The following is a 140,126-nucleotide window of genomic DNA, read 5'->3' on the forward strand; positions in this document are numbered from 1 at the left end:
AATACAGATCAAAGAAAATGGATTTTAACAGAGTATTGGAAATCTCAAAATGCTGAAACCATTAGAGCAAATTGGGTTGAAACATTTTGTACTCAAGCCCCAAAGAGACAAACCATTTACCGCATTCGTGACAAATGCAATGCCACTGGCTCAATCCTTAATGCTCCAAAAACTGGTCGACCCAAAACAGTCTGTACAGAAGATAATAAACAACTTGTTGCTGAAACATTTGTTCAGAGTCCAAAAAAGTCCACAGAAGAGCCTCTTTGGAATTGGGAATTTCACGAGCTTCTATCATGCAAGTCCTGAAATCTATTGGGTGGAAAGCTTATCGTCCACGTCTAATTCATGGTTTATTGGAGGATGATCCAGACAGGCGGCTGCAATTTAGTGAGATTATGCTTAACGAAATTGAAGAAAATCCAGTAATTTTAGATAACATTATGTGGAGTGATGAAGCTTCTTTCAAATTCTCCGGCCATATTAACAGACATAATTGTATTTACTGGTATAATGAGAACATGCATTTAACATTAGAGCAACAACTAAATGAGCCTGGTGTCAATGTTTGGGGTGGTATTTCAAGTTTTTGGTGTTTTAGGACCAATATTTTTTGATGGAAAAGTCACAGGAGATAAGTATCTCGAAATTCTAATGAATCAAGTTGTTCCCCAGTTACTGCAACAGCCTAATTCAAATGACCTTAATTTTCAACAAGATGGGGCCCCTCCACATTATTCAAGAGTAGTCCGCGAGTATCTTGATGAAACATTTCCTAATAAGTGGATTGGCCGAAGAGGCCCACTTGATTGGCCGGCACGTTCACCAGACTTGACCCCAATGGATTTTTTCTTTTGGGGAGTACTCAAGGACAAAGGTTTATAGTCGAAAACCAAAAAGTGTCAGTGATTTGAAAAATTACATATGAGATGCATTTCAAGAAATTAATACCCAAAGAGACTTGTGCAAAAAAGTTTGTCGAAGCGTAAGAGGCGACTTCAAAGCTGTGCAAATTGTAATGGAAAACAGTTTGAACACCTGCGTTGATAAAATTTAAGGACTTTTGTATTATTGTTCAGAATAAAATTTAATTGTCAATGTTATGCTTGTGTTAGTAAATATAATTTTATATATAAATCAAAATAAATGTTATTATTTTCTGGCCACTTACTTTTGGACTACCCTGTATATATAATAAAAAAATAAATATTAAACCTGAATCATATACACTATATGACCAAAAGTAATAGTGCACACTTCTTAATCATTGAATTCCGCTTTTTTGTTTAGTCCCATTACCACTGATTTACAGTATAAAAAACAAATCCAGCTCCTCCTGCCATCTGCCTTTACTAACATTTCTTACAGAATGGCTCATTCTAAAGAGTTCAATGATACCAGCGTGATCCTGTAATAAGAAGTCACTGATGTAACAAGTAAGGTCATGAAACTTTTTCCTTCTAAATTTTCCACCATCGTATCTGAGTGGTATTACTGAAAAATGGAAATGTTTGGGAACCAGAGCAGCTTCAGCTATGAAGTATGTCAGGAGCAGTCAGATGGATGTGTCTGGGTTTGGTGAATGCCAGGAGAACATTACCTGCCTGACAGTTGTCACTGAAGTTTGGCAGGTGGATAATGCTATGAGGTTGTATTTCAGCAGTCGACTTACGTCCCTTAATTCCAGGAAAGAGAAATCTTAATATTTCAGCATAACAAGTGTGGTAGGTCGACTTGCTCGGCTGCTTCTGCAAGTAGACTCAGGAACTGGGTTTTCTCTGCAGAGTTTATTATATGGCATAAAGCCTGCAACTCCAGCAAACATAAACATGGCCTTACTGGCAAAACAACAAAACAAAACATAAACGATAGCACCGTCCATATGTGTGTGTGTGGTTCACCTACACAGGTTATGTCCAGCCTCCAGCTCCTTCCTGAGCTATGGCTTGTCCAGTCTGGAGACCTTACCTCTCCAACACAGCACAGAGAAAAAAAACAGGATTGAACATTTAAAGCTTACTCAGCCACACTCTGAGGTGGAGGTATAGGGAATGACTTCCCTCCCATCTCTATGTCATTCCCATAAAACCACACCCTTTAAAAGAGTTACCCTCAGCATATAACATGCTGGCAGAAATTCAGTAGGTCTCAGTTCACACAGGAGAGCATTCGGAGTGACACATACCTCCCCTTGCATATAATACCAGTGACTCTGTCACATATTCCTCCCCTCTGCCCAAAGCTGGGGGTTTGGGAACCTTCAGACACCAAGCAGGGAATTCTGGAGAGGGCATCAGCATTAGCGTGTAACTTCCTGGGTCTATGCTCCATGTGAAAAGTCTTGGAGACCTAAGAACCACCTAGTTACTCGGGCATTCTTACCCTTCTTTTCCCTCAAACATCTCAAAGAGGCATGGTCTGACACCAATTTAAACTTTCGGCCAAGTAGGTAATATCTTAGCGTGTCTATGGCCCATTTTATGACTAAGCATTCTTTCTCCACAATGGCATAATTTTTCTCACAGGACGAGAGCTTCTGGCTCATATAAAGGATGGTATTCTCTTCCCCATTTATCGCCTGTGACAGCACAGCTCCTAGGCCAACTTCTGAGGCATTTGTCTAGAGCACAAACTGTTTAGTAAAGTCTGGTGCGACCAGCACCGGCTGCTTACAGAGTGCAAGCTTCAGCTGTTGGAACAGCATCTCGGTTTCAACCGTCCATTTCGCCATCGTTGATTTTGGGCCTTTCAGAAGGTCCGTCAGTGGTGCGGCAATCACAGCAAAATTTGGGATAAACCACCTGTAATATCCCACGATTCCAAGAAACGCTCTCACCTGCTTCTTGGAGAGCAGTTGCGGCCAGTTCTGAATTGCCTCGACTTATTGACCTGTGGCTTAATTTAGCCTCTCCCAACAGCGTAGCCTAAGTACTTGGCCTTCTCCTTCCCAAAGGCACATTTTCTCAATATTAATCGTAAATCCTGCCTTCCTTAGAGCATCCAAAATTGCCTGTACCTTTGGCAGATGACTAGCCCAGTCTGGGCTAAAGACGGCAATGTCATCAAGGTAGGCTGCTGCATACTTCTTATGTGGGCCGAGGATCCAATCCATGGCCCCCAGGAAAGTGGCTGGTGCTCCCTGCAGTCCGAAAGGTTTCGGGTGTACTGGAAGCACCCATCAGATGTTGAGAAAGCTGTTTTCTCCTTGACCCTCTGGGACATGGGGATCTGCCAGTAGCCCTTCGTCAAGTCGAGGTTGGTAATATATCTCGCAGGTCCAAGCCTCTCGATGAGTTCATCGACGTGGGGCATCGGGTATGCATCACACTTGGAAACCTCATTTAGCCTGCGGTAGTCGTTACAAAATCTCCACTCCCCGTCGGTCTTTGGCACGAGAACGATGGGACTCGATCATCCGCGCTTCGATTCCTCTATCACGCTGAGGTCCAGCATCCTCTTCACCTCAGCTCAGATTACCTCACGACGGACTTCAGGAATCTTATAGGGTTTGAGGATTACCCTAACATGTGCTTCCGTGAGCATGTCATGCTCAACCACCTCCGTACGCACTGGCAACTTCGAGAACAGGTCAGGGTTCCGTTGCAGCAGCCCTCTACATTGTTGTTTCTGTGCCGGCGATAAAGTTTCTGTATCGTGACGTCCTCGACTTTGGCTTTCGGACTGGCTCCCAAACAAGAAGCTCCTAGCGTTTCCCGATCTCGCCACGGCTTGAGCAAGTTCACATGGTACACTTGGTGAGACTTTCTTCAGCCAGGCTGGTGAATTTTGTAGTTCACTTCGCTGAGTTTCTCCACCACCTCATACGGGCCTTGCCACTTGGCCAGGAACTTGCTCTCGACGGTGGGAATAAGCACCAGTACACGATCCCTAGGCGGGAACTGTCTCAGCCTTGCTGATCGGTTATAGACCCTTGCCTGGGCCTCTTGTGCTTTGAGTAGATGAGCCTTCACGATAAGCATAACTTTTGCCATCCTCTCCTGCATCTGGGTGACATGTTCTATGATGCTCTGGTGGGGTGTAACCTCAGTTTCCCAGGTTTCCTTTGCAATATCCAGGAGCCCTTGCGGATGTCGTCCGTACAATAGGTCAAACGGGGAGAAATCTGTAGAGGATTGTGGGACCTCTCTTACCGAGAAGAGCAGGAATGGTAGAAGGTAGTCCCAGTTATGACCAGCCTTCTCTACGACCTTTTTGAGCATTGCTTTTAAGGTTTTATTAAAGCGCTCCACCAGGCCGTCTGTCTGCAGATGGTTAACATAGGTTCGCAGCTGGGTAATCTGAAAGACTTTACACAGCTCCTTCATTACCTTGCTCATGAACGGGGTTCCTTGGTCCGTTAGGATCTCCTTCTGCAGTCCGGTCCTGGCAAAATATATGGACAAGTTTCCGGGCGATGCTCCCACTCGACGAGTTCCTCAGTGCTTCCAGGTACCGGGTCGCATAGTCCAAGACCACCAGGATATATTGATGGCCGATTTGACTAAGGGCCCCACTAGGTTCATGGCAATCCTCTCAAAGGTAAATTCTATCACAGGTAGGGAGATTAAAGAACTACAGAAATGGGAGGAGGGCGCGGTTATCTGGCAGGAGGGGCAGGATCTACAACAGCTCAGGATCTCCCGGTAACACCCTGGCCAGTAAAACCTCCTCAATATCCTCTCCTGAGTTTTCTCAACCCCCAAGTGTCCCCCCAAAACATGTGAATGGGCCATATCTAATACCCTTTGTCGGTATGGCCCTGGAATTAATAGCTGCTCCACTATTTCATCACCTCTTGGTTTGGTCACCCAATACAATAACTCCCCCTGAACTGCAAAGTGTGGGTACCTGGTGTCTGCCCCCGGCTCTTGAGCAACCCCATTACAGACAATAACATTGTTCCATGCCCCCTTCAAGGTTAAGTCCCGAACTTGAGCAGACCGAAAGTTCTCTCCTGTCTCCTCTAACTCAGGGAGGTCGGCCTCCTCGGTCATAGTCTCGTCCTCATCACCGGCAAGGACACTAAATGGGAACTCATCCCCTTCAGATGTCAACAAGGGTATTTCCTTAGGGACCTGGAATTTGTCCACATGACTCAGTCCGGTTCCTTTCCCCCACAAGTCCCAGAACAATGGGAAATCGCGCCCCAATATGACAGAATGTATCAGGTCCTTAACCACCCCGACCTCATGGGATGGGGCACCATAGTCTGTTCCCACTGTTACTGTGGCCACAGGGTAGTCCTTGGCGTCCCCATATATGCAGCGAACGCCCACAGTCTTGGCAAAGATCAGCTGGTGGGGAAGGTTGGCACTGATTAGGGTCACTAGACTCCCTGAATCCAACAATCCAAGCACAATCACCCCATTAACGGACACGGCACATGCCTGCATCCCTTTGCCAAGTCGACAGTCCACACTGCAGGTGGGATAAGCATAGTAGGAGACCCGTCTGCCTGGGCTGCAGTCCATGGGCTCAGGGGATATATGACACCTGGCGGCTACGTGTCCAGGGTTGTGACACCACCAACAGACTAGATCTTTAGAAACAGTCCTTGTGGCACCTCCAGTGGAAGTGGGACGCCCCCCAGTGGTGGCTCTAGACCCCTTCCGTGGTGAACACCCTTTTGGGTATCCCAGTATGGAGGAGTGACTATTTCTGGTTTCCCGAGGGATTTCTCAACCACCTGGTACCTCTCTACCAGGCTGATGAAGTAATCTGCCTTCTGGGGATCGCCCTGGGCAACCCAAGCCTGCACTGGCTTGGGAAGGGAGTGCACAAATCTATCAATCACCACCCACTCAACCTTCTGGGCCAGAGTGGAGGACTCCGGCCACTTCTGAAAGAGATACAGTAGGTCAAACATCTGCGAGTGAGGGGGTTTGGGGCATACGCACAATGGTGGACTCGTTGGGCTCTCACCACCATATTCATTCCCAGGCGTGCTAAGATCTCTGTCATTAGTTTGGCATATTCCTTGGCATCCTGCAGTGCCAAGTCATGATATGCCTTTTGGGGTTCCCCAATTAAATATGGTGCCAGAACCTCTGCCCACTGGTGGAAGTCTCTCCCAATCAGCCACCCTCTCAAAGACAGTCAGAAATGCTTCTACATCATCCCCGGGGGTCATCTTCTGCATGGCCCGTCTTACCACCTTCCTGACGTGGGAGTCATCAGTCGGCCCTGGGGGTGGGGCAGTTGCCCTGCCCTGGATGGCATCCACCAGAAGCTGTATCTGCTGTTGCTGTTCCTGCAGGTGCTGCTGCTGCGCCTTTTGCTGCAACTGGATCTGTTGTAACAACAGTTTGGTCGTCTCCTGGTGCTGCTGCTGGCTCTGCAAGTTCTGTTGATGCATCTGTTGTTGGCTCTGCACCAGGTGCTTAATGAGCTCCTCCATGCTGCCAGACTTCTCTGGCTGGCTGCCGGCTTTCACCCAGGACATCCACCGGTCTCTGTGGAAGGTACACGTGTTCCTGGAATCTTCCACGTACTCTCACATCAACTGTGGTAGGTCGACTCGCTCGGCTGCTTCCGGAAGTAGACTCAGGACCTGGGTTTTCTCTGCAGGCTCTATTATATGGCATAAAGCCTGCAACTCCAGCAAAAGTAAACACAGCCTTACTGGCAAAACAACAAAACAAAAGATAAACAATAGCACAGTCCATATGTGTGTGTGCGGTTCACCCACACAGGTTATGTCCAACCTCCAGCTCCTTCCTGAGCTATGGCTTGTCCAGTCTAGTGACCTTGCATCTCCAAACACAACACAGAGAAAAAAAACAGGACTGAACATTTAAAGCTTGCTCAGCCACACCCTGAGGTGGAGGTATGGGGAATATGGGGAATGACTTCCCTCCCATCTCTAATTCATTCCCATAAAACCACACCCTCTAAAAGAGTTACCCCCAGCATTATAACATGCTGACAGAAATTCAGTAGGTCTCAGTTCACACAGGAGAGCATCCTGAGTGGCACATACCTCCCCTCGCATATAATACCAGTGACTCTGTCACACAAGATATTGTGGACAATTGTAGCTTCCAACTTTGTGGGAGAAGTTTGGGGAAGGCCCTTTTCTGTTCCCCATATTGGTGCACTAGTGCACAAAGTAAGGTCCATGAAGTCATGGGATGTACTAGAATGGAGATTTTGAACCAGGAACTTATCATCCAACATCAGTGTCTGACCTGACAATTGCTCTTCTACACAAATAGGCAGAAATACCTATTATGAGTTATTCCAAAATAATGGAAGCAAAAAAAATGATGATTTCTTTTTTTATGTAAAACATACAAAAATATAATACAATCACAAATTCAATGCAGCTTCCATACCAATGCTTACCTGATCGCTAGTCTCTACACTCTGATCGTATCTCCACACACTGTAATTGCCTGCTCGGCCTGGTCCCGGTAATAGCAATGTATTTTTTTTATGTTCTTTCCTATTATCTTTGTAAGCACTGCACTGAGGCTAGGCAGGATCACTGGAGTCCACTGTTAGCCCATAATCGTGGCAGCATCAGTCAGGAGGGAATTTAGCATCTGCCTCATGGGGATTTTGTCTTACTCTGGATCAACAGGTTACGTTATAGGCTGAGTTTAATAGACTTATGTCTGCCTTCTACCTTAAAATCATGAAATTAAATATAATTCCATTAAAAGACTGCTTAACTGCACAATGGTCCCTGACATCATCTATTAATTGGACAGTGTGATTCATCTCTTTGAGAATTGGACAGTCTGACGGTGCGATGCCCCCTTCATGCCATTGCCATTTAATTACACATTAGTGCGTGTAGCGTACCGGACAGTTATGGAAGAGTCAGATGGCCGTATAACTCGGACAAGGAATGCAACGCAATGTTCTAAGTAGCCCTCGGCTTTCCCCACCCAAGTGTGACAGCTGCATAGAAATACATGATGCTGTCACGCTCGGAGGGGGAGAACCGACAGCCAGTCCGGGCATTGCGTTGTGATCCTCATCTGAGTTATACGGCCATCTGACTCTTCCCTTATACTGAGAGTGGCATTGCCGCCATGACAGCCTTAGTGCCCTTAAACACAATAAACACAATAGTCGTTGACTGCTTGGCGCTGCTGACACAGTGGCCAGCTCTCTTGCGAGTCATTTTGGCTGTCACTGTGGAGTTCTAACTGCACAATAATGATAAACATTATAATAATAATAGTTTACAAGGTTTCAAACATTTTACTGAAATGCTGCAATGTCTTCAAAATTACTGTCATTCAGTAAACACTTACAGTATTAGTAACAGAAGGCCCAAAATACTGCACTAACTTTAGACAATAATTTAACAGCTTAAAAATTGAGGACCAATAATAAATCTGGTCCCCATTATAAAGACATATTTTCCCAGTGAGGGCATGCATCTGGGTTTTTTTTGCGTTAATTCATATTAATTTGGTGACTGTACATTGAACTGACCCAAAAAGAAAGCACAACTTATGCCAGAATTCTGATGCAGCACCAATAGTAAATGTGGGTTGATGCTTTTCTTCTTTTCCCAGTCAGCAAATTGAATGGATTTAATATGAATAAAATATTGTTTTGCAGCAAATCACCCTGATTAACGTGTTCATAAGATTCATGCGCTCTATAAAGAAACATGTTCCGTAGATTCAAACTCTTTATTGGCAAAACTGGAATTTGTAACATGGAGCAATGAAAGCAACTTATAGTGGTAAAATGGTGGCAGCTCGATGACCAGATGTTCACTATCTTCTCAGCATTGATGGAACGAGCAAGCAGAGGCCAACGCTGTAGATACAAAAAGAGGGAAAAATTATTTTCATATTAAACGTCATTCACACTTGCTCTAGTAGAAACATAGAAACATGAGAGCTTCCATTTGTGTCCAGTGCCTTCCCAGGACTGCAGATTTATGGGCTCTCACTGATCCTGATGGATCTTACACTCTTGTTGCTCCATTAGTCCGTTCAACTGCCATATAAATTATATATACCATAGAGATTAGTGGAACAGTGAGGTTCTCAGCTGTTTCCATTTTTTACTCACTATGATGGAAAGTGGCAACTTCTTTACCAGGGACTGTAAATTCCTCATGTCCCAAACATGGCACTCCAGACCTTATAATATTTGTAAACTTTCAGCTACAATTATATACTTTTTTTGCTATCAGTACCTGTTCTTGTAGGACCAATTGGGGAATTTTTTAATACATATTACAAATCTGAGCACATTTTGCATTTTGGACACTCTATCATGGCATTTGAGAAAATATTTGACAAATAATAAAGCAAATGATTTATCAAATTTTCGGACAGTATATTTTGTACTGTTAACAGATGATTAATCACACTATATGTACCTGATTTGGGTAAGCAGTTGTTATCTTTGTACAAAGTTTTGTATAAGGGTTTGCTGAGTACATCATCCATAATGTCTCTATCCAGCATCCGGTCAAACTCAACCAAGCATTGTGTACGATCACTGAAGAGGAGGTCTTGGCCGTGACTTGAAGAAAACATCTGAAATATGTCCTTCTGAAATCCTTTCCGTTCATAGAGAGACTAAATAGAAGCAAATGTTGGGATTAGAAGGATATCAGAATAGTACCACATTTAACTAATTCCCCAATAGGAGAGTAAAAATGCAACAACTGGCACAGATATATTACATCCATATCACTGTGTATAATTCAATAACTAAGGCCACACAGTATTCTCAATGAAAAAATAATGTATTAATGGACTGAAACTTAACCTTAATTTCAATAATTAAAATTTGAATAGGAGCTGTTCTGCAGTTCTCAGCAGCGGCCACTACACATTGAACAGAGATTTGCTGTTCAGATCCATTGAACACTTACATCAAACTGCTGTGGTAGCTAATAGCGGCTGATCTGATGAGTGCTGGGTAGTGTTGAGCATTCCGATACTGAAATATCGGGTATCGGCCGATATTCGCAGGATCGGAATTCCGATACTTAATTCCGATACTTTTGCAATATCGTATACCGGAATCGGAAGTTCCCATAATGCAATGAGCCATTTTCATTTTATTCAGCCAATGAGGATCCTAAGAAGTGTGGGCACATCCTGTTAGGCATGTAGGCATCTTAACTAATGGCATGGCTGTGATTGGCTGCTGAAATGATGTCATGATGCACTATAAAAGCCGCCGCCGCCATTTTGAGCTCACTCTGCTGTGAATTCAGTTAGGGATAGGACGCTGTTGTTCTGAGGGACAGTTTTAGCTACCTATTTGGTCTATTCTGCTTTACCCAAGCTACTTTATAAATCGCTGTGCCTTGCAGTGCTAGTGCACAGTTCTCTGTGCTGTTCACCGCTTTCTGCAAGGTCTCTGTGTGTAAGTGCAGCTCACCCTGTAGTGTGTGCTTCAACCACGTCTGGTTGTAGTGCACTCAGTGTGTGTCACTGCCTCATACATTGTCCTTTTTTGCCAATTCATAATTTTTCCTGATATCTCCTATTAGTGTGGTGGTTCCATCCGTATTCAGCTAAATTGGTTCCAAACACACTATATAGGAGTAGATAGAGAAATTTTTTTGGTCTTGCAGCGCTAGTGCACAGTGCTCTGCATCTGTACTGTTCACCGCTGTCTGCAAGGTCTGGTGTGTGAGTGCAGCTCACCCTGTAGTGTGTGCTTCAACCCCGTCTGGTTGTAGTGCACTCAGTGTGTGTCACTGCCTCATACATTGTCCTTTATTGCCAATTCATAATTTTTCCTGATTTCTCCTATTAGTGTGGTGGTTCCATCCGTATTCAGCTAAATTGGTTCCAAACACACTATATAGGAGTAGATAGAGGAGCCTTTCTGCAGCACTCTGCCCTGCAGCCCCAGCCAGATTAGTATTAGCCTATTTTTTGCAGCCTCATCTATTGCATTGTAGGTTACCTTCCTACATTGTAATAGCTACAAAAAGTTTGTGATACTATCGTTATTACATCTTTAGGCACATCCAGTGTCTTTTTGTGACAAAAAAAAACTAAATAAAGTTCACCAAACACTCCACTTTACAGTTGTGTAGGCCACATTAGCTCATATTAAAGTCTAGTCCACACTTTATAAAATTAGTGTTTCTTATACCTGTTAGCAGCTGTTCAGGAATAAGCACACTAAGCCCTTAGATGAAGAAGGCAGGGAGTAAGGCATGTGGTCGTGGGCGTGGGCGTGGAGTTTCTGCAGGGAGAGGACGTGAGGATTCTGTGCCTGCAGGGAGAGGACGTGGGGATTCTGTGCCTGCTGCGGGCACCAGTGACTCAGCATCCCCCAGTTTTACCAGGGAACAGTCCTTTATGCGCAGCTTTGTAGGAGCTAGCCGTACCCCACTGCTGCGCGAGGACCAAATTGAAGCCGTTGTCGGATGGATGGCAGCTAACGCATCGACTTCAATTAGTTCCAGATCCTCTCAGGTCCTGAGCACTGAAGAGCACCCATCTGTCTCTTCACCACCTGCCAAATTGCCCAGGCAGTCAGAGAGCCCTGGACAGGAGCCATCTCTACTTCTGTTCTCTGAATCTCTAGGCTTGGAAAGAGGGGGCCAGCCAAGCAGAATTCTAGAATTTGAAGAAGAGGTAGTATGCAGTGATGCGCAACCGTTTTGTCTCTCTGAATCTGAAGAGGCGGGTGGGCCAGTGCCTATGGTCAGCAGCACACCTCAGTACGCATCTGATGATGAGACTCAGGTGCCACTTTCTGGTGCGTACTGTGCTGTCGAGACTACCCAGGAGAAGCAGTTGTTTGAAGAGGGTGGTGTAGATGATGAGGTCCTTGACCCATCATGGCATGAGGGACAGGAAGGTGGTGGGAGCAGCTCTGAGGAAGAGATTCCCCGAACGGCCCAAAAAGGAGGGAGAGGGAGGGGGCAGACTTGGTTGCCTGTAGCCTCCACTTCGGCACCCATTAGGAGCATGGCTCTTCCAAAATCCAAAGCGGGCGCTCCCAAGACTTGCAGTGCCTGGTCCTTTTTTGACACAGTTGCAGATGACATTTGCTTTGTCAAATGCAAGCTGTGTAATCAGAAGGTGAAAAGAGGGAAAAGTGTCAGCAACCTCAATACCACAAATATGTGGAAACATGTGCGGACCAAGCACGTGGTGAAGTTACAAAAACACACTGAAGACCTAGGCCAACCTACAGCGCCACCTACCACCTCTTCAGCTCGTGTTGTAGATTCTTCCTCCAGCTCACACACAGCTGGTTCGGCTTCCTCACAGGATCGCCATGGAAGAATCTCTGGCACTGTTGTACAGAGACACAGTGTAATTCCACCCACAGCACCACTTTCCCAGTCATCCTCACACTCCCAGGCCAGTCTACAGCCATCGTTAGCACAGGCATGGGAGAAAAGGCGCCCATACTCGGCAAACCACCCCCGAGCACAGGCTCTGAATGCTGGCATTGCTAAACTACTGGCCCTTGAAATGCTATCATTCAGGCTGGTGGAGACTGACACATTCTGTAACTTTATGGCATTGGCAGTCCCACAATACAACGTGCCCAGCCGCTTTTATTTCAGCAGGCAAGCCGTCCCTGCCCTGCAACATCATGTGGAGGGAAAAATTAAACATGCACTACAAAACGCCATCAGTAGCAAGGTCCACCTGACCACTGATGCGTGGACCAGTAAGCATGGACAGGGACGATACCTTTCCCTCACTGCCCATTGGGTAAATGTTGTGGAGCCGGGTACAAATCTTGAGAGTGGCGCTGTACGTGTTCTGCCAACTCCAAGGATTGCAGGAATCCAGTCTGTACACATTGACTCCTCCTCATACTCCAGTTCCTCTGAATCAGCGCTGCAGGAGCCGTCACGGTCTACCTCCACATCGACCCGTGAACGGTTACCTGTTATGATGACCGATATGAGCACAGCCGTGGCCAAACGTCAACAGGCCGTATTAAAATTAATTTCTTTGGGGAATCGAAGCCACACAGCGCAGGAGCTCTGGAATGCCATCAAGCAGCAGAGCGACATGTGGTTTGTGCCAGCGAATCTCCAGCCAGGCATGGTAGTGTGTGACAATGGCCGAAATCTGGTGGCAGCTCTGAGCCTAGGCAACCTCACTCACATCCCATGTCTGGCACATGTGCTCAACTTGGTCGTGCAGAGTTTTTTGAGGGACTATCCGGATCTTGATGCACTGCTTCACAAGGTCCGCATAGAGTGCGCTCACTTGCGGCGTTCCAGCAATGCAAGATCACGCATTGCAGCTCTGCAGCGCCGATTACGTCTTCCGGAACATCGCATCATATGTGACCTACCCACCAGGTGGAATTCAACGTTACATATGTTGGAGAGGTTGTGTGAGCAGCAGGCAGCAGTAATGGAGTACCAGCTGCAGCAGGCGCAAACAAGTCGCAGTGCGCGCCGTTCACACTTCACCACCACTGAGTGGGCCTCTATGAAGGACATTTGCCACGTTTTGCGTGCCTTCGATTATTCCACGTGGATGGCGAGTGCAGATGATGCACTAGTCAGCATGACTATCCCCCTTATCTGCCTGCTTGAAAAAACACTGCAAGCACTAAGGCACGAGGTTTTGGAAGAGGTGGAGGATGAGGAGTCACAAATGCCATCTGCTTCTCTACAGTCTGCGCAACGTGGTTCCTCACAAAGGCCTAGGCAGGGGACACTTTGTGAGGAGGATGAGGAGGAGTCAATGGATGAGGAAGACATCTGTCCAGAGGAGGGAGGTACACAATGCTCTAGTAGTCAGTATCTAGAGCGAGGGTGGGGTGATGCAGAGCAGGCAGAGATCACGCCTCAAGCAGGGGACAGCGTTTCTGGGCCAGTTGGCAGTCTGCAGCACATGGTTGATTTCATGCTGCAGTGCCTGAGAAACGACCGCCGCATCGCCCACATTCTCAACACGGCTGATTATTGGGTGTCCACCCTCCTAGATCCTCGCTACCGGGACAACTTACAAAGCCTCATAACACCGTTAAACCAGGAGCGTAAAATGCGGGAGTACCAAGACGCACTGGTGCATTCCATCATGTTCTCCATTCCAACCGAGAGCAGTGCTGCTAGTGCTTTACAAAGCAGCTCAGTGCGTCGAGGCAGTGGAGGAAGCTCTGCACAAAGAGGGAGCAGAAGCAGCGCCTCAGCACAAGGCAAGACCAGTATGGCCGAAATGTGGCAAAGTTTTGTGTCGCCGCCGACACAAATGTCTACACCATCACAGACGGCTCCAGTCAGCAGGAGGCAACGTTTCCGTCAGATGGTGACAGACTACATGTCTTGCCCTCTTAGTGTACTCCCAGACGGCTCTTCTCCCTTCAAGTTTTGGGTCTGTAAGCTGGATACATGGCCAGAGCTTAGTCAGTATGCATTGGAGGTGCTAGCTTGCCCTGCTGCTAGTGTATTATCGGAACTCGTCTTTAGTGCCGCAGGTGGTGTACTAACAGACCGTCGCATGCGACTATCCTCCGATAACGTTGACCGGCTTACTTTTCTCAAAATGAACAAGGCCTGGATCTCTCATGAATTTGCCAGTCCTCTTCCAGAATAAATAATTGGTTGGCAACAGTATCCAGGTCTCCTGTTCTGTTCATGTTTCTACCACCTGAACTGTAATCCCTGAGCTCCAACACCGCCAGTTGGCGCTCGGAAGTGCCGTCTGCACAGTCAACACTTGCTGCCATGTTATTGGGGTTCAGTAGAGTCAGCTGTTCCCCTGCTGTTCGGACGGCAATTTCTCCTGCTCTGTCCACATTCTCACTACTACAGATTTTAAAGTTGCTCCAATTACACCTCTGGCTCCTCTGTTTTCAGTATTATCCCTGAGCTCCAACACCGCCAGTTGGCGCTCGGAAGTGCCGTCTGCACAGTCAACACTTGCTGCCGTGTTATTGGGGTTCAGTAACGTCAGCTGTTCCCCTGCTGTGCGGACGGCAATTTCTCCTGCTCTGTCCACATTCTCACTACTACAGATTTGAAAGTTTCTCCAATTACATCTCTGGCTCCTCTGTTTTCAGTATTATCCCTGAGCTACAACACCGCCAGTTGGCGCTCGGAAGTGCCGTCTGCACAGTCAACACTTGCTGCCGTGTTATTGGGGTTCAGTAACGTCAGCTGTTCCCCTGCTGTGCGGACGGCAATTTCTCCTGCTCTGTCCACATTCTCACTACTACAGATTTGAAAGTTTCTCCAATTACACCTCTGTTTTCAGTATTATCCCTGAGCTACAACACCGCCAGTTGGCGCTCGGAAGTGCCGTCTGCACAGTCAACACTTGCTGCCGTGTTATTGGGGTTCAGTAACGTCAGCTGTTCCCCTGCTGTGCGGACGGCAATTTCTCCTGCTCTGTCCACATTCTCACTACTACAGATTTGAAAGTTTCTCCAATTACACCTCTGTTTTCAGTATTATCCCTGAGCTCCAACACCGCCAGTTGGCGCTCGGAAGTGCCGTCTGCACAGTCAACACTTGCTGCCGTGTTATTGGGGCTCAGTAACGTCAGCTGTTCCCCTGCTGTGCGGACGGCAATTTCTCCTGCTCTGTCCACATTCTCACTACTACAGATTTGAAAGTTTCTCCAATTACACCTCTGTTTTCAGTATTATCCCTGAGCTCCAACACCGCCAGTTGGCGCTCGGAAGTGCCGTCTGCACAGTCAACACTTGCTGCCATGTTATTGGGGTTCAGTAACGTCAGCTGTTCCCCTGCTGTGCGGACGGCAATTTCTCCTGCTCTGTCCACATTCTCACTACTACAGATTTGAAAGTTTCTCCAATTACATCTCTGGCTCCTCTGTTTTCAGTATTATCCCTGAGCTACAACACCGCCAGTTGGCGCTCGGAAGTGCCGTCTGCTCAGTCAACGCTTGCTCCAGTGTTATTGGGGTTCAGTAACGTCAGCTGATCCCCAGCTGTGTGTCCGGCAAATTCTCCTGCTTTGTCCACATCCACTGTACTACGGATTTAAAACCTCCTCCAAATACACCTCTGGCTCCTCCGTTTTTAGTATTTACCCTGGGCTCCAACACCGCCAGTTGGCGCTCAGAAGTGCCGTCTGCACAGTCAACGCTTGCTCCAGTGTTATTGGGGTTCAGTAACGTCAGCTGATCCCCAGCTGTGTGTCCGGCAAATTCTCCTGCTTTGTCCACATCCACTGTACTACGGATTTAAAACCTCCTCCAAATACACCTCTGGCTCCTCCGTTTTCAGTATTGTCCCTGAGCTCCAACACCGCCAGTTGGCGCTCGGAAGTGCCGTCTGCACAGTCAACGCTTGCTCCAGTGTTATTGGGGTTCAGTAACGTCAGCTGATCCCCAGCTGTGTGTCCGGCAAATTCTCCTGCTTTGTCCACATCCACTGTACTACGGATTTAAAACCTCCTCCAAATACACCTCTGGCTCCTCCGTTTTTAGTATTTACCCTGGGCTCCAACACCGCCAGTTGGCGCTCAGAAGTGCCATCTGCACAGTCAACGCTTGCTCCAGTGTTATTGGGGTTCAGTAACGTCAGCTGATCCCCAGCTGTGTGTCCGGCAAATTCTCCTGCTTTGTCCACATCCACTGTACTACGGATTTAAAACCTCCTCCAAATACACCTCTGGCTCCTCCGTTTTCAGTATTATCCCTGAGCTCCAACACCGCAAGTTGGCGCTCGGAAGTGCCGTCTGCACAGTCAACGCTTGCTCCAGTGTTATTGGGGTTCAGTAACGTCAGCTGATCCCCAGCTGTGTGTCCGGCAAATTCTCCTGCTTTGTCCACATCCACTGTACTACGGATTTAAAACCTCCTCCAAATACACCTCTGGCTCCTCCGTTTTTAGTATTTACCCTGGGCTCCAACACCGCCAGTTGGCGCTCAGAAGTGCCGTCTGCACAGTCAACGCTTGCTCCAGTGTTATTGGGGTTCAGTAACGTCAGCTGATCCCCAGCTGTGTGTCCGGCAAATTCTCCTGCTTTGTCCACATCCACTGTACTACGGATTTAAAACCTCCTCCAAATACACCTCTGGCTCCTCCGTTTTCAGTATTATCCCTGAGCTCCAACACCGCCAGTTGGCGCTCGGAAGTGCCGTCTGCACAGTCAACGCTTGCTCCAGTGTTATTGGGGTTCAGTAACGTCAGCTGATCCCCAGCTGTGTGTCCGGCAAATTCTCCTGCTTTGTCCACATCCACTGTACTACGGATTTAAAACCTCCTCCAAATACACCTCTGGCTCATCCGTTTTTAGTATTTACCCTGGGCTCCAACACCGCCAGTTGGCACTCAGAAGTGCCGTCTGCACAGTCAACGCTTGCTCCAGTGTTATTGGGGTTCAGTAACGTCAGCTGATCCCCAGCTGTGTGTCCGGCAAATTCTCCTGCTTTGTCCACATCCACTGTACTACGGATTTAAAACCTCCTCCAAATACACCTCTGGCTCCTCCGTTTTCAGTATTATCCCTGAGCTCCAACACCGCCAGTTGGCGCTCGGAAGTGCCGTCTGCACAGTCAACGCTTGCTCCAGTGTTATTGGGGTTCAGTAACGTCAGCTGATCCCCAGCTGTGTGTCCGGCAAATTCTCCTGCTTTGTCCACATCCACTGTACTACGGATTTAAAACTTGCTCCAATTACACCTCTGGCTCCACTCTGTTTTTAGTACTTACCCTGGGTTCCAGCACCGTCAGCTGGTCTTCGGCAGTTCCATTGGCTCTTGTACCTTCTGCTACCCATCCGGGTTCCAGTACCGTCAGCTGGTTCTCGGCAGTGACTTTGGCACGGGTACTCCCTCCTGCCCAACCTGGTTCCAGCACGCCAGCTGTTTCCGGGTAGTGTCAACGTCACTTTGCCTCCAATGCGTTGTCCTGTCGTGTTGCGGTCGGGTTAGCCGACTCTATGGTGCCTGCAGTTTAGGTGACTCCTATGTGGGCTGCGGGATCTGGCAATGAAGGCTGGTTCCATAGTGCCAATAGGACAAGCACCCCCTGTAGGACTGTGGGTTTTGGTAACTGCGGCCGGCTCGCGGCCTTGAACTTTTTTTTACATGGGTACCTTCTGCTACCCATCCGGGTTCCAGTACCGTCAGCTGGTTCTCGGCAGTGCCTTTGGATTAGGTGCCTACTTCTCGGTATCCAAGTTCCACCAACGTCTGCTGGTCCTTGGTAGTGCTTTCTGGCACAGGTACCTCCTGCTTAGTAACCAAGTTCCAGTACCGTCAGCTGGTCTTCGGCAGTTCCATTGGCTCTTGTACCTTCTGCTACCCATCCGGGTTCCAGTACCGTCAGCTGGTTCTCGGCAGTGACTTTGGCACGGGTACTCCCTCCTGCCCAGCCTGGTTCCAGCACGCCAACTGTTTCCGGGTAGTGTCAACGTCACTTTGCCTCCAATGCGTTGTCCTGTCGTGTTGCGGTCGGGTTAGCCGACTCTATGGTGCCTGCAGTTTAGGTGACTCCTATGTGGGCTGCGGGATCTGGCAATGACGGCTGGTTCCATAGTGCCAATAGGACAAGCACCCCCTGTAGGACTGTGGGTTTTGGTAACTGCGGCCGGCTCGTGGCCTTGAACTTTTTTTTACATGGGTACCTTCTGCTACCCATCCGGGTTCCAGTACCGTCAGCTGGTTCTCGGCAGTGCCTTTGGATTAGGTGCCTCCTTCTCGGTATCCAAGTTCCACCAACGTCTGCTGGTCCTTGGTAGTGCTTTCTGGCACAGGTACCTCCTGCTTAGTAACCGAGTTCCAGTACCGTCAGCTGGCCTTCGGCAGTTCCATTGGCTCTTGTACCTTCTGCTACCCATCCGGGTTCCAGTACCGTCAGCTGGTCCTCGGTAGTTCCTCAGCTTTCTTGTACCTTCTGCTACATTTCCAAGTTCAAGCTTTTTGAAATGGTTCTTGGTAATCACTCTAGATCTCCCTGACGAGGATCCTGAAGACGAGGACCCTGAAGACCAACCCTAAGAAGACGAGGACCCCGAAGACGACGACCCTGAAGACGAGGACCCTGAAGACCACCCTGAAGAAGACGAGGACCCTGAAGACCACCCTGAAGAAGACGAGGACCCTGAAGACCACCCCGAAGAAGACGAGGACCCCGAAGACGAGGACCCAGAAGACCAACCCGAAGAAGACGAGGACCCCAAAGACAAGGACCCCCGAAGACGACGACCCTGAAGACCACCCCGAAGAAAACCAAGAAGATGACCCTGAAGAAGTTGACCAAGAGGACAAAGAAGAGAAGACAAGCACCAAGATGCAGAAGAACAAGAGACAGAAAACCAAAAAGCAGAAATACAAGAAGCTGCAGAACAAAAAGCGGAAAAACATTAAGCATAAGACTAAAAATCAGAGCAAAAGATAATATCTAAATTATAAGCAGAAGATGACTAAGCAGTGTATGGGGGGTGAGTCCGTTCCTCCTCGTGGTGCCCCTGGAAAAGACCTGCTGCTGCAGGCCAAACTGAACGCGGACAAATCCTGTTGTAAATCTTTTGTGACGGGCAGAACGAAAGGTGTAATGTCCAACCTTTTATAGATAACAACTACAGGAATGCCTGCCACAAATAATAATATGATGAAGAAGAAGAAGATGAAGAAGATGAAGAAGTAGAATATGAAGAATGTAAAAAAAAAGAATAATACGAAGAAGGTGAAGAAGAAGAAGATGAAGAAGGTGAAGAAGAAGTGGATGAAAAAGATGCTGAAGATGATGAAGGAGAAAGTGTGGGAGAAGTAAAAAAGAAGGTGAAGAGCATGGAAGTAGTGAAACATAAATATCTGACAAAATCTAAAAATACTTAACATAGTCAATATTTCCGTAACTCAGAACGTCTTAAAAAAAATATTAATTCCTGCTATTCCATTTGATTGGGCTAAACCTCTATGCCTTTATTGTCTCCCCCACCTCCCCCAATACATTCTACATTATTCTTAGTTGTTTTCCTTCATGTTGAATTAACCTACAAGGAAAGAAAGGGTTTATTTTCATTCCGATATTTCTGTCCCATTGACTTGCATTGGTTTCCGGTATCGGAATCGGCGATATCCGATACTTTTTCGGTATCGGTCCGATCCAATCCGATCCGATATTTCCCGATATTGGAAGGTATCGCTCAACACTAGTGCTGGGTATCGAACCGCCACTGATATGACATCAACGACCCAGTTGATGGAGAGGTCATCTATATGAAATGGCCGGACAGCCCCTTTAACATTAAAGCCGGGGCCACACGAGCGTAGATTCTCTCATGAGAGAAAATTGGATATATTATGTAAATTACACACTTGGATCAAACCCTGATCAGAGTTTGATCCGAGTGTCAGATTAGTGTGATCTAATTCTCTTGGATGAGAGAATTACAGCACAGGTGAGGGAAGATAGAAAACAAGATTTCTCCATCTTTCCTCTTTCTGTGTATCTGACGCGCCCCCTGGGCCTTGTTTGGGGAATACCCGGAGCCGGATCCGTTGGGGGTGGTAGTCCTCGTGGCGGTGACCCGGTCCGTGCCCAGGGTGTCAAACTAAGTGGCGATGTTTTTAGTGGCAGATGTGATATTGTTCGACTATGCCACCCGTTGAATGCGGTTATGAAACCGCCGCTGCAGGGCAGACCGCTGAGGCCGGTGGTACGGTTGTGCAGCGTGGATAGTATAACCCCCAACGGGAGGGGTATGGCCTCAGGGCAGCGGACGTGGATGATGGGGATGGTAGAATTGCACGCAGGCACCAGGAACCACTCAGAGACGGTGCGGTGTAGTTCAGGGTCTTTACTGGTGACAAAGATAGACCCTCCCGGGAGTACTGGCTAGCGGTCGGGGTCTGGTCAGTCCGTGAGCAGACAGGGTCTCCCCTGGCCAGGCGGAGTTGTAGGCCTCCCCAACTAACTGTACTCTTCTTGGCTACCTTGCTAGAAGCGGGTAAAAGTAGCCCACGTCCCTGAGTGTACCGTGTGGTGCTCACCCGTATGGCCGGTGACTCGGGGCCTTCTGGTAGCCTCCGCTCCACGACGGCGGTGCTAGTCCCTTGCGTGTGACCGTGCCTTCGGGTTTCTTGGCCAGAGGACCTGAAATCCCCTGCCGGTCGGTTTCTGCTGCTGGGTATGGAACAGTCCCCACAGCCTCGGACTCCGTGTCCGGTGAGATCTCTTTAGCCAAGGCGAGCTATCTAGCTTCCAGCCTCTGGCACTCACTCCTGCTCCTACAGAGCTCCTGTTGTCACTTTCCCTGCAACTGCTCCACACCAGACCAGACTGTGTCTCTGTCTCTGTCTGTGTTCTTTTCTAACCCCACCTCAGCCCCAGTTTTTATACGGGAAGTTCTTCCCCTCCCAGGACTGGGCAGGAGGTGTGGCATGCTTAGGATTCCTGACCAGAAGACCTCCCACCTGCTCACAGACGTAATATTGCTATTACTGTGGTAACCAGACCCCTGGGGTTCCACATTCCCCCCTAGTAAAATTTAGTATTCCGGGACTAAACATATATTTTTTTTTTTGAAAACATAACAGGGTATAAACAGGAACAATACAATAAGGAAAAACATGTTAAAGTGGTCACGGCGTGTCCGCAACCGGGTGCAATTTTTGAAGCAAAAAGGGTGTCCATTTCACCAAAGAACAGGGAGCCGTAACCATGTAGGGGTCTGTCCTGCCCCGAGTCTTTAACAGTCTTTAGTCCGTTCCTGGGTTACGCTCCAAACATATATACAATAGAGTTCTAGTAAATCCACAAAAGATACCTATAAAATAACTGGAAAAACATAATTATTTACAAGCAACAGTAAACAGGTAAATATTAATAAAACAGTCTAAACACTTTAGATCCTCCAACGTACGGGCAACTGGCCTCTAGTGGCCCTAGTAGACCTACGGAGCTTACTGACCGGTCCTGAGCTACAGGGTGTAGGAGCTGTCAAAGGTAAGCTGGGCAGCTGTCTACGGACTCTTTGGCTCACTAGGGGCACGGCAGGCTCACTATAAGCAGAGGGTCGATTCTCCTGGTCTGCTTGTGTGGGGTCTTCTGCCTCCTGGACCGGCTGCTCTTCCAGCTCTACCTGTTTTTCCGTAGGCACTTGGGATGCTGGCTGGAGGAAGGTGAGGACGGGTACTACAACAGCACCATTTACTTGTGTCCAAGATCGAGGGAAGTCTCCGAGTACAGTACTGACCATCTCTTCCCTTTCCTCTGCGGGTCGAGGGTTTTCTTGATCTTCTTCAGGGTTTCGTAGTTGCTCGGGACACTTCTTCAGGTGATCTCGGGAGACAATGGCTGTGGTTTCTCCTCCATCCTTACTGATTGTTCAGACTTTCGGGTTTTCATGGCTTGATGGCAGTACGGTGTACGGGTCCTTCTCCCACTGGTCGTCCAACTTGTGGAGCCGTCTTTTCCTCTTCAAGACCTGCTCTCCAGGTACCAGGGGAACAGCGGGAGCATACTGGTTGTAAGTCTTCTCCTGTCTTTCTCTTGCTTGACGGAGACTTCGCTCAACGCTCTCCTGTACTTTCCGGTACTGCTGCTGCCTCTCTGTGTCCCAGTCTGCTTCTGGTGAAGTGTCCTCGGGTGTCAGGACTCCCATATCCAGATCAACAGGCAGCTTACCAGGTCTTGCTCTCATTAGGTAAGCCGGGGTACAGTTGGTAGAACCTACAGGGATGTGGTTGTATAGGTCCACCAGATCAGGCAGTTTCTCAGGCCACAGACTGCGTTCTTCCAGGGGCAATGTTTTCAGAAGGTCTATCACCACCTGGTTCATCTTCTCGCAGAGTCCATTGGTTTGCGGATGATAGGGTGTTGTTCTTATCTTCCGGCAGCCATACAGAGTGCAGAACTCCTGGAAGACTTCCGCTTCAAAGGCAGGTCCTTGGTCCGTCAGCACCTGCTCTGGGTATCCGTGTGAACGGCAGAAGTGCTGCTGGAAGGCTCTAGCTGCTGTTTGAGCCGTTAAGTCCTTGACGGGGACTACAACCAAGAACCGGGAGTAGTGATCCACGATGGTTAACGCATAGACGTAGCCACTTCTGCTGGGGGTCAGTTTTACATGGTCCAAGGCTACCAGTTCCAACGGCTGCCTGGTGACGATGGACTGCAGGGGAGTCTTCTGGCTGGCACGGTCCTTCCTTCTTAGGTTGCATGGGCCACAGTCTCTGCACCACCTCTCGATGGTTCCTCTCATGCCTACCCAGTGGAACCGCCCGCGCAGCAGGAACTCCAGCTTCTTCCATCCGAAGTGCCCAGCTCCGTCGTGGTATGCCTCCAGTACCATTGCCGCGTCTCTTCTTGGCACCACTACTTGCCAGACCAGTTCATGCGTCCGGGAGTTAACCATTCTGCGGCACAACTTCCCCTTGTAAAGGAACAGTCGACTCTTCTCAGCCCACAGTTGCTTGGTCTCCTCCGGAGCGTCTGGGTCAAGGCGGGCATCTGGCTGAGTCAGCATCTCCTTCACCAGTCGGACGGCGGGGTCACTGTCTTGCGTTTCTGCCCAGTTGTAATGAGGTAAGGGGTTGAACGTAGCGGATTGCTTACCCCTTACACGGTGGGAATACTGGGTAGTCCCATGACGGTGAAACGCGGGGAGTTCAACTTCTTCCAGTTCCCCTGGATCTTCCCCTACGTCCGGTAGGTTTGGCATTCTGGACAAGGCATCCGCGTTGGTATTGGAGCGTCCTGCCCGGTATTTGATCGTGAACTCATAATTGGACAGGCGGGCCATCCATCTCTGCTCCAGGGCACCGAGTCTTGCAGTGTCCAGGTGTGTCAACGGGTTGTTATCCGTGTACACGGTGAACCGGGAAGAGGCGAGGTAGTGCTTAAAGCGTTCGGTGACTGCCCACACCACTGCCAGGAACTCTAGCTTGAATGAGCTGTAATTCTCAGGGTTTCTTTCGGTGGGTCGCAGTTTTCGGCTGGCGTAAGCCATTACCCGTTCTCTCCCCTGCTGGATCTGGGACAGTACGGCTCCCAGCCCGATGTTACTTGCGTCGGTGTAGAGGATAAAGGGCTGGCTGTAATCAGGGTACTCCAGGATTTCATCCCCCGTGAGGGCCATCTTCAGCTGGCGGAAGGACTCTTCTTCCAGCTTCTCCCATCTGAAGGGCGGCTTCTGGTTCTTGGCCTTCCTGGACTGGCCTATCAGGAGGTCCTGCATAGGAGCTGCCTTTTTGGTGAAACCGGGAATGAATCTTCGGTAGTAGCCTACCAACCCGAGGAACTGCCGCACTTCCTTTACGCTGGAGGGTCTTGGCCATTCCTTAATCGCGGTGATCTTATCAGGGTCGGGGGCCACTCTGTCAGCACTCACCACGTGTCCCAGGTACTGCACTTTTGGTTTTAGCAGGTGACACTTCGACGGTTTCACCTTCAGACCGTAGTTTGCCAGGGCTTCAAACACCTCCGCCAGGTGTTTCAGGTGGTCCTCGTAGGTTTTGGAATAAACTATAACATCGTCCAGGTACAGCAGGACCGTCTCAAAGTTCCGGTGTCCCAGACAGCATTCCATCAATCGTTGGAAGGTTCCTGGTGCGTTGCAGAGTCCGAACGGCATGCAGGTAAACTCGCTAAGTCCCATCGGGGTGGTGAATGCGGTCTTCTCCCGGTCCGCCTCTGCTACAGGAACCTGCCAGTACCCGCTAGTGAGATCCAAAGTGGAGAAGAAGTTAGCAGATTTTAAAGCAGCCAAAGACTCCTCTATCCTTGGTAAGGGGTACGCATCTTTGTGTGTGATATGGTTGATTTTCCGGTAATCTACACACATTCTCATAGTGTTGTCTTTCTTTTTAACCAAGACTAGTGGAGCTGCCCAGGGGCTACAGCTATCCCTGATTACCCCAGCCTCCTTCATGTCTCTAAGCATCCCCTTGGCGTGTTGGTAGTGTGCAGGGGGTACGGGTCGGTATCTCTCCTTTATGGGAGGATGGTCTCCCGTGGGGATGTGGTGTTCTACCCCCTTTACTCGCCCGAAGTCTAGCCGGTGTTTACTAAACACTCTCTCGTACTCTCGAACCACCCGATAGACTCCCTGTTTCTGGTGTGAGGGAGTGGAGTCAGTACCCAAATGCAGTTGCTGACACCAGTCCTCCATTTGTTGCTTAGAGCCGTTACCTTCCTCTGGATGAGATGGAGGCAAGGGTTCCATGGACTGTACAGAATTTTGGTTGATGGTATACAATTTGGCTAGCGTAGCATACCGGGGCAGGTACACTTCCCTCTTCCCGATATTTATTATGCGAACGGGCACCCTCCCATGGCGTACATCGACCACCCCCCGTGCTGTCAAAATGGTGGGCCTACTGTCTGAGTAGACGGGTTCTACCATTGCTTGGTAGTCTCTACCTCTGAGACCAATAGCTGCCCGGCACCAAATCATCATTTCACTTTTTGGGGGCATGGCAATAGGGAAAGGGTCACACATCCTCACGCTACCAATCTCACCACCGGAGAGTTCCACCTGTTGCCGTCGCATCAGTGCCCGGATCTCTTTTTGGAGCACTCGCTGCTGGCCGGAGCTGGCGTTCTTGGCAACCTGCTGTAAAATAAGAATCACCTCTGCAAGACAATTTTCAATCACATTAGTTCCTAGAGTTATCTTTGGGTGACTCTCGCGCTTGTCAATGTCTACAATGATCAGTCCCTGTGCTGCCAGTTCGACTTTACCGATTTTAATGGTCATCTCTTTAAATCCGATCTGTGGCACGGGCTGACCATTGCTGGCGATGATACTCAAGTCGTCGTCTGGGTAGCGGGTTATATCCGAGTCATTCCAGTACTGCTTGAAGAGCACGTACGGGATGGTGGTGACCTGTGACCCGGTGTCAAGTAGGGCACTCATAGGAATGCCATCCAGTACCACAGGCAAGACTGGACGTCCTCCTACGTATTTATCACGCCAGTTTGATGGGCCTGGTGATCTTATTCCTAGGGGTTGGCCCTCTACCCCAGGTTGTGCCAGTTTAAAGGACAGTACCTTGCCATATGTCCGGGTTGATTGCAGCGGCGGCAGATGGGTTGTCCGTCCTTGTTGTATCGGTCGCTGGGTCTTCCTCTGGCCGGTGGGGTCCTCCTTGGTCGGCGCCACGGGATATCCTCCGGTCCGGATGCCAGCTGGATCTTCCCTGGAGTAGAAACCTGTAAAGACTGCACAGTTCGGGTTAGCGCGGCAACGCTTTTAGTTAGCTCTTGGACCTGATGGTGCAGGTCTGTAGCCGGGTCATTGTTTAAAGCCTGCGCATCAGCTCCCACAGGCCCTGCCGACAAGGGCGCCGTCTCCTGGTGGTAAGTGGTAGCAGGGCGTTTGTGGGTCACAGCGCCACCTGGTGCCGGTTCTCGGAGCACCCGGATGGCTCTGTCCTTGAACTGTGCAAAGTCCAGATGAGGGTCCTGTAAGGCCATGGCCCGCAACTGGGTTCGGTGGGCATTACAATGTAGACCCTCTATAAATTGTTCAGTCAACAGTTTGTCTTCGTTTCCCACGCCGTCAGGGTCGGCCTGCTTAATGGCTCTCAGGGCCTCTTGTAGGTTTAGCGCATAGTCCCTTATATTCTCATGTGCTCGCTGCTTGCACCCGTAGAATCTAAGCTTGATCTCGGCTGAGGTACGGGTATCAAAGGTGTCCTTCAGCCGGGCTAGTATCTCTGCGACAGTCCTCCTCCTCCCAAGTGGCCAGGACTTTACCTCCCTTTGGGCTGCCCCTGTTAATTGAGCCACCAGGATGCTCACTTTTTGCTCTTCTGTGAGGGGGTACACCTGGAAGAGGCTATCCAGCCTTTCTCTGAAGTCATTTAGGGTATGTGACTCCCCTGAGTACTGGGGTAGCCAGGCTGCCCCCGGGATGTAGGGCATGGTGAAAGGCATGACCGCAGCAGCGGTGGTGCTGGCGGTGGCTGTGGCAGTGAAGCTCTCCTCCGTATCCGACATCCTCCTCCCCCCTAGTGGACCGTGGCCTACCTTGCGATGATCCTCTTCCGTAGGCCGCGGCTCCGCAGTGGATCGTCAGGGTTGAGGACCTTCCGTCGCGCTCCTGTGACGTCGGCGTCTGCTGGGTTCCTTCCAGGACCTTACGCAACGTCCGGACGTGAGGCGGGGCTTCAGTTCTCGCGCGCTTTCGGAGTCCACGCCCCTCTTCTTCCCGCGCGGCGTCCTCGAGATGGCGTCCAACGGCGGGAAAACTCCACGGATGGCGGAAAGAAGGCAAAAGATGGCGTCGGATGGCGGGAAAACTCCACGGATGGCGGGAAGAAGGCAAAAGATGGCGTCGGATGGCGGGAATCTTCACCACAGGTAAGTTTAACAGTCTTTTTCAGGCACGCAGTACCCGGTGGTTGCGGGCACGAAATCCTGCCGACTACGCCAAAGTTGACGCGCCCCCTGGGCCTTGTTTGGGGAATACCCGGAGCCGGATCCGTTGGGGGTGGTAGTCCTCGTGGCGGTGACCCGGTCCGTGCCCAGGGTGTCAAACTAAGTGGCGATGTTTTTAGTGGCAGATGTGATATTGTTCGACTACGCCACCCGTTGAATGCGGTTATGAAACCGCCGCTGCAGGGCAGACCGCTGAGGCCGGTGGTACGGTTGTGCAGCGTGGATAGTATAACCCCCAACGGGAGGGGTATGGCCTCAGGGCAGCGGACGTGGATGATGGGGATGGTAGAATTGCACGCAGGCACCAGGAACCACTCAGAGATGGTGCGGTGTAGTTCAGGGTCTTTACTGGTGACAAAGATAGACCCTCCCGGGAGTACTGGCTAGCGGTCGGGGTCTGGTCAGTCCGTGAGCAGACAGGGTCTCCCCTGGCCAGGCGGAGTTGTAGGCCTCCCCAACTAACTGTACTCTTCTTGGCTACCTTGCTAGAAGCGGGTAAAAGTAGCCCACGTCCCTGAGTGTACCGTGTGGTGCTCACCCGTATGGCCGGTGACTCGGGGCCTTCTGGTAGCCTCCGCTCCACGACGGCGGTGCTGGTCACTTGCGTGTGACTGTGCCTTCGGGTTTCTTGGCCAGAGGACCTGAAATCCCCTGCCGGTCGGTTTCTGCTGCTGGGTATGGAACAGTCCCCACAGCCTCGGACTCCGTGTCCGGTGAGATCTCTTCAGCCAAGGCGAGCTATCTAGCTTCCAGCCTCTGGCACTCACTCCTGCTCCTACAGAGCTCCTGTTGTCACTTTCCCTGCAACTGCTCCACACCAGACCAGACTGTGTCTCTGTCTCTGTCTGTGTTCTTTTCTAACCCCACCTCAGCCCCAGTTTTTATAGGGGAAGTTCTTCCCCTCCCAGGACTGGGCAGGAGGTGTGGCATGCTTAGGATTCCTGACCAGGAGACCTCCCACCTGCTCACAGACGTAATATTGCTATTACTGTGGTAACCAGACCCCTGGGGTTCCACATATCCGCGGAAATTGGACTCATCCGAACGCAGTCCTATGTTTCACCCACAGACTTCGGTGAGTGCCATCCGATTTACGCAGCAACTCGCAGCATGCTGCAATTTTTTTCTCATGCCATCATCACAATCGAGCTCAGTATATAAATATACAGTTAAGGCTTAAGGGTTGAGACTGACATAACTTTTGTTTTTTTGTTTTTCACAGCTTGTTTCTTCAGTGTTTTTAGTAAAATGTTTCTATGGTTACTGAAGTGCAATTCAGCATTTCATAACTTTTTTTAACTTTTATTGACTAGTACATCCATGTTTATGCAAAGACTCAATATTTCCAGTGTTGTCCCTTATTTTTCAAGACAGAATATCAGCTTCTGGGCCAAATCCTCACCGATGACAATCCACTCTTGGCTAGTCAGTGCTTATCACAATTTCTGTATTTTTGTTTGTTCACACGATTCTTGAGGATTGACCACACGTTCTCAATTGGATTGAGATCTGGGGAGTTTCCTGACCACGGACCTAAAATTTCAATATTTTGTTCAGTGCGCCACTTAGTTATCACTTTTTCCTTGTGACATGTTCCCCATAATGCCGGAAAAAGCTGGATCATTTGGAGAAGTTGTTCTTGGAGGATGTTTAGGTACCATTCTTTATTCATGGCCGTGTTCTTACATAAAATTATGACTGAGCCCAGTGCCTTGGATGGAAAGCAACTCCACACATAAACGGACTCAGGATGATTTATTGTTGGCAAGACACAGGACTCATGGCAGCTCTCAGCTTTTCTTCTCCAGACCATCATTCTTCCAGATATCCCAAAAAGTCTGAAGTCTTTTACCCAGTCCTTTGCAGACCAATCCCTGTACTTCCTACAGAATGTCAGTTTGTCCTTGTTGTTTTTGTAAAAGAGAATTGACTTTTTTGATGCCCTTCTTGACACCAGGCCAGCCTCCAAAGCCTTCACCTCACTGTCTATGCAGTGCACTGACACATGCTTGCTGCTATTCCTGAGCAAGCTCTACACTGGTGTGTTGAACCAATCCTGTAGCTGAATCCTCTTTAGAAGACGGTCCAGGCACATGCTGGACTTTCTTGGGTGTCCTCAAGCCTTCTTCACAGCACTTGAATCTCTCTCTTTGCAGTTCTTGATGATCCAGTAAGACTGATTCAGGCTGAGTTCACACGATGCGTTTTTCATGCGTTTCCGTGGCGGTTTTGCAGTTGCGTAAACGCCGCGGAAACGCATGAAAAACGCATGGTAGAAAGGCAGCAATGCTCCCCAATTGAAATCCGCATGTGCTGTGCCCATGATGCGGATTTTCATGTCAATTAATTTTGCGGAAACGCTGCTCTTTTGCCGCCATTGACTTGCATTAGACCGCATGGAATCCGCATCACTGTATATGTTGATGCGCTTTTCATGCGGTCTAATGTGCGGATGGTACCCGGGTGTGGAGGAGAGGACTCGCATCCAGACCCAGGTACCATTAAAAAAAAAAGAATAAAATAAAAAATATATATATTCTCACCTTCTGACGGCCCGCGCAGCGCTCCTGCTTGATTCCCCGCACTTCGCGGTTGAATGAAGAAGGACCTTCGCTGACGTCAGAGTCATGTGACGGGTCACGTGACGCTGACGTCGGAAGGTCCTAAAGTCTTCACTGCCGGCAGCCGGGACCGAGCGAAGCAGGACACTGGGGGCCATCAGAGGGTAAAGTATATATTTATTTTTTATTTTTTGACATTCACACACTATATAAATCCATGCCGGTTGCATGGATTTATATAGTGTGAAGTTGACAAGCACTTTCCAAGTGATGCTAAAATCGCTTGGGAAGCGCTTGTCAACCCGCATGCGGAAATGAAAGTGAAGAACGCTTCATTTCCGCATGTCCCTGGCAGGAAACCGCATGTACAATCCGCATGTACAATCCGCATGTACAATCCGCATGTACAATCCGCATGCGTTTTTTCCTGCCAGAGAGATGCAGAAACGCTCAGGAAAAAATCCTGAGCATTTCTGCATCGTGTGCACATACCCTTAGGGGCAATCTTACAAGCAGAAATGTCCTTGCATGTAAAGCCCTTTTGATGCAAAGCAATGATGACTGCACATTTTTTCCTTGAAGGTAACCATGGACAACTCAAGACAATGATTTCAAGCACAAGCCCCCTTTTAAAGCAACTAGTCTGCTCTAATAATTCAATTTACATGACAATTATATCGGCTGCCTTGTCCTTGTTAACACTGTCTCCTTAGCTAATGAGAAGATCAGTGAAATGATGTAAGCAGGCCATTTCATGGAAGAGCTGACTTTCAGTAGAAAAGGGTTATTTGTGATTAGGTTAATTTAATAGCAAGGAATGACTGTGCAATTCATCTGATCACTTTTCATAACAAGCTCGAGTTAATGCAAATTGCCATTATAAAAGCTGAAGCAGAAAACTTTGTGAAAACAAAAGTGTGTGTCACAGCCTACAGAAAGGACTTTTGCTACTGTATGTGTAAACGGTTTATAAAAGAAAAGTATAATATAAACATATTATATAACACTACAATGTACTGTATGTTATATAGAAAAACTCATGTGAACAGCAAAGCACAAAATACACAACTTTTCACCGCGATGAAATGCATTTTTGCTTTAATTGCCTCAGCAACTCGCTGAGTCTAATGTGGTATCAGACACTTACTTGCTGATTGAGTGTAATTCGTACAACATCACTGAGACTCTCTGGTCTGGTAAAAACAGATTTGGGAGGAATGTCTAGAAGGTGGCATTTTTTGTAGTCGCTGACAGGGGCACGAGATCCGTCAGGACATAACAGCTCAAAATCTGTGGATTTTAAATCCTTTGCCCAAAGTGCCGGATTTTTACCTGGAGGACAAATAACATCACTTATAAACATTGTCCAAAAATATACAGTGAGAATCACTGGTATTAGTCAGATTCAGTCTTTGATACAGTATATCTCAAATATAGCTCAGATAACAGGAACACACAGCTCCTGCCTAAGTGCACATATAGAGGGGAGTACATAGAAAGCATATAGTCTCTTATGTTAAATGTATAAACATTTTAGGTTTTTATTTTTCATATTACAATTTACATAAAAAAAATAGGTATCTGGTACTTTTCACTCTGGCCATTGGTCCTATTCCAGACTCATACTTATATTTTTTTCCAAGAAATCCACGTGTATTTTAGCAGCAATAAACGGAATCTGACCCTGTCTTTTGTATTAAAGCATCTAATGAGTGTGTGCAAAGGTCATTGTGAAGGGAGGAGGAACAGGCTAAGCTGTGACAAACACCTATTGGGAATGATGGATCCTGTGTTATCAGCCATGTACAGAGGTGTTACCTGTCATTGTAATCCTGTCTGTAATGATAGTGAGACTGTGGAAAAATCTTCTGTAAAAAAAAAACACACAGGGAGTATGAGACTAAAGTAGCCATTGTATATTATTTTTCTCACAAATCCGTCACTCACTGTATCCTGGGGATGCAGTGAGTGACAGCACTGCAGCCCAATAGATAGCAGAGTTATGCAGAGCTGTCAGTATTGTGTATGGGATAGCCCAGCTGCCCAATCAGGGAATGGGGCGTGCTGACTATCCTCATGCTAATTTAGGAGTGCCAGCTCTGCTGGGCTTCCTCCAAGTGTTACCTTTCTGGGTGATTGCCTTGCTATTTAACTGGTTGGCAATGATCCGACCATTGCCAGTTGTAGCTTTGCTTGGTGGTGTGCGTGCCTTGTGCTTTTGTGTTCTGCTGTTCTGATCTTTTGCTGCCTGACCTCAGACCTTGCCTTTTGACAATTTGTTTGCCTAGCCCCTTTGTCTCGATCTGCTATCGTTTTGGACTTCTGACCTTCTCTCTTTTGTCTTGCCCCTCTGCCTTTGACGTATACTCTTGGTATTTAACCCTGGACTTCTTGACTTCCCTGCCTCACGGCTTGTCCGTGAGAAGTGACAATAGCCAGCGTCACAGTTCTCTTACCGTCTGTATTTTCATATACAGCAGTGTGGAGGACAAACGCCACATCCCCCTTTTCCACCAAACACCTAAAATCAAAGGGAAAAGTTTAACTGATCTAAAGTAATAAAGATGTAAGTTACAAGGTGAAACATGAATAATAGAGCAGGTTCCCTTGTGTGGTTTGTACAGTGACACGAATAATGGAAGAATAGTGAGCTTCTCCAATAATAAAAAAAAAAATGAAAAAACATCAGCTCACCATAAAGTTGAGGCAAAAGGATGATGCTCGGATATAGCAGGGCCAGTATCCCTAACTGCAAAACACATGAAAAGGGAAGCGAAATCCAGCACCAAACTAGAAAAAATATTTAAAAGTTCAATTTATTTAAATCCATTAAAAAACAACAAAGTGCATTAAAATAGTAAAAAAGAAGCGGGGTACAAAGTGGTACACTTACGCACTTCAGACATCCATGTCTTTACTCATACGTAAAATGCACTTTGTTGTTATTTAATGGACTTAAAGGGGTTTTCCCACTAACAAAAGTTCATTTAATTAATAGATCTTGAAATAATAATAATTTCCACAATTTGATGTGATTAAAACAAATGTCCTTGTGCTGAGATAATCTTATAAATGTGCCCCTGCTGTGTACTGTGTAATGGCGGTGTCTGACCGTACAGGGACATGGTCTAATCATACCACAGCTCCTGGGCAGGGGAGGGAGCAAAAGAGTATACAGACATTACAGCATGGGATCACAGCTGATTCTTTCTGTAAGGTAAAACATTTCCCTGCCTGTTTTTAAACAATGTGTTACTCACAGAAAGACTCAGCTGTGATCCCCTGCTGTCCTGTCTGTATACTCTTTTCTCCCCCCTGCCCAGGAGCTGTGGTATGATCAGACCATGTTTCTGTACGGTCAGACACAGCCATTACACATGTGAACATTTATAAGATTATCTCAGCACAAGGACATTTTTTATAAACACATCCAATTGTAGAAATTATTATTATTCCAAGATGTATTGATTAAAATGTACTTTTGTTTGTGGGAAAACCCCTTTAAATAAATTGGACTTTTAAATATTTTTCAGTTTTTTGATTCTGGATATTAGGAGCTATAAAAAGGATCTAGTCAGACTACTTCTACACCATTTTACATCACTTATTGGAGAAAACATCAGACAGATTTCCCAATATATATCTCCAACGTATAAGTATGAAGGATGTACTACTCCTGTATAGGTATGGAAAATCAAATAAGTGTTACTACATAAAAAAAAAATTAAATTGATAATTAAAATTAAGAAATAATGAAAGTAAGTGGAGGCCAAAATAATGAAGATAACACAGACCCCCAGATGAAATAGGGTTGAAACACGCGTGGGGGTCTGAGGTGGACGCCGTTGTGGTGACATAACATTTTTACTTATGGGTCTGTTTTACTATAATGCCTACGTATTTCCTCACTATTGATTAAAATTTGTACAATAACTTGCACTAAATGAGTGCATGACATTGCACCAATCTTTATAGGTTTAATTTTTTTAATTATATTGCTATTAATTGTGGATATACATACATTATATGCAATTTTAAATATACATACCTGTGATTATTATTCTTTGGTATTTTGCCAACTGGTGGTTACCTTGTTTCTTATCTTCATTATTTTGTGTCTCTCATTGGCCTCCCGTTACTTTTATTGTTTTTTTATTTTAATTATCTTTTTTTTTTTTGTAGTTGTGTATTTCAATAAGATATTTATTGTTTATGTACGCTTGTCTGATTCATGGTTATTATGAAGTAACACTTATATGATTTCCTATGTTTATTCTGTGTACTCTTATTTATATTGGAATTACTTTTTGGATTACAGGCTCCTTACTGTATAGGCATGCGCTAACATCTGTCACCCATATGCTACTATGTTAAAGAATGTATACCGCACTGTAGACAGTTTTTTTTTCCTAGATTCTTTATTTTTGGAACATCACAGACTGCCGAATTTTATTCAATGCAACAAAAAAGGTATACTAACATATATTGGCCAAAGGAAGGCCACAAGAACACTCCTTTGACCGTCATTTGGTTTATGGGGACCTATGGACACATTTGTCATATGTGCTAGCAACCGACCCAATACATATGGCAAATATACATTGGGTGTTAAAGCACACGAATCCACAGGAAAACTCAGACAAATGACTAAATTGTCACTTAAAGGGAACCTGTTAACTGATTCATGCTCTCTAAACCTCAAATAAATCAATTAAATCAGAGATAGGCTCCATTATTGGAGACTGTTGATTTTACTTTTATAATGCTGGGACTCGTACATTGAAACGGTGGCCATAAATGAGGTGACTCGGAGAAGAGCTGTATCCCTGTATACCCTGTCCCACTCACATAGATGGACAGGTCTCTACCTATACACACACGCGTAGGTGGGGAGAAGCTGTTTCTTATTAATGCTGCTCATGGTTCAAGGCAGTATAAATCAGTTCACAGGTTCCCTTTAAAGCGTAGCAAAAATCTGAATTTGAAATTGCACAGATATTGGGAACATAAGACTTCTGCCATAGCCAGTACTTAAGTATATATTACAAATATTGTACAAATGTTATGGATAGGACCAGTCTCACTGTAATTTTACCTGATGGCCCCTTGACTGCCATAATACGCCTCTTTGTCGCTTAGAGAACATTTTGTATTAGCTTTGGTGTTTTGTGGATCACCAATACACAGTTTGCAGAGATTGGAATCAATGGGGGATCCCGGAGCGCAGCTCTGACTGAAGTAGGATCCTATTGAGGACAGAAATATATCAGCATATTGATTTATATACTTGGCAAGGTTATTATTACCAGACATTAATTTACAGACAACCCACAAAAACAGAGAACTTTGCTGTAATGTTCAGCTTAAAAGGCTGATGTGTCCATGGCTATTTTGCAGCTGGATAAGCTTTTACGTGTTATTTTGAGAATATAAATACACTTTCAATTGCATTTTGCGCAATAATATAATTTGAAGGGGTTTTTTTAAAGAATTTTGAAGTCCATTTTGCTCCTAAATCCACATAAAAAACACTGCCAATATACTATTTGAATAGGCTTCCTCTCAATTTTAAAAGGAAATACACATGGAAAAACATTACCCTGTGCACTATTGATGTATTTTCCCAATCAATAAGAAGCTTATTTAAAAAATATTTGAAGTGTTTTTTTATGTGGATTTTGAAGCAGAATCTTTTTCCAAATCCACGTAAAAAAGTCCTTGTGAACATACACTAAAGACTCCATGCACATAAATGTAGTATGGGCTCATAACATGCAATATGCACCATATTACAGACCCGCATAGCAGGCATCTGTAGTACGATCATGCGCATGAGCTCTTAAAAAAGTTGAATGAGAAATTGAAAAAATAAACTAAAGCAAATTTCATAGGATAGGAAAAAGAGTACTTATTTGGTAAAGGGTGCCTACAATTTTTAAAGACTTTTAATATATTAAAAGTTTTATTTGGTGGGGTCTTAGGATTTCTATGGATTTGTACACTGTTTGCTCATCTCTCCCTAAGAGCTGAATATAGCTGATCAGAAGTGAAGGGGGATAGAGCTCCACTGTGAGCTTCCCCCTTTTTCAACCAAGATGTGTTAAAATTGTTTTAAAGGGAAACTGTCAGCAGGTTTTTTCTATGTAATCTAAGGACAGCATGAGGTAGTGGTTAAAACACAGATTTCAATGATGTATTACATGTCAGGCTGTGTGCTGTTTACTTACAATGAAGGTTTTATCACCTGGTGATTATCATTGCCTTGATTAAAGCAGCTTGTGCATGCTAGTCCGACTCCTCCCCCTCCTGTGATAAGTAGCTCACTGACAACAATGTACATACAGAGCCTGGTGTGGGCAGGGTTAGCTTTCTCAGCTCTGCTGCATTGCTAATTCTAAGAACTCTGCTTGTTTCAGAACGGCTGTGTAGCGCCCCGAGGGTTTGGTTGCTACAGGGGTATTGCACCTCAACCAGAGGTGTGATATTCCACTCCCAGGTAAGGATGGAGTATGGACCAGGGCTCTGTTAGCTGCATACACACACTCACCCCATTTCCGGGGGACAGCTCGACGGTGCTCCCATTTATATGTATGCAGGCACAACTGACCATGTCTCTGGCTGGAGTGGGGAGGGGGGAGAGAACCCTGTGATGTAGGAGCAGAAGGGGACGGTTTCTGGAGCATAGGAAGGAGCTCATTGGGTGCTGGTCACCTGGGCTCACACAGAGAAGATGAGTGAGAGAAGTAGTTCAGCCAGAGAGAGCTGACAGGGAGCTGTGGCTCAGCCTGAGCTCAGCTCCACGAGGCAGGCCTAGGGTGAAGGCTGGAGCCAGAGAGAAGAAAGAGAAGGAAGGAAAGAGGAAAGACAGAGGAGTAGAAAGGCTCCAGAGACAAGAAGGCAGAAATGACCCTAAGAGAGAGCAGAACGGACAGTAGCCGTTGCAAACCCGCGTGACATCGGGTGAAGAGTCAGGTCGTGGAAGGGTACCGGATTCCCAAGTTGGTGGAGGTAAATTATCCCTCAGCCAAAAACCGGAGGTCGTGATCATCTATTGGTGCGACCCCCCGCCAAACCTGCTAGGAAGGCACCATATAGGATAGCGGGAAAGGGGGGCCAACGTTTGCCCACATAGATCCGCGGCAGCTGGACAGAAGTTTGGTCACTGGTGGGGCACGAGAGGCCAGAGAAAGGACAGAAGGGCGTCCTGTGCCATACTCCTGAATTACCTGGAGGTTAACCGAGCCCCTCACCTGGTGGACGCAGCACGGCTTGGGCAGTCATTGCTGATAGAAGTGACATGGATAACAACTGTGAGTAAAAACCCTGGACTGCATCATTGGACTCTGTGTTATTTATGCTGCGCCTGCACCATCACCCCCAGCATCCACTTACATTGCCCTGAGGCTACACTCTTCCCGTGGGGAGTTATCCTACCCCTGTGCTGCACACCAACATCAGCCTCAGCGGTCTGCCTTGCAGCGGCGGTCATCCCTGGCCGCAAACCACGGGTGGCGTAGTCGGACATTCAAAACCACCATAAACATAGACCGCACATGGTTTGACCACCCTGAGCCACGGGACCGGGTTGCCACTACTACCCCCAGCATCGTACAGAAGCCCGGTTCCGGGTACTCCATGGCCCAGGGGGCGAGTCAACTTTGGCGTAGTCGGCAGGATCGCGACCAACCCGCCACCAGCGGGTATTGCGCACCTAGAGACTGTTTTTACTGTACTAAATATGGCGCCCACCCCAGCAGAACGGATGCCAGTATGAGCGCGAAAAAAGACAACAAGAAGTCACCTCCCATCGTGGGACCGCCCCCAACAACGGAGGGGAGGAAAGAAAACTGGAGAGGAGGGTGTGGCCTGTGTGAGTTCTGGCAGACCGCACCCAGAGGGCAAGATGGAGGACGTCAGCCCTAGAGCCCCAGCCCGCGGCCTGCTGCAGCCGGCAGCACCTTACACCGTGGGGGAACTCGTGGCAAAGCTGCCCCAGGAGGATTTGGAATTCCTCCGCTCCTTGATGGAAGACCTGGGTCAGAGGATGGAGAAGGCCCTGCGCGACGCCATCGCCGGATGGAAACGGGAAATGCAGAAGAGGCTGGCGGACCGGCAGAAGACTAAGCTGGCCAGCATCGGCAGTGCCCCAGCCGTCGTGGGTCCCGACCAGCGCCAGGAGAAGACACGTGACACAGGAGCGGTCGCGGGAGCAGGGAAGAGGAGTCTCCCTGTCCCGGATGCTGCCGGCGTCAGCCTGCTCCTGGGCCCCCTGGTGGAGCCGCCGATCCCGGGTGCTGCAGACACCGACCTGCTCCCAACCCCGCAACAAGCCCCGCAGCCGAGCCCTCCAGCCCTGGGCCCTGCCACCACCAGCCCGCGCCCAGGCCCAAAGCCGCGCCCTCTGACCCCGGGCGTCATCAACAGCGGCCCTCTCCAGGCCCCGCCACAAGGCCTACTAGACTGCGACGTAAGGGGCTGGTATGCCCAAAGCATCCACCGGGTGGGAGCAGAGAGTCGCACTCTACCCTGCTGCGCTGAAGACCTGTACAGGTCTGAAGAGGACTGCTACCCTGAGCGGGAGCCGCCTGGAGGGCACTGCCATTAAGCCCAACCAGCGAATGAAAGGACTGTACATAGTTACCCGTAAGGGTATGAAAAGTTGAAAGTTTTAGCTCCGTTGGGACTTCCACAAGTTTCAAAAGAGTTTAGCCCGATTTGGGACTGTCACCCATGGTGTTGGAGTTGCCCTTAAGTTACCTGGCTGAGGACTGAGAGCAGCCATCCCTCTTCCCCACCTGGCTGAGGACTGAGAGCAGCCATTTCCCTTTCCTATCCGGCCGAGGACTGGGAGCGGCCAATCCCTGTAAATAGTTGCGCTTCTTAAAGCGCCCCCTACTGGTTTTATAAAAGAACTGCAACGTCTACTTCGGGACAAGGTGTCCCTCATGTTTGAAAGTTTGCTGAAGTTTTGCACTTAATAGGAAAATGGACACCTGGTCGCAAGTTGCACAGTGGCCAGCGAAGAAAAGAATTTACTAAAAAAAAAATGTTTTACCTCAAAAAGTTTATATGCTGCTAAAAGAGTTTTATGGTGTTTTATATGTGTGAAGAAAGTCTTGTAATACTTGTTAAAAAAGAAAAATGAGCCAGTAACGTTGAAAAAGAAAAGTGCCCCCCATAAAGGGATGGGTTAACTGGTTATAGTTTTATATGCGAATGCATTCTAAAAATTTTGCATGTCTTGTAAATCAAATGTTTTTGCTCTTTTCCAGCCCGAGGACGTGCTGTGGTTTACCAGGGGGGAATGTAGTACCCCGAGGGTTCGGTTGCTACAGGGGTATTGCACCTCAACCAGAGGTGTGATATTCCACTCCCAGGTAAGGATGGAGTATGGACCAGGGCTCTGTTAGCTGCATACACACACTCACCCCATTTCCGGGGGACAGCTCAACGGTGCTCCCATTTATATATATGCAGGCACAACTGACCATGTCCCTGGCTGGAGTGGGGAGGGGGGAGAGAACCCTGTGATGTAGGAGCAGAAGGGGACGGTTTCTGGAGCATAGGAAGGAGCTCATTGGGTGCTGGTCACCTGGGCTCGCACAGAGAAGTTGAGTGAGAGAAGTAGTTCAGCCAGAGAGAGCTGACAGGGAGCTGTGGCTCAGCCTGAGCTCAGCTCCACGAGGCAGGCCTAGGGTGAAGGCTGGAGCCAGAGAGAAGAAAGAGAAGGAAGGAAAGAGGAAAGACAGAGGAGTAGAAATGCTCCAGAGACAAGAAGGCAGAAGGGACCCTAAGAGAGAGCAGAACGGACAGTAACCGTTGCAAACCCGCGTGACATCGGGTGAAGGGTCAGGTCGTGGAAGGGTACCGGATTCCCAAGTTGGTGGAGGTAAATTATCCCTCAGCCAAAAACCGGAGGTCGTGATCATCTATTGGTGCGACCCCCCGCCAAACCTGCTAGGAAGGCACCATATAGGATAGCGGGAAAGGGGGGCCAACGTTTGCCCGCATAGATCCGCGGCAGCTGGACAGAATTTTGGTCACTGGTGGGGCACGAGAGGCCAGAGAAAGAACAGAAGGGGGTCCTGTGCCATACTCCTGAATTGCCTGGGGGTTAACCGAGCCCCTCACCTGGTGGACGCAGCACGGCTTGGGCAGTCATTGCTGACAGAAGTGACATGGATAACAACTGTGAGTAAAAACCCTGGACTGCATCATTGGACTCTGTGTGATGTATACTGTGCCTGCACCATCACCCCCAGCATCCACTTACATTGCCCTGAGGCTACACTCTTCCCGTGGGGAGTTGTTCTATCCCTGTGCTGCACACCAACATCAGCCTCAGCGGTCTGCCTTGCAGCGGCGGTCATCCCTGACCGCAATCCACGGGTGGCGTAGTCGGACATTCAAAACCCTATAAATAGACTGCCGCCATTTGGTCTGAGCCACGGGATCGGGTTGCCACTACTACCCCCATCAGCACCGTACACAAGAAGGCCCGGTTCCGGGTACCCCACGGCCCAGGGGGCGAGTCAGCTGCACCCAGTAAACTAAGTAATAAATTGTTGCATTATGGGTCTCTTTGCATACATCAGGCTGCTCTCAGATGAGGTAGCAAAAACCTGCTGACAGATTCTCTTTAAATGATAGATATCATTTAAACCCCCATTATTCCAATGAAAATCATTGGCCTCAGTGCTCAGGTGCCATACTTACTGGGACCACAGGGGTAAGTGATTTGACAGGCAAATTCTTTTATATATATATATATATATATATATATATATATACCATTTGCAGTTTTTATAACTCTAAGACAATCCTTTTAAAACCAGGGGAGGAGTCCTGAGGAGATAATTTGCATATTCCCACTGCATTTTGGGGTAAGTGAAGAGTCTCCGCGAGCTCAAAGAACACTGGATTTTGGCTGTTGGAGCTGAAAAGAGGACATCGGCAAACCAGGGGAGGAGTCCTGAGGAGATAATTTGCATATTCCCACTGCATTTTGGGGTAAGTGAAGAGTCTCCGCGAGCTCAAAGAACACTGGATTTTGGCTGTTGGAGCTGAAAAGAGGACATCGGCAAACCAGGGGAGGAGTCCTGAGGAGATAATTTGCATATTCCCATTGCATTTTGGGGTAAGTGAAGAGTCTCCGCGAGCTCAAAGAACACTGGATTTTGGCTGTTGGAGCTGAAAAGAGGACATCGGCAAATCAGGGGAGGAGTCCTGAGGAGATAATTTGCATATTCCCACTGCATTTTGGGGTAAGTAAAGAGTCTCCGCGAGCTCAAAGAACACTGGATTTTGGCTGTTGGAGCTGAAAAGAGGACATCGGCAAACCAGGGGAGGAGTCCTGAGGAGATAATTTGCATATTCCCATTGCATTTTGGGGTAAGTGAAGAGTCTCCGCGAGCTCAAAGAACACTGGATTTTGGCTGTTGGAGCTGAAAAGAGGACATCGGCAAACCAGGGGAGGAGTCCTGAGGAGATAATTTGCATATTCCCACTGCATTTTGGGGTAAGTGAAGAGTCTCCGCAAGCTCAAAGAACACTGGATTTTGGCTGTTGGAGCTGAAAAGAGGACATCGGCAAACCAGGGGAGGAGTCCTGAGGAGATAATTTGCATATTCCCATTGCATTTTGGGGTAAGTGAAGAGTCTCCGCGAGCTCAAAGAACACTGGATTTTGGCTGTTGGAGCTGAAAAGAGGACATCGGCAAACCAGGGGAGGAGTCCTGAGGAGATAATTTGCATATTCCCACTGCATTTTGGGGTAAGTGAAGAGTCTCCGCGAGCTCAAAGAACACTGGATTTTGGCTGTTGGAGCTGAAAAGAGGACATCGGCAAACCAGGGGAGGAGTCCTGAGGAGATAATTTGCATATTCCCATTGCATTTTGGGGTAAGTGAAGAGTCTCCGCGAGCTCAAAGAACACTGGATTTTGGCTGTTGGAGCTGAAAAGAGGACATCGGCAAACCAGGGGAGGAGTCCTGAGGAGATAATTTGCATATTCCCACTGCATTTTGGGGTAAGTGAAGAGTCTCCGCGAGCTCAAAGAACACTGGATTTTGGCTGTTGGAGCTGAAAAGAGGACATCGGCAAACCAGGGGAGGAGTCCTGAGGAGATAATTTGCATATTCCCATTGCATTTTGGGGTAAGTGAAGAGTCTCCGCGAGCTCAAAGAACACTGGATTTTGGCTGTTGGAGCTGAAAAGAGGACATCGGCAAACCAGGGGAGGAGTCCTGAGGAGATAATTTGCATATTCCCACTGCATTTTGGGGTAAGTGAAGAGTCTCCGCGAGCTCAAAGAACACTGGATTTTGGCTGTTGGAGCTGAAAAGAGGACATCGGCAAACCAGGGGAGGAGTCCTGAGGAGATAATTTGCATATTCCCACTGCATTTTGGGGTAAGTGAAGAGTCTCCGCGAGCTCAAAGAACACTGGATTTTGGCTGTTGGAGCTGAAAAGAGGACATCGGTAAACCGCGCGCCGGTAGGCGCGCGCATTTTGAAGCTTTTTTTTTAAGCTTTTTTCACTGTTTTCAGAACATTAACAATAAGAACATGGAAGAGTCCAGGAGCCATTTGGTGAGCTGCATATCCTGCTACATGTTCACAGACTTGCCAGTGGAAAAGCCAAACTTCACATGCCAGAAATGCAAGCTTGTGTCCCTGTTGGAGGAAAAGTTGCCAAATCTAGAAGAGAGGTTAACTACCTTGAAAATCATTAAGGAAGGTGAAGAGTTCTTAGACAGAGCAGAATTATCTCTTCATGATTCAGAAAGAGAAGAAATTCGAACTGCACCTGACGAAACAGAGGATTGGAAGCATGTGACCCACAGAAGCAGGAGGATCGAGAGGCAGTCAGCACCCATACTGCTCAGGAACCAGTACCAGGCTCTCACGCAGGAGAACCATGAAGAAATACAGCAAAATAAGACTTTGCCAGCAATGAATAACCTTGTAAGCCCTCAGAATCCTCCTGGATGGAGAAAGAAGAATGCTGTGAAGAAAAAACGGAGAGTGGTGGTCATGGGGGATTCCCTGTTAAGAGGAACAGAGGCCGCTATCTGCAGACCAGACATAACCTCAAGAGAAATGTGCTGTCTTCCAGGAGCAAAAATTAAAGATGTGTCTGACAGGATATCAAGACTCTTCAGACCTACAGATCACTACCCATTCCTGCTAATACATGTGGGGACAAATGACACCGCAAGAAAGGACCTGGAAACCATCTGCAGTGACTTTGAAGACTTAGGCAAGAAAGTGAAAGAATTGGGAGCGCAGGTGGTCTTCTCATCCATCCTCCCAGTGGATGGCCATGGAACAATGAGGTGGAATAAGATTCTACAGGTGAACAACTGGCTACGTCGATGGTGCCGTCAACAAGGATTTGGATTTCTGGATCACGGAATGAATTACCTATATGATGGACTACTTGCTAGAGATGGGGTGCACCTTACGAAGACTGGAAAACATGTATTTGGAAGTCGCCTTGCTACACTTATCAGAAAAGCTTTAAACTAGAACAATGTGGGAAGGGAAGCAAAAGGCCAGAAAAAGCCATACAGCTGACAAATACTATTGAGATCTCTGCTACTGGAAGTGGAAAGGAAGTACAGAGACAAAACAATTTAAATAATAAAAATATGGGAGGAAGAGAAACCAATCACAAACTAAAATGTTTTTATACAAATGCACAAAGCATGGGCAACAAACAAGGAGAATTGGAACTACTAATGCAGGAAAAGGAATATGATGTCATTGGAATCACTGAAACTTGGTGGGACGATACACATGATTGGAATAAAAGGCTAAAAGGATACAACTTATTTGCAAGAAACAGACTTGATAAACGAGGAGGAGGTGTTGCATTGTATGTTAGAAAAGCGTATATCTGCACAGAGATTGAAGCTTCAGAGACTGGGAGTTCTGTGGAAACTGTTTGGGTAAGAATACAAGGAGAGAACAACGGAAAGGACACCATTGTAGGCATTTACTACAGGCCACCTGGGCAAGCTGAAGATATGGATGAACTCTTTATGTATCAAATGACCAAGTTCTCCAAAAAATATGACGTAGTGGTCATGGGAGATTTCAACTATCCAGACATTTGTTGGGAATCTCTCTCAAGTAAAACTAACAGGTCAAGCAAATTCTTATCCTCTCTTGCTGACAACTTTATCTTCCAAAAGGTAGGGGAGAAAACAAGGGGATCTGCTACTTTGGATCTAATCCTTATAAACAGGGAGGAAATGGTTGAGGAGGTAAAGGTGGCTGGGACCCTAGGAGGCAGCGATCATGCTATTATAGAATTTTGGATAACTAGAGGAGGAAGACATGTGAAGACTCAAACTTCAAGGTTAGATTTTAGAAAGGCAGATTTTAAGAGACTCAGAAAGAGAATAGGAGGGATCCAATGGCTGGATGTCCTTAAGGACAAAAATGTCCAGGAAGGATGGGAAATTTTTAAAAATGAGATTCTCAAAGCACAATCGTTAACAATCCCGAAAAGTAGGAAGAATGGGAAGCATTTAAGGAAACCAGGATGGATGAACACAGAACTTAAACACATGCTAAAAAGAAAGAAAGAAATGTTTATTAAATGGAAAGAGGGAGGCATATCTAAAGAAGATTATAATGCAGTCTGCAGATCCTGCAGGGCACGTATCAGGTTAGCTAAAGCTGACAATGAATTAAGGCTTGCAAGAGATGTCAAAAGCAATAAAAAAGGATTTTGGGGGTATGTCAAAAGTAAAAGAAAAGTCAAAGATGCTATAGGATTTTTACAGGATGAAAATGGAGAAATGGTAAGAGAGGATGTTGAGAAGGCCAAACTTTTTAATTCCTATTTTGCATCTGTTTTCTCTCAGAAAGAAAATGTAACATCAACTGATCTTCACTGTCCTTTTAAAGGAATAGAGGAATCCAAGTTATCTGTAAACAGAAAGATTGGGAGGGAATATTTAGCTAACATAAATGAGTTCAAGTCTCCAGGTCCAGATGAATTACACCCCAGAGTACTGAAGGAGATCGTAGAAGAAATTTTAGAACCACTCTCCATAATCTTTGAAAATTCTTGGAGAACAGGAGAAGTCCCAGAAGACTGGAGAAGAGCAAATGTTGTTCCTATCTTCAAAAAGGGGAAGAAGGTGGACCCAGGGAACTATAGGCCGGTGAGTCTGACTTCTATACCAGGAAAGATCTTTGAACAAATTATTAAACAACATGTATGTAAGTACATGGATAAGAATGAAGTGATTAACCAGAGTCAGCATGGGTTTGTAACTAACAAGTCATGTCAGACTAACTTAATTTCCTTCTATGACAGAATCACTGACTGGGTGGATCAGGGAAATGCTGTAGATATAGTATATCTTGACTTCAGCAAAGCATTTGACAAAGTATCTCACACCATCCTTATTGAAAAAATGACCAAGTATGCAATGGACCAGGCAACTGTTAGGTGGATTCATAACTGGCTTAGTGATCGGACTCAAAGGGTGGTTGTAAATGGCTTCACATCCAGCTGGATGAATGTCTCAAGTGGGGTACCACAGGGCTCCGTCCTGGGACCTGTATTGTTCAACATCTTTATCAATGATTTAGATGAAGGAATTGAGGGTAAACTGATTAAATTTGCTGATGACACAAAGCTAGGAGGGATAGCTAATACTAGAGAAGAGAGAGAGAGGATTCAAAAAGACCTAAATAAACTGGAGCAGTGGGCAGCAACCAACAGAATGGTTTTTAACAGGGAAAAATGCAAAGTACTACATCTGGGCAATAAAAATGAAAAAAGCATATACAGAATGGGAGGAATAGAGCTAAGCAACAGTACATGTGAAAAAGACTTAGGTATACTAATAGATCATAGACTGAACATGAGTCAACAGTGTGATGCAGCAGCAAGAAAGGCAAATACAATTCTGGGATGTATTAACAGAAGCATACAGTCTAGATCACGTGAAGTCATTATCGGTCTTTACTCCTCTTTGGTCAGACCTCATCTGGAATACTGTGTACAGTTTTGGGCACCACATTTTAAAAAAGACATAGACAAACTGGAGCAAGTTCAGAGAAGAGCGACCAGAATGGTGACTGGTCTGCAAACCATGTCCTATGAGAAACGGTTGCAGGATTTGGGAATGTTTAGCTTGCAAAAAAGAAGACTGAGAGGAGACTTAATAGCTGTCTACAAATATGTCAAGGGCTGTCACATTGTAGAAGGATCATCTTTATTCTCATTTGCACAAGGAAAGACTAGAAGCAATGGGATGAAACTAAATGGGAGGAGACACAGATTAGATATTAGAAAAAACTTTTTGACAGTTAGGGTGATTAATGAGTGGAACAGGCTGCCACGAGAGGTGGTGAGTTCCCCTTCAATGGACGTCTTCAAACAGAGGCTGGACAGACATCTGTCTGAGATGATCTAGTGAATCCTGCTTTGAGCAGGGGGTTGGACCAGATGACCCAGGAGGTCCTTTCCAACTCTACCATTCTATGATTCTATGATTCTATGATTGTTGCCTCATCTCAGAATTTTTAGCAAAAGTCTAGAAACTGAAGCTTTAAGTATTTATCCAGAAAAGTTAAATTGTTTTTTAAAGATTTGTGCTAATTTTCAAAAAATTAGACCCCTGTGAAATGTTTTTACCTTTTTTACCCTCTTCTTATTATCCACTTTGCCTACAATTTATTGCAAATCTCAATTGTAGGACATATTTTATTCCTTACAAAAATATAATCAAGTTTCCACATATACAGTAAAACATTTGCCTTATTTTATTGTTGATGAATTGTACTGGAGATCCAGCAGATGTACAGTATATACAGCCATCGCTTGTAACCTACTCACCAATGTCACAGTTCTTGGACTTCTTATGAATCAGGCTAATAGGTATATGCCATCCCGCCATGTGACCAACACCGGTGTGACAGGACTTTTTACCTTCAAGATTGTTCCATGTGATTTCCGTATCTTCTTTCTTTACTAAGGCTACAACTCTGAGTGTGCCAAATTCTGCATCACAAAAATATTATTCAGTAAGTATAGGACACCATTGAAATAACTTAACCACAGGTTAAATATTTGAAGACAGTTTCAACGGTATTGTTCTTTACAATGGCACTGCTCTGTACAATTATACTGCTCTGTACAATGGCACTGCTCTGTACAAGGGCACTGCTCTGTACAATGGCACTGCTCTGTACAAGGGCACTGCTCTGTACAATGGCACTGCTCTGTACAAGGGCACTGCTCTGTACAAGGGCACTGCTCTGTACAATGGCACTGCTCTGTACAAGGGCACTGCTCTGTACAATGGTACTGCGCTGTACAATGGCACTGCTCTGTACAATGGTACTGCTCTGTACAATGGCACTGCTCTGTACGAAGGCACTGCTCTGTACAATTATACTGTTCTGTACAATGGCACTGCTCTGTACAATGGCACTGCTCTGTATAATGGCACTGCTCTGTATAATGGCACTTAGCCGATACTGTAGTTTCCACAGCAAATACCTACCTTGGGCATTTATCCAAGAGAGAAGTTCTGGCTATTTTCCTCCTAAGAATTATGAAACCTAACTCAGCTCAAAAGATGAAAACTCAGGTGTGACTGTTGTCTATCATGGTGCAGTCACAGGGGTCCATTTCTGATATAGGAGGATTTATTTGAGTACTGATGCTGGAAGACTGGCTATTGTTAGTGGATCGAAGGGTGTGAGATACTAAAAGTGCATTATTTAGCATATTAAGCTCTTTGGTTGGAGATATGACATGAAGATCACAGCTGATCGACAACTCTACAAAGTGAGCGCCCTGCAAACACCTCATTATGTGTCAGCTTCCTTCACTCCTGGAGAATAACATGGGATATTGTGTCTGACTCTACTCAATTCGATTTTTTTGCTTTTGAATGGCGATAGGATTAATGGCAGACTTTGTTAACCAGACCTGTAGAAGAATCCGTACATCTTAGCCAAGTTATGTAAAATCTACAAAAATCAAGAAAATAATATCGAAAAAATTGTAAATATTTTTCTCATCTGATATCATCTAGTTCAACCTAATAGCATCTATTGTTTATTATTAGATACACTATATACAGGGTGGTCCAAAAGTAGGTGGACAGAAAGTGTAATAAGGTTATGAAGGGGCAGATTTATCAAACACTAAATTGCAGCTGCTTGTCTGGATCATCCTCCAATAAACCATGAATTAGACGTGGACGATAAGCTTTCCACCCAATAGATTTCAGGATTCGCATGATAGAAGCTCGTGAAATTCACAATTCCAAAGAGGCTCTTCTGTGGACTTTTTTGGACTCTGAACAAATGTTTCAGCAACAAGTTGTTTATTATCTTCTGTACAGACTGTTTTGGGTCGACCAGTTTTTGGAGCATTAAGGATTGAGCCAGTGGCATTGAATTTGTCACGAATGCGGTAAATGGTTTTCTCTTTGGGGTTTGAGTACCAAATGTTTCAACCTAATTTGCTCTAACGGTTTCAGCATTTTGAGATTTCCAATACTCTGTTAAAATCCATTTTCTTTGATCTGTATTTAAATTATTTGCCATTATGTGGTATCTGAATTATCTGAAAAGAAAACAGATTTGGGGGAGATCTATCTGTGAAAACTAGATCTGTGAAACTGGCTCAGTTGCCCTTAGCAACCAATCAGATTCCACCTTTCATTTTCCAAAGAGTCTGTGAGGAATGAAAAGTGGAATCTGATTGGTTGCTAAGGGCAACTGAGCCAGTTTCACTTTACACCATGTTTGATAAATCTCCCCCTTCATAACCTTATTCCACTTTCTGTCCACCTACTTTTGGACCACCCTGTATATAACACATTATGGATTCTGCAGTCACTAGAGCTTGTACTGTACCTATATTATGTATACTGCATGTTACCTGTATAATCTGACCCAGGTATCAGGCACGGGATCAAGTCATCTACCGGAAAAAGAAAAGATAGAAGTCATTTTTATAAATATTTATGTAAGCACCATATTTAGAACCTTGTGTACAGTAAGTTTTACAATTTGCAAAGATTTATGGGCGTTCCAAAAATTACAAAGGAAAAAATATCAGTGTGAACCTATGGATATATTTTTGACAATATTGCACACATTCACCTATACATCAGTCTGACGATTTATGAAAATGGTCGTCCGATTTAGAAAACCTATCCTCAAATATCCTTTTTGGTGTTAATATAAAACTACCCTCAAGTTAGACATCCATCATGGCATCGCCAAAAAAATATCATAAATGTCTGATAATTGTTGAACCCATCACTGAGACCCAATATATACCCAGTACTGTTGGTCACTGCATTTAAAGGGAATCAGTCAACAAGTTTTTGCTACGTCGTCTGAGAGCAGAATAATGTACGAAAAGAGACCCTGATTCCTGCGATGGATCACTTAGTTTACTGGGTTCAGCAGTTTTGACACAATCAGAGTGTTTAGATATAACAGAGCTCAGAAAGCTGCCAACACCACAGCTTTCTGTGCCCATTGTATAGTGACAGTAAGCTGCTAATCAGTGCTGGGGGTGTGGTCGGACCAGGAGACATGTAGGCAGCTAGTCCAGCAGTGATAAACTACTGGTGATAAAACACTCATTGTATTGAAACATCAGCACACAGTCTAATAAGTGACACAGATCGCTGAAATCAGTGTCTCAGCCCCTACCTCATGCTACCCTCAAATTAGATAACAAAAACCTGCTGACAGATTCCATTTAAATGGAGGAAAAATGAAGAAGTGTCTGTAGCACTCTTCATTCTGTTCTATACAAGTTACTGAAGTAACTTGTATAGAATAGCATACCCACCTATTTATGAAACTACTGTATATGGAGAGAATTGCACACATTCACAACCACCTCTGCATTCACTCTCTGCCCATTTACGGAGGATGACAGCCTCTTTTCTCCCATGCATATGCAATGCAATAAATGTCTGAGAATATCCCAATAATAGAAGGTCATTAATTGTTCAAAGGTGTTGTCCCACAAAGTACATTTTAATCAATAGATCTTGGAACAATAATAATTTCCACAATTGTATGTTTAAATAAAATGTTCCTGTGCTGAGATAATCTTATAAATGCGCCCCTGCTGTGTACTGTGTAATGGCCGTGTCTAACAATACAGGGAAGTGGTCAGAACATACCACATCTCCTGGGCAGGGGAGGAAGCAAAAGAGTATACAGACAGGACAGCACAGGATCACAGCTGATTCTTTCTGTGAGGTAAAACATTTCACTGCCTGTTTAAAAACAATGTTTTACCTCATAGAAATCAACAGCTGCAAAACCATGCAGTCCTGTCTGTATACTCTCTTGTGTCCTCCCCTGCCCATAGTACACAGCAGGGGCACATATATAAGATTATCTCTGCACAGGAACATTTTTTTAACACATCCAATTGTGGAAGTTATTATTATTCCAAGATCTATTGATTAAAATATACTTTGTTTGTGGGAAAATCCCTTTAACCCCTTCACACTGCGGCCAATTTCCATTTTTTTGTTTTCATTTTTTCCTCCTATTCTTTCAAAAGCCATACCTTTTTTATTTTTCTGTCCACATAACCATATGAGGGCTTGTTTTTTTTCAGGATGAATTGTACTTTTGAATGACACTGTTCATTTTATCATGTGATGGACTGGGAAGTGGGAAAAAAAATCAAGTGTGTCGAAATTCAGCCATCATCTGCTGGGAAAAATGCAGGCTCGGCTTGCGAGCCTGCATGAAGTTCAGGGACCCGACATATGACGTAAGTTTATATCATATGTCGGGAAGGGGTTAAGCCTTTTATCTACTAGCCAGATGGAAGAGCAGTAAGTATAAATCCATTTTTAATGGTATCCGTCTGTAAGTCCGAAGTTTGATGAGCAAGGAAAAAAGGAAGTTGTGTTGCCATGTGCCATTAGAAATAGATTCCAGTCATTCGGGTGAGACTAGAGCACTAAACACTTATGACTTCACTCAAATGCCCCAAATCATCATTGTCTTTGCCCCTGTTTTTTGTCTAGCTCTGTGTGTTTTGCACCTTTTTTGTTTGCACCCAATTCATTATTCTATATTCGCTTTTTTAAAGTCTGTTTATATCTGTTCGCCTGTTTGTTTTTCCCGCTTTGTGGGCGTTATGTAGCGATTCAAGATGTTTTAGACTAATTCATCAATTGCGACTTTTTAAAAGTTTGCAAAATTTGGCGCAATTTCACTCCAGACCGCCACCCACCCACTCGATGTATTGATATATTTTCAAGTACACCAGACTTTTGGCACAATTTTTTCCAACTTTGGTAACAAAAGTCACAAAAGCAGTTCAAGACAGGAGAAAAAAAACCTTTTTTTTGACATTGCGCCAAATTCATGAATTGCATGAGTCATTCTGATGAACTTGCCGTCAAACACAGCAACTAATACCACAAGACATAAAAGGAAAGTGACTTAAAAAAGTTAATGATGAATCAAGGCCAATTCATCATTTGCGGGATTTTTAAGTCACTTGCCTTTTTCACCTTGTGGTATTTCTTGTTGTTTTTGCTGCAAATTCATCACAATGGCACACGCGATTCATGAATTTGACGCAAAGTATAAAATGGGCTTTTTGCCTATCTTTAACTGTATTTGCATCTTTTTGAGCCAAAGTTATAATTTGTGTCAAAAGTCGCCAAAAAATGCTACAAAGTCTGGTGTACTCAAAAATACATTATGGGGGAATAGAAGATGTTGTGTCACACTTTGCAACTTTTTTAAAAATCGCAATTGATGAATCAGGCGAAAACATCTGGAATCGCTAAATTCTGCCCACAGAGCAGAAAAGAAAAAAAATGCAGGTGAGCATATATAAAATAGAATTCATAAAGGGCGCAAAATCACACAAAACTAGACGAAAACAGGTGCAAAGGCAATGATGAATTAGGGCCTATCAGTGTAAATATGCAAACCCAACAATATTGGGGCACATATTGGGCAAAAATAAGAAGTATATGTAGTGCCCCGAGGGTTCGGCCGCTACAGGGGTATTGCACCTCAGACCAGAGGTGTGATATTCCACTCCCGAGTAAGGATGGAGTATGGACCAGGGCTCAGTTAGCTGCATACAGCACACACACCCCATTTCCGAGGGACAGCTCAACGGTGCTCCCACTAGACAGAAGTGCAGGCACGACCGACTATGTCCCTGCCTGGAGTGGGGAGGGGGGTGGAACACCCAGTGCTGTAGGGGCAGATAGGGGTTGGTTCCTGAGCGTAGGAAGGAGCTCATTGGTTGCTGTTCACCTGGGCTCATGGTCAGAGGGAGGTATAAAAGGTGGGCACCATCTTAGATCTAGGTTCGTTCAGTCAGAGAAGAAGACAGGGAGCAGCAGCTCAGGCTGAGTGCTGCTCCAGAGGCAGGCCTAGAGAAGAGGCCGGAGCCTGAGAGGAGAAGGAAAAGTGGGCCTGGAGAAGAGGCCAAGGGAAGGAGGAGAAGACAGAACAGGAGAGAAGGAGAGAGAGAGAAACAGAAGAGCTCAGGAACAAGAAGGTGGAAGGGACCCTAAGAACCCACGAGAATCCAGGGTGAAGGGTCAGGCAGATTAAGGGTACCGGATCCCAAGTTGGTGGAGGAGAAACTACCCTCAGCCAAAGACCGGTCGTCGTGATCATTTATTGGTGCGACACCTCATCAAACCTGCTAGGAAGGCACCATATAGGACAGCGGAGGACGGGGCCCACGTTTCACCGCACAAGTCCGCGGCAGCTGGACAAAAGTGGGTCACTGGTGAGGCAGGCCAGAGAAAGGATTAAAGGGGGCCCTGTGCCATGCTCCTGAACTGCCTGGGAGTTGACCGAGCCCCACACCTGGTGGACGCAGCGCGGCTCGGGCGGTCACTACCTGTACAGAAGTGACCTGGACTACCTGAACTGTGAGTAAAAGACATTGGACTGCAGTACGTTGTATGTGTGCTCTTTCGCTCCTCCAGCACTACCGGTATTGGGACTCTCACCACCATAACTCCCACCATCCATTATACTGCCCTGGGGCCGCACTCTTCCCGTGGGGAGTCACACTACCCTAGCTGCACACCTCATCAGCCCCAGCGGTCTGCATGCAGCGGCGGTTCCTAATAACCGCAATCCACGGGTGGCGTAGTCGGACATTATCTGAAGCACGTAGCAGACTACCATTGGTCTGACCACCCTGAGCCGCGGGACCGGGCCGCCACTACTACCCCCAGCGTCTCCCTATTGCCCGGTTCCGCGTGCCCCACGGCCCAGGGGGCGAGTCATATATGTTAGATCAAACTGAAAATGAATTACAAATAAAACAATTCGGGCCCAATGCATTAAAGCTTACATGAAAGAATTCTGGCTTAAGAGCTTAAAAAAAATTGCAAAATTTAGGCACAACTTGCACCAAAATTTAGCAACTTTTGGCCTTTTCACACCTGTTTCTCCACTCATTTTGTCAGAGCAGGGGCTGGACGGAGGCGTTGCAATCTCCGCTCGTTAAATTCATGAGCCTTTGCTATGCCACAAATCTTACTCCAGCAGGGACTAGATTAGGATTTGTGGCAAGACACATACAGAGGTGCACGCCACTCATCCGATAACTCCTGATTCATGAAGTTGTATTCACTTCTTCATGAATCAGGAGCATCTGACACCAGCACATCTCTTCAAGACCCATGTGAATAACTTGATGAATCGAGCCCTTAGAGTGTAATTGAAGTTACCTTTATTGTAGTACTCATCAAGTGATACAATCAGTCCACATTTCAGTGCCGTGTACATGTGTTCTATATCGATAGTTACTGCTTCAGCTTTACCTCTCTGTATATCATGAGAGAAAGTCATGTTACTGATGTCCGCAGCACTCCCCACCTCTGCTCGCCATCTCTGAACCATCACATATAGTTTTTATTATTTGCTAGTAAACATCACTGACCAGAATCATTTCGATGCAGCCCAGTGCAGATGATGGCTCTGTGCATTTAATGGCGCCACCACTTACTGAGGACCAGTCATCACATTTTTTCTTCTCATTCTCGCTCTGCGGACACCATCGGATTTCATGGTGAACTCGAGGAGGATGAGTTCCTAATGGGAAATGTAATCGCAGTCATAAGAATATTACAACAAACATATTAGAGCTTGTTAAACTTCTGTAATATCAGGGTTACTCCACACATATCTCATACCCTCAAGTGTTTTCATGCCTTTAAACAATTCTTGTCCTAAAAAGAAAAAAGTGTCCATTGCTGATGGAAGAGCAATCAGAGCGGTGGTGGTGTCTTCAAACAGCAAATCCTTCCCATGAGTGGAGCTGAATAGTTTGCACTCTTTTTTCTGAAATTAAATAAGTGACAATAAAAAATTACTTAAAACACCATAAACTATAAGTCACTAATAACTACAAAGCTTTATTGGAAAACTGACTTATGAAATCCTCATCTTGAAACATATTCAGTTGTTTATGGATGAGAAGTCTTTCAAGCTGGTAACTGTTTTTAAAGGGGTTTTCCAAGATGAAATAATTGATGATCTATCGATAGGATAGCCTGCCGCATTCACTTGTGTGGGAGACAAACGAGAGTTCTCAACAGCAGCCACTAAACAGTATGGAGCTACAGTGTTCTGTTTCGTATACTGCCTCTTCCGGCTGCTGCTGGAACAGATATCAGCTGAATGGTGGGGTTTCTAGTACCAGACCCCCACCAATCTCATATTAATGGCCTATCCTAAGGAGAGGTCGTCAATATGTTAGTCACTGTAAACAACTTAAATGGTGGTATACTAACCTTAATGTATGTTTACATGTGTTGCATTTGACACATTTCAGATTTGACTATGACTGTGGTGTTTTAGGTCACAGTCTCCCAGGAGACACTGGTCCTTTTGTTTTATTGAAAGCTTCAAATAATAAGACGCTGAACTGGTTAAAAAGTAATGATTATGGGGTGACTGTCACGTTACTGGATTTACTCTTGTTTGTAGACTTGGGTGCCTCAGTGAGCCTTCTACCACTAGAAGAGCACATGCAAATTGCCCACCTGCCCACCCGATAGTCACACTTGTCTTTTAGGACTTTACTCATAATTATAATGTTACCTGAGCTTGAAGAAGATACTCGGTGATATCCTTCATCTTGTCTCCGGTGGTCCTGGTCACCACAGCATGTCTCGGGATTCTTCCAAAGTTACAGATTTTATATTGGCTTAGTGGTCTTCTAGTATTGTCTGGACACAGCAGCTCAAAATTGTCTGAGTATTGCCCTGAAGAACAATACAAGGAATTTATATGGCAAGAAGATATATTAAAAAGGAGCTTTCACCAGGTCAAAAGTGACCAGTTTTTGCTCCTATCTAATTCCCGCTGCTCCCACAAGTATTTCATAATGTTTTTTAAATCCACCCTACAATTCTAGAGACCTGGGCCTTTTTATTTAGTGGTGATTTTTAAGGTCTTTACGAGGATGCGTGGCTCACAGGATCCTCTGGGGCGTGTCTTTAGGCTTCTCTGCATTATTACACTGTGAGCCACGCCCTCTTGTACAGACGTTAACATTTTGCACTAAATAAAAAAGCCCTTATCTCTGTATTGTTTTAAATCCTCCATATGGTTACAAGCACAGAATTACTCAGGAGAACAGTGGAAAGAGACAAAACTGGTCACTTTTGACCTGGAGACAGCTCGTCTTTTAATTTATAGAGGAAATCTGATAGAAGTGCACCTGTGTGCAGGAGCGCAATGGAGGACACTGTGTGGATGATGTAGGACAGGTCATCTACACGAAGCAAAGAAGGAGGACGGCAATCACAAGAAGAGCGGAGGCGCTGGATCAAGACCAGAGACGCCCATCGGGCAGAACCAGACTGCTCCGTCTGTCAGAATAATGAAATATAGATGATATAGACGACACCCAGCAGTAACTGATATGATTGGAATTAGATCTGATCGCATCAATTTAACCTATTAAATTGTGCTGCAAAGTGTGACAGCAGCATTTACAAGTCAAGATGGCAGTCATCACTTCTGACATTTATTGCCACCCCAAATGACGCGATCTTTTGAAGGCGTCGATGTCTGCCATGTCAAATCTACTGTGAAGCCCAAATCGTATCTGGACTTCATAGGAGATCGTCTGTTTCACATTTGACCGCAAAGCTGTTGTATTGCATCATCAATCGAGAGATCGCAGGTTCAAGTCCCCGAAAAGGACTAATTAAAAATAAAAAAGTATATAAAAGATTAAATCACTCCCCCTTCCCCAAACATAAAAAAATAATGTTTGGTATTGTTGCATGCATAATTTCTAGAACTAATAAAGTATACAAATATTCATCCCATATGGTGAACACTGAAACAGAAAAAAAATCAAAAGGCAAAAAATTGCTTTTTTTCTGTCACAATAACTCCCTATATATAGTAAAAAGCAATTAAAACATTGAAACTACCCTTAATTGGTACCAATAAAATTATCATCAATGCACAGAAAAGGTCATCTTTCAGCTCCATTGAGATGGATGAGAAAATCAAAACAGTCTCGGAAAATGGTGACAAGACAATTTTTTTTTTTTTTACAAACATCCAATTTTTCTAGGTATCACTGTATTCCTACTGTCTGGGAGAATCAGGTTGGCAAGTAATTTGTACAATATAATGAACACCGTTAAACAGAATAAAAAAATAATTGCATTTTTTTTTATCATTTAATCCCATTTTTCAGTATACTGTATGGTAAAATGAATGGTATCAATCAAAGTTATAACTTATCCCATGAAAAAAAAGTCCTCATACAGCTATGTCGACAGAAAAATGTTGAATCTTGGAAGAAAGGGAGGAAAAAAAACAAGCATACAAACCAACACAGGTCTACACCAGATTCTCCCTGAAGACAGGTTTTATTAGAAATTTGTTCATTGGCAAATTCAAAGAGTGAATAGTTTAGATCCTTGAATAACCACATTACCTGATAATACTGTGTCGTCCACGAAAGCCACATCTCCTTTATCATCTCTCAAACACCTGATCAAAGAAGAAAGAGCATGTAGTCATAAGTCATTACTTTATAGAACCCTTCTACAAAAGTTTCAAAAAAAAGTTCCATAAAAAATGCATGAGATAGTGGCAGCCAAGGCCAGATTCAACTATAGCATACCTGTCAAACTAAATCTGGCTCACAGGGCCCAAGACACCAGAACCACCCTGCCTATGTTGGGACCATTATGCTGTATGGAGGACTATGTAGGGCCTATTATTCCCCATGGAGAACTATGTGGGGCCATTACTCTGTATGGAGCACTATGTGGGGCCCATTATACTGTATGGAGGACTATGTGGGGCCATTATACTGTATGAAGGACTATGGGGGGCCCATTATTCTGTATGGAGGACTATGTGGGACCCATTATTCTGTATGGAGGACTATGTGGAGCCCATTATTCTGTATGGAGGACTATGTGGGGCCATTACTCAGTATGGAGCACTATGTGGGGCTCATTATACTGTATGGAAGACTATGTGGGGCCATTACACTGTATGAAGGACTATGGGGGGCCCATTATTCTGTATTGAGGACTATGTGGGACCCATTATTCTGTATGGAGGACTATGTGGGGCCATTACTCTGTATGGAGGACTATGTGGGGCCCATTATACTGTATGGAGGACTATGTGGGGTCATTATACTGTATGAAGGACTATGGGGGGCCCATTATTCTGTATGGAGGACTATGTGGGACCCATTATTCTGTATGGGGGACTATATGGGGCCCGTTATTCTGTATGGAGGACTATGTGGTGCCATTATTCCGTATGGAGTACTATGTGAGGACATTATACTGTATGAAGGACTATGGGGAGCCCATTATTCTGTATGGAGGACTATGTGGGGCCCATTATTCTGTATGGGGGGTTTTGTGGGGCCATTATTCTGTATAGAGGACTATGTTGGGCCCATTATTCTGTATGGAGGACTGTGTGGGACCCATTATTCTGTATGGCGGACTATCTGGGGCCATTATTCTGTATGGACGACTATGTTGGGCCCATTATTCTGTATAGAGGACTATGTGGGGCCCATTATTCTGTATGGAGGACTATGTGGGGCCATTATTCTGTACAGAGGACAATGTGGGGCCCATTATTCTGAATGGAGGACTATATGGGGCCTGTTATTCTGCATGGAGGACTATGTGGGACCCATTATTCTGTATGGGGGACTATATGGGGCCCATTATTCTGTATGGAGGACTATGTGGGGACATTATTCCGTATGGAGTACTATGTGAGGACATTATACTGTATGAAGGACTATGGGGAGCCCATTATTCTGTATGGAGGACTATGTGGGGCCCATTATTCTGTATGGAGGGTTTTGTGGGGCCATTATTCTGTATAGAGGACTATGTTGGGCCCATTATTCTGTATGGAGGACTGTGTGGGACCCATTATTCTGTATGGCAGACTATCTGGGGCCATTATTCTGTATGGACGACTATGTTGGGCCCATTATTCTGTATAGAGGACTATGTGGGGCCCATTATTCTGTATGGAGGACTATGTGGGGCCATTATTCTGTACAGAGGACAATGTGGGGCCCATTATTCTGAATGGAGGACTATATGGGGCCCATTATTCTGCATGGAGGACTATGAGGGGCCCATTATACTGTATGAAGGACTGTGTGTGGCCCATTATTCTGTATGGGGGACTATGTGAGGCCCATTGTACTGTATGGAGGACTATGTGGGGCCATTATTCTGTATGGGGGACTATGGGGGGGCCATTATTCTGCATGGAGAACTATGTGGGGTCCATTATACTGTATACTGATTGGCTCGCAACTTTTTCCAAGTTTTTCATTTTGGCCCTCTGTGTGTTTAAGTTTGACATCCCTGATCTAGAGGCTCAGTTGTTTGGTGCCTATAGGTAACCCCATTGGAGGGGCATCTGCTATAGATACATTGACTAGTGAATTATGTGTAATTCTATGTTAAGGGATGACAGTGCTGTAGAAATGAGAGGAGGACACAGAGATGAGGCAAATAAAGACTGCCAAAGGTGCAAAATATTGTGAGAAGCCTGCACGAAGTTTTACTTTATTTTTTTAAGATTAATTATGACTTAAAGGGAACCTGTCATGTCCTAAAAAACTATTAACTTGCAGATATAGGGTTAATCTGCTGGTTAATAGTGTTACAATGCTGTCTGGCCGCCTACCTGAAGAAGCGGTTACCAGGAGAAAATTAACTTTGTTTCTCCTGGGAGCCGTCGGCTTTCAGTTGTAGAGATGTGCCTGGAGAGGCTACAGTCATTGCTCAGTGCACAGTGATCGGCATCTGTAAGCCCTCCCTGGCACTTTGATTGACAGCTTTTCCTGCAGCGCATCTGTCATTGCAGAGCAAGCGAGCTGTCAATTAAAGTGCTGAGGCATGCTAACAGCTGCCAATCACAATGCTGTGAGCGGTGATTGTAGCCACTCCGGCACTCTGTTATGACTGAAAGCCAGTGGCTCCCAGGAGGAACATTTTCTTCCAGTAGCCGCATTTTCAGTAAGGTGCTGGACATCAACGTAAGGCAATTAAGGTGCAGATTAACCCTATATCTGCAGGTTAACAACATTTAGGTACATGACACGTTCACTTTAGGGTATAGCCAATAGTTGGGTGGAATCGAAGGCAATCTGTGCCTACAAAATCCACAAATGTAAATCCCGCACTGTATAAAATGTCTGATGAGGCCTTTTGGGATGAAAAAACAAAAGGGGGAAATTGATTTTAGTCATTCTCGTACAATTTATTAATACTGCAATGAATATTAAATTAGATATATTTGTTGTTTTGTTGTACACTAGTGTTTATTTTTTTTTTTACTTAGTTCTTATTGCAATTTAAATATAGATGCACAGTACAAAAACATCTGTACAAAAAGAATCACATTTCGACAGTGAGATCTACATGAAAAAGGAAAACGGTACATTAGCATTTATACATCAGCACCAATTTTTATCTGTAGGATAATATCCATTGTCTGAGGCAGGGGCGTACATAGAAATCATGGGGCCCCATAGCAGAAGGTCTAATTGGGCCCCCCACCCCCCAAAAAATAAAAAAATTGTCGAGGTCACAGAAGAGCAGCCCTCACAAATTTTCAGCCTTTACATAGTAATTATCTCCTGATGAAGTCCTGTATTCCTCTTTCATTGCCCCTATGAAGTATGATGCCAATAAAAGTGCCCCACAAACACAGTATAATACCCCCATGGTGCATTCCTCCATATTAGCCTCCACATGCACAGTATAATGACCCTACAGTACCCCACTTCAACTCCCAAGGCAAAGTATGTTGACCCCAATACAGTATGATCCCCCAACTGTGACCCCAAAAAACAGCCCTGCATGCAGTATAATGGCCCCCAATAGCCCGCCAAACCGGCAGTGATTAAGGACCACAAAGGTCAGAAACGTATTGCCTTATCTTTTTATGGTTTCCCTCTATGCCTCATGGAGTACTGCTGTGTGAACTGTTGCTGATTTTATCTTTACTGAAATAAACCTTTTTTATGGATGAAGCGATTGCTGGTCTCTTCCTGGACTTTCTACCCCTCCAAACAGTATAATGGACCCCACACAAACCTTCACACTGTATAATTGCTTGTATACAGTATAATGGCCCCCACATAGCCCTCCAAATATTATAATGGCCACACATAGCCTTCCATATAGTATAATGCGCCCCCCATAATCCACCATATAGTATAATGCACTCCTCATGGTCCTCTATAGAATATAATGCACTCCCCATGGTCCTCTATAGAATATAATGCACTCCCCATGGTCCTCCATATAATGAAATGCTCTCGCCATGGTCCTCCATATAGTATAATGCATCCCCCATGGTCCTCCATATAATATAATGCACCCCCATGGTCCTCCATATAGTATAATGCACCCCCATAGTCCTCCATATAATATAATGTACTTGCCATGGTCCTCCATATAGTATAATGCACTCGCCATGGTCCTCCATATAATATGATGCACTCGCTATGGTCCTCCATATAATATAATGCACTCGCCATGGTCCTCCATATAATGTAATATCATTTTATACATTCGCCATGCTCCTCAATATAATATAACATAATGCACTTTGCATGGTCCTCCACATAATATAATACACTCGCCATGGTCCTCCATATAATATAATGCACTCCCCATGATCCTCCATACAATATAATGCACCCCCATGGTCCTCCATACAATATAATGCACTCCCCATGGTCCTCCATACAATATAATGCACACCATGGTCCTCCATACAATATAATGTACCCCCATGGTCCTCCATACAATATAATGCAACCCTCATGATCCTTTATACAATATAATGCCCCCCCATAGTCCTCTATATAATATAATGCACCCCCATTGTCCTCCATACAACATAATGCACCCCCATGGTCCTCCATACAATATAGTGCACCCCCCATGGTCCTCCATACAATACAGTGCACCCCCCATGGTCCTCCATACTCTATTTTGACCACTAGTCACTGATTTAAAAAAAATACAATACTCACCTCTCCTTCTATCAAAAAAGACTAACCAGTTACACTGTAACTCACCTAAAGGCGCCTTCATCACCATAGTACGGCTCTCCAGGACCACGTGTGCACTTATCTTCCTGACCTGCACACTGCTCACACAGGTTCGCCTCTTGGGCTCCTGGGGCACAGCTTGCTGAGAAGATCTCTGAGGCAACTATGGTGGAAATGGAGCGGAATATGTCAATAATACACATAGAAGAGCACTGAATATGATCAGCTAGTGAAAAAAAATTGTACAGTTGCAAATTAGTCTAATAGATCTTCCTATCTGCACAATTACAGTATATAAATGTATGTTCTCTCTTATTAAAAGTTAATAGGATAGCCGAAGAAGACAGGTAGGTCATAGCAGGCATGTGGGGCCCATTTTACTGTATGGAGGATTATGTGGGGTGCATTACACTATATAGAGGGCTATGTGGGGCCCATTAAACTGTATGGAAGGTTATGTGGGGCCCATTATACATGGAGAGTTATGTGGAGCCCATTGTACTATATGGAGGGCTATGTTGGGCTTATTATACTTCATTGTGGGCTAATGTGGGGCCCATTATACTAACTTAAGGGCTATGTGGCGCCCATTATACTAAATGGAGGGCTATGTGGGGGCCACTATGCTATTTGGAGGGATATGTGGCGTATATTATACTGTTTGGAGGACTATGTGGAGGTCCATTATACTGTATGGAAGGACTATGTGGGGCCCTTTATACTATATGGAGGATTATGTGGGGCCCATTATACTACATAGATTGCTATGTGGGGCCCATTATACTACATGGAGGGCTATGCGGGGCCCATTATACTACATGGAGGGCTATGTGGGGCCCATTATACTGTATAGAAGGACTATGTGAGGCTCATTATACAAAATGAAGGGTTATGCGGGGTCCATTATACTACATGATGGGCTATGTGGAGGCCATTATACTATTTGGAGGGATATGTGGAGTACATTATACTGTTTGGAGGACTATGTGAAGGGCCATTATACTGTTTGCAGGGCTATGTAGGAGGCTATTATACTGTATGCTAAGCTATTTGAGGGCCAATATACTGTTTGGGTGTTATGTGGGAGCCATTACACTATATCCAAGCAATTATACAATCTGAAGGTTTGTATGGGGTCCATCATACTGTGTGGAGGATTAACTTGGTGATACCATACTGTGCAAGTGTTGTGTGGGCCATTATACTGCATGGAGGCCCATAATACTATATGGAGGGTTGTGTGAGGATCACAGTTGAGGCATCATACTGTGTTGGGGTCACTATATTTTCCCGGGAGTGTTAAGGGGAGGGTAAAATAGGGTCATCATACTGTGTGTGTGGAGGGTACTATGGAGGAATTCACTGTGGGGGTATCATACTGTGTTTAGGGGAACACTTTTGTTGTCATCATAGTTTATAGGGGCAATGAAAGGGGAATCTAGGGGCTTCAATAGGAGGAAAATTACTTTGTAAGTTGTGCTCTTCTGTGACCCAGCTGAATATTATTGTTTTTGTTTTTTTGGGTGTGGGCACAATTAGAACTTTTACTAAGGGGCCTTATGATTTTTATGTACATCCCTGGAAGCAGAGGTGGATATATCATTGATGCAACCTGTACAGCCAAAAGGTCCAAAATGTAAGGGGGCCCCCTAACACCTCCACAGCAGCAAACAGCTTCTATAATAGACAAAACTATTGGACTGCAAAGGGCTCATATACATTTCCTGCACAGGGGCCCTTTTCTGTGTGTGTCCACCTCTGGGTTGCAGTATGTAGGTACTAGTATGATCTAGTTGTGCATAGCACTTCCTAGAACTTTAATTAGGAATTAGTGCAGAATGACTGGTGATCTGCACAGGGCAATTTTTGGTAAAGAGGAATTATGGAAAGTAATAGTAGTAATCTGAAGTATATCACTAATATTCTTTTTAACATTATTGTTGATTTTTAAGTGGTGTAGCAAAGTCAGGTAGGCTAGGGTTAAATGCTAGCTCCACAGGATCAGATTAGATCACGGGGCTGGCCCTGTGCAGACAACCATGCTAGCTTTTATCCTTAGTCAGTCAGCTGAGGGAAGCTGACCAGATTGGATGTGTTTTGGAGCTAAAGAGAGAGACAGGCTAGAATGCCTCTCTGAGAAGAGTCTTCACAGATCGCGTGCAGAAACCCGCAACTATCAGTGACTGCTATGGACAATAGCTGTTTTGTTTGACCGAGCTGGGGCTAGCTCAGCTGTGTATGACTAGCCTGTAGCCAGGGTCTGTTCTGTTTAGTTAGCGCCTGGACAAGGCTAGGGATTTATGTTTATGAGTTTGTTTTCGTGCTGTGCAACCTGAATTGCCTGTGTGAACGCTACCTAATGCTTAATGCACACCAACGTGAGTTAATCCCTACAGTGGGAATATAATCATTTCTAGGTGACACTCAGTGAACTTCAGGGATCCAAAGGTCTCATGCACACAACAACATGATGTGCACAGATCTGTACTTAGGATATTCAGAGTGCCGTAGGGTCTATATACACTGTATTGCCATTCACTATATTCATTCACTATATTTTCTCCTGTTGACCCATGGGGACAGTCAAGTCCAATACAATTTATTGGATGAAGCTAGTTGGTTAGTGCATCACCCATCCTCTGTTGTACCCATACCCTCTTGTTACCTTTTTGAATAGATTTTAGTTCAGGTCCTTCCCACGACAGTAAGTTCTTTTTAAGGAGAACATTCAAAGGAGCGACCCAACCTGCTGCCTCTCCCACCGCAGAATGACAAGATCTCTTGCCTTTCAATTGATCAAGCTGGAAACTACTTGATTTTTTCACCACAGCGACGGCATAGTGCAGCATCCCAGGAGCTGAAATACATAATTATGTAAAAGACTGTAATAGACATTTAGTACCATTTTATTGTAAAATGTGACAAAGACACTTGTAGGTATGTAGATGAAAATTGGGATTTTAAAAAGGGGTGATAAGTGGTTAGCAGAGTTGCCTTGTTACTTTCCGCTATTTGAAAAATAATTCCATAAAGGAAGGCTGCCCGTTATCACCATTGCTCTTTGCTACTGCCAAAGAACATTACATGGTCAGGTCCTTAAGCAGATGATAAATTGGGTGGCAAAAACCTGGTGATTCCCTTTAAGGAACGCAACCCATACTCAACCCTTTGATGTTACAGTAAAGCAGCAGGATGCAGTGAAGCAGTGTGAGGTGTCATAAGTTCCTTTTTCCATGTACTGTGGTCATAAATAATTCACTATTGCTTTTGCACCCTTTTTTTGTTTGCACTATATTAGTCTTTTCATTGTTGCCTTCTTTAACCCCTTCATTTCCCCCCCCCCCCACCCCCCCCCTGGACCATATTCCATTTTCATTTTTTTCCTCCCCTTTTTCCAAGAGCCATATCTTTTTTATTTTGCGTCCACATAGTCGTATGAGTGCTTGTCTTTTGAATGACACCATTCATTTTACCAAGAGATACACTGGAAAGCAGGAAAAAAATCCAAGTGCGTTGAAATTGCAAAAAAAGTGCTATTTCACAATTTTTTTGGGGGGGGTTTGTATTTACCATTTTCACTATAAGGTAAAACTGACCTAACAGTATGACTCTCCAGGTCAATACGATTACACAGACTTGCACAATTTTTTTTATTTAAGTGGTGAAAAAAAAATTAGGAAATTTGTGAAAAAAAAAATTGCTTGTGTCACCATTTTCTGAGACCCGTAATGCTTTTCAATTTTTGGTATATGGGGATGTGTGAGGGCTTATTATTTGCGCCCTGAGCTGACATTTTTACTGAGACCATTTTGGATTAGATACGTATGATTCTGAGATTGCCTCTAATTTCGTTTTACTGTAAAAAAAAACCTTAATTTTTGAGTTGCGATTTTTTTTTTCTTGTTACGCCATTTACCAATTGGATTAACTTACTTTATATTTCGATAGACTGAACTTTTACAAATGTACAGTCATGGCCAAAAGTATTGAGAATGAGACAAATAGTAATTTTTCCAAAGTTTTACTGCTTAATTTTTTGTAATGGCAATTTGCATATACTCCTGAATGTCAAAGAGTGATCAGCTTAACAGCAATTACTGTACTTGCAAAGTCAATATTTGCCCAGAAAATGAACTTTAACACCCAAAACACATTTCAACATCATTGCAGTCCTGCCTTAAAAGGAGCAGCTAACATCGTTTTAGTGATTGATCCATTAACACAGGTGTGGGTGTTGATGAGGACAGGGCTGGCGATCAATCAGTCATGATTAAGTAAGAATGACATCACTGGACACTTTAAAAGGAGGCTGGTTCTTGGTATCATTGTTTCTCTTCAGTTAACCATGGTTATCTCTAAAGAAACACGTGCAGCCATCATTGCACTGCACAAAAATGGCCTAACAGGGAAGAGTATCGCAGCTACAAAGATTGCACCACAGTCAACAATCTATCGCATCATCAAGAACTTCAAGGAGAGAGCTTCCATTGTTGTCAAAAAGGCTCCAGGGCGCCCAAGAAAGACCAGCAAGCGCCAGGACCGTATCTTAAAACTGTTTCAGCTGCGGGATCGGACTACCAGCAGTGCCGAGCTTGCTCAGGAATGGCAGCAGGCTGGTGTGAGTGCTTCTGCACGCACTGTGAGGCGGAGACTCTTTGAGCAAGGGCTGGTTTCAAGGAGGGCAGCAAAGAAGCCACTTCTCTCCAGAAAAAACTTCAGGGACCGACTGATATTCTGAAAAAGGTACAGGGAGTGGACTGCTGAGGACTGGGGCAAAGTCATTTTCTCTGATGAATCCCCTTTTCGATTGTTTGGGACATCTGGAAAACAGCTTATTCGGAGAAGAAGAGGTTAGCACTACCACCAGTCTTGTCTCATGCCAACTGTAAAGCATCCTGAAACCATTCATGTGTGGGGTTGCTTCTCAGCCAAGGGAATCGGCTCACTCACAGTCTTGCCTAAAAACACAGCCATGAATAAAGAATGGTACCAGAATGTCCTCCAAGAGCAACTTCTCCCAACCGTCCAAGAGCAGTTTGGCGCCCAACAATGCCTTTTCCAGCATGATGGAGCACCTTGCCATAAAGCAAAGGTGATAACTAAATGGCTCATGGAACAAAACATAGAGATTTTGGGTCCATGGCCTGGAAACTCCCCAGATCTTAATCCCATTGAGAACTTGTGGTCAATCATCAAGAGACAGGTGGACAAACAAAAACCAACAAATTCTGGCAAAATGCAAGCATTGATTATGCAAGAATGGACTGCTATCAGTCAGGATTTGGTCCAAAAGTTGATTGAGAGCATGCCAGGGAGAATTACAGAGGTCTTGAAGAAGAAGGGGCAACACTGCAAATATTGACTTGCTGCATTAACTCATTCTAACTGTCAATATAACCTATTGGTACTCATAATATGATTGCAATTATATTTCTGTATGTGATATAAACATCAGACAAACACTAATAAAAACCAGAGGCCAGCAGATCATGTGAAAATATAATTTTGGTGTCATTCTCAAAACTTTTGGCCATGACTGTAGTGATACAAAATATGTGTATTTTTTATTCTTTTTAATTGTTTTCTTTTTAATGGGGCAAAAGGGGGGTGATTTGATTTTTTTTTTCATATTTCTAAAAACTTTTTAAAAACTTTTTAGTACATTTAATAGTACTTGAAGCTGCGATCGTTTGATCGCTTGTGCTATACATAGCGGTGCATCAGCTACAGGCTGGCTTTTACAGGAGGATCATAATGACAGACACAACGGTCTTCAGCAGACCTCTGGCTGTCTTGGCAACCCATCAGCACCCCATGATCACTTCACGGGCACGACGGTGGACGGATGGAATGACGTGCACCCCTCCCTGCGCGTGATAAATGTCGCTGTCAGAGATTGCCATAAATATGTCGGTAGGAGGTTAAAGTCACTTTTTTATGTGTTCTTCTGGTTTTAGTTATTTTTTTCCATTGTGGGCGAGTTTTAGGCTTTTCAGATGTTTTTGCAGAATTCATCATTTGCGACTTTTCAAAAAGTTGCACATTTTTGGGGCAAATGTACTCCAGTCTCCTCCTGGAATGATGTTATGTACTCCAGACATTTTTTGCACAATTTTTGCAAAATTTGTGTCTTTTTGCGCTAAAATGTTACCAACAGAAAAAGTTAAAGCCAAAAACAAAGGCCATTTTTAACTTTATGCAAAAAAGTGAAGAATGTGGCACAAAAAGGGGCAATGCATGCCACAAGACAAAAAAGAAAAGTGCTAAAACAAACCACAATGGATGAATCGGGGCCTTTGAGTCTTTGGCACTGTCGCAATGCTTTTAAGTTTTATTTTCTGCCTTTGGGTCACTGGATGTCTGTTACTTGCTTGCTTACATTGTGTGCTAGTGCAGCACACAGGAAGAAGCTACTTTTCCTGCACTGCTTGCCCAGCCATAATTAATATGAAACAGTGGCATTCATTGCATATTTGGAATGGGATCTGAAAATACTGTTAAGGATATTATTTAAAGGGAATCGGTCATCAGGTTTTGCTACCCCATCTGAGAGCATCAAATTTGTAGGGGCAGAGACCCTGATTCCAGCGATTCAGTTACAGTGCTGCTTACTTTATCTGCTGCAGACCTAGCAGTTCTCTGAATGCTGAGCTCTGTATAACCCCACCCACACCACTGATTGGCGGCTTTCTGCCCATGTACAGTGTACAGTTCTATGACACTATATCTGTTATTTTAGTGCAACCCATGTCTAAGAGAAAAAATCTTTTTACGCCAGACAACCCATTTATGGAATGTTTATTAGGAATGTTAAGCCCACCAATTGTAAAGTATAAGGCTATTACTTTTTTAGAGGATCTCCTGACATACTAAGTGCTAGCATTCCTCTACTTAGCGCGTTTCCTTTCTTATTTCTCCTGGAAAAGTTTGATCACAGTGACAACTTGGTGTTACCATTCACCTTGTCATAAGTGGCTGACCTCACAAAGCCTGACACTGTCTAATCTGTGCCAATAGTGTAATAGTGTTCAGGGAAGTACTTAATTAACAAGGAGTTACACCCATTTGTCAATTTGGTTAAGCTTTGTAAGGAGCAATAACAGAGGAACAGTACAACATAAAGTTCAGAGACATGTCAGGAGAGCTGAAAGGTCCTCTATAATTGGGTTGTACAAGACAACAAGCTGATCCCAAGATGACCTGTAGTTGGCGCTCTTATTGATAAGTTTTAGCAGTTCAGTTCACATAAGGCAGAGGAAAAGAAGCATCAACTTGTGCTCACTGAATATAATAGGCTGTCCATGTAAAGCAGAGACTTATCAGATTTTCCAGTGAACTTGTAGCCATCCCACACTGCCTAATAGATCAGTTTCCTGAACAATTCCCCTTCACAGATGCTTTAAAGGAAATATTTCAGTAGGATGAACCTTCCTGGGCCATCTATATCGCCATGTAGGTCATAGGAAGCTAACTAAAATTATACCGATATCTGCGATCCGATGTCTTATTCAAGAGATATCCATGTTTTTCTTATATGTAATGAGCAGTTCAGGACTATGTGCTGACAGTGATCTCCATGAGAATCTGTCTCCAGAGATTATTATAAAGGAAAGGGGGAGTTACCAGTGTGATGTGTGATGGCCGCTCTCTGCTCTCCTGATCTCACTGCAGAGCTGTGTGTGATTATACCTGACACATCTGCAGGTTCCTCTCACCTTCCATCTCACAGGCAGACAGGGTTGTAATGCAGCAGAGCTGTGAGAGCTGCAGCAAATGTGTCTGTAAAGAGACAAAGTTCAGTTCTACTGTTCTGTGTTAGTTCCATGTCTCACACTGGTAATGCCCCCTCTCATACACAATCAGCTCTGGAGACAGATTCTCATGCATATCTGTGTCCAGCCCAGAGATCTTAAAAGCTCATTTAAGTATAAGTAATAGTGGATTCCTCTGGAATAAGACATCGGATCGCAGATATCAAAGTATCATTTTACTCAGCTTCCTATGACCTACATGCCGATATAGACGGGTTCGCAGGTTTGATCCTACTGACAGATTCCTTTTAAATAAAAATGTCAAAGTTTGAACATGCAAAAGTTGAGTCCCCCCCGCACTTCCTCCTCTTCACAGTTTGAAGACAGGTTTATTAGGTTCACTTAGCTGCTATTGTCTAAATATTTTAACGGAATATTTTAGAAATGTATTGGTGAGTGCTGACCTGTCTCGTGCCAGATGCACTTTACTTAATGTTAGCAAATGAAGCAGAATCACAGGGTAGATTGGAGGCTCATCTAATTCCTGATATACTCTGTAGTTCCTCACCTGGGACCTCACATGTAGGGGGTTTCTGCCCCGGTCCAGTTCTTGTACCCTTGATCTCTTCACCATTGTCTGTAACACACCAACTGTATCCGGTGCTGCCGTGGAACTGCAATGGACTAAAGTAGCCTTTTTCATCACAGTCAGGTACAAAGGATCCTAGTAAAGGTTCTGCTGCGCCGAGCACTTTATTACGTTTTTTTATGCAGAGCGGTTCACCTGATAAGACAAATATAAATGAATATTTATGTTTATTGTAGGATGCTCTTCATCCCGTACTTTCATCAACTATTTTTCAGTACATGAGAGCTTAAATACACCTTCCTCTCTATAACTTCAAAATGCAATAACAATGAGCCCAACAATGGGTTTTCGTGACATTATACAATTACAGTGTCACAATGTATTAGTGATAAATCATTATGCTGTAGTGTTATATCTGTAATCACTGTCTTGATGCACAGGTAGAGGATGGAAGAGTAAAGCAGACTCTTACCAGAAGCTACACATGGTTTTCGTGGTTTTCCAGGGAAATTTCTAGATTGAAAAATCTCTTCTCCATATTCATCCACACACCAGGTGTAGACGTGGGACTGCTCCGGTCGATAGTTGCCCTTTTCATCACATTCCGGTACAAAAACTGCTGGTGAAGGTTTAGCACTGAGCAGTTTCTGACGTTCCTTCAAGCAGGGAGGTTTGTTTGCTAAAAATGGATATAAGATAACCAAGATTTGATGAAGACTGAATGATACAAACACATTACTGGTAGTGTACATCTTCATATTTATTGATGTTGATGTGGTATCCTGTAATTCTTATTTTAGGGAAAGAAGGTCCTCAAATATTGCAGATTTTAAAAAAAATCAGATGATCGATAAAGTTGTAACTTAATTTTTGATGGGACTTTTTAGTACAATATAAAGGTGTATTATAGAGGTGTATAACCTGTGTGCACTGCTGCTCTATTGTACTCCTTGTGTATGGAGGAGCAATGCTGTATATGGAATCCAACAGGAAAACTATGGAGACAAACAAAGGAACAGTAGAGGAGTCCAAATATGAATTTCTTTCAAAATGGTTACAATGGTTACAATGATTGTTGCACAGTGAAGAAGTAAGGAAAATGATATTTTTATGCTGGGCAGAGGATAACAAGAAAAGGCTGGATCCCATGCCTCACATGCCGAAAACAGTCTCCCTGTCATCTCTGATTTGACATTTCTTTTCAAACTCAGGAATCAGCATTCAGACTCCTTCAGATGTGACAACTTATTGCCCTTGCAAGAAGGCTAATCTTTGATCCAACAGTGTATGTACTTTTCACTCACAGAAATAAGCCTCTTTGCCCCCCCATGTGGCGAAAAACCTCACCTTCTATTTCTGTAAGGGCAGTGCTCTCATGACAGTGAGCTGATTTTCTTCACCTGGGATAAAATACAATGAGTGAAGCTCTGGCTGACACTTTTTGTATACTTTCCTGAGTCTATCTTTAAATCCCCCTCATCCCTACTTACTAGCTATCTATGATGCAGTGATTTCTCTGCTGTGCTGCACAGCTTTCTTCTTTCTAGCAGTCTGTGACATTTGCATGTGTCTCACCTTTCTTGGTAGGACAAGGAACCTTGCACTGCTATGTTGATGTTGCAGTACACTACTTCAATAAAATGACGCCGGAGTCAGTGCGTGCGCATACCTCAATCTTTGGCGCCATTTTATTGAAGACACTATGCAAATTCGCACACACAGTGTCTTAAAAAAATAGCGCCAGAAACATACCAATAAAAACCTTCACCACCCGGGCATAGAATGGGTACAATAGCTAATATACACTGCTCAAAAAAATAAAGGGAACACTCAAATAACACATCCTAGATCTGGATGAATGAAATATTCTCATTGAATACTTTGTTCTGTACAAAGTTGAATGTGCTGACAACAAAATCACACAAAAATCATCAATGGAAATCAAATTTATTAACCAATGGAGGCCTTGATTTGGAGTCACCCCCAAAATGAAAGTGGAGAAGCATACTACAGGCTGATCCAACTTTGATGTAATGTCCTTAAAACAAGTCAAAATGAGGCTCAGTATTGTGTGTGGCCTCCACGTGCCTGTATGACCTCCATACAACGCCTGGGCATGCTCCTGATGAGGTTGCGGATGGTCTCCTGTGGGATCTCCTCCCAGACCTGGACTAAAGCATCCGCCAACTCCTGGACAGTCTGTGGTGCAACGTGACATTGATGGATGGAGCGAGACATGATGTCCCAGATGTGCTCAATCGGATTCAGGTCTGGGGAACGGGCGGGCCAGTCCATAGCTTCAATGCCTTCATCTTGCAAGAACTGCTGACACACTCCAGCCACATGAGGTCTGGCATTGTCCTGCATTAGGAGGAACCCAGGGCCAACCACACCAGCATATGTTCTCACAAGGGGTCTGAGGATCTCATCTCGGTACCTAATGGCAGTCAGGCTACCTCTGGTGAGCACATGGAGGGCTGTGCGGCCCTCCAAAGAAATGCCACCCCACACCATTACTGACCCACTGCCAAAACCGGTCATGCTGAAGGATGTTGTAGGCAGCAGATCGCTCTCCATGGCGTCTCCAGACTCTGTCACGTCTGTCACATGTGCTCAGTGTGAAACTGCTTTCATCTGTGAAGAGCACAGGGCGCCAATGGCGACTTTGCCAATCCTGGTGTTCTGTGGCAAATGCCAAGTGTCCTGCACAGTGTTGGGCTTTGAGCACATCGGGCCCTCATACCACCCTCATGGAGTCGGTTTCTAACCGTTTGTGCAGACACATGCACATTTGTGGCCTGCTGGAGGTCATTTTTCAGGGCTCTGGCAGTGCTCCTCCTGTTCCTCCTTGCACAAAGGTGGAGGTAGCAGTCCTGCTGCAGGGTTGTTGCCCTCCTAAGGCCCCCTCCATGTCTCCTGGTGTACTGGCCTGTCTCCTGGTAGCGCCTCCAGCCTCTGGACACTATGTTGACAGACACAGCAAACCTTCTTGCCACAGCTTGCATTGATGTGCCATCCTGGATGAGCTGCACTACCTGAGCAACTTCTGTGGGTGGGTGAGTCCGGCTCATGCTACCACGAGTGTGAAAGCACAACCAACATTCAAAAGTGACCAAAATATCAGCCAGAAAGCATTGGTACTGAGATGTGGTCTGTGGTCCCCACCTGCAGAACCACTCCTTTATTGAGGGTGTCTTGATAATTGCCAATAATTTCCATCTATTGTCTATTCCATTTGCACAACAGCATGTGAAATTGATTGTCAATCAGTGTTGCTTCCTAAGTGGACAGTTTGATTTCACAGAAGTTTGATTTACTTGGAGTTATATTCTGTTGCTTAAGTGTTCCCTTTATTTTTTTAAGCAGTGTATATATATATATATATAAATATATATATATATTATATATATATATATATATATATATATATATATATATATAGTATAACAAACCCAATGTAGACATTTTGTTCACCACACTTAATGAACAGACTAATACCTGTATCTTCACATGTTAGGTGCTTAGTGCCTGGCGGAGTTTTTGTTCCCTCGATCTCTTCACCATTTTTGTTAAGACACCAACAGTAACCGGTGCTGCCATGACACTGCTTTGGAACGTAGTTTCCCTTTTCATCACATTTTGGTACAAATGCTCCTATTTTGATTTTTTTCCCTCCAAGCACACTCTGGTGATGCCTCATACAAGGGGTATGTTCTATCCAAATAAAACACATTGATCAGACAAGAAAGACTATTCACATAAAAGAGATGATTATAATTATCTTATATGTTATGTTTAATGGTGTGTGGTGGGGTTTCATATCTTATGTTTAATGGTGGATCGTATTTAGCTTGAGCTCTAGGCTCTACATACTGTGTTCTCTACTATATCTGCTCAAATATATAAAATAATAAGGTTTCTAATAACACCCTGATTTGGCGTTCCTGATTGGTACTGCGAGACCTCTAACATTTATTTGAATAGGAGAGATCTGCATTACCATTCGGGCCACTCAACAAGAATACGGCACACGTTATAATTGCTTCAAATTCTCATCATAGTTTCCATCTGCAACTTTATCCCATATTAGCAGAGTGCTGAGGAACACTTGCTGAATCCAAGCTTGTAAACATGGTGTTATGTCTGTCAGAGGCCACAGGCTCAAAATGGCTACCTTGCACAGACTTGGCACAAGCCACTCCATCCGGCAGATTCCAGAGAAACCCTGGCCTTCACCCTTTAACCCCTGTAATGGGATGTGGACAAAAAATGGGGTCCACTGAATTGTTTCCATGGAAGGGCTGCTGGTCGGAGAAGCAAACCAGAGAAAGAGAGGTTGTCACATTAGGTCAATACCGGGAAGTTACGTCAGGACAAAATCAGGACGCTGGCCGGAGGAGCGAAGCAGTGCAAGAGGGGTTGTCACATTAGGTCAATACCGGGAAGTCATGTCAGGACAAAATCAGGACGCTGGCCAGAGGAGCGAAGCAGTGCAAGAGGGGTTGTCACATTAGATAAATACCGGGAAGTTACGTCAGGACAAACTCAGGAGGCAAAGTACAGGCCGAGGTCAGACAACAGGATATACAAAATTACACAGGAGCAAGATGCCAGAGACCAGGTCTAGCTGGAAACTAATAACTGTCAGTCTGTCTGCAGGGGTTTATATATAAGGGAGTCCCACCCAGGGCTCCCAGTAGAGAGCTAATTACCTACCAGCTCACTGCTGCTAACACAGGTATATGGAAAGGAAGAACAAGTCTCAGAAATCTAAAAGCTATACACTCACATGCTGCCGGGGACCAGCAGTAACAGAGCACCTGTTTTAATTCATTTCAGTAAGTTATTTTATTATATTGAGGTGCTGGAGCAGCTTTTTCTATAATGCATGGAACTGTGCCAATTCCAGTGTACAGCTGCCCCTTCAATAAGCTGATTGATGTGGGTGCCAGTAGCCAGACCCTCACCACTCTGATACTGATGACTCAACCTAGGACTGTGGTTACACAGCGATTTAGACACCAAGATATAGGTCTTGCAACCAAAATTCACACTATACCAACAAGGATAGGTCATCAATATAAAAGTCCCAGAAAACTTCCATGTTGTTTTATCAGTTTGAGTTTATCAGTTCTATATTGATGAAATTAAAATTTTAACGACCTTTGTTCTTTCACAGCAATGATTAGAGGTGACTACTAAGGCTGGAATTACACCAGCGTAGAGCATCGGATGCCATACGCTAAAAACCCTCGGCTTCTGCTCTGCTGCGAGAGTGAGCCGAGTGCCATGCTACTGTGCTCCGATCCTCTCGCAAGAGAAGATCGCAGCACAGCTGCGGAGGACACAGAGAAAGTCATTTTTCCATCTCCTCCATGGCATGAGTGGGCGTATATCGAACTGCACTGGGATGACATCTGAGTGCAGTCTGATGTTTCACACACACCCATAAACTTGTACGGGTGTGAGTGAATTGAGTCTTGCTGCAAACCGCAGCATGCTGCGATTGTTCTCTCATGCCGAATAGCCATGAGAAAATAATCGCTGATCTGAGCTGCCCCATTGTATAACACTGGATGAGTGCTATGCGATGTTTTAGCACTCAGCCGTGTTATACGGTAGTGTGACGCCGGCCTAAGGTCAGCACTCACCTCTCTCAGAATAAGCTTCAGTCACGATGGGCTTCAAATTAAATGGATGTAATGAAGCTTTGTAAACGTCTTTACTATCCAGAGAAATAGCATCTGCTTCTCCATTCTGAAAAACAATAGGGTCATCACCGATAATGATTTCTTCCATTCACTTTTTATTAAATAGAATCTGTCAGCAGGTTTTTGCTATTTCATCTGAGAGCAGCATAATGTAGGAAAAGAGACCCTGATTCCAGTAATGTATCACTTAGTTTACTAGGTGCAGCGGCTCTGACACAATCATTTTGCAGGGCTCTGGCAGTGCTCCTCCTGTTCCTCTTTGCACAAAGGCGGAGGTAGCGGTCCTGCTGCTGGGTTGTTGCCCTCCTACGGCCCCCGCCACGTCTCCTGGTGTACTGGCCTGTCTCCTGGTAGCGCCTCCAGCCTCTGGACACTACGCTGACAGACACAGCAAACCTTCTCTTGCCACAGCTCGCATTGATGTGCCATCCTGGATGAGCTGCACTACCTGAGCAACTTCTGTGGGTTGTAGAGTCAGTCTCATGCTACCACGAGTGTGAAAGCACAACCAACATTCAAAAGTGACCAAAACATCAGCCAGAAAGCAATGGTACTGAGATGTGGTCTGTGGTCCCCACCTGCAGAACCACTCCTTTATTGAGGGTGTCTTGATAATTGCCAATAATTTCCATCTATTGTCTATTCCATTTGCACAACAGCATGTGAAATTGATTGTCAATCATTGCTGCTTCCTAAGTGGACAGTTTGATTTCACAGAAGTTTGATTTACTTGGAGTTATAGTCTGTTGTTTAAGTGTTCCCTTTATTTTTTTGAGCAGTGTATATTAAGTGAAGACAGATTTCCCAATTAGTGAGACACGAGATGACAGTCTGCTGCAAGTTCTCCTTAAACATCGGTTACAGTTCTCCATAGAACTTTATCAGCACCAACTGTCATCTCCTATCTGTGTAATGGGAAAATCTGTACTCACTGAAGACAGATTTTACCAGTGAATTAATAATTTAAAGAATGAAAGGTCAGTCCAGGAGGAGAAAGAAGCAGGTCTCATTCTTTTTTTATTTATTTATTTTAATTGATCTAAAAATTGTTTTGCGTTTTATTTAAAAAAAAAAAAAAGAACCCACTCCTTCTGGTTGCTTTCACATGTTGCGGCCGCAGTGTTTTGCTGGCAAAAAATGCACCATTTGCCTCAAATTTTGAAAACCGCAGCAAAAAACTGCATGATAACATGATTGTGACACAAAAACACACCACAGCTACAAAGTGTGAATACTGTTTCAGAAAAGCTTTGGCTTAAAAGGACAGCTGCATCTGGATAATTTCTCTCTGAATAATGGTAATCAGCTCATTATTTTGTACAGACTTTGAGTTCTGTCATTTTTTTCTGTCATAGATAACTTCTCTACATGTTCTATGGTTGTCCATGGAAACAGATATGTGATCTAAAGCTTTTCATCAAATCCATACTCATATGCCATAATGTAAAGCATTTTGTTAAAGGGATTTACACTACTTGGGCAACCCTTTCTTATTTCCCCTGTACCCCCTTCCGGTGCCGACACCATTCCAGCAATGACAGCACTGGGACTCCCGGGGCTTGCATGACATTGTTATGCCATGTGAGCCCTGCAACCAATCAACAACTGCTTCACTCTCATGTCCTTCAAGCGAAACTGATGCCCCAAAGAAGTGAGATCACTTTGTGATCAGATTGTTTTTCAGCGGCCACTCTAAGAAGACTAGTAGACATTTTCCTTAGTAGACAACCTTGTAAGCCATCATTTATATACTATGAGCTTCAACGACCATATCTGCATAGACACTCTGCAACTAAGGAACCAGTGAGAAATGTCTCAGGGGTATTAATGTAGTGATAGTTTGTTCGCTATACTGTGTGAGCGCTCATACTGCTCACCCCACTCAAGTGTTCATCCATAGTGGAGGTATATGTGAGCTTGCGTGATACTTTACGTGGTAACATTAGTTCACACTTTGTGTATCTGGTGAGGTTTTTGACCTCAGTATTTGTAGCCCAAAACCAGGAGAGGGACAATCAGAGGGAAAGTATAATAGAAACTCGTCACCACTTCTGCATTTATCACTCTCTCCTGGCTTTGGCTTAAAAATACTGATGTAAAATACTGATCAAATACTGAGCGTGGCCTTATGGTTGTTGAGGCACGTAAATTGATATTATCTTTATCTTTTTATTTACAGAGGCGTAGTAGCAAGACCTGAACTATAGCTGCCGACAACAGCGCAACCATATATATTTCAGATAGCACCTGTGTATATTTGCTTAGTATATATGTAGTGCCCCAAAGTTGTATGTGTATGTACCTTCAAGATGTAGCAGAGTCAGCAGCTACCTCATTATGTGTGCACAATGTTCATATTCCCTTTGCAGATAATATACAGAATGGTTTAGTACATAGTAGTAATTTAGATATGCATAAAGTGATGTACTTATGTTCTGCTATCAGGAGATTAAGAGTTAATGAATTAGCCCTGCTTTCCATATATGACAATAAGGTCACATGGTTATACCACTTGTCCAAGGTCCTGGGCTTAGTTCAGTGTGTGCTCAGGGAGAGGGAGAGAGGAGGAGACATGGTGTGGTGTCTGGCCTTGCCTGTGATGAGCTGAGGAGCAGGTATGGAAACTCAGATCTCTGGTGTATGAGAGAGGACAGTCACAGCTGCACTCAGCTGTGTGATAGGGACTGTACAGATAAGCAGAAGCTAGGACTCAGGAGTCAATGCACCATTTGTGTATCTTCATTATCATAATGGAAAGTAACTGTGCTTGCTACATTGAAATAGAAACTCTGCCTGTCTGGATTTACCAGTATTTGTTTGCAAGAATTAAAGTTTACCAGTATCCTATTGGCCTCTCTGCTTTCTGGACAATCGGGTGCACAACATATCATCACACCAGGAAACAGAAGTTAATACAGTGTACCCTGGCATCATGAACTACATTGTCTTTTACTTTTATTCCTGCCTTAGCGAAGTGGTAATACCCGCACACCACATGTGTGTGATCCATGGCAGAGTAGTGCATCACTGGCATTACTTATATCCCATAGTCTTTCCTGATGTTGTACTCACACTGATGGCTCTCACACAGTCCTCGGTGCTGGATTTTTTCACACATTTGAGTAAAATCTCATCGACATGACAAGAGGTCACCAGATCATTGCACTTTTGTTCTTCAGCATCCGACGTCACACACCAACGGACATTTCTTGTATTGGGAGCTGCAGAGCTCAGAGCTGAAAAATAGATCAAATAACACAATAAGCATGAAAATGTTGTTCATAAAAAAATATGTTTGCAATAAATCCATTTTATCGTATGCTGTTTTTTCTGGAAAAATTTTTAAATGTCATATCTGATTACCATCCACTGATGTTACCCCAGTGTTATTTATAATATTTGGTGATGAGGTGTTGATATGGATATAGTCTACTTAAAGGGGTTGTCCGACCTTAGGCTACAAGTCTGCAGTCACTCTTTGTGACTTGTAAGTCCTCACAGCGCAAACTCTCTGGTGCCAGCCCCAAGAGCAGGCGGTCATGTGACCACAAGTATGCAATTTGCATACTTTCGGACATTCTGACTAGACGTGTCTGGCCTCCATCAATACATTTGCATTGCATATTGCGCAACTCTATTCCGCACGTGACAGCATGTACGCGGCGGCACCAGAGAATTCTCCCTGTGCGCACTGTCAGGATTGACAAGTCAGCGGTCACATAGAGTGACTGCAGACTTGTACCCTAAAGCCCCCTGCTGCAGTTTGTTTTAAAAAAATAAACTTTGCTTTACTCACGCTCCCTGGGTGACTGAGTCTCCACCACTGCACCCGTTGTGTGTTATTGTCTGCAGCGCTGGCAGCTAATAAGTGAGCTCATTAGTGCCGAAAAGCTTATGCCGTCAACTCAGACAGTTTCTGAGCCCACTAATTTGCTGAAGCGTTGTCGGGGTGACGTCAGAGCTGCAGACAATAACATAAACCTTGAGAAGTGGTGGACAATCAGGGATGGACCTGAAAAGGATAAGTAAAGCACAAATTATTTTTTTAACCCCCTTTGTAACAGAGCCATTTTTTAGCTTAATAACCAAGACCCATTTTTCAAATCTGACATGTCAGCCTCTGCTCCCACCCCGAAATGAAGCATCATCAGTGACGTCCGAAGCAGGGGCTGGGCTAGTCCCTGCTCTACTGATCATGCCTCTGATGTCAATTTCAATGGCTGCTCAGCAGGATCTTGTTACTGTTCACCTGCACCATTCTTCTCAGAGCACTGTGACAATACTCTCGCTTACTAGATACAAAAATGTTGGTTTGGTATTTTACCTCAGCAGAAAGGTGACACATTTCTGATCAGTGGGGGTCTGAATAAACTTTCACTGACCCTTAGGGCTAAGCACTGAAGAAGATATATGGAGTGAAGATTCCCACCCCTCTGTGACCCTGTAATCCTGATGACATCATCACAGGCCCTTCTGCTCATGATTGGTCAGTGCCATACATGAGGCAGAAGTACACTCCCCCCAGTGAAAACTATCTAATAACACCCACTTGGACTTAACTAAAGTTAACTCATTATGTGCCACTTATTTGACTAATAATATCTCCACAACACAGGTGAAATAAAAAGAACTTTTGTTATGCTCTGCAGTGACCATTACATCATTTGTCCAGTTCAACATGAAAAATTTGATGAAAGGTCGTCCCTCTTTAATGTACAGTTATGTCATATGTCAGGTCCCTGAGTTTGATGAGGGCTCACAAGCCGAGCCTGCATCTTTCACGGTACATGATGGTTGAATTATTCAGCCATCACCTGCCTTTAACAGCCATTGGTGGAGCAGCTGTTAACTTTATTCCTCCCAGTAGCATTCAGGTTTCAGTCAAGGGGGCGGTGCCAGTGTAATAATGGGGAAGGACGTAGCCTTCCTTTGGCACTGATGAAGTTAAAAGAGAATGTTCACGGAGTTAGACCTCTCTGATCTGTTGTTAGGCCAAGCTAAGGGGTTAGCTGCAGTAGTCCAGTCAGTAGAGTAGGGGGAAAACTTAGTGCCATGATCAGACATTAAGTGTGTCTGGAGCTTAGCTTAACATAATTCCTTGTGGGCTGCAGTACTTGTAACCAGCCACAAGACGTCACTGTCGGGTACAGCTGTTAGTGAGAGTCTACTAGCAGGATGACAGTGAAGAGTTAATTGGGTAAAAGGAGAGCCTAGAGAGTGTGGGCTCTCAAGGCAACGAGTTGTGAGTTTCCAGAAAGATTCAGTGAGAGTTTGGATAGTGAACCTTACGGACGATCTCCCTATGCAAGAGTCCTGTTAGCCGGCCGGAGAAACTCAACGGTGGTATTGAGGACCCTGGGCACTTTCAGTCTGCAGGAAGCAGAGGAAGATAGGACTCCAGGCTAAAACGTGGGGGAGATATAGGATCCGGATATACTGTCGCTGGTGAGGAAGATTCTCTTGGGCTATAGAATAGAGTCATAGAGATGCTTCACTTAAAGAGGGAACTAGGGCTGAAGATGTTTGCAGCGCCTGTGAGGGAGATGACAACCGGTCGGGCCGTATCCATTATATCTGCCTGTAAATACTGTATATATTCCTCTTCCCCAAGTAAAGTCCCAGGTATGGTTAAGAACCTTGTGTCCTCTGAATTTATTGCTGCCCTGGTCCCAGAAGAGAAATGCCTGGAGACAGCCACGATCGGATGGTCTGAAGTAAGTGGAGAGCACCACATACACAGCCACACATCAGAGGGAGGACACGTATTGTCTGTAGGGTGCCAGAGCGAGCAGGGGCTACAGCTCGCCCATGACTACCTCGCTGAGGCACCTTACACTAGCACGGGTTCAGTCACTACTCTGTGTAGAGAGTGTGGCAGCTGTAACCGCGCCCCCAGCACTGACTGACAGCAGCTCAGCATTAGGGCCGTCTGTCAGTCAGGGCCAGGTGTGTGTTTACAGCTACTGCTCGAGCAGTGACTGAACCCACCCCGGCGCCACCACCGTGACTGAAACCAGAACACCATGGGGAGGAATAAAATGAATTTCCTCCCGACTGCGGGGGGTCTAAGTGTCGGCGCCGGGCAGATTCAGAAAACTATTAACCTGCAGAATAACCCCATATCTGCAGGTTAATAGCATTTTTTCATGTGACAGGTTCTTTTTAACCCCTTCACACCCCAAGGCTGTTTGCACCTTCATGACTAGGCCAAATTTTACAATTCTGACCACTGTCACTTTATGAGGTAATAACTCTGGAACACTTCAATGGATCTCACTGATTCTGAGGTTGCTTTTTCATGACATATTGTACTTTGTGATAGTGGTAAAATTTCTTCAATATGAGGCTGAGTGCCCACTATGCGTTTTTCAAGCGTTTTTGCCACGGAATTTCTGCAGCGAAAACGCTTAAAAAACGCTTGGTAATACGTGCCCCATGGTCCCCAATGATAATCCGCATGTGCTGTGCACATGCTGCGGAAATTTCCGCTGCGGATTATCATTGCAGAAAAATATGCAGCATGTCCATTAATTTTGCGGACACACAGCGCAATTGCTGCCATTGACTTGCATTGAATCACTTAATATCCGCATCACTACATGTGCACATGCGGATACTAAGCGATTCAATGTGCGGATGGTACCCGGGTCTGGAGAAGAGGAAACTCTCATCCAGACTAGGGTATCATAGAACCTGTTAAAAAAAGAATTTAAAATAAAAAAAAAAGATTATACTTACCTTCCGATGGCCCCCGGTCTCCTCAGCGATGCGTCCAGTGTGTTGGGCGGCTCATGATGGTCTAAAAGGACCTTCCATGACGTCTTTTAGTCATGTGACAGGTCACGCGTCCTTTCACACCACCGCGGGCTGTACAAGAGACCAGACGCAGCGGAGAAAAGACCGGGGGCCATCGGAAGGTAATTATAATCTTTATTTTTTACCATTCTTATTCTTTTTTTTAACATTTTTACTTGGTCACACTATATAAATCCAAGCACTTTTCCAAGTGATGCTAAAATCGCTTGGAAAAGCACTTGATAACCCGCATGCAGAAATGCATGCAAAAACGCTTGACAAACGCTTCTACCTGGCAGGAAAAATGCATGTAAAATCTGCATGCGTTTTTCCTGCCAGGGAGAAGCGGAAAAAATATGCAGCATTTCTGCAATGTGGGCACTTAGCCTGACTTGTGTTTATTTGTGAAAAAAACAAATTTGGTAAAAATTTTGCCATTTTCAAACTTTTAATTTTTATGCCCTTATATAACACAAAATAGGTAATAAGTAGCATTTCCCATATGTCTACTTTACATCAGCACAATTTTTGAAACAATACTTTTTTATTAGGAAGTTATAAGGGTTAAAAGTTGACCAGCAATGTCTCATATTTTCAACAAAATTTACAAAACCATTTTTTTTAGGGACCACATCACATTTCACATGACTTTGATGGGGTCTATATGACAGAAAATACTCAAAAGTTACACCATTCGAAACCCATATGTGGGGGAAAACCACTGCTTGGGCACATGGCAGGGCTTGAAAGGGAAGGAGCGCCATTTGACTTTTTGAACGAAAAATTTGCTGGAATAATTGGCAGAGGCCATATTGCATTTGGAGAGCCCCTGATGTGCCTAAACAGTGGAAACAGACCACAAGTGACACCATTTTAGAAACTAAACCCTTCAGGGAAATTATTTAAATGTGTGGTGAGCACCTTGAACCCCCAGGTGCTTCACAGAAGTTTATAACGTTGAGTCGTGAAAATGAAAAAATCACATTTGTCCACAATAATGGGGTTTTTTTTTGCCCTAAATCTTGCATTTTCACTAGGGTAATAAGAGAGACCATACAATTTGTTGAGCAATTTCTCCTGAGTACACCCATACCAATATGTGGAGGAAAACTACTATTTTGGCGCACAGCAGGGCTTGGAAGGGAAGGAGTGCTATTTGACATTTTGAATGCAAATTTTGCTGCAATAATTAGTGGACGACATGTTGCGTTTGGAGAGTTACTGATGTGCCTAAACAGTGGAAAGCTCCCACAAGTGACACCATTTTAGAAACTAGACCTCTCAGGAAAATTATCTAGATGTGCGGTGAGCATCTTGAACCCCCAGGTGTTTCACAGAAGTTTATAACATTGAGCCGTGAAAATAAAAAAATCTAATTTTTCCCACAAAAATGTTTTTTATCCCCAATTTTTTTAATTTCACAAGGGTAACAGGAGAAAATGGATGCCAAAATTTGTTGTGCAATTTCTCCTGAGTATGCAGATACCCTATACATAGGGGAAAACTACTGTTTGGGTGCACGGCAGGGCTCAGAAAGGAAGGAGTGACATTTTGGAACACAGACTTTGATGGAATGGTCTGCAGGTGTCATGTCATGTTTGGACTGCCCCTGTTGGGCCTAAACAGTGGAAAACCCACTACAAGTGACGCCATTTTGGAAACTAGACCTCTCAAGGAATTTATCTAGACATGTGGTGAGCCCTTTGAACTCCTAGGTATTTCACAGAATTTTACGTTGGTCTGTGAAAATGAAAAAAATATATTTTTCCCACAAAAAAGTTGTTTTAGCCCCAAATTTTTTCATTTTCATGAGGATAAAAGGAGGAAATGGACCCCAAAATTTGTTGTGCAATTTCTCCCGAGTAAGCCTATACCACATATGTGGTTGAAAACTACTTTTGAGGCACAGCGCAAAGCTCAGAAGAGAAGAAGCACCATATTGGAGTTCAGATTTAGCTGAACTGGTTTGAGAGAGTCATGCCACATTGGCAGAGTCCCTGAGGTGCCAGAACAGCAGTACCCCTCTATAAAAGACCCCATTTTACAAACTACACCCCTCAATGAATCCATCTAGGGGTACAGTAATCATATAGACACCACAGGTCACAGAATTTTATACCATTGGGCAGAGAAGAAAAAAAGAATTACATTTTTAACACCAAAATTTTGTTTTAGCTCCAGATTTTACATTTTTACACTGAGAAATGGATAAAAATTAGTGATGAGCGAACACTAAAATGCTCGGGTCAAGCACATTAGAATACTCGGGTGCTCGAACCGAACAACGAGCCCAATGTAAGTCTATGGGAAACTCGAGCATTTTTCAGGCGGCTCCTCCCTGCGGTCTGCAGAGGGCCTAAAAATTGCCCAAATCGATGGGAACAGTGCTCAAATGACATGGGAACAGCATGGGGAAAACCCCTGGAAGCATCTCTGACTCCCAGATCACTGCTGTCAACAACTTTGTCAGAGTATTACGCCACTTTTACGGACTCACAATAAAACATACAAAAACTAAACCAAAATGGATTTTCCTGGGAAATATGTTAAGGAACATCCTTTCCAGGGTAATGATTTGTATATAAGGCAAAATAAATAACCAAAAACAAAAATACTCCTCCACACCTTGGGGTATGTTCACACGTAGTGTTTTTGATGCGTTTTTGCACTTTTGCATTGCTTTCAACCAAGACAAATGCATTCATCAGGAAATGTCATTTTAACATTTTACAACCTTATCTGGCCATGTGGTGTGTGACACATCATCCGACACATGCATACAGTGCTGAAAAGACATGGGAACAGCATGGGGAAGACCTCTGGAAGCATCTCTGACTCCCAGGTCACTGCCTAAAAGTGTGCCCATCATAAGTGATCCTTGGCGCATGCGAAGATGCCTCCCGCCACGCACCTGTCGTTGCAGACTTGCAACAATCACTGTCCATGTCCTTGTCCCAGTGCAGCGTTCAGTTGTCCCTACCCCATTCTTTGGAATTCAAGCGCAAGTATGCAGCCAGCCACCCACCAACCCACAGGCTGCAATACTATACTGCCAAATTTTTGACAGCTGCTTGCACTTGAAATGTGGCATTTTAGGCTCGTGGAGGCGGAAGCTTTCATAACCTCATGTCAGCGGCGGCCGGGTGTCCATACTCGGTCCCCAGCTGCCACTGTTTCTCCCGGTGTCGTCTCCGCCTTCCACAAGCACGGGTCCCACATTACCCGTGCCCTCCCCAGTGCACTTACTGGGAAGGACCGCCTAACCACAAACACGTGGACAGGTGAATGTGGCCAGGGACGGTACGCAGCCAGTCCACAGCTTTTTTTACTGAGTTGTATTTCACCATAGCCATATTCTTTAGCTTGGTGAAAGGACTTGGGAAACCATATCTACCCAGCTGTCATTTCTCCCAGGAAGTCCTCTAAAGCTGCTTACACTTGAAATGTGGCCTTTTAGGCTCGTGGAGGCGGAAGCTTTTCATAACCTCATGCCGGCGGCGGCCCAGTGTCCATACTCGGTCCCCAGCCGCCACTGTTTCTCCCGGTATCGTCTCCGCCTTCCACGAGCACGGGTCCCACAACATTACCTGTGCCCTCCCCAGTGCACTTACTGGGAAGGACCGCCTAACCACAAACACGTGGACAGGTGAATGCGGCCAGGGACGGTCCGGAGCCAGTCCACAGCTTTTTTTGCTGAGAGTTGTATTTCACCACAACCATATTCTTTAGCTCGGTGAAAGGACTGGCGTAGAAGCAAACCGTATCTACTCTGGGTGTCATTTCTCCCAGGAAGTCCTCTAAAGCAGCTTTTGCAGAACCAATGGCAGCCCGTCCAACATCAACTCGCACTTCTCGCTGGTGTTTTGACACACAAACATCTTTCTTTGCGCATTTAATTTCATGACTACAGAGTTGGGCAATGGCCTGATCTGCAATCCGGTTTGAGAAATAACATGCATAAGCACATCCAATCCACATTAAAAAAAACAGCCATAGAGTGTCCGGGAACCTTCCCCCACACTTTTCTTAGCCAGGGCTGCTTCTCGGCAGGCTTGGATGGACCCACCAGAAAACCGGAGACCCCTCCGGTGGTCCCTGGCTTCTCCTTCAGGAGAGTTCATAGTGCCAAGGTGAGGCCATGATGATGATAGGGGCCACCATCTGCTTAGTTTTCTGTTACTTGGAATGCAAGCGCAAGTATGCAGCCAGCCACCCACCCACAAGCTGCAATACTAAACTGCCAGATTCCTGGGCAGCTGCTTGCACTTGAAATGTGGCCTTTTAGGCTTGTGGAGGTGGAAGCTTTTCACAACCTCATGCCTCGTGTCCATACTCGGTCCCCAGCCGTCACTATTACTCCTGGTGTTGTCTCCGCCTTCTAAAGCGCGGGTCCCTGAACATTACTGCTGGTACTTTTCTGTGGGAATTTACTTGCCTCCTACCAGCCAGGAATATTTCCAGTAAACTATGGTACGATGCCATGGTATTAGCACTGCCCCCAGTAACAGTAGCAAAGCCATCCCCAATTTTCTTCTCAGGAATTTTATTTGGTAGACTGAGTGCCTGCCCAAATACATTAGTTTCTCACAAAGGAGCTGAAGATAGAGTGGCAGTAGGTGCAAGTTTCTCCAGCCTGTTAGATATTAGATGGTGAACGGCAGCACTTTGGATCAGTGGTTAGCGCTGAAGCCTTGCAGTGCTGGGATCCTGGGTTCAAATCCCAGCAAGGACAACATCTGCAAGGACTTTGTATGTTCTCCCCATGTTTGCATGGGTTTTGAAAAAAGCAGCCATAGAGTGTCCGGGAACCTTCCCACACACTTTTCTTAGCCAGGACTGCTTCTCGGCAGGGGTGGACAGTCCCACCAGAGAATCATCTGGTGTGCCCTGGCTTCTACATCAGGAGAGTTCATGATAGCGCTAACTTTGCAGCTGCTATGGGGCTCTTGAGCGGGGGAGAAAGGTGAGCCCTCATAATCAAATCCTCTGGTGGGCACAATGTTTTTCAATCTGAAACAGCTTCTCAGTGGGAGTTGTATTTCACCACAGCCATATTCTTTAGCTTGGTGAAAGGACTGGCATAGAGGGAAACCGTATCTATTCCAGCTGTCATTTCTCCATCATCAGGTTCCGCCCAATGTCACACACGACCATGCCTGGCTGTATGTTTAGCGGTGAGAGCCACAGATGAAGCTGCTGTGTTACAGCTTTCAACAATTCTGCAGCGCAGGGCAGTTTGTCACCTAAGCATTAAGCATGTTATCTTCAGCACAGCCTGTTGCTGCTTGGCCAAGGCAGTGCTGCAGTGCTTTCAGCTTGTGACTGATGTGGTCATTTCAGAGATGGAGGAAGAGGCGCAGGAGCTGAAAAATGTGATTACATTGAGGTTACATTGGCGAATCTGTTTTTATACTAAAGAAAGATCCTACTGTTTGTTTTTTTACGTTATTTTTTAAGGCAAATGCATTCACCGGGAAATGTCATTTTAACATTTTACAACCTTATCTGGCAATGTGGTGTGTGACACATCATCAGACACATCCTGTTTCATTGATGATGGAGGGACTCTGAAAGACACATAGAGCAGTGCCCCTGAACGAGTATGACATGTTCCCATTAGAAAGGATGGAGTCTGCTATATAGTTCTAGGGTATGCAGTGAGTTCAACGGCTGACCAAATTTAGGAAAAACCCCACTAAGAATTTAAAGACACATAGAGCAGGGCCACAGTAACAAGTACGACATGTTCCCATTAGAAAGGAGAGGGTCTGCTATACAGTTGTGGGGTATGCAGTAAGTCCAACAGCTGACTAAATTTAGGAAAAACCCCACTAAGAAATTAAAGACACATAGAGCAGGGCCACAGTAACAACAAATTCCCATTAGAAAAGAGAGTCTGCTATACAGTTATAGGGTATGCAGTGAGTCTAACGGCTGACCAAATTTAGGAAAAACCCCACTAAGAATTTAAAGACACATACAGTTAGGTCCATATATATTTGGACAGAGACAACATTTTTCTAATTTTGGTTCTAGACATTACCACAATGAATTTTAAACAAAACAATTCAGATGCAGTTGAAGTTCAGACTTTCAGCTTTCATTTGAGGGTATCCACATTAAAATTGTATGAAGGGTTTAGGAGTTTCAGCTCCTTAACATGTGCCACCCTGTTTTTAAAGGGACCAAAAGTAATTGGACAATTGACTCCAAGGCTATTTCATGGACAGGTGTGTGCAATCCCTTTGTTATGTCATTCTCAATTAAGCAGATAAAAGGCCTGGAGTTGATCTGAGGTGTGGTGCTTGCATTTGGAAGGTTTTCCTGTGAAGTAAACATGCAGTCAAAGGAGCTCTCCATGCAGGTGAAACAAGCCATCCTTAAGCTGCAAAAATAGAAAAAAAACATCCGAGAAATTGCTACAATATTAGGAGTGGCAAAATCTACAGTTTGGTACATCCTGAGAAAGAAAGAAAGAAAGCACTGGTGAACTCATCAATGCAAAAAGACCTGGGCGCCCACGGAAGAAAACAGTGGTGGATGATCGCAGAATAATCTCCATGGTGAAGAGAAACCCCTTCACAACAGCCAACCAAGTGAACAACACTCCCCAGGAAGTAGGCGTATCAATATCCAAATCTACCATAAAGAGAAGACTGCATGAAAGTAAATACAGAGGGTTCACTGCACGGTGCAAGCGACTCATAAGCATCAAGAATAAAAAGGCTAGACTGGACTTTGCTAAAAAAAGATCTAAAAAAGCCAGCACAGTTCTGGAAGAACATTCTTTGGACAGATGAAACCAATATCAACCTCTACCAGAATGATGGAAAGAGAAAAGTATGGCGAAGGCGTGGTACAGCTCATGATCCAAAGCATACCACATCATCTGTAAAACATGGCGGAGGCAGTGTGATGGTTTGGGCATGCATGGCTGCCAGTGGCACTGGGTCACTAGTGTTTATTGATGATGTGACACAGGACAGAAGCAGGCGAATGAATTCTGATGTATTCAGAGCCATACTGTGTGCTCAGATCCAGCCAAATGCAGCCAAACTGATTGTCCATCTGTAGTATGAAACGACAACCAATGACCCAAAACATAAAGACAAAGCAACCCAGGAGTTTATTAAAGCAAAGAAGTGGAATATTCTTGAATGGCCAAGTCAGTCACCTGATCTCAACCCAATTGAGCATGCATTTCACTTGTTAAAGACTAAACTTCAGATAGAAAGGCCCACAAGCAAACAGCAACTGAAAACCACGGCAATGAAGGCCTGGCAGAGAATCAAAAAGGAGGAAACACAGCGTCCGGTGATGTCTATGAGTTCAAGACTTCAGGCAGTCATTGCCAACAAAGGGTTTTCAGCCAAGTACTAGAAATGAAAATTTTATTTACAATTATTTAATTTGTCCAATTACTTTTGGTCCCTTTAAAAACAGGGTGGCACATGTTAAGGAACTGTAACTCCTAAACCCTTCATCCAATTTTATTGTGGATACCCTCAAATGAAAGCTGAAAGTCTGAACTTCAACTGCATCTGAATTGTTTTGTTTAAAATTCATTGTGGTAATGTCTAGAACCAAAATTAGAAAAATGTTGTCTCTGTCCAAATATATATGGACCTAACTGTAGAGCAGGGCCACAGTAACAAGTATGATATGTTCCCATTAGAAAGGAGAGGGTCTGCTATACAGTTATAGGGTATGCAGTGAGTCTGACGGCTGACCAAATTTAGGAAAAACCCCACTAAGAATTTAAAGACACATAGAGCAGGGCCACAGTAACAATCACGACATGTTCCCATTAGAAAGAAGAGGATCTGCTATACAGTTATAGGGTATGCAGTGAGTCCAACGGCTGACCAATTTTAGGAAAAACCCCACTAAGAAATTAAAGACACATAGAGCAGGGCCACAGTAACGACAAATTCCCATTAGAAAGGAGAGAGTCTCCCATAGTGCTGGCCTATGCAGTGCATGCAAGGGCTGACAAAAATTTGGAGGCACTTCATTGCCCCTTGGAAGAGACATGGAGGTCAGAGGGCCTCCTCAAAACAATGTTCCCATTATTAGGAAGTGGTCTCCCATAGTGTTGGTAATAGGAAAGACGATGATCCAGCTCCACAGACTCCAATAGTACAAACAAATGTCTTTTATTTGGAATTTTTTAAAAATATCCAGATGGTGATAATGTAACTCCAGCTGGTGGAAGAACAATACTAGAAGGGAAACACAGGGGCACCAAGGAGGGGTGACCTATCAGACGCCAAAAATTTGGAGGCACTCCAATGCCCCTAGGAAGAGACGTGGAGGCGGGCCTCATAAAAAAATGTTCCCATTAGAAAGGAGCGGGCCTCCTATACTTGTAATGCCCATGCACTAAGTGTATGGGCTGACAAACATTTACCCCTGGGGGGTATACCTGAACATACTGTATAAAAAAAATTTTTTACAGGCATCATAAACACCCTTTAAAAAAATTATGTGGGTGTTGCATCACGGACAACGGTCACCCTGGTGATATGGTGGTGGAGGATGAGGAGAAGGAGGAGGACAAGAGCAAATAGCCAAAATCAGGAAGCGTATACCCATGTCTGGGTGTGAAAAGGTGCATGGGAATACACCTCCCAAGAAAAGACACTGGATTTGAGTTTATGTTACGCTGCTATCATTCGGTTTTGTTGAGAAGTCTGGCCCAATCCAGCCCTTGTTCATTTTTATAAGAGTCAGCCTGTCAGCATTTTCAGTTGACTGGTGGATGCGCTTATCAGTTATAATTCCACCAGCGGCACTAAAAACCCTCTCTGATAAAACGCTGGCGGCAGGGCAGCCCAGGACCTCCAAGGCGTAGAGAGCCAGTTCATTCCACGTATCCAGCTTGGATACCCAATAATTATAAGACACAGGAATCACGGAGGACGTTGGTACGGTCGACAAGGTACTCCCTCAGCATCTTCCCAAACTTTGCACTCCTTGTGAGAGTACCCCACGCCTCAGGGCCTGTGCGATGGGAGGGGCTGAGAAAACTCTCCCAGAACTTTGACAGTGTTCCCCTGCCTCTGCTGGATTGAAGTTGTGTCTCTCGCCTGTACTCTTTGGTTGTCCAACAAAGTGTGCCCTCTGCCGCCAGCGTTTTCAGATGGGAATTTTGTTAATAGTTCCGCAACAAGGGCCTTCTGGTACAGCCCCATTTTTGTAGACCTGTATGTCTCAGGAATAAGAGATATAAAGTTCTCCTTGTAGCGTGGGTCTAGAAGTATCACCAACCAGTAATAACTGTCACCCAAAATTTTGAGAACGCGAGGGTCATGGGAAAGGCAGCGTAACATAAACTCAGCCGTGCGTGCCAGACTACTAACAGGCAAGATTTCCGTGTCCTCACCAAGAGGATGACTGACAATGCTCTCCTCCTCCTCCTCCTCTCTGTCCTCTGGCTATCCACGCTGAACAGATGGCATGAGAGCTGTGCAGGTAGTACCGTCTATAGCGCATGAAACTAGTGTTAGAACCCTCCTGCTTGTTTTTTTCATCTTGTGTTTTGCGGTCACGTGACCATCTGCCTTTATATTCCAGCTCCGCCCTTTTGGCTGTGCTGGACTTCAGTGTTGTTTGACTGTTTTGCTAGCCAGGTGCTTCTGTGCCTAACTCTGTCAGTTCGCTTGGTCCTTCTGGGACCTCTAGTACCTTTTTGTCAATTTATCTTTTTGTGTTCTGCAACAACTTTCTCTGTTCAGGAGGTGTCCCATTTTTTGTTCCAGTCCATAGTTCTTTTAGGGACCCCTTCCCTTTATGCATTAGGTCTTTGTTCAGACTAGCCGAGGACTAAGTCGGGTCTGTTCGCAAGGAACAGGCAGCCCGCTACATCGTAGGGATTCAGCTTAGTCTTACTGTAGGGATAGCTTTCCCCTTCTTTCCTTAGTACTTGTTGCAGATCATAACAGTAAGTCCAGCCCAAAAAAAAAACTAAAAGGAAAAAAATTCGGGGATCAGTATGGCTTCCGTCCAGGATTTGGCTCAACGCTTGCAAGGATTGTCTCTGGAGGTGGCTGAGCTCCAGCAACACGTGAGTAGCTGTTCTGGAGCGCATTTTGTGGAACCCAAGGTAGGACTGCCTGATGTTTTTTTATGGTAAACAGCAAGATTTTTTTTCCTTTAAAAATGCTTGTTTGTTATATTTTCGTTTGAGACCAAGGTCCTCTGGGAATGAATCACTGTGCATTGGTTTTATTATGTCACTTTTGTGTAATGAACCACAGGGGTGGGCCTTTTCTCTCCAACCTAATGATCCATGCTTAAGGTCGGTAGAAGAATTTTTTTCTGCTATGGGTCTATTATATGACGATCCTGATCGAATCTCATCTGCTGAGCCAGAACTCAGACGTTTGAATCAGGAGTCAGGTGATGTTGAAAATTATTGCACACACTTTAGAACAGGGGTCCTCAAACTTTTTAAACAGGGGGCCAGTTCACGGTCCCTCAGACCATTGGAGGGCCAGAATATAGTTTTTAAAAAAAACTATGAACAAATTCCTATGCACACTGCACATATCTTATTTTGAAGTAAAAAAAACAATACAGGAACAAATACAATATTTAAAATGAAGAACAAGTAAAGTTAAATCAACCGGTATTTCAATAGGTAGGTAACTGTACCCAATAGGCAGCATAGGTCCCCAATAGGCAGGTAAATGTACCCAATAGGCAGCATAGGTCCCCAATAGGCAGGTAAATGTCCCCAATAGGCAGGTAAATATCCCCAATAGGCAGCATAGGTCCCCAATAGGCAGCATAGGTCCTCAATGGGCAGGTAAATGTTCCCAATAGGCAGACTGTTTCCCCCTTATAATGCCATATGCAGGCTGTCCCCCCCCTTATAATGCCCCATGCAGGCTGTTCCCCCCCCTTATAATGCCCCATGCTGGATGCCACCCCCCATATAATGCCCCATGCAGGATGTCCCTTTCTCACACCATATAATGCCCCATGCAAGATATCACTCCCCTGTCTTTATAATGCCCCATGCAGGATGTCCCTTTCTCCCCCATATAATGCCCCATGCCGGATGTCACCCCCCATATCATGCCCCATGCAGGATGTCATCCCCCATATAATGCCCCATGCAGGATGTCACCCCCCCATATAATGCCCCATGCAGGATATCACTCCCCTGTCTTTATAATGCCCCATGCAGCATGTCACCCCCCATATAATGCCCCATGCAGCATGTCACCCCCCATATAATGCCCCATGCAGCTTGTCATCCCCCCCATATAATGCCACATGCAGCATGTCACCCCCCCCATATAATGCCCCATGCAGCATGTCACCCCCATATAATGCCCCATGCAGCATGTCACTCCCCCATATAATGCCCCATGCAGCATGTCACCCCCCCATATAATGCCACATGCAGCATGTCACCCCCCCATATAATGCCACATGCAGCATGTCACCCCCCATATAATGCCCCATGCAGCATGTCACCCCCCATATAATGCCCCATGCAGCATGTCACCCCCCCATATAATGCCACATGCAGCATGTCACCCCCCATATAATGCCACATGCAGCATGTCACCCCCCATATAATGCCCCATGCAGCATGTCACCCCCCCCATATAATGCCCCATGCAGCATGTCACCCCCCCATATAATGCCCCATGCAGCATGTCACTCCCCCATATAATGCAGCATGTCACCCCCCCATATCATGCCCCATGCAGGATGTCACCCACCCATATAATGACCAATGCCTCCATACATAAAAAAAAAAAAATCCAATACTCACCTCACTTCTCACTTGCTGCCGCTGCCGCTTCTGCTGCCGCTGCTCTACTCTGGTCCGGACTCCAGCATCGCGGCAGCGTTGTCCCGCTCTGCTCTGCCTGTGACGGCACTCGGGAGGGCGCGGTGTAAAGACGTCACCGCGCCCTCTGACCTGAGACGTCACAGGAAGCGCAGAGCAGGAAGACAGCGGATCTGCGGAGGCACGGGGAGAGGTAAGTATCCACCTGCCGGGGCCCTGAGCAAGCAGGGGGAAGGGTGGGCAATGGCACCGCTCTCCTCTCCTCCGCCCATAGCCCGGTGGGCCGGATAAAAGTCCTCCGCGTGCCGCATGTGGCCCGCGAGCCGTAGTTTGAGGACCCCTGCTTTAGAAGGTGGGCTTCAGAAGTCAAATGGAATGATCCTGCTCTGAAATGTCTATTTCTTGCTGGTCTGAGTGAAAGGGTTAAGGATTTGCTAATTGCATTCCCCACACCTGAGACTCTGCAGGATGCCATGCCATTAGCCGTTCGTGTGGATAGGAAGCTGAGATCTAGGCAGAATGAGGTAAAGACTCCTGTAATGCCAGGTCCTAGTCCCCAGAAAATCTGCTCAGATGGCGGAGAACCGATGGAGGTTGGGGCGATGTCGCTCCGCTCTCAGGAAAGAGACCGGAGGTTCACCGAGGGTTTGTGTCTTTATTGTGGTAAAGCTGACCATTTGATTAAGTATTGTGAGCTTTGTTTAAGTAAAGAGAAAAAAAAAGGTCAGGTACGCCCGCATAGCTTGTTTACATTCTGCAGGAGTATTTATTTCAGGGAGTACTACTTTGCAGGAAAATTTGATTGCATTTTAGGTATTTGTGGATTGTGGTTCAACACTTAATGTGATTGATAAAGGGTTTTTGGAAAAACTTAAATTGAAATCCAAACCGTTGTCATCACCTATTTCTGTGATTGCAATTGATAACACTCCCTTGAAATGTATTACTCACAAGGGTGCTGCATTTCCCCTCACTATCAATGGACTTCACCAAGAAATTTTGGACTTGGTTGTATTAGATAATTTACCCTCTCCGGTCATTCTAGGATTGCCTTGGTTAAAACTGCACAATCCTTTGCTGGACTGGTCTACTAATATGATAAAGTCTTGGAGTCCGAAGTGCTATGATAAATGTTGTAATGGTCGCATTGCGGCTGTGGAAAAAGGGGAATTACCTATACCTATTCAAGATTTTTGGAGGGTTTTTTCGGAGGAGGAGTCGCAAGTTTTACCTCCTCATAGGGATTATGATTGCGCCATTGAGTTTGTTCCGGGAGCTACTCTTCCCAAGAGTCGCTTGTTTAATCTGACTATTCCTGAAAGAAAGGCCTTGGAGGAGTACGTACAGACTAGCCTGGCTGCTGGTCACATTAGACCTTCTAAGTCGCCTGTGGCAGTTGGATTTTTCTTTGTTAAAAAAAAGGACGGGGGTTTACGTCCATGTCTGGATTTTCGTGAAATTAATAAGATTACCGTACACAATTCCTACCCATTGCCATTAATTCCTGACTTGTTTAACCAGTTAGTGGGAGCCAAGTGGTTCTCTAAGATTGATCTCCGGGGGGCATACAATTTGTTACGAGTGAAGGAGGGTGATGAATGGAAAACTGCTTTTAACACTCCGGTAGGTCATTTTGAGAATCTGGTGATGCCTTTTGGTCTTACCAATGAACCTTATTAATGACATCCTGAGACCTTTGATTGGTAAGAATGTGATTGTGTATTTAGATGACATTTTGATTTATTCGCCAGATCTGGAGTCCCATTGGCAGAGTGTACATGAAGTTTTGCAGTTATTGAGTGATAGTTCACTCTTTGCTAAGCTGGAGAAATGTGAGTTCGCTGTGCAGAAAATTCGTTTTTTGGGCTACATTGTCTCCAGCGAGGGCTTTGAGATGGACCAGGTGAAGGTTCAGGCTGTGCAGGAATGGCCTAGGCCTATTGGTTTGAAATCTATACAGAGATTTTTGGGTTTTGCCAATTATTACAGGAAATTCATTAAGAATTTTTCTGTAATTATTAAGCCTCTAACCAATCTCACCAGGAAAGGTGCGAATACGGTCCAGTGGACTACTGAGGCCATTGAACCGTTTAAGTATCTCAAAGAGAGGTTCAGTTCTGCCCCTATCCTTATGCAGCCTGATGAGACCAAGCCTTTTTTGGTCAAGGTCGATGCTTCATCGGTGGGGGTCGGAGCAGTTTTGTCTCAGGAGAACAGGGATGGAGTACATCCTTGTGCCTTCTTTTCGAAAAAATTTTTGGAAACCGAACTGAATTATGATGTTGGAAATCGGGAGTTGCTGGCTATTAAACTCGCGTTTGAACATTGGAGTCATTTTTTGGAAGGCGCTAGATTTCCTATTCAGATGTTCACAGATCATGAGAATTTGATCTATCTGGATGCTGCCAAGCGCTTGAATGCCCGTCAAGCTAGGTGGGCACTTTTTTTTTTCTCGGTTTCATTTCTCTGTTACCTATATCCCTGGTACTAAAAATGTTAAAGCTGATGCTTTATCTCGCAGCTTCTCTCCTACGGTTGGTGCCGAGGAGGAGGAGAGCATTTTACAGAAAGGAGTTGTGGTGGCGGCATTGGACTCCGTTTTGGAGAATGGGATTCTGAAAGCTCAAGATGATGCTCCATCTAATACTCCCAATGGGAGGTTGTTCATGCCTAGAACCTTTAGGAGAAATTTGTTTGTGGAGTGTTATGAGTCTCGGTTGGCAGGTCATCCAGGAATTTCTGAGACTAAGAGACTTATCAGTCGCAGTTTTTGGTGGCAGAAAGAAGTCATCAAGTGGGTGCGTCAATGTACTGTGTGTGCTAGGTGAAAGGCTTCACATACTCCAGCTGCGTGGTTGCTGTGCCCTCTGGAGGTTCCTAGTGCGCCTAGGACGCATCTCAGAATGGATTTTATTACTGATCTGCCTGTGTCCGAGGGGTTTCTGGGTGGTCGTCAACCGTTTTAGTAAGATGTGTCATTTGGTTCCATTCATTAAGTTGCCCTGCGCCAAGACACTTGCTAAGGCGTTTGTTAAGGAGATTGTCAAGCTTCATGGCGTTCCCATGGATATTGTTTCTGATAGAGGACCTCAGTTTGTGGCTCGCTTTTGGCGTGCTTTTTGTGAGAGGTTGGGAGTCCATTTGTCATTTTCATCTGGGTATCATCCTGAGTCTAATGGACAGACTGAAAGAAAGAACCAAGATGTAGAACAGTTTTTGCGTTGTTTTGTGGCGGACAATCAAGAAGTGTGGTCTGAGTTTCTGCCTCTCGCAGAATTTGCTCTTAACAATCATACATCCTCCTCAGCTGGGTGTTCTCCTTTTTTTTGTTGTACTGGGAGACATCCGTCTTTTGGTTCGTTCTCCAAATTGGGGTCGGCGGTGCCAGAAGAGGAGAATTTTTCCGGTGATTTGGAGAGAGTTTGGACTAATGTACGTTGCAACTTTCAAGAGGCTAACAAGAAGTTGCAGATCATCACAACTAGCTCCTGTCCTTCCTCCTCCTCCTCTTCCTCATTGTCACCCAATCCACGTTGGGATGAGATGAGGCTGGGCTGTGTGAAATCACCCTGTATCACCCTTGCTCCATCTCATCGTGCTCCGCCTGCAATGCATCCTCTTTGATTGTGAGCAGAGAGCGTTTCAGAAGACAGAGAAGCGGGATGGTGACGCTAAATATGGCGCCATCGCCGCTCACCATCTTCATGGAGTCCTCAAAGTTTTGGAGGATGGTACATATGTCTGACATCCATGTCCACTCCTGAGGTCTTATGTGTGGAGTCTGAACTGAATACCGACGGCCTTGTTGATGCTGGTACTCAACAACTGCCCTCTTCTGCTCACAAATCCTTCTCAACATCTGCAGTGTAGAGTTCTAACGCGTGGGGACATCACACACCAGTCTGTGACCCGGAAGCTGCAAAAGCTGCTGAAGCACGGCAAGGGCAGCGGAAGCTGTAGCTGACATTCTAAAATGGGCACACAGGCGGCGTACTTTAACAAGCAGATCCGGCAGCTCTGGGAAGGATTTGGGAGACCGCTGAACCACGAGGTTAAGCACATGGGCCAGGCATGGTACGTGTGTGAGCTCGCCTCGCCTCAGAGGCGCCACCAGGTTCCGGCCATTGTCACACATGACCATGCCTGGCTGTAGGTTCAGCGGTGTCAGCCACAGATCTGTCTGCTTTTTCAGTGCTGTCCACAACTCTTCAGCATTGTGCGGTTTGTCACCTAAGCATATTCGCTTCAGCACAGCTTGTTGCTGCTTGGCCGAGGCAGTGCTGCAGTACTTCCAGCTTGTGACTGATGTGGTCATTTCGGAGATGGATGCTGAAGAGGAGGAGGTGGCTGAGGAGGATGAGGTGCAGGAGCTGTAGACCGTGGGGGCAACTCTGATTGACCTAGGGCCCGCAATCCTTGGCGTCGGGAGGACGTGTTCCATCCCAATGTCCGACTGGGTCCCGGCTTCCACTATGTTAACCCAGTGTGCCGTCAGCGAGATGTACTGTCCCTGCCCACAAGCACTTGTCCATGTGTCCGTGGTTAAGTGGACTTTCCCGGTAACTGTGTTGTTGAGGGCATGGTTAATGTTTTGGGACACGTGCTGGTGTAATGCGGGGACGGCACACCGGGAGAAATAGTGGCGGCTGGCGACCGAGTACCGAGGGACGGCCGCCGCCATCAGGTTGCGGAATGCTTCTGTCTCCACGAGCCTAAAAGGCAACATTTCGAGGGCAAGCAGTCGTGAAATGTGAGAATTTAGTAGTGTGGCCTGTGGGGCGTTGGCTGCATATTTGCGCTTGTGTTCCAAGGACTGGGGTATGGACAACTGAACGCTGCGCTGGGACAAGGACATGGACAAGCTTCCTGATGCTGCTCCTTGAGAGTGCGCAACGACAGGTGCAGGGCAGGAGGCATCTTCGCATGCACCATGGACAGGGGATTGGCTTGCATGCACAACAGCGGAAGAAGCAATGGTGCCACCTGCAGACACTGTTCCTGGACCCTGGGATCCGGCCCACAAAGTCGGGTGCTTTGCTGCCATGTGCCTGATCATGCTGGTGGTGGTCAGGCTGGTCGTTTTGCCACCCCTGCTGATGCTGGCCTGGCAGGTGGTGCAAATGGCCTTTTTAGGGTTATCGGAAGAGTCTTTAAAAAACAACCAGACTCGGGAAGACCTAATAATTGAACTGGCAACTTCCTTCATGTTGGTGTTACGGGGAATGGTTGACTGCCTTCTGTCTGCGGCAACCACACTGCTTCTTCCTGCCTGTTGGGGTACTCTGCCTCCCTCCCCCTGTGTGATGCTGTCCTCACTCTGCATGTCCTCCTGCCAGATTGGGTCAGTTACTATATCATCCACCACCTCATCTTCCACTTCCGCACCCTGGTCCTCCTCCTGACTTTCTGCCAATTGTGTCTCATCATCTTCCACCTCTTGTGACACTTTCCCACCGTCGCCTTCGTGTGACCGTGGCTGCTCAAATATTTGGGCATCGCTACACACTCCTCTTGTGTGGGATCAGTTGTCTCCGGGCACTCGGCATGGTGGGAGGAAGGAGGATCAGTGTGAGGAATATGCGGTCCAGACTCACGGCTACTGAGACTTGACAGTGTGGAAGACAGGGTGGTGGTGGTGGCTAAGTGACTGGAAACATTATCCGCTATCCAACCAACAAGCTTTTGACACTGCTCTGGGTTCAATAGTGGTGTCTGCGGTCCCCTAGGAATTGGGACAGGAAAGTCGGGGGACAAGATGTGGGTGTTTGTTGTGGCACAATTTCAGCTTGCCCACGGCCTTGTCCTCGGCCTCTGCATGCACCATCACAATCACGTCCAGTTCCCCGTCCCTTGCCACGTGCCTTGCCCATTTTAAATGGTGGATAGTATCTTCCACGCTCACTACAAATGACTGAGTTTGGAGCAAACTTATATGTGATCCATGTGATGGAGAAAACAGAGTTTTAAATACCTGGCCCGTAGGTAACTAGTTTGAACAGCAAACTGGTGTGAATTGCTTCACTGACACACTGAAAGAAATTTTTAATGGAGGCCAGAAATGGCAGTATTTTCTGACAGCGTATATGTGATCCGTGTGACGGAGAAAACAGAGTTTTAAATACCTGGCCTGTAGGTAACTAGTTTGAACAGCAAACTGGTGTGAATTGCTTCACTGACACACTGAAAGAAAATTTTAATGGAGGCCAGAAATGGCAGTATTTTCTGACAACGTATATGTGATCCGTGTGACGGAGAAAACAGAGTTTTAAATACCTGGCCTGTAGGTAACTAGTTTGAACTGCAAACTGGTGTGAATTGCTTCACTGACACGCTGAAGTAAATTTTTAATGGAGGCCAGAAATGGCAGTATTTTCTGACAACGTATATGTGATCCGTGTGACGGAGAAAACAGAGTTTTAAATACCTGGCCTGTAGGTAACTAGTTTGAACAGCAAACTGGTGTGAATTGCTTCACTGACATACTGAAAGAAATTTTTAATGGAGGCCAGAAATGGCAGTATTTTCTGACAACGTATATGTGATCCGTGTGACGGAGAAAACAGAGTTTTAAATACCTGGCCTGTAGGTAACTAGTTTGAACAGCAAAGTGGTGTGAATTGCTTCACTGACACACTGAAGGAAATTTTTAATGGAGGCCACAAATGGCAGTATTTTCTGACAGAAAAAAGAGAGGGGTCGCTCACTGGTCTATTTGGGTGCTCTGAAGAAAAAAGTAATCTCAATTGCAAAAAGAACTTCAGCACTCCATACATGAATATATAAGAAATATTGTATCTAGACTAATGTCACTTTGAAAAATGAAGTTTTTTTGCGCATAATTTGGTCAATTTATGTGTGCCCATCAACCACGACAAGGTCACCTTCGTATGATGGGAAACTACGCTACGCTACCACTGGATATGCCACTCTTGGGCTGTAAGCCTGTATGAACAATATGTCTCTGCTTGGGCTTTTAACCTACAATGTATGGGCTGGTAGAGCTAGTTAAAACCACCTGTGACTGAATGGGAGGGACACATGGTCAGAAAAAAGGCTGTCAAACTTCTAATAGTGTGAACACGTACCTGCTGCAATGTTCCAGGAGCGGGATTCCAAAAATGATTAATAGAAAAAAGAGAGGGGTCGCTCACTGGTCTATTCGGGTGCTCTGAAGAAAAAAGTAATCTCAATTGCAAAAAGAACTTCGGCACTCCATACATGAATATATAAGAAATATTGTATCTAGACTAATGTCACTTTGAAAAATGAAGGTTTTTTGCGCATAATTTGGCCAATTTATGTGTGCCCATCAACCATGACAAGGTCACCTTCGTATGATGGGAAACTACGCTACGCTACCACTGGATATGCCACTCTTGGGCGGTAAGCCTGTATGAACAATATGTCTCTGCTTGGGCTTTTAACCTACAATGTATGGGCTGAAAACCAGGCAATGTGAACTGAGGTCTAAGATGGTAGACATGCAAGAAATAGGAGCATGTTCACACTAGCAAAAAAGAAACAAAACCTACAAAAGACAAAAGACAAAAATATATCTCATACCCTACCATCATTATATATAAATGTAAAGCAAAGTTGCATAATAAATATAGGGTACTTAGTGAACTATTTTTGATCAAAAAAAGTATACAAGCCGTCCCACCAGCGGCAAGGTGACCCTAAATTGGGACGGTACCTATACTGCCTATATTAAAAACCTTACTGTATATCAAAGTTGAAGTAATGCATATAAAAGGGTAGACAAATAGGACCGGGTCCCAACTCCAGACCACCCAGGCCCGTGGTAAGCTACATATATACCAGTCAGCTCAACAAAGGGGATGCCACACCCTTAAATTGCACAGAATGCAAACAAGACAAAAAACCAGGCAATGTGAACTGAGGTCTAAGATGGTAGACATGCAAGAAATAGGAGCATGTTCACACTAGCAAAAAAGAAACAAAACCTACAAAAGACAAAAATATATCTCATACCCTACCATCATTATATATAAATGTAAAGCAAAGTTGCATAATAAATATAGGGTACTTAGTGAACTATTTTTGATCAAAAAAAGTATACAAGCCGTCCCACCAGCGGCAAGGTGACCCTAAATTGGGACGGTACCTATACTGCCTATATTAAAAACCTTACTGTATATCAAAGTTGAAGTAATGCATATAAAAGGGTAGACAAATAGGACCGGGTCCCAACTCCAGACCACCCAGGCCCGTGGTAAGCTACATATATACCAGTCAGCTCAACAAAGGGGATGCCACACCCTTAAATTGCACAGAATCCAAACAAGACAAAAAACCAGGCAATGTGAACTGAGGTCTAAGATGGTAGACATGCAAGAAATAGGAGCATGTTCACACTAGCAAAAAAGAAACAAAACCTACAAAAGACAAAAGACAAAAATATATCTCATACCCTACCATCATTATATATAAATGTAAAGCAAAGTTGCATAATAAATATAGGGTACTTAGTGAACTATTTTTGATCAAAAAAAAAAGTATACAAGCCGTCCCACCAGCGGCAAGGTGACCCTAAATTGGGACGGTACCTATACTGCCTATATTAAAAACCTTACTGTATATCAAAGTTGAAGTAATGCATATAAAAGGGTAGACAAATAGGACCGGGTCCCAACTCCAGACCACCCAGGCCCGTGGTAAGCTACATATATACCAGTCAGCTCAACAAAGGGGATGCCACACCCTTAAATTGCACAGAATGCAAACAAGACAAAAAAACAGGCAATGTGAACTGAGGTCTAAGATGGTAGACATGCAAGAAATAGGAGCATGTTCACACTAGCAAAAAAGAAACAAAACCTACAAAATACAAAAGACAAAAATATATCTCATACCCTACCATCATTATATATAAATGTAAAGCAAAGTTGCATAATAAATATAGGGTACTTAGTGAACTATTTTTGATCAAAAAAAGTATACAAGCCGTCCCACCAGCGGCAAGGTGACCCTAAATTGGGACGGTACCTATACTGCCTATATTAAAAACCTTACTGTATATCAAAGTTGAAGTAATGCATATAAAAGGGTAGACAAATAGGACCGGGTCCCAACTCCAGACCACCCAGGCCCGTGGTAAGCTACATATATACCAGTCAGCTCAACAAAGGGGATGCCACACCCTTAAATTGCACAGAATGCAAACAAGACAAAAAACCAGGCAATGTGAACTGAGGTCTAAGATGGTAGACATGCAAGAAATAGGAGCATGTTCACACTAGCAAAAAAGAAACAAAACCTACAAAAGACAAAAGACAAAAATATATCTCATACCCTACCATCATTATATATAAATGTAAAGCAAAGTTGCATAATAAATATAGGGTACTTAGTGAACTATTTTTGATCAAAAAAAGTATACAAGCCGTCCCACCAGCGGCAAGGTGACCCTAAATTGGGACGGTACCTATACTGCCTATATTAAAAACCTTACTGTATATCAAAGTTGAAGTAATGCATATAAAAGGGTAGACAAATAGGACCGGGTCCCAACTCCAGACCACCCAGGCCCGTGGTAAGCTACATATATACCAGTCAGCTCAACAAAGGGGATGCCACACCCTTAAATTGCACAGAATGCAAACAAGACAAAAAACCAGGCAATGTGAACTGAGGTCTAAGATGGTAGACATGCAAGAAATAGGAGCATGTTCACACTAGCAAAAAAGAAACAAAACCTACAAAAGACAAAAGACAAAAATATATCTCATACCCTACCATCATTATATATAAATGTAAAGCAAAGTTGCATAATAAATATAGGGTACTTAGTGAACTATTTTTGATCAAAAAAAGTATACAAGCCGTCCCACCAGCGGCAAGGTGACCCTAAACTGGGACGGTACCTATACTGCCTATATTAAAAACCTTACTGTATATCAAAGTTGAAGTAATGCATATAAAAGGGTAGACAAATAGGACCGGGTCCCAACTCCAGACCACCCAGGCCCGTGGTAAGCTACATATATACCAGTCAGCTCAACAAAGGGGATGCCACACCCTTAAATTGCACAGAATGCAAACAAGACAAAAAACCAGGCAATGTGAACTGAGGTCTAAGATGGTAGACATGCAAGAAATAGGAGCATGTTCACACTAGCAAAAAAGAAACAAAACCTACAAAAGACAAAAGACAAAAATATATCTCATACCCTACCATCATTATATATAAATGTAAAGCAAAGCTGCATAATAAATATAGGGTACTTAGTGAACTATTTTTGATCAAAAAAAGTATACAAGCCGTCCCACCAGCGGCAAGGTGACCCTAAATTGGGACGGTACCTATACTGCCTATATTAAAAACCTTACTGTATATCAAAGTTGAAGTAATGCATATAAAAGGGTAGACAAATAAGACCGGGTCCCAACTCCAGACCACCCAGGCCCGTGGTAAGCTACATATATACCAGTCAGCTCAACAAAGGGGATGCCACACCCTTAAATTGCACAGAATGCAAACAAGACAAAAAAACAGGCAATGTGAACTGAGGTCTAAGATGGTAGACATGCAAGAAATAGGAGCATGTTCACACTAGCAAAAAAGAAACAAAACCTACAAAAGACAAAAGACAAAAATATATCTCATACCCTACCATCATTATATATAAATGTAAAGCAAAGTTGCATAATAAATATAGGGTACTTAGCGAACTATTTTTGATCAAAAAAAGTATACAAGCCGTCCCACCAGCGGCAAGGTGACCCTAAATTGGGACGGTACCTATACTGCCTATATTAAAAACCTTACTGTATATCAAAGTTGAAGTAATGCATATAAAAGGGTAGACAAATAGGACCGGGTCCCAACTCCAGACCACCCAGGCCCGTGGTAAGCTACATATATACCAGTCAGCTCAACAAAGGGGATGCCACACCCTTAAATTGCACAGAATGCAAACAAGACAAAAAAAAACCTGTAGGTTTTGTTTCTTTTTTGCTAGTGTGAACATGCTCCTATTTCTTGCATGTCTACCATCTTAGACCTCAGTTCACATTGCCTGGTTTTTTGTCTTGTTTGCATTCTGTGCAATTTAAGGGTGTGGCATCCCCTTTGTTGAGCTGACTGGTATATATGTAGCTTACCACGGGCCTGGGTGGTCTGGAGTTGGGACCCGGTCCTATTTGTCTACCCTTTTATATGCATTACTTCAACTTTGATATACAGTAAGGTTTTTAATATAGGCAGTATAGGTACCGTCCCAATTTAGGGTCACCTTGCCGCTGGTGGGGACGGCTTGTATACTTTTTTTGATCAAAAATAGTTCACTAAGTACCCTATATTTATTATGCAACTTTGCTTTACATTTATATATAATGATGGTAGGGTATGAGATATATTTTTGTCTTTTGTCTTTTGTAGGTTTTGTTTCTTTTTTGCTAGTGTGAACATGCTCCTATTTCTTGCATGTCTACCATCTTAGACCTCAGTTCACATTGCCTGGTTTTTTGTCTTGTTTGCATTCTGTGCAATTTAAGGGTGTGGCATCCCCTTTGTTGAGCTGACTGGTATATATGTAGCTTACCACGGGCCTGGGTGGTCTGGAGTTGGGACCCGGTCCTATTTGTCTACCCTTTTATATGCATTACTTCAACTTTGATATACAGTAAGGTTTTTAATATAGGCAGTATAGGTACCGTCCCAATTTAGGGTCACCTTGCCGCTGGTGGGACGGCTTGTATACTTTTTTTGATCAAAAATAGTTCACTAAGTACCCTATATTTATTATGCAACTTTGCTTTACATTTATATATAATGATGGTAGGGTATGAGATATATTTTTGTCTTTTGTCTTTTGTAGGTTTTGTTTCTTTTTTGCTAGTGTGAACATGCTCCTATTTCTTGCATGTCTACCATCTTAGACCTCAGTTCACATTGCCTGGTTTTTTGTCTTGTTTGCATTCTGTGCAATTTAAGGGTGTGGCATCCCCTTTGTTGAGCTGACTGGTATATATGTAGCTTACCACGGGCCTGGGTGGTCTGGAGTTGGGACCCGGTCCTATTTGTCTACCCTTTTATATGCATTACTTCAACTTTGATATACAGTAAGGTTTCTAATATAGGCAGTATAGGTACCGTCCCAATTTAGGGTCACCTTGCCGCTGGTGGGACGGCTTGTATACTTTTTTTGATCAAAAATAGTTCACTAAGTACCCTATATTTATTATGCAACTTTGCTTTACATTTATATATAATGATGGTAGGGTATGAGATATATTTTTGTCTTTTGTCTTTTGTAGGTTTTGTTTCTTTTTTGCTAGTGTGAACATGCTCCTATTTCTTGCATGTCTACCATCTTAGACCTCAGTTCACATTGCCTGGTTTTTTGTCTTGTTTGCATTCTGTGCAATTTAAGGGTGTGGCATCCCCTTTGTTGAGCTGACTGGTATATATGTAGCTTACCACGGGCCTGGGTGGTCTGGAGTTGGGACCCGGTCCTATTTGTCTACCCTTTTATATGCATTACTTCAACTTTGATATACAGTAAGGTTTTTAATATAGGCAGTATAGGTACTGTCCCAATTTAGGGTCACCTTGCCGCTGGTGGGACGGCTTGTATACTTTTTTTCATCAAAAATAGTTCACTAAGTACCCTATATTTATTATGCAACTTTGCTTTACATTTATATATAATGATGGTAGGGTATGAGATATATTTTTGTCTTTTGTAGGTTTTGTTTCTTCTTTGCTAGTGTGAACATGCTCCTATTTCTTGCATGTCTACCATCTTAGACCTCAGTTCACATTGCCTGGTTTTTTGTCTTGTTTGCATTCTGTGCAATTTAAGGGTGTGGCATCCCCTTTGTTGAGCTGACTGGTATATATGTAGCTTACCACGGGCCTGGGTGGTCTGGAGTTGGGACCCGGTCCTATTTGTCTACCCTTTTATATGCATTACTTCAACTTTGATATACAGTAAGGTTTTTAATATAGGCAGTATAGGTACCGTCCCAATTTAGGGTCACCTTGCCGCTGGTGGGACGGCTTGCATACTTTTTTTGATCAAAAATAGTTCACTAAGTACCCTATATTTATTATGCAACTTTGCTTTACATTTATATATAATGATGGTAGGGTATGAGATATATTTTTGTCTTTTGTAGGTTTTGTTTCTTTTTTGCTAGTGTGAACATGCTCCTATTTCTTGCATGTCTACCATCTTAGACCTCAGTTCACATTGCCTGGTTTTTTGTCTTGTTTGCATTCTGTGCAATTTAAGGGTGTGGCATCCCCTTTGTTGAGCTGACTGGTATATATGTAGCTTACCACGGGCCTGGGTGGTCTGGAGTTGGGACCCGGTCCTATTTGTCTACCCTTTTATATGCATTACTTCAACTTTGATATACAGTAAGGTTTTTAATATAGGCAGTATAGGTACCGTCCCAATTTAGGGTCACCTTGCCGCTGATGGGACGGCTTGTATACTTTTTTTGATCAAAAATAGTTCACTAAGTACCCTATATTTATTATGCAACTTTGCTTTACATTTATATATAATGATGGTAGGGTATGAGATATATTTTTGTCTTTTGTCTTTTGTAGGTTTTGTTTCTTTTTTGCTAGTGTGAACATGCTCCTATTTCTTGCATGTCTACCATCTTAGACCTCAGTTCACATTGCCTGGTTTTTTGTCTTGTTTGCATTCTGTGCAATTTAAGGGTGTGGCATCCCCTTTGTTGAGCTGACTGGTATATATGTAGCTTACCACGGGCCTGGGTGGTCTGGAGTTGGGACCCGGTCCTATTTGTCTACCCTTTTATATGCATTACTTCAACTTTGATATACAGTAAGGTTTTTAATATAGGCAGTATAGGTACCGTCCCAATTTAGGGTCACCTTGCCGCTGGTGGGACGGCTTGTATACTTTTTTTGATCAAAAATAGTTCACTAAGTACCCTATATTTATTATGCAACTTTGCTTTACATTTATATATAATGATGGTAGGGTATGAGATATATTTTTGTCTTTTGTAGGTTTTGTTTCTTTTTTGCTAGTGTGAACATGCTCCTATTTCTTGCATGTCTACCATCTTAGACCTCAGTTCACATTGCCTGGTTTTTTGTCTTGTTTGTATTCTGTGCAATTTAAGGGTGTGGCATCCCCTTTGTTGAGCTGACTGGTATATATGTAGCTTACCACGGGCCTGGGTGGTCTGGAGTTGGGACCCGGTCCTATTTGTCTACCCTTTTATATGCATTACTTCAACTTTGATATACAGTAAGGTTTTTAATATAGGCAGTATAGGTACCGTCCCAATTTAGGATCACCTTGCCGCTGGTGGGACGGCTTGTATACTTTTTTTGATCAAAAATAGTTCACTAAGTACCCTATATTTATTATGCAACTTTGCTTTACATTTATATATAATGATGGTAGGGTATGAGATATATTTTTGTCTTTTGTCTTTTGTAGGTTTTGTTTCTTTTTTGCTAGTGTGAACATGCTCCTATTTCTTGCATGTCTACCATCTTAGACCTCAGTTCACATTGCCTGTTTTTTTGTCTTGTTTGCATTCTGTGCAATTTAAGGGTGTGGCATCCCCTTTGTTGAGCTGACTGGTATATATGTAGCTTACCACGGGCCTGGGTGGTCTGGAGTTGGGACCCGGTCCTATTTGTCTACCCTTTTATATGCATTACTTCAACTTTGATATACAGTAAGGTTTTTAATATAGGCAGTATAGGTACCGTCCCAATTTAGGGTCACCTTGCCGCTGGTGGGACGGCTTGTATACTTTTTTTGATCAAAAATAGTTCACTAAGTACCCTATATTTATTATGCAACTTTGCTTTACATTTATATATAATGATGGTAGGGTATGAGATATATTTTTGTCTTTTGTCTTTTGTAGGTAATGTATGGGCTGGTAGAGCTAGTTAAAACCACCTGTGACTGAATGGGAGGGACACATGGTCAGAAAAAAGGCTGTCAAACTTCTAAGAGTGTGAACACGTACTATTTGTTAGTATACTTAAGTCCAGTTAAGAATATTCTTTTTTATAGCCAGTGTTCAAGAGTTTTTCACTCGAAACGCTTATGGTATATTTTATACACACCACCCATAATATATGCTTTGTCGTCTGAGATGTCCATTTTTTGTCTTTTCTGCAAACTTTTAAAAGGATTTGCCAATAAAGATTGTTGAATTTTAATTAATTGCCCGGTTTGTTGAGTTGGATCCATCTTCACTTCCTCATTGACCCAGGTGCTGTGCAGCAGCGAGGACGCTGTGCTCCATGCCAGACTGGGATTACATCTCAGGGGTGAGCTGAAATTTTCTCTTAATTCATATTGCAGACTCCATATACAGAGCCCCTAAGTGCTAGAAGAGCAGAATCCCCCTCAAGTGACTCCATTTTGGAAATTATACCCTTTTGGGAATTTTGTCTACAGGTGTAGTGAAGATTTTGACTCCATGGGTGTTTTCCAAAAACAAGCAGTGGATATTGCTGAGTGAAAATTGCAAACTACCATTGTAGTGACCAGTCAATATGTTATGTCCAGCTCATGTTTCTGGAGACATGCACCCGTAAATTAGGCGGGGCTCTCATCGCTACAGAAATGTCAAACATGTGGACGCTAGCTGAGGTTTAGGCACACTGGGGCTCAGAAGGGAGGGGTGGCATTTGGATTTGGGAGTGCAGAATTCGCTGGATTTCTTTTGGGGGGCAAGGAGCCATTTCGCTTTTCCAGATCCTTTGTACTACCAGTAACGTGGAAGCCCCCTATATTTCCAATAACAGATAACGGACCTGAGTGGGGGCTTTTTTGTGGATTGATTTGAAGCTTTTGTTAGAACATTTTACATAATGTGTGGGATCACATTTATCCTGCGCTTTACACTGAGCATTTACATCGGGGTTTAAATCTAAATCTCCAAAAGACGTGATTCAGATGAAACCCCCGAGGGATTCATCCACTATAATGAGGCAGCAAAGTTACTCTGGACTCCGTCTGGCATCTGTTCAGTGGTGTCCTTTTTTTTTTCAGAGGTGCACAAAACTGTGGCCGGCCACACTTTTATGCACGCCTAAAAAGACGGACACCACCGGATCACAGGCCAGATGGTGTTCACAGTGCCCCCATCTGCCTCATTATAGGGACTCTTCCGCTGGGGGTTACGTCTGAATCACATATTTCAGAGATTTACATGGAAACCCCAGCGTAGGGCGCAGGATAAATGTGAGCCGAGCCTTAGGGCTCTTTCACACGTCAGTGTGTCCGGTACGTGTGGTGTCCGTTTCCACACGTACCTGAGACACTGACACACGTAGACCCATTCAAATGAATGGGTCTGTGCACGTCAGTGTGTTCTCATGGACCGTGTGTCCGTGGGCAAAACACGCTGACATGTCCGTTTTTTAGCTGCAGCACAGGTCGCAAAATGTCCCGCACACGTGAACACTGATGACTGTTAAATATTAATTATGGATATTCATTTTATTCTTAATTCTGAGAATTCTGAGTTCTGTACATAAGATTGCATCAGCCATCGTTTCTAGCTGACATGCGCTGTTTGTGTATTTTTGGTTCAGCGCCATAATTAGAAGAACAGGTGCCATATGACCGGGCTATAAAAGCCCATGCTGCAGCAGGGGGGGCTGCTTGCCATTCAACAGGACACAATATATTTATAGTAATAATTAAAAAATAAATTAATAAATTAGAACTTCATATATAAATTAAAGTAGCAATATTTTGAATTACATTAGAACCAACCAATATATGTATAAGATATTTAAATAATTCTGTTTCTGTATGAATTTGATGTTTAATTTTATTTTTTTATATTTCCGTAGAGTTTTCATTCCAAAGCAGGATTTGATCAAACAACTCTAAAATGGATTTATTTCTTTATTCACTAAGGAAGTTGGAAAAAATTGCATGATTTTGGCTGGGTGCCCACGTAGCGTTTTTCAAGCGTTTATGCTGCGGAATTTCCGCAGCGGAAACGCTTGTGAAACGCTAGGTAATCCGCACCCCATGGTCCCCAAGGGGATTCCGCATGTTCTATGCACATGCTGCGGATTTTTCCGCAGCGTTTATGCTGCGTACAAAAATCTGCAGCATGTCATTTAATTTTGCGGAAGCGCAGCGGAACTCCCGCCATTGACTTGCATTGAAACGCATAGAAACCGCGACTGTACATTTGTACAAGCGGCTTCTATGCGTCTCTATGTGCGGATGGTACCCAGTTTTGGAGGAGAGAAGACTCTCATCCAGACCTGGGTACCAATGTACCTGTAAAAAAAGAATAAAATAATAAATAAAGTTATATTCACCTGTCCGACGGCTTCTCTCTGAATGCTGGCATCGCTTGAGGACCTGCGGTGACGTCACAGTCATGTGACCGCAGGCCCTTCACCGCTCTGTCTCGCAATATGCCGGCAGCCGGGAACTAGACAGGAACGAGCGCTGCAGCCACGCCGGGGCCTCGGGGGTGAGTATAGCTTTATTTGTTTTAATTTTTACGTTTCACACTGTATAAATCCATGTCGGTTGCATGGATTTATACAGTGTGACCTAGTTGTCAAGCACTTTCCAAGTGATGCTATCGCCTGGAAAGTGCTTGTCAATCTGCATGCGGAAACGCATGTGAACCCGCATGTGGATCCGCATGTATTCTGCAGGAAAAACGCATGCACAATTTGCATGCGTTTTTTCTGCCAGGGAGATGCAGAAATGATGCAGAAATTTTCTGCTTCATTTCTGCATCGTGGGCACATAGCCTAAATGTGTATAACATTTTAAAATAATAACAATATAACTAGTTGAACTATAATATCTTCTGTGCATGGAGTGATTTGAGCTTTATAACTAAAGTAGCTTTACAGCATGACGTGTGACAGCTGCAGCCTTTGAACTTTGAGCAAATAGTATAGATCCCATTCATTCTATTTTCAGCTGATGTAATTTAAAACCTGGTAGCCAGTAAAAAAAGAATCTAAGACATTTCTATTTTTTGCAAGTCAAGAGTATTTTTTTCAAGTGTCTTAAATTTCAGTGACTTACTCGTGGGGAATAGTCAAAGAAATATTAAGATATTAAATTTAATAGTTTACTATGCGCATTGATAATTGGGATACAATAATTTTGGGTTAAATATATATATATATCTATAACTTCGTATGTGGAATGTATGGGTTGAACAGATCTGTGAATGTCAGAGTGAATATGACAGATGATGTCAGCAGCTGCTAAGTAAGATTGGTGTGACAGAGGCCTCATGAGTGTGAGAAAAAAAACGTTTCTTTATGTGAAGGTACACAAATATATTTAATTCTGAGAAAATTATGATACATAATTAGGTATTATCTACATTATATATATATTTCTATATTTCTTTAGTAATTATTATTTCTTGACTTAGCTAATAGTGGATAAGGGCAACCACACATCAATATGGTTTCTAAAGCAAATTTACATTTAGAATAATTTTTCCATATGATAATTTTATAGTATTCAAAGTTATTATTTTTTAATGGTTACCTAAATAGGTACACACCTCTTTAGACAAATATATGCTACACATTGATATGAAATTTATGCAAAATATTTATAGAAGAATAATTATTTTTAATTTGGTTCTGATATATACATAAATTATTTTATAAAATAATATTTTTCGGTACTAAAGGGAGAAAATGTGTTTTTGATCCTGATTTACATTATCACTTGATCAATACTTATTTTTCACACATTTTAATAAAGAAGAAATATTAATAAGGTACAATGGTATAATTAAGAAGGGTATTACATGCAAAGTTGCATCATTTAATAATTTTTGGTAATACAAGGTTATGACAAATATGAAATCATCCAGATAATGGAAATATAAGGGTATTTTTATGAAGAATATAATTACTCTACATTTGTCATCAACATATAAAGGCCTTATTTTTATTTTTATTCTTATTTTTACTCTTAATTTTATTTTTCATTTTTAAAATTTTATTCTTACGTATTTTCTTATTTTTCCATTTTTAATTTTTAATTCTCAATTTTTGATTTTAGTTCAGTTCAATATCTCAATTGAGGAAACACATTCATATTTAATGAGGTAATGTCAAGTACAAGAATATTGCTTCATTAAATATAATGATGATATGAATTAATATAAGAAGAAAAATGTTTCAATTTTCTGAGTAAACACAACAATTCATTCATTCATATATTTATTAATTTTGGTTCATGAGTATACATTCTTTGGTATTATTGGTTTAATAAAGATATAAACACTTGTTGTTTCAAAACACACTGACACCTATGGGTTGGAAAAGGTAATTACACCTATGACATAAAAATATTCTATCACATGGAGAACTTGATTAATAATGAATTACTATCTATTATTGTTTATTATTCCAAACATCATTTATTTTAATATTTTGATAATAATTAGATGGATATTATTGAATGCTATGGTACGCTGTGATATTATAGGTTGGGAAAATTGCCAGATTTGGTATCAGATTAGGGAATGAAGACTTCAATCAAGACATCGCAATTATGAATTCTATGTTAATTAAGACTTTTAATATTTATAAATCAAAGAGATTCTCAAAAGTTACAAGAAGAAGCAACCGATATCCGGAAATCTCAGAAGTAAAGATGTTGTGAATGCTGCATGATAATAGACTATATCAAATACAATACAATACATTCACACCACTGATAACCAGGACTGCAGAGGACGATGATCCTAAATGAACTGGGTTGTGTTCAAGCTTCATCACGTTCCAGTGGTTTCTTATCACCTGCAAGGCTTCAATGAAAGCTGGTGAATAATAAAGGAGTGTCAGGAAGCTGCCAGCCTGACATATGTGTCTTGTACATTAAGGACTGAGTACTGGTTATGGTGCTATATAAAGCAGGGAAGTGTCAAGTTAACCCTTGCTTTGTTGACCAAAGACGTCACATCTGTTTCAAAAGTGGCACGAGACCAGTGCGGATGACACGGAAGATTCCAGAACTATCCAACGTAAGTCCAGGTGACATCGCACAGATATTAAAGCTACATTTCATCCATGGACTTTGTTTTCTTATCAATTGACACACATGATCTGAACAATAATGAATACAATTATGGACTGTACAATATCTACACGCTATAATTTATTTCAAAGGAGTTTTCATCTAAAGACTGTGTTATAAAAGAACCAAGAAGAAGACGAGACGAAGACCCGATGACATCAGATGATGACGATTGGACCCGTGATTACTTCGATTTAGATTTGGGGAAGTATAATTATATATGTTAAATGAATATTAGTTACAGCTTACCATAACATGAATTCACATCATTATATAACAATAATCCGGTATTATTATTATTATTATTATTATGGACATTAAATGATATTGCCAAGGAAGAAGAAGAAAAAATGATTGTTATCCTAATGATGAACCTATCTTCTTTTGCGGATTTTCAGTTGAAGTCTGTCATCCTCAAAAAAGGGGGAATTGTTAAATATTAATTATGGATATTCATTTTATTCTTAATTCTGAGTTCTGTACATAACATTGCATCAGCCATCGTTTCTAGCTGACATGTGCTGTTTGTGTATTTTTGGTTCAGCACCATAATTAGAAGAACAGGTGCCATATGACCGGGCTATAAAAGCCCATGCTGCAGAAAGGGGGGCTGCTTGCCATTCCACAGGACACAAGACAAGGATCCGTGTGTAAACCAGCAACTGATGTAGACCTAGGAAACACGTTCTTCACCTGGACACACGTGCTGGATTCCAGGGAAAGATGGGTGAATCTAAACAATTAAGCTAATTATGGACAAATGGACAATCACTCTGTAACTATCTAATTATCTAACTATTTCATGTACCTGCTGCAATCTAATTCTTTTTAATGGACAATCCAAGAAGAAATCAATACTTTTTTTATAAGAAAATCTTGATAATGATACTTTGCGAAGTCCTCGATAGAGAAAAATAATACAGAAAGAAGTATTATTTAACAATGACACACGGATGACATCCGTGTGTCATCAGTGTGACACGTACCAGCGCCTGGGAATCAGAGATACAGTTAGTGCTGTTCCCAAGTGCCGGGTACTGTAGGCATCTGTCATAAATGTCCCCTGCTTGCGCTGTGTTGAGCACCAGCCCGAGACAATGTTAACAATTGTATTCAGCCCCATGCTGTGTCCAGCAAGTGTACAAATAAGAATAAAATAAAAAACACTTATACTCACCTTCACACCTAATTCCCAGAAGCCATTGTCCCCTGTAATAAAAATAAAATGAAAAACAACCATAATACTCACCTGTAATCCATCTGACCGGCAATTCTTCATCAGCGTCTCCGGTGACTAGAAGCAATCGCACCTGCTGAGGACCAAAGGAGAATGACTCACTGCAGCGAGTGGGCCCCTGAACTGCACGGAGCACACTGAGTGACAGGACACCGCTCAGTGAGTTTAGCACAGAGCAGGGGCCTGCTTGCTGGAGCAAGTCATTCTCCCCGGCTCCTCGGCATGAGCGGTGAGATGGATTACAGCAGGGACATCTTCGGACAGGTGAGTAAAAGGATTTTTTTATTTTATTCTTATTTTTACACCAGGACACAGTGAGAACAGACTACTACTCTCAACATTGTCCTTTGCTCGCACTGATCACAGCGCAGACAGGGGACGATGATGAGGGCAGCGTTCAGCACCCGGCGCTTGTAACAGCGATAACTGTACCGTTGATTCCCAAGTGCCTGTACGTGTGATACTGATATGGCACAAGGTTGCCACACATGTGCCACACATATCACACACATGGACATATGGACACTGATATCTACAGTACTGTTTTTTCCAGTACCGAAAATATCCTGACATCTGAAAGAGGCTTTAATGCGATTTTTGGGAGGCAGAATAAACAAATCAGCAGCAGGTGAAGAATTAGTTTTATTTATTTTTTATGCTGTTCCTCTTGCAGTATAAGTGATTAGACGACTTTATTCTTTGGGTCGGTGTGATTACAACAATACCAGATTTATATCGGGTTTTTACGTTTGGCTAATTTTTTTTTGGGGATCACCATATTTTAAGACCTAGAATTTTTCCATATTTCGTCCAGTCATGTATGGGTTTGTTTTTGCGGGACAAGTTGACGTTTTTTGGGGATTTTTCTTATGCCGTTCTGCGTGTTGTAAAATTGATGAGACAGCTTTATTCCTCGGATCAGTACGTTTACAGCGATACTACATTTATATAGTTTTTTTATGTTTTGGCGCTTTTACACAATAAAAACTATTTTTGCATCGCTTTACTCTGAGAGCTATAATTTTTTTATTTTTCCGCTGATGGAACTGTATAGCAGCTTGTCTTTTGCGGGACAAGATGACGTTTTCAGCGGTACCATTTTTACTTACATTCGCCTTTTTGATCGCGTTTATTCTTTTTGTTTGGCGGTATGATGATAAAGCATCGTTTTTGCCTCGTTTTTTATTTTTTTTTTTACGGTGTTCACTCAAGGGGTTAATTAGTGGGGCAGTTTTATATGTCGAGTCGTTCCAGATGCAGCGATACCAAATATCTGTACTTTTATTGTTTTTTTTTTTCATAATAATATTTATTTTTGGATATAATATATATGTATATGTGTGTGTATATCTATCTATCTATCTATCTATCTATCTATCTATATATATCTCTAAATATACGTATATACAGGGTAGTCCAAAAGGAGGTGGACAGAAAGTGGAATAAGGTTATGAAGGGGGAGATTTATCAAACACTAAATTGCAGCTGCCTGTCTGGATCATCCTCCAATAAACCATGAATTAGACGTGGACGATAAGCTTTCCACCCAATAGATTTCAGGATTCGCATGATAGAAGCTCGTGAAATTCCCAATTCCAAAGAGGCTCTCCTTGTGGACTTTTTTGGACTCTGAACAAATGTTTCAGCAACAAGTTGTTTATTATCTTCTGTACAGACTGTTTTGGGTCGACCAGTTTTTGGAGCATTAAGGATTGATCCAGTGGCATTGAATTTGTCACGAATGCGGTAAATGGTTTGTCTCTTTGGAGCTTGAGTACCAAATGTTTCAACCCAATTTGCTCTAACGGTTTCAGCATTTTGAGATGTCATCATGACGACATTGGGTCACCATGGCAACGATCGGGCCCCCGCGATGACATTGCGTGGGCGCCGATCCAAGAGCAGAGGGGCTTCTCTCCCTCTGCCCGCTCGCTATATGCTGCATCGCATACTTCCAAGGTCTTTAAATACCTACTGAGCTGCACGTATGAATACGTCCAAAACCATGGGTGGCATGTATCAGCTACGGGCTGTACGATCTCAGCCATGTATGTTTGGCAGTATAGGCAGAGTCTTGTCAGTCACTGTCATCAGGCGGGGAGAAGCCGCCGGGGACCTGCCTGTATGACTAGTGCACAGTGCTGCTCAGTCCCCCACAGCTATTAAAAGCATGTTTTTCTCTGAAACGTTGCAGCATTTCAGAGACAAACATAGACGACTGTGATCATACAGCCAGTGCCTGATACATGCCGCCCATGGTTTGGGCAATATGTATCAGCTGACAGTTTCTCCTAAAGCTCCTATAGACTTCCTGGTATTTAGCTTTGACAAAACTTTATTGATGCAGTCATGTGCAGAGTGTATTTCCGCAGTGGATTTTCTGCATTTAATGCAATTCTATGGGGAGAATCTGCACATAAGGCCATGGCCCCACTATCAGTATTCGGTCAGTATTTTTTCTCAGGAGTGGGAGACAAAACCAGGTGAGGAACAATCGGAGAAAAGGTGTAATGGAAACAATTCTGCATTTGTGGCGCCCCGAGGGTTCGGTTGCCACAGGGGTATTGCACCTTAACCAGAGGTGTGATATTCCACTCCCAGGTAAGAATGTAGTGTGGACCAGGGCTCAGTTAGCTGCATACACACACACACACACTCACCCCATTTCTGGGGGACAGCTCGACGGTGCTCCCATTTATGCAGGCACAACTGACCATGTCCCTGGCTGGAGTGGGGAGGGGGGAGAGAACCCAGTGGTGTAGGAGCAGTGGGGGACGGTTTCTGGAGCATAGGAAGGAGCTCATTGGGTGAAGGTCACCTGAGCTCATACACAGTGAAACAGATAAAAGGTGGGGGCCATCTTAGGAGGGAGTTCAGTCAGTCAGAGCAGCAGGGAGAGAGAGCTGACAGGGAGCCGAGGCTCAGCCTGAGCTCAGCTCCACGAGGCAGGACTGGAGAGAAGGCTGGGGCCAGAGAGGAGAAGAGGAGAAGGAGAAGGAAGGAAAGAGAAGAGACAGAGGAGTAGAAAGGCTCCAGAAACAAGAAGGCAGAAGGGACCCTAAGAGAGCAGAACGGACAGCAACCGTTGCAAGCCCGCGTTATATCGGGTGAAGGGTCAGGCCGTGGAAGGGTACCGCATTCCCAAGTTGGTGGAGGTAAATCATCCCTCAGCCAAGAACCAGAGGTCGTGATCATTTATTGGTGCGACCCCTTGCTACACCCGCTAGGAAGGCACCACATAGGGTCAGGGAAACTGGCGCCAAGTTTTACCAGAGAAGGCCCGAGGCAGCCGGACAGAAGCGTGGTCACTGGTAGGGCACGAGAGGCCAGAGAAAGGATAGAAGGGGGTCCTGTGCCACACTCCTGAGTTGCCTGGGGGTTGACCGAGCCCCTCACCTGGTGGACGCAGCATGGCTTGGGCAGTCACTGCTGACAGAAGTGACTTGGATATCAACTGTGAGTAAAAGGCCTGAACTGCACCATTGGACTCTGTGTGATTTATGCTGCGCCTGCACCATCACCCCCAGCATCCACCTACATTGCCCTGAGGCTACACTCTTCCCGTGGGGAGTTATCCTATCCCTGTGCTGCACACCAACACCAGCCTCAGCGGTCTGCCTTGCAGCGGCGGTCATCCCTGACCGCAATCCACGGGTGGCGTAGTCGGATATTCCCAAATCTATAAATAGACTGCCACAGCATTTGGTCTGACCACCCTGAGCCACGGGATCGGGTTGCCACTACTACCCCCAGCATCGTACAGAGGCCCGATTCCGGGTACCCCACGGCCCAGGGGGCGAGTCACATTTATCACCCACTCCTGGTTTTGGCTCCCACTCATGAGAAAAAATACTGATTGAATACTGACCAAATACTGATAGTGGGGCCGTGTCCTAAAACTCAGCCTACCTGCAAGAGAAATTGATATGTTGCGGGTTTCAAAATGCACCGCAGGTCAGTTTACACTGAGCAAATAAAAAGCACAATGGGCATCAGATTTCTATGAATTCCATTCACTTTGCCAGAACTGCAAGACGCTGCGTTTTTTGGCACAGCAAAAAAACTTGAGAAGAAGTTATCATAGGAACTTAAAGGGGTATTCCAATCTCCTAGATCATATCCCAATATGTAGTAGGTGTAATAATATTAGCAAATACCTCAAATTAGAAATATAGTATAGTTCTCCTGATTCGTTGTGTCTCTTACCCCATGTGCAGGGCATTGCAATAGCTTAGATATCTACGGTTACGACCTCTGATATAGTGACAGTTAGCTGTTAGTGGTCGTAACCATGGAAGAACTACACTAGATTTCTAATTGGAGGTATTTGATAATATTATTACACCTGCTACATATTGGGGTAGGATCTTGGAGATGGAAATACCCCTTTAACTTGAAAAGGTAACCTGAATCCAAAAACCTCTTTCAAGAAATACAATTTTATATATGAAATTTCTATATGATATCGTGAGCTTGTATGAACATGTACTTACCCAACAGGCAGAGACATAGCAGCACTTGGAAAGCAGTAGTCATCCTCATTTCTTACTAGGCACCATATGAAGATCTTCTCATCCAGCTGAAGTTTGCCCGTTATAACCTCGTTTTCTACTGATAAGGGAGCGGGGGAGTGAGCAGATCAGATGTCCTCGTGTTATTTACACAAATGTTTCTCAACAAGACCCATTCACCTCTGTCTCATTTTTGTTGGTAGTCTGGTATATTTCCTTTATTTGTCATCAGCATTGATCTGCCAATTAGAGACTCTAACTGCCAAAATTTTATCTGGACAACAAAGGCTGAGAGTTCATTACTGGAATTGGACCCCAAACCAGAGGACAACCCCTCAGGTACATCTTAAAGGGGTTATCGGGGACTTTTGATTTTTTTTTCCTATGGCGCTAAGAACTTACTGGCAGGTAATCGCTAACTACTTACCTATTCTGCCCTGCAAGGATCTCTCCCTGCTCAGTTGGCGATTTTCCTGATTCAATTGACCTCACTTCAACAAATCAGCTTTTCCTCTCTGTCCATGTGGCGTCACTGCCAACTTCATGCTGATTGACAGCTGGCTCCCTGTAGTTAGGTGTTGACAGAGTAGAGTGAAGGAAAAGAACTGCTCTGTTGACGTGATGTGACAGGACGCAGAAGAATCGCCGGCAGCAGCGGTCCATGACCCCTCTAAGCTGGGAGTAATCGTCGCAGGGCAAATAACTACCAGCCAGTAAGTTCTTTGCCCCACAGAAAAAGGTCTCAGATAACCCCTTTAATCATAGTGGTTATAAGCACCTTAGCAGACCACAGTGCTACTGAATCATGGCTGCCACCAAAAGATTTTTTAAGTCTGCCACCAGGACAAGGTAGGATCTTTTGGCAGGGCCCTACTCTACTCTAACCTGTTAAACATTTCTTATAATACCCAATACTCTTTTTAGTCCATGAAGAGAAATGCAGCACTCCAATCTTCAAATAAGCTGTATTTTATTGACACATAGTCATAGTGGCAGTGGCAACGTTTTGTTCCTATTGAGGAACTTTCTCAATACTCTTTTTAGGTGTATTTTTCTTTATTTTTCTATAAGGGAATGTGTCACATACAGTACATTTTTTAAAATGACTAATAATACCACATACATGGGACAAATACGACCACACCATGACCAGGCCACATATTACCTCCTCATAGTGACCGAATTATACAACATATAAGAGACAAATATTGCCACACCATGACCAGATCACATATTACCACCACTTAGTGACGAATACTACAATACTGATCATTAGTGTTGAGCGAGTATGTTCTGTTCCGAGTATGCTCGGGCCGAGCTCCGAGTATTTACAGCTGTAAATACTCGGAGCTCAGCCTGAGCATACTCGGCGAAAGGGTTAACAGAACATACTCGCTCATCGCTACTGATCATTAAGAAAAAAAAATACAACACTAATATTACCATAAGTGCCATTATACACAGGACCTCTGTACATTGTATACCATGTATAGTGTCAGTGTACAGTGACATTATACACAGGAGCTCTGTATATAGTGTCAGGGTACAGGTAATATAGTGATCACCAGTGACATTATACACGGGAGCTCTGTATATAGTGATCACCAGTGACATTATACACGGGCGCTCTGTATATAGTGATCACCAGTGACATTATACACAGGAGCTCTGCATATAGTATATAGCTTACAGTTAATACAGGAATCACCAATGATATTATACATAGGAGTTCTGTATATAGTATACAGTGTATAGTGTCAGTATACAGGTAACACACTGACTGACTGGTGACGTCTCTAGTTAAAGATATTCATGTTCGCTTTTCTTCTTCATCATTTCTTCCAGCCAGGACTCATCTCTGCAGAAAATAACACAGTTATCTAGAGCACTGCTTCCAGAGCACAGTCCCCACTTTTTCCCCAACTTCTATATTATGCAGCTGAATACAGACATGCAGCCACCGTTAATATATAATTAGTAGTGTTGAGCGAACATGCTCGACACTGCTCGGTACTCGCCCGAGCATCACGCTACTCGGGATGTTCGGCGAGCACCGAGCATTTCCGGGTTACTCGGGCGGGAGCTCGGGTCTCCGCCCTGCATGTTTGGCGCTCTTTACAGAGCCAATGAACATGCAGGGATTGCCAGCCAGTCACTATAATGCCGCAGCCATGTTGTTTGTGGGCATTACAGTGATTTGCTGGCCGCACAGCGTCACCTCGAGTATTTAAAACCGGGCGCCGCCATCTTGGACACAGTTGCTCCAGATCAGACAGTGTAGGGACAGTGCTGCTGATTTAGGGAGAGATATATCCTGCAAAATAGTTAGTGTAGGGTCTGTAAAGGCAGCCAGATCAAACAAACAGTCCTTCTCAGGACTAATATCCATCCCAGGTATATCAGGCAGGCAGGCAGGCAGGCTGTATAGGAGACGCAGTGGTTATACCAGCAAACGCTGCATTACAGTCCTGTGTGCTGCTCCTGTTGCTTAAATTGCTGGACTTAGCTCCAGGTCCCGGGGGCCAGGAAAAATCCTTTTTTTTATCTAAATCCTCTTTTTTTTTTCCTCCTTCACAATGTACAAATACCCATCTTATTAACCTTTTGGTGCCCCCTCCCCCCCCCAAAAAAAAGTGTGCCTCTGATTTTTCAGACACAAATATATCTGTTGAAAATAGTCTGGTGTAGGCCAGAGAAATGGAAGTGTGGTTTTTCAGTTCTATGGGCCATTTGTATCTAAAAAAAAACAGTTTGAGTGTGTCACTCACTGTTCAGCCGCAAATATATATATATTTTAAAAAGCCTGGTATACACCAGTAAATTATTACTGTGGTTTTGATGTTCCACGGAAAAAACATCTCTATTATCCTGTTTTTGGCATTTTTTGGTGTATAAAAATAATAAGTGTCTCCCTGATTTTTCAGACACAAATATATCTGTTGAAAATAGTCTGGTGTAGGCCAGAGAGACAGAAGTGTGATTTTGCTGTTCCACGAACGGTAAAAAATCTCTATTATCCTGCTTTTTGCATTTTTTGCTGTAAAAAAAAAAAAATAGTGTCTCCCTGATTTTTCAGACACAAATATATCTGTTGAAAATAGTCTGGTGTAGGCCCGAGAAATACAAGTGTGGTTTTGCAGTTCCACGATACAAACCTCTGTATTATCCACTTTTGGGCCATTTGTATCTAAAAAAAAACAGTTTGAGTGTGTCGCTCACTGTTCAGCCGCAAATATATATATATTTTAAAAAGCCTGGTATACACCAGTAAATTATCACTGTGGTTTTGATGTTCCACGGTAAAACATCTCTATTATCCTGTTTTTGGCATTTTTTGGTGTATAAAAATAATAATAGTGTCTCCCTGATTTTTCAGACACAAATATATCTGTTGAAAATAGTCTGGTGTAGGCCAGAGAGACAGAAGTGTGCTTTTGCTGTTCCACGGTAAAAAATCTCTATTATCCCGCTTTTTGCATTTTTTGCTGTAAAAAAAAAAAAATAGTGTCTCCCTGATTTTTCAGACACAAATATATCTGTTGAAAATAGTCTGGTGTAGGCCCGAGAAATACAAGTGTGGTTTTGCAGTTCCACGGTACAAACCTCTGTGTTATCCACTTTTGGGCCATTTGTATCTAAAAAAAAACAGTTTGAGTGTGTCGCTCACTGTTCAGCCGCAAATATATATATATTTTAAAAAGCCTGGTATACACCAGTAAATTATTACTGTGGTTTTGATGTTCCACGGTAAAACATCTCTATTATCCTGTTTTTGGCATTTTTTGCTGTATAAAAATAATAATAGTGTCTCCCTGATTTTTCAGACACAAATATATCTGTTGAAAATAGTCTGGTGTAGGCCAGAGAGACAGAAGTGTGCTTTTGCTGTTCCACGGTAAAAAATCTCTATTATCCTGCTTTTTGCATTTTTGCTGTAAAAAAAAAAAAATAGTGTCTCCCTGATTTTTCAGACACAAATATATCTGTTGAAAATAGTCTGGTGTAGGCCCGAGAAATACAAGTGTGGTTTTGCAGTTCCACGGTACAAACCTCTGTATTATCCACTTTTGGGCCATTTGTATCTAAAAAAAACAGTTTGAGTGTGTCGCTCACTGTTCAGCCGCAAATATATATATATTTTAAAAAGCCTGGTATACACCAGTAAATTATAACTGTGGTTTTGCTGTTCCACAGTAAAAAATCTCTATTATTCAGGTTTTGGTAGTTTTTTCCGTAACAAAAAACAGTAGTGTCTCCTGACTGTTGTGACACAAAAATATATCTGTTGAAAATAGTCTTGTGTAGGCCCGACATCCCAGTGTGGTTTCGCAGTTCCACGGGTCAAATCGCTGTACTATCCAGTTTTGGGCCTTTGGTATCTAAAAAAAAAGCAGTTTGAGTGTGTCGCTCACTGTTCAGCCGCAAATATCTCTATTTAAAAAAGTGTGGTATACCCCAGTAAACAATAACTGTGGTTTTCCTCTTCCACGGTTCTAATCTACTCTTTATTACCCTTTTTCCATTGATAGTGCAAGTGTAAGCTATTTTACTTCATTTACAATGGGCAAGGCGCGTGGCAAGGGACGTGGAAGTGGACGTTCTGGTGATGGTTCGTGCAGAGGACGGGGCCGTGGCCAAGGTGAAAATGTGCCACAACCAACAGCCACATCTTCTCGCTCCCACTTCTTGACCGAATTACTAGGTAAGCACAGAACAACACCAGTATTGAGAACTGATCAGTGTGAACAGGTTATTAATTGGATAGCAGACAATACTTCCAGTTACCTGGGCACCACCACCTCCGGTCTGTCTTCCACACGGTCAACTCTTACTAGCCGTGAGTCTCGACCGCATACTCCTCCTCACCCTGATGCTCCTTCCTCCCACCATGCCGAGTGTCGTCAGACAGCAAGTGATCCCACACTTGGACACTCTGAAGAGCTGTTCACTGGTCCATTTCCATATTTGTGCCCCTCGCCTGATACGCTTGAAGTGGTGGAAGAGGAGATCCCATGTTGCGATGCCCAAATATTTGAACAGCCACGGCCACAGGAAGTCGACGTTGGCAATCTGTCACAAGAGGTGGACGATGACGAGACACAATTGCCAGGAAGTGAGGAGGAGGATCGTGGTGCGCAAGTGGAAGAGGAGGAGGTGGTGGATGATCTAGTAACTGACCCAACGTGGAAGGAGGACATGCAGAGTGAGGCCAGCAGCACACAGGGGGAGGGAGGCAGAGTACCCCAACAGGCAGGAAGAAGCAGTGTGGTGGCCGCAGACAGAAGGCAGGCAACCGTTCCCCGTAACACCAACACGAGGGACTTTTTTTTAAAGACTCTGCTGATAACCCCAAAACGGCCATATGTTCCACCTGCCATGCCAGCATCAGCAGGGGTGACAAAACTACCAGCCTGACCACCACCAGCATGATCAGGCACATGGCAGCAAAGCACCCGACTTTGTGGGGCGAAACCCAGGGTCCACGACCAGTGTCAGCAGGTGTCACCACTGCTTCTTCCACTGTTGTGCGTGCAATAGAACCCCCTGTTGTGTGTGCAAGGCAATCCCCTGTCCATACTGCATGTAAAGATGCCCCCTCCTCTCAGTCTTCACTTGTTATGGCAGTTTCTCAAGAAACAGCATCAACGTCCACGTCCACGTCCCACCGCAGCGTTCAATTGTCCATATCCCAGACCTTTGAACGAAACCGGAAATTCGCAGCTAACGCCCCACAGGCCACAGTCCTAAACTCGCACATTTCACGACTGCTTGCATTGGAAATGCTGCCTTTTAGGCTGGTGGAGACGGAATCCTTCCACAATCTTATGGCGGTGGCCGTCCCTCGGTACTCAGTCCCCAGCCGACACTATTTTGCCCGGTGTGCCATCCCCGCACTACACAAGCACGTGTCCCAAAGCATCTGCCGTGCCCTCAACAACGCAGTTACTGGGAGAGTCCACCTGACAATGGACACGTGGACAAGTGCTTGTGGCCAGGGACGGTACATCTCTCTGACGGCACACTGGGTTAACATAGTGGAAGCCGGGACCCAGTCGGACCTTGGGACGGAACACATCCTCCCCACACCGAGGATTGCGGGCCCTATGTCAGTCAGAGTTGCCCCCACAGTGTACAGCTCCTGCACATCCTCCTCCTCCTCCTCCTCCTCATGTTCAGCCTCCATCTCAGATATCACCACATCAGTTACAAGCTGAAAGCATTGCAGTACTGCCTCCGCCAAGCGGCAACAGGCTGTGCTGAAACTCATAAGCTTAGGTGATAAACCTCACACTGCTTGTGAGTTGTGGACTGCTGTGAAAGAGCAGACAGATCTGTGGCTGAGACCGCTGAATCTACATCCCGGCATGGTCGTGTGTGACAATGGCCGTAACCTGGTGGCGGCTCTGAGGCGAGGTGAGATCACACACGTACCATGCCTGGCTCATGTGCTTAACCTCGTGGTTCAGCGGTTTCTTAAATCGTACCCCGAGTTGCCAGATCTGCTCGTGAAAGTACGCCGCCTGTCAGCTCATTTTTGCAAGTCGGCTACAGCTTCCGCCGCCCTTGCTGTGTTGCAGCAGCGTTTGCAGCTTCCGGCACACCGACTGGTGTGTGATGTCCCCACACGTTGAAACTCTACCCTCCACATGTTGCAAAGGATTTGTGAGCAGAAGAGAGCAGTTGTGGAGTACCAGCTGCAACAAGGCCGTCGATATTCAGGTCAGACTCCACACATAAGACCTCAGGAGTGGACATGGATGTCTGACATATGTACCATCCTGACAAACTTTGAGGAGGCCACCAAGATGGTGAGTGGCGATGACGCCATCATTAGTGTCAGCATCCCACTTGTCTGTCTTTTGCAACGCTCTCTGCAGAGAATTAAAGAGGAGGCATTGCAGCCAGAGTATGATGAGATGGATCAAGAAGCCATAGCGGGCGATTACACACAGCCCAGCCTCATCTCATCCCAACGTGCATTGGGGGACAATGAGGGAGAGGAGGAGGAGGAGGAGGAGGAAGAACAGGAGCTGCTATCATGCGTTGTAGACGGTAGTACCTGTACAAGTGTCATACCGTCGGTTCAGCGTGGGTGGCCTGAGGACAGGGGGGAGGAGGAAGAGGAGGAGGAGGAGAGCATGGTCAGTCGTCATCTTGGTGAGGACACGGAAATCTTGCCCGTTACCAGTCTGGCACGCATGGCTGACTTTATGTTACGCTGCCTTAACCGTGACCCTCGCGTTGTCAAAATGTTGAGTGACAGTCATTACTGGTTGGTGACACTTGTAGACCCCCGCTACAAGGAGAACTTTCACTCTCTTATTCCTGAGGTGGAGAGGTCTACAAAAATGGGGCAATACCAGAAGGCCCTTGCTGCAGAACTCTTAAAAAAATTCCCATCTGAACACGCTAGCGGCAAAGGTCACAGTTCGTTGCCCAGCCAAAGCGTACAGGCGAGAGAGATGCAACTCCAATCCAGCAGAGGCAGGGGAACACTGTCAACGTTCTGGGACAGTTTTCTGACACCCACCCAGCTTACAGGCCCTGAGGCGCGGGGTACTCTCACAAGGAGTGGAAAGTTTCAAAAGATGGTGAGGGAGTACCTTGCCGATCGTACCAGCGTCCTCCGTGATTCCTCTGTGCCTTTTAATTATTGGGTATCCAAGCTGGACACTTGGAATGAACTCGCTCTGTACGCCTTGGAGGTCCTGGCCTGCCCTGCCGCTAGCGTGTTATCGGAGCGTGTTTTTAGTGCCACTGGGGGAATTATAACTGATAAGCGCACTCGCCTGTCAACTGACAATGCTGACAAGCTGACCCTTATCAAAATGAACAAGGGCTGGATTGGGCCAGACTTCTCATCACCACCAAATGACAGCAGAGTAACATAAAGTCAAATCCACTGTGTTATTTCGGGAGGTGTATTCACATGCACCGCTTCACACCCACACATGGGTATACGCTTCCTCGTTTCGGCTGTTTAATCTTCTTCTCCTTATCCTCAGCCTCCACCACCACTATACCACCAGGGTGCCAGCATTGCAAGTTCCTCCGTCCTAATTTTTGGCAGCTTTTGCTGGGAAAGCATAAGCAAATACTATGGGAGACCCACTCCCCAATAATGGGACTTATGTTTGTAATATGCTGTACTGCCTGGCTCTTGTAAGGGGCATTGCAAGTTGCTCCGTCCTAATTTTTGACAGCTTTTGCTTGCAAGGCATAAGCAAATACTATGGGACACCCACTCCCCAATAATGGGACTTATGTTTGTAATATGCTGTACTGCATGTGACGCGCCCCCTGGGCCGTGTGTACACATGTGTGGGATACCCGGTGCCGGGTCTCTGGGGTCTGTAGTCTCCGTGGCGGTGACCCGGTCCCGTGGCTCAGGCTGGTCAAACCAGTGGCAGTCTTTCTTAGGTTTTGAGGTTAATTGTCCGACTGCGCCACCCGTGGATTGCGGTCAGGGAGTACCACCGCTGCGAGGCAGACTGCTGAGGCTGGTGTTGTGTGCGCAGCATAGAATGGGATAACTCCCCTCGGGAGGAGTATAGCCTCAGGGCAGTGAGTGTGGATGATGAGGGTGATGGTGCACGAGCGCAGCAGGAACGAGTCTTTGCAGTGCAGTTCAGGGTCTTTACTGATGATTATAAGGTAGACCCTCCCGGGAGTACTGGCTAGCATAAGAGGCCTGGTCAGTCTGTGAGCAAGCAGGAGTTCCCCTGGCCAGGTGGAGTTGTAGGCCTCCCCGTCTGTCTGCACTCTTCCTGGCTACCTTGCTGTAAGCGGGTAGAAGTAGCCCACGTCCCTGAGTGTACCGTGTAGTGCTCACCCGTATGGCTGGTGACTTGGGGCCTTCTGTTAGCCTCCGCTCCACGACGGCGGTGCTGGTCCCTTGCTTGTGACTGAGCCTCCGGGCTTCTATGGCCAGAGGACCTGAAATCCCCTGCCGGCTGGTTTCTGCTGCTGGATATATAAGTCCTCACAGCTTCGGACTCCTGTGTCCGGATCCTATTGTCTTCTGCCAGGGCGAGCTCTGCTCAGCTTCCAGCCCCTGGTCTTTAGCTCCTAGCTCCTACAGAGCTCCTTGCTGTTACTTTCCCTTGCTCTCACTCTGACTCTGACTGTTCTCTGACTCACTCAACCCCGCCCCAGATCCAGTTTATAAGGGCAGAATTCTCCCCTCCCAGGACTGGGGCAGGAGGATGTTGCATGTTTAAGGGATCCTGACCAGGAAACCTCCCACTTGCTCTCCGACGTAATATCTCTATTACTGTGGTGACCAGACCCCTGGGGTGCCACACATGGCTCTTGTAAGGGGCATTGCAGTTCCTCATAATTTTTGGAAAGCCTTCCATTCACTGCTTAGGCCAACAGTGCACGGGAGACCCAGTTGCTATAAATCGAAAAAAAAGGTTTAGTTAACGCCCTCTGACCTCCATGTCATTTCCAAGGGGTATTGGAGTGGCTCGAAATTTTTGGTAGGCATTGCACTCACTGTATGCCCTATAACTGTGTAGCCGAACCGCTCCTTTTGTTACAGAAACATATCCTACAAGACATATCTGGTTGACTGGCCTGATATTGATGTGAATGGTCCCTGTTCCTCCTGCTCTTTCTCCTTTGCCACCACCTCATCCATCATTTATCACCTGAAGCTTTGTTTTAACGGGAGTCATAGAACTGGGATAGTAGCAGGAAAACATCCAGCAATCCTCAGATGAGGTAGGATATGCGCCAAAACGCGGACCACCTCAGGCCTAGCCGCTACTACATACATGCACTTGCATTCCAAGAAAACAAAGCAGACGCTAACTTTTATCATCATCATCATGCTCCTCACCTAGGCACTCTCAACTCCCCTGATGGAGAAGCCAGGGCCCACCGGAGGAGCCTGGTTCTCTGGTGGGCTCGTCCAATGCTGCCCTAAAGCAGGCCAGGCTAAGAAAAGTGTGGGGGAAGGTGACAGGAGAAATCAGGGCGGCTGGGGACCGAGTATGGACACCTGGCCGCCACCGGGCGGCTGGGGACCGAGCGTGGACACCCGGCCGCCGGGCGGCTGGGTACAGAGTATGGATACCTCGTTGCCAAAGCGGCCATGAGGTAGTGGCCAGCTTCGGCCTCCTCCAAACTAAAAGGCCCCATTTCAAGTGAAAGCTAGCAGTATGGTATTGCAGCCTGCGGGTGGGTGGGTGGTTGGCTGCATATTTTCGCTTGCATTGCAAGGAATGGGGGAGGTACAATTGAACACTGCCCTGGGACAAGGACTTGCACGGGGATAGTTGCAAGTCTGCATCTTCTGATGCGGCAAGGATCACTTCTGATGGGCACACTTTTAGACAGTGACCTGGGGGTCAGAGATGCTTCCAGGGGTCTTCCCCATGCTGATCCCTTGTCTTTTCAGCACTGTATGCATGTGTCACACAGCACATGGCCAGATAAGGTTGTAAAATGTTAAAATGACATTTCCCGGTGAACGCATTTGTCACGGTTGAAAGCAATACAAAAGTGCAAAAACGCATGAAAAATGCTACTTGTGAACATAGCCCAAGGTGTGGAGGAGTATTTTTGTTTTTGGTTATTTATTTTACCTTATACACAAGTTTTTACCCTGGAAAGGAAATTCCTTAACATATTTCACAGGAAAACCGTTTCAGTTTCGTTTTTGAACGTTTTATTGTGAGCCCGCAAAAGTGGCTTAATACCTCTGACCACGTTGTTGACAGCAGTGACCTGGGGGTCAGAAATGCTTCCAGGGGCGATCCCCATGCTGCCCCCATGTCTTTTGAGCTCTGTCACTATCGTTTTGGGCACTTTTTAGGCTTTCTACAGACTGCCGGGGGTGCTGCCGCAAAAATGCTCGGGTCTCTCATAGACTAACATTGGGCTCGTTGCTCGGGTCGAGCACCCGAGTATCACGGTAAGCTCGGCCCGAGCTTCGAGCACCTGAGCATTTTAGTGATCGCTCAACACTATCAGTCGTCATCTTGGTGAGGACACGGAAGTCTTGCCCGTTACCAGTCTGGCACCCATGGCTGACTTTATGTTAAGCTGCCTTAACCGTGACCCTCGCATTGTCAAAATGTTGGGTGACAGTCATTACTGGTTGATGACACTTTTAGACCCCCCTCTACAAGGAGAACTTTCACTCTCTTATTCCTGAGTTGGAGAGGTCTACAAAAATGGGGCAGTACCAGAAGGCCCTTGCTGCAGAACTATTAAAAAAATTCCCATCTGAACACGGTAGCGGCAGAGGTCACAGTTCGCTGCCCAACTAAGGCATACAGGCGAGAGAGACGCAACTCCAATCCAGCAGAGGCAGGGGAACACTGTCAATGTTCTAGGACAGTTTTCTGAGACCTGCCCAGCTTACAGGCCCTGAGGCGCAGGGTACTCTCACAAGGAGTGGAAAGTTTCAAAAGATGGTGAGGGAGTACCAGCGTCCTCCGTGATTCCTCTGTGCCTTTTAATTATTGGGTATCCAAGCTGGACACTTGGAATGAACTCACTCTGTATGCCTTGGAGGTCCTGGCCTGCCCTGCCGCTAGCGTGTTATCGGAGCGTGTTTTTAGTGCCGCTGGGGAAATTATAACTGATAAGCGCACTCGCCTGTCAACTGACAATGTTGACAAGCTGACCCTTATCAAAATGAACAAGGGCTGGATTGGGCCAGACTTCTCATCACCACCAAATGACAGCAGAGTAACATAAAGTCAAATCCACTGTGTTATTTCGGGAGGTGTATTCCCATGCATCGCTTCACACCCACACATGGCTATACGCTTCCTCATTTCGGCTGTTTTTTGCTCTTCTCCTTATCCTCAGCCTCCACGACCACTATACCACCAGGGTGACCGTGGTCCATGTTGCCAGCATTGCAAGTTCCTCTGTCCTAATTTTTGGCAGCTTTTGCTTGGAAGGCATAGGCAAAGACTATGGGAGACCCACTCCCCAATAATGGGAATAATGTTTTTAATATGCTGTACTGCATGGCTCTTGTAAGGGGCATTAAAATCGTCTTGTTAAGCTACTGTGACCTCCACGTCTCTTCCACAGGGCGTTGATATTGTCTTTTTATTCCACTGTAACCTCCACCACTCTTCCAAGGGGCATTGATATTGTCTTTTTATTCCACTGCGACCTCCACCACTCTTCCAAGGGGCATTAAAACCGTCTTGTTAAGCTACTGTGACCTCCACGTCTCTTCCACGGGGCATTGATATTGTCTTTTTATTCCACTGTAACCTCCACCACTCTTCCAAGGGGCATTAAAACTGTCTTGTTAAACCACTCTGAACTCCACGTTTCTTCCAAGGGGCATTAAAACCATCTTGTTAAGCTACTGTGACCTCCACATCTCTTCCAAGGGGCATTAAAACTGTCTTGTTAAACCACTCTGAACTCCACGTCTCTTCTAAGGGGCATTAAAACCGTCTTGTTAAACCACTCTGAACTCCACAGCTCTTCCAAGGGGCATTAACATGTTGTTTTTAATTACCTCTAACCTCCACGACTCTTGCAACGGGCATTGCATTTCCTCCTAATTTTTGTCAGCTTTTGCTTTTCAATGCATAGGCGAACACTAAGGGAGACCCACTCCCCAATAATGGGTAGAATGTTTTTAATACGCTGTAATCCACGTCTGTTTCAAGGGGCATTGCAGTGCCTAATAATTTTTGGAAAGCCTTCCATTCCCTGCTTAGGCCAACAGTGTACAGGAGACCCAGTTGCTATAAATGGAAAAAACGGTTTAGTTAAGGCCCTCTGACCTCCATGTCAGTTCCAAGGGGCATTGGAGTGCCTCGAAATTTTTGGTAGGCATTGCATTCACTGTATGCCTTATAACTGTGTAGCTGAACCGCTCCTTTTGGTACAGAAACATATCCTACAAGACACGTGTGGTTGGCTGGCCTGATATTGATGTGAATGGTCCCTGTTCCTCCTGCTCTTTCTCCTTTGCCACCACCTCATCCATCATTCATCACCTGAAGCTTTGTTTTACCGGGAGTCATGGAACTGGGATAGTAGCAGGAAAACATCCAGCAATCCTCGAAGGAGGTAGAATATGCGCCAAAACGCTGACCACCTCAGGCCTAGCTGCTACTACATACATGCGCTTGCATTCCAAGGAACAGAAAGCTAAGGAGGTGGATGGCCTAATGATCATGAATAATTTACTCGTTGTGTAGGAGGCCGACCACTGCTGCTGTCTACCTTCTGAACTTTGTGTTGAAGCCTGATTGACCCAGGACCCGCAATCCTCTATTTCTGGAGGACGTGTTGCATCCCAGTGTCCAACTGTGTCCCGGCTTCCACAATATTAACCCAGTGTGAAGGCGTCAGTGAGATGGACCATTCCTGGCCACATTCACTTGTCCACGTGTTTGTGGTTAGGCTGTCCTTCCCACTAAATGCACTGGGGAGGGCACAGGTAATGTTTTGGTATGCGCGCTTGTGTATAAGGAGCACCGGGACAAATAGGGGCGGCTGGGGACCGTTTATGGACACCCGGCCACCCCCACGCGGCTGGGGACTGTGTGTGGGCACCCGGCCGCGGGGCGGCTGGGGACTGAGTATGGACACCCGGCCGCCCCCTGGCGGCTGGGGACCAAGCGTGGACACCCGGCCGCCGGGCGGCTGGGGACTGAGTATGAATACCAGGCTACCGACGCAGCCATGACGTGGTGGCCAGATTCCACCTCCACATGCCTAAAAGGCCCAATTTCAAGTGCAAGCAAGCTAGCAGTATGGTATTGCAGCCTGGGGGTGGGTGGGTGGCAGGCTGCATACTTGCGCTTGTATTGCAAGTTATGGGGGAGGTACAATTGAACACTGCCCTGGGACAAGGACTTGCACGGGGATAGTTGCAAGTCTGCATCTTCTGATGCGGCAAGGATCACTTCTGATGGGCACACTTTTAGGCAGTGACCTGGGTGTCAGAGATGCTTCCAGGGGTCTTCCCCATGCTGTTCCCATGTCTTTTTAGCACTGTATGCATGTGTCACACAGCACATGGCCAGATAAGGTTGTAAAATGTTAAAATGACATTTCCCGGTGAATGCATTTGTCACGGTTGAAAGCAATACAAACGTGCAAAAACGCATAAAAAATGCTACTTGTGAACATAGCCCAAGGTGTGGAGGAGTATTTTTGTTTTTGGTTATTTATTTTACCTTATACACAAGTCTTTACCCTGGAAAGGATGTTCCTTAACCCCTTTCCGACCTGGTCAGTAATAGTACGCACCAGGTCGTGAAGGCCGGTTCAGCGGGGGCTCCGGCGGTGAGCCCGCACTGAAGCGAGCACATGTCAGCTGATTATTGGAATCGCAATCCACCCGCGGCTGTTAACATGTTAAATCTCTGACAGTGGCATTTAACTCGCTCTTCCGGGAGTCCTAAGCCCCGCCCATCAGTGACCCCCGTCACGTGATCGCTGGTCACCAATGAGTGGGCATGACAACTCAGGGTCTGAAGCAGACGCCTGTGGTTGTCATGTCTCAATTGCTATGAGCGCCACCTAGTGGTCAGCGCTCATAGCAAGTGAGCATTTCTCCTGCATACAAGCGATCTGCTCATTGCTTGTATGCAGTAGAAGCAATCAGACAACTGCTGCTTCTAGTCTCCTCTGGAGACTATAGAAGCAAGCAGAAAGTGTAAAAAAAAAAAGTTTTTAAAAAAAATAAAAAATATATAAAAGTTTAAGTCACCTCCCTTTCGCCCCATTCAAAATAAAATTTATATATATATATAAAAAAAAAAACACATACACATATTTGGTATCGCCGTGTTCAGAATCGCCCGATCTATCAATCTAAAAGAAGAATTAATACAATCAGTAAACGGCGTAACGAGAAAAAAATTTTAAACGCCAGAATTAAGTTTTTTTGGTCGCTACAACTTTGCAATAAAATGCAATAATGGGCGATCAAAACATCGGATCTACCCCAAAATGGTATCAATAAAAACGTCAGCCCGGCACGCAAAAAATAAGCCCTCACCTGGCCCCAGATCCCGAAAAATGGAGAAGCTAAGGGTCTCGGAAAATGGCGTCATTTTTTTTTGTTTTGTTAGCAAGCTTTGGATTTTTTTTTCACCACTTAAATAAAAAAGAACCTATACATGTTTGGTGTCTATGAACTCGTAACGACCTGTAAAATAATGATGGCAGGTCAGTTTTAGCAATCTGTGAACGTGGTAAAAAAAGGATCCAAAAAACAACTGTGGAATTGCATTTTTTTGCAGTTTCACTGCACTTGGAATTTTTTTCCCATTTTCCAGCACACGATATGGTAAAACCAGTGATGGTGTTTAAAAGTACAACTCGTCCCGCAAAAAAATAAGCCCTCACATGGCCATATTGAACGAAAATTAAAAAAGTTCTGGCTCTGGGAAGAAGGGGAGCAAAAAAGGAAAACACAAAAACAGAAAGACCCATGGTCGTTAAGGGGTTAACATATTTCACAGGAAAGCACTTTCACTTTCGTTTTTGAACGTTTTATTGTGAGCCTGTAAAAGTGGCTTAATACCTCTGACCACGTTGTTGACAGCAGTGACCTGGGGGTCAGAAATGCTTCCTGGGGCGATCCCCATGCTGTCCCCATGTCATTTGAGCACTGTCACTATCGTTTTGGGCACTTTTTAGGCTTTCTACAGACTGCCGGGGGTGCCGCCGCAAAAATGTTCGGGTCTCCCATAGACTAACATTGGGCTCGTTGCTCGGGTCGAGCACCCGAGTATCACAGTGAGCTCGGCCCGAGCTTCGAGCACCCGAGCATTTTAGTGCTCACTCAACACTAATAATTAGTTATTATGCAACCGACCATTCCAAATCTAAATTGTAATCCACCACTGTGCCTCCACTAACTATAAATAACCTCTTCACCACCCAATAAATATATAAATTAATTAGCACCTGTATTCTTTCCCTTAATTCAATACCAATCACACTCCTGTATCCTCATCGTCCCCCACTTTGTACCTCTCGCTCCCCAGATTTGTTATATTTACATGCCCCCCTCCGCCCCAATTCATTAAGTCATATCCTCTCTCTCTCCCACCCCCACCCTCTATTCATTATCAACTGCTCTCACCCACCCTTAATACATCATTTACGCTCCCCACCCTCAATTTATCATTATTTGCATCCACCCACCCCCAATTCATCATCATTTGGTCTCCCCCCACCCTCAATACCGCATAATTTTCTCCCCCCACACTCAACACATCATTTACTCTCTCCCACGCTCAATTTATCATTATTTGCTACATCCCACCCTCAATTCATCATCATTTGCTTCCCCCACCTTCAATACATCATTTACTGTCACCCATCACCCAGTCTCAGTACATCATCATTCACTCCTACCACCCTCAATTCAACAATATTTGCTCTCCCCCATCCCCCACCCTCAATTCATCATTTGCTCTCCTCTACCCTCAATTCATCATTATTTTCACTCCCCCACCTCCGTACATCATTTATGGTCCCCCACCCTCAATTCATCATCATTTGCTCCCCCCATACTCATTTTAATTAATTTTATTTAAAAAAAAAGTTTTTTCCCCTGCAACTCCACTTCTGGTATCCTGGTGCGCATACATGGTGGCACCTGCGTGATGACGATTCCCTAGAGCTGTGCTGCCATTCTATTTTGAAGGCCGTGGAACTCCAGGAAAGCGCCCTGTGCTGAGATGTGCGCCATCGTTGGCGACGTGCCGGCGCACAATACATTATTATACCCTGGGGCCCAGTGAGCAGAATCAAAAGAGGGGGAGCCCAGACTGGGTCCGGGCCCCCCTCCTCTTTGCTTCTGCTCGCCAGGCCCTATACACCAGTAAGGGCAGTAATTTCCTGATGGTAGCCCTGTAATGAATAATAAAACTTGACTTACAGGTAATGTTCGCTCTGATTGTAGTTGTTCAGTTTTCCCTTCTTTTCCATCTTATCTGACAGCCATGAGGCCATGTTCCTACATGCAATACTGAGCATTTTTTCCACTTAGTTTTTTCTGCATCAAAATAGTGTATGCATTAGAGATCTGTTCTGTTTATTGTTTTTTTTGGCGGTGCCTTTTTATATACAGGAGAGAGTGCATCTCACTAAATTAGAATATCATCAAAAAGTTCATTTATTTCAGTTCTTCAATACAAAAAGTGAAACTCATATATTATATAGAGTCATTACAAACAGAGTGATCTATCTATGAAATTTCCATCTCCAAAAAGCTCGTTGGCAGAGGGAAGCATGAAGTGCTCTAAAATTTCATGGTAGACGGCTGCGCTGACTTTGGTCTTGATAAAACACAGTGGACCTACACCAGCAGATGACATGGCTCCCCCAAACCATCACTGATTGTGGAAACTTCACACTAGACCTCAAGCAGCTTGGATTGTGGCCTCTCCACTCTTTCTCCAGACTCTGGGACCTTGATTTCCAAATGAAAATTGGAACTTTGGGACCTTGTGGAGTGTGTCAATGACTGCCTTCGGGACATCTGTCAAGTCAGCAGTCTTCCCCATGATTGTGGCGCCTACTGAAACAGACTAAGGGACTTTTTTAAACGCTTAGGATGCCTTTGCAGGTGTTTTTTGTTAATTATTTTAATTTACTGAAATAATGTCTTTTGTGTTTTCATTGGCTGTAAGCCATAATCATCAACATTAACAGAAATAAACACTTGAAATAGTTCACTCTGTTTGTAATGACTCTATATACTATATGAGTTTCACTTTTTGTATAGAAGAACTGAAATAAATTAATTTTTTGATGATATTCTAATTTAGTGAGATGCACCTGTATGTGCTAAATCTAATGGTCACTACTCCCTGCTGTTTCTCCTGGATCTCTTTGCCGCTTTTGACACTGTGGGTCACCACCTCCTCCTCACTATTCTCTGCTCTATAGGCCTCAAGGACACCCCTCACGGTATCTTTTGCTGGCTCTTCTTCCTCTAATCTTCCACTTACTATCGAGGTTCCACAAGGATCAGTCCTAGGTCCCCTCCTCTTCTCTTTGTGTACTGCCTCTATTGTACAAACCATCAGCAGATTTGGTTTCCAGTATCATCTCTATGCTGATGACACCCAACTATACACATCTTCACCTGACATCACCCCCACTCTAATACAAAATACCAGTGATTGTCTGTCTGCTGCCTCTAACATCATGTCCTCCCTCTGTCTGAAACTGAATCTATCCAAAACTGAGCTCCTTAATTACCTTCCTCTACTAACCTACCTATACCTGACTTTTCAATTTCCTTGGGTGGCACCACAACTCCCAAGCAGGCAGCTCGCTGTCTTTGAGTCATATTTGACACGCAACTTTCCTTTATTCCCCATATTCAATCACTCACTCGCTCATGTCACCTGCACCTTAAACACATCTCCAGAATCCGACCTTTTCTCACCTTTGATAATGCAAAAACTCTTACTGTCGCTCTTATTCACTCTCGTCTGGACTACTGCAACTCTCTTCTGATTAGTCTCCCTCTAAACAAACTCTCTCCTCTCCAATCCATTCTGATTGCGGCAGCCAGGGTCGTATTTCTATCAGGCTGCTTCACCGACGCCTCTACCCTGTGCCAGTCATTGCACTGGTTACCCATTCACCACAGAATACAATACAAACTCATCTCTCTCACCCACAAAGCTCTCCACAGTTCTGCACCGCCCTATATCTCATCCCTCATTTCTGTCTATCACCCCTGCCGTGCCCTCCATTCTGCAACTGAACTGAGACTAACATCCTCCTTAATCCGAACATCACACCTCCGTATCCAAGACTTCTCTCGTGCCGCGCCAGTTTTCTGGAATGCACTGCCCCAAACGATCCGTCTGATCTCAAGCCCCCAGGTCTTCAAACGTGCTTTAAAAACACATCTGTTTAGACAAGCCTATCACCTCAACTCCCCAACCTAACTCTCCCCTATTCTCTCCTAAATGTTAATCTTAATCTGCCCCTGCCTATTCATCTGTCTCCACATCCTCCATGCACCAAATACCACATGGTAACTGCCCTTAGACAGACCGATACTGACTGACGACCATGTTCTACCTATTGTCTCCCCCCTTTTCCATATAGATTGTAAGCTTGCGAGCAGGGCCCTCACTCCTCCTGTAACTGTTGAAATGTGTTTCATTGTATTGTTTATATTGTCTACATATGTCCCTACTTAATTGCAAAGTGCTGCTGAATATGTTGGCGCTATATAAATAAAAATTATTATTATTATTATTATTATTATTAAGTGCTGAAGATTTGTTGGCTTACTACAATGCAGAATGTGCAGGAAGGATTGGTGGAGTGGTTACGTAGGGTAATCCAGGAGGATAAGACTCAAACATTAATAAATGTATAGATTACTTAAATTGGTTGCGGTGAGGTCCTACTTCTAGAGTGTCTACGCTATTTTTTTTTATAGCAATAGGAAAAAGGACCACATTTTGGCACTAAAGGATCCACCCAGGTTTACACCACAAAAATTACAAAATAAATATTGATTGCATCTTCTACATCAGCAAAGCTGCTGAGTCCAGTGGTTGGCTGCAGTGGGTCCAAGCTGTTGATGTTATGTCACCGCTGTATTGTCAAGAGGAAGATGAGAGACACCAGACCCAACAATGCAGACGAGCTGAAGGCTGCTATCAAAGCAACCTGGGCTTCCATAACACCTCAGCAGTGCCACAGGCTGATCGCCTCCATGCCACGCCGCATTGATGCAGTAATTGAGGCAAAAGGAGCCCCGACCAAGTATTGAGGGCATTTACTGAACATACATCTCAGTAAGCCAACATTTCAGATTTTAAAAACATTTTTCAAGCTGTTGTTATAAAGTATTCTAATTTACTGAGATAATGACTTTTGTGTTTTCATTGGCTGTAAGCCATAAGCATCAACATTAACAGAAATAAACACTTGAAATAGATCACTCTGTTTGTAATGACTCTATATAATATATGAGTTTCACTTTTTGTATTGAACTGAAATAAATTAACTTTTTGATGAAATTCTAATTTAGTGAAAAGCACCTGTATATTACACTGGGCAAAATCCAACTAAGACAATTCACCTCCCTTGTCTCAAGTCAAGAAATGACCTGTCCTTCCTTAGCTCTAGCCTAGACAAGTGCTCTGTGAGAGAATTAAGCTGGCCATATTGCTAATGAATGACCCTCTGGA

General features: G+C 44.7%; 1 protein-coding gene across 1 annotated transcript; it reads right to left on the minus strand.

Moving 5' to 3' along the window:
* Positions 1-8,637: 8,637 nt before the first annotated feature.
* LOC141258993 (saxiphilin-like) lies at positions 8,638-120,080 on the minus strand. The gene is made up of 20 exons (XM_073674355.1): positions 119,926-120,080; positions 78,586-78,749; positions 75,454-75,559; positions 73,301-73,516; positions 70,275-70,481; positions 69,782-69,997; positions 64,128-64,319; positions 61,490-61,625; positions 56,831-56,886; positions 54,970-55,133; positions 54,060-54,207; positions 53,807-53,958; positions 53,595-53,691; positions 48,770-48,811; positions 46,709-46,873; positions 34,944-35,094; positions 32,305-32,369; positions 30,996-31,180; positions 9,353-9,554; positions 8,638-8,781 (listed from the first exon to the last, which is right to left on the minus strand). The coding sequence occupies exons 1-20, from the start codon at positions 119,972-119,974 to the stop codon at positions 8,747-8,749; spliced, it is 2,748 nt and encodes a 915-aa protein (XP_073530456.1). The 5' UTR covers positions 119,975-120,080; the 3' UTR covers positions 8,638-8,746.
* Positions 120,081-140,126: the final 20,046 nt, after the last annotated feature.

The sequence above is a fragment of the Phyllobates terribilis genome, unplaced genomic scaffold (genome assembly GCF_046119375.1).
Source record: "Phyllobates terribilis strain yellow unplaced genomic scaffold, ASM4611937v1 Scaffold_3__8_contigs__length_932513732, whole genome shotgun sequence".
Classification (NCBI taxonomy): Eukaryota; Metazoa; Chordata; class Amphibia; order Anura; family Dendrobatidae; genus Phyllobates; species Phyllobates terribilis.

Coding starts and splice junctions, on each gene's coding strand:
- LOC141258993 (XM_073674355.1), bottom strand. CDS start 119,974: ATGAGGATGACTACTGCTTTCCAAGTGCTGCTATGTCTCTGCCTGTTG. Junction 56,887..61,489: donor GGTGATGAAGGCGCCTTTAG/GTGAGTTACAGT, acceptor TTCTTTGATCAG/GTGTTTGAGAGATGATAAAG. Junction 54,208..54,969: donor AGTATCTTCTTCAAGCTCAG/GTAACATTATAA, acceptor ATTTAATTTCAG/AAAAAAGAGTGCAAACTATT.